This window comes from Adiantum capillus-veneris, chromosome 5 (genome assembly GCF_014529385.1).
Source record: "Adiantum capillus-veneris isolate H3 chromosome 5, ASM1452938v2, whole genome shotgun sequence".
Lineage (NCBI taxonomy): Eukaryota > Viridiplantae > Streptophyta > Polypodiopsida > Polypodiales > Pteridaceae > Adiantum > Adiantum capillus-veneris.
Window position 1 is genome coordinate 118,915,273 of NC_140935.1, and position 144,179 is coordinate 119,059,451.

The 144,179-nt window shown below is 43.6% G+C and overlaps 1 protein-coding gene across 1 annotated transcript; it reads left to right on the top strand.

Moving 5' to 3' along the window:
• Nucleotides 1-4,169: 4,169 nt before the first annotated feature.
• On the top strand, nucleotides 4,170-97,708 carry LOC147457991 (U3 snoRNP-associated protein-like EMB2271). Its single transcript, XM_086512747.1, has 7 exons — nucleotides 4,170-4,765; nucleotides 29,142-29,496; nucleotides 29,591-29,815; nucleotides 96,242-96,494; nucleotides 96,560-96,756; nucleotides 96,900-96,965; nucleotides 97,037-97,708. Exons 1-7 carry the CDS (start codon nucleotides 4,326-4,328, stop codon nucleotides 97,112-97,114), a joined length of 1,614 nt encoding a protein of 537 aa, XP_086368873.1. The 5' UTR covers nucleotides 4,170-4,325; the 3' UTR covers nucleotides 97,115-97,708.
• Nucleotides 97,709-144,179: the final 46,471 nt, after the last annotated feature.

The window sequence follows — 144,179 nt, forward strand, 5'->3', positions numbered from 1 at the left end:
AAAAAGTGTTTGAGGAGCTTCTAGTCTGAGATGTTCGCTCTTAAATATTGTGAATGTTGTCTCTTGCAATGCATTGATGTAGTATAAGCCCAACAGCGGCAGTGGCAAGGAAGCTTGAGTTGCTTTAATGGTTGCCCAAAAGCCCAAGGTCGGTCACCCATTAAATAAGATAGGGCATAACGTGAATGAGGGGGAAAATACAAAAAAACAAAAACAAAATGAGAATGGCCTTGAGCATCGAGTAGTGAAGGGGGAAAGAGGAGCTCATAGCTGCCAAAGTAGAGCTTGGACGAGTGCAAGCAACAAGTGAAAAGTGTAGAGGAGGCTGGGCCGATCCTTTTCGGCATTGCTCCCACTAGATATGGTGCATTCTCACCTACCCACTTTCCACGTCAATCAAGACGTCGTGATTTTTGTGGGGAAACTTGCAATCTTTGCCAGTTTCATGTTGCTAAGAATGACCTTTTGGCAAATGACTATCAGCATGGTGTTGAAGCACCTAGTCCTCTTTATACATGGCCCTTTGCCCGTGCCACGTCAATCAAGACGTCGTGATTGTTGTGGGGAAACTTGTAATCTTTGCCAGTTTCATGTTGCTAAGAATGACCTTTTGGCAAATGACTATCAACATGGTGTTGAAGCACCTAGTCCTCTTTATACATGGCCTATGGCGAGGATATGATAGTGAAAATCTCCAACAACCTAATCCACCTTGCATTGCGTAGCATGACCCCTAGTGTTTGGCCTCAAAGTACATCATGCATGAACCTCACAAAAGGCCAAGAAATGACACGACTATAGTCAAGTCTCAAAAATGACTATCTTCTGGACCAAGTCTCAGAAATGACCGCAATGTTGTACTAGCCAAGATGGATCCACAAATGTATACAACAACCGTATCCACAACACACGTACATATGATAATCTCTACAATAATGAGGATATGCACTCAAACATGAGCCAATTAGAGTGCAAGCAATAACTGCAACTCCCATTGAAAATGCAAATTGGGAGTATACCCAAAGCTGGTCAACACTTGCTACTTACTCTCAATGATGGGGTTGACAACACTGTCAAACATAGATGCCATATCCATGCTGCATATCACATGTAGATCTAAAGGAAATGCTCTCTAGAACTTGTACCTATATCCAACTACCTACAATGAGCAAGTCGCTCATGTACCTTTAACTTGTTGTGTTGTAGTCAACGACCACACCGTTCTCACGTAGAGCATGTATAACCCTCATAAGCATACATTGATCCACCTGTGTTGTGCCTTTAAACACTAGGGCCCATAACACCTAGTGTGCATGCATTTATCAAAAACAGATTCGAACCTTCATATCCATGATTATACTTGCCAATACTTTTAACGAATGTGATGCTCATAGCACACATGGAAGAGGAGTGTAAATAGTTCTGAAAAGAAACTAAATACTATTTACTGCAATCATTTGCAAGCCTTGGTAAAATGTTTGAACCATGTAACCTTAACAAGTTGTTCTAAATACTCGACAATTATTGGTCACTAAAATTGTTCTTGATATGTTGTGCTAAAAATGGTCTAGAAAATGGATTTGACCAGCACCTAAGTACTTTGTCACGACACATAATTGAAATAGCAAGCGCCAGTGTCAGTAGCACAAACAAGCACCTACATCGCATTCAAAACGTGCCAAAACCCCCAAAAAGACTCGTGGGTTGTGAAAATCTAAGTTTGTATGACAGAGTTATGGCAAAAAAATGCACCTAAAAAAACCTATTTTTGCAAATCTACCACATATATGGGTTAAATAACTATAGCAATATATTCCAAAATTTCAATAAAATTAGCTCCTAAATGAGCTAAACACAACCTGAAGATCTCAGCTCCACAACCCCATATTTCCTGCTCCAAACCCTGCTGTAAGCACACCCTGATGCACTCCAATGCATGTGCAATCAAAGGATAACACTTTGGCTGAAAAATCTACTCCATATAAGCACTCAAGAATGGTTGCAAATAAGCTCCAAAGAGTGCACAAATCACTCAAAACAATGAATCTCTCTCGTTGACAACCAATCGGCTCTAATACCAAAATGAAGGGAAGCGGAAGGTTAGTTGAATATGAGAGAGAGAGAGAGAGAGAGAGAGAGAGAGAGAGAGAGAGAGAGAGAGAGAGAGAGAGAGAGAGAGAGAGAGAGAGAGAGAGAGAGAGAGAGAGAGAGCACATGACACACAAATATGATGAGGGAGAGACAACCCTCTTCTTCATGGTAGCATACGATAACGCATTTGTTTATGTGTGGCTCATAAATTGTATATCCATACCATTAAAGGTTAACGGACATAAGGTAGTAATGGGCCTGACCTACATGGTCAGCAACCGAACAAGTTACACATAAATATAGGAATTCTACTTTGCTTGGCCGTCTTTCCTAGTCTGTAGGAGAGTGTCCTTTGGATAATCTTGTGTTAAGGTAATAATGATTAACAATGGCTCATCTATTTTATGATTCTTGCCATGCGATCTTAGTTAGAGTAGCTACCTGAATCAACATTGATTTATATCTTTGTAGAAACTTGGTACTCTCCATTTTTAAGGTTTGAAAAAAGGAAAAGAAAAAAGATTTTTTTAATGAGAGTGATGGGTTGCCTTATCGAGGAAAGAAGAAGGAACACCCACTTTCCTCAAAGAAGGACCGTAGGGGGTTTGTGCCCACTGCTCAAAGAGAAGGTAAAGGGGAGGTTCCCTACAACCTATGATAAATAACAATGGAGATCAATTGCCTCAAATATAGGAAGTTGGACTTTCAAGCCAGAACCATCAAGGAGGTGGAGTTTAGTGTAGCTTAAGTAGCCATAGCAACTACAAGAACTTGTCGTCCATTTGGTGCAACAAGGGTGTGCACAAGGCCAAAATCGAAGCAAGGGAGAGGAAAACAAAGGCAAGGCCAAGAGTACAATTGCCACATTTGTGGTGAGTATGGTCACAGTATGCCCACACCCTAGGAGGCAAGGTTTCAATAGAGGTCCTATACAAAATCTAATTTCTGTCCACATCCTAGGAGGCAAGGTTTTGATAGAGGTCCTACAAGAAACCTATTTTTCCCACCAAGAACAAGACAACAACCGGTGTCCGTCTATGCCGGTGCAACAAACACCTCTAGTACAAGTTTTATGGCCTCCACAAGCCCCCATTTGGAATTGTAACCCCAATGTCAATAGGAAATCATGATGTCAACATCAAGTAGACTACCCATCTATTGTAAAAATAGGTATTGGCTACACGTTGGATCCAAAAGCAAAACGTACATACATTTTCTTAATACAAGCATAGTCAAGAATGATTATGATGTAAAACCCCAATAATGCCATCAAAATGGATCCAACAACTCAAATTCACTAATTTGATATTATTTTATGTGAATTATGAGGTCAAAATTCAAGAATGAAGCTAAAACAATGATTTTCAGTGTTGACAAGAGTGAGAAAATGCTAAAAAATGCCTCAAAATGAGGTGGAAATGCCAAAATTGCTCTAAGCACACTTAGTCATGCTGAAGAGATCAAGGGATATTGAAAATTTGCAATATAAATTTTTGGAAGGTTTGACATGCTTATAAACTAGCCCAGAAAAAGCCTCGAGATGTGACTTTCTCTTTCTAAAAGCGGTGGCCGATAAACTTAAGTGGTAGTGCTAAGGTTGGACTAAGATCAAAGATCTATAAAATTCCATAAAAGCTTGGGAAAATTTGATTTAGTTCCCGACACAAATACCTCTATGGTTGTACCTCTACAAATAGGGGAACAAGGGCTAGTGAGTAGATAAAGGTGGGAGCCATCAAGGTTGATCATCCAATTAAATGCCGTACATAATACTAGTCGATCCCATAAGTGAGAGAAGAAGAAAGAAAGTTGAGTTACAATAGGCAATCTGGACACTTGGCCCACTTTCCCTCTTCCTTGCTATATCACCCTCAGTCTCCGCATTTACTTATGCGAGCCATAGTGGGTTGAGACTCAAGCTCTTAGAGCATGTTCAAGCTCATACAAAAGTTCTACTCCTTACAATTCTCTCTCTCTCTCTCACACACACACACACTCTCTTTACACACACACACACACACACACACACAATACTTATCCTTCACACCTTTGTTACAATGCATTGTGGTGATTCTTTTGTGTAGGGCAAAAACTATAGGCTGTTGAATGCTTCACACACCCAACAGAGAAAAACCTCATAAGTGCTCTTAAACCCTGAACTGAAGAGCGAGCTGAAGAGGCCAGTACGTCTAGAAGTCGCTGCTCTTTTCTTGTTCTTATATCGGGTGGGAAGCATGCCAAGGAGGCAAAGAGAACAACGCTCACGTAGCAGCGCCTCCAAAAGGACCCCGCAGAAAGGAGGGGCTCCCAAGAAGCCTAAAAAAGCAGCAGAGGAGGACGACTTTTTTGACGCCGTGTCTGACGAGGAGCTTCTAAGCAGTGATGCTGATGAGGTTGAGGAGGACACAGATAGGCTCGAGACACAGAGCTTGGATGAGACAAAAGATGACAATGAGACAGCTGATGAGAAGAGGCTCCGAGCTGCCAAAGCTTATCTCGAAGAAATTAGAGCTTCTACCAAGGAGCTGGAAGCTGATGGGCATGATGACTCTGATGTTGATGATGAGGCGAAGCGACGAGAGGCCCTTGGTGCACGAGACTCTCTTGTTGCAGACCTTCTTCAGCAAGCCCAACTTGAAGAAAGTGGACGAGCTCAACGGAAGCTGGCTGCCAGGTAGAAGTCCTGCTTTTATTTTCCCGAAACTTCAGACTGTAGACAATGATGAGGGGTTTACATGCCCAAGCCTTTTGCCCTCAGAACTGGTTAGGCTTACATTTTTTTTTTGTGTCGATAAAACGGTTAGGCTTACAGACTCCTCAATGAGCGTTTGGGAAACTAGTTATGTTCACATGAGATGCATAACTTTATTAGTATCCGACCATCCGGAATGGACATTTCTTATGTGTCATGGGATGTGTGACTTAGAGCATCGCTAAGGATCTGTTCTATAACTTGAGAGATGTAGTGTCACATGCACATGTGACATGGCTCTATGTGCCAGGTGGACTCCACAACCTCATCATCGTCATCGCCATTGTCGTCATTGTCACAGTGCCAAGCATCTCTAGCTGTACCCATTAGCACCTCAGGACATAGTAACAGGGAATGGCCATTTTCAGGTCCCCGTTCCCTGTTTCCATCCCAATTTCCCGTTCCGTGTTTCAAACGTGAGTATTAGAAACAGGGAATGGCATTTCATGCATGTTTCCGTTCCCCGTTCCCCGTTCTGATTTCCCGTTCCGGGTAACTATGCCTCAGGAGCACTGCAGCACAAGTACCCCTCATCATCATCATTGTTGACGTAGTACCCCAACATCTAGCACCCCTTCCCTTGTGTTTTGGGCTTGGCTTCTGCCTAGCTTAGCATAGAGATCGTCAGGACCACTGTGTCCTTAGCACCCAAGTACCTTCAGTACCCAAAGTACCCCAAAATACCGAGTACCAAGTATCTACAGTTCGAGCACTTAGCCTTTGAAGTACCAAGTATCTTCAACATTAGCATTTCAAACACTTAGCGTCATTGTATCATCATTGTGCAAGTAATAAAGCAAGTACTTGCTCTGACAACAGAGCAAGGGGGCCCTTGAGGGTGGTTGGGACCCAACATCCTGTGTCGTCTTGCTTCTCTCTCTCTCTCTCTCTCTCTCATTCATCGTGTTCAATGCAGTTTCTCTTGTCAAGTGAAGTAAAGCAACCTTGTGTTTGTGTGGAGTACTAGACCCGAGCTAAATCCTTAAACTCTTCTATTGCACGTGACATTGGTATCAAAGCTCTGTGTGTGCTTCGGCTTCGCGAACTCAAGGGAAGAGCTACCAAGAAACCAAGCAGTACGAGAACCCAAAGAACGTCTCCCAGTTTTTTTCCTGAAAGAATCTTCGTGTCCCGACCCCGGACTTATAAGCCACTAGTCCATCGCGCATTGGGCGCGCTCCCGTCTTCATCGCTGTGTCTTTGAGCGGAGATCGACATTGGATACACAACAATCCAGATCTTGAGTACCAGCATCTACTTACCTCCTATGTGGAGATTGAAGGAGCTGGGATAAAGGATCCTCGACCCTCTTCTGCATTCACATTCGCATGTAGCTTGCATCCACTCATGTCGACAAGGAACCCTTGGAAATACCTTTGAGCAACCTTACTTTTCATCTTCAACGGCAATGTTTTCACGAGAGGACTATTTAAGTGGTTGTACTTGCTCGCAATATCGGAGCAGTACCTACATCCGCAGTATCCACAATTTTGGAGTAGTTTTCATCGGCGCATGCATCCACAAGCATCAGAAGCATTCAACATCAACAGTGCATGTAGAAGTTCGGCAGTTGTGTCTCGCCTTTAACAGGGGGATGTCACGTGCGCACTTCACTTGCACTACGTGACATGCTTCTGCTACAATCTAGCATTAGTCTCGGTCTAGCTTAGGACCTAGCTTGGCAATTTGTGAGTCTCTAGCAGGACGTGCATGATCAGGCAGGTCATAGTTGGATGCCCTCACTTGCACAATTACGTCACTTAAGCCTATAGGTATACGAACAATAACTTAAAGTCATTTATTAGTAAGAGACTTTGACATGACATTTATTAAAAGTAGGTAGGGCAAGTGGCTAAAAGACGCATAAAAGAAGCCCTTTGGGTGCTAGAGAAAACAGAGGAGGCAAAAGACGAAGTAATATCGACAGCACCCTCTTCTCAATTGTACCCAACATCCATCAGCATTTTGAGCCAGCCTTGGCGTTTTCCCTCAGTCTCTTCCACCAACGTTTTTCAGCCCTAAGCACCTTGAATCCAGCGACTAGCACTTGCAGATCAGCAGTTTTCAGACCAGCCAATAGGACGAGCGTTTCATTTTTCAGCCATCGCCGTCCTTGGCGATAGCAGATCAGCCCACAGTCTCGTCATCGTCGTTGTTGTCGCAGTACCAAGAATCTCTAGCCGTACCTATTAGCACCTCTGCAACATCGCAACACAAGGGCCCCTCATCGTCGTCGTCGTCGTCGACGGAGTACCCCAACATCTAGCACCCCTTGCGTTTTGGGCTTGGCTCTTGCCTAGCTCAACGTAGGGATCATCAGGACCTCCGTGTCCTTAGCATCCAAGTACCTTCAGTACCCAAAGTACCCCGGAGTACCCAGTACTCTCTCAAGTATCTAAAAGGAAGTAGCAATGTGAGGATTTGTGGTAAATCTTATGTTGAATTAATACTTCATGACTTAAAACTTAGAGCTTGAAGATGAAATTATACTCGGACTTTGAGAACTTGGACGAATTGTAAGATTGATTGAATTGCTTATAGGAGACGAACAAACATATGAATAATTGTGTCTCATGTAATCACCTCCGGCAAGTGATTGGATGAAAAGAAAGATGGAGCGACAATCAACACACTTGGAAACACTTTTAGTACTTCAAAACAACTGAAATAACAAGGAAATAGAGAATCGACACGGGAATAGGTGGAGTTACACATCTAATGTATTGGCGCCCCTTTCGGTATTTCTTTATTTATTGATTTGCAATGGTACAACTCCCATCGGAACCAATCTTCCAGCTCTACGTCCAGATGCCTGAAAGAATGGCTCTCTAGGTACTTATAAAGAGTACAAGGGTAGAGCCCCAAAAGCATTAATCTAAAAGCATCTTATTCCAAAAGCAATTGCTTAAAAAAGCTAGTGCTAAAATTGCCCAAAACAGCCAATGTCACAAGACGGGCACCACGTGCCAATAAAAAAGAACAGACTTTTAGCACTTCAATAACAACTGAACTGAGAGAGAGACGACACGCGACACGGAGTGACGGAATTCCACCCTAGAGAGTATTGGCCCCAAACCTTTGCGCCCCTTTTGGTATTTCTTTATGTTGCATCAACATAGTACAAGCCGGTACTCTAGACTTTGCATCTTCTCCAGGAAGCATGCTAGAGAATGAGCCCTAGCCTCATATTTAAAGGCCCTAGGTCCCAAAAGCAGTTAACACGAAAAGCCTTCAAACTCAAAAGCATCTGGTCCAAAAGCAATGTCCAAAACCTGCCAGCTTAATTTACGGAAATCCGTACAAGCTGCCACGTCATCATGTCAACACAAAACACGAAAATCGGTACGGCATGCCACGTCAGCATTGTGAGCGTGATTTTCGGAGCGTTCGTACTACTGCCATGTCATCAGCTGCGTGTGTGTGTGTGAATGGGTTCTGCTTTATTTTAATTCCTTTATGTCACAGGGGCCCCATTGGACAGGGTCCCCATAAGTTGGTAGCACTTCTTCTTTTGTTACTTGTTCTTCTTAGGGTTTAGGGCCTAGGCCCTTCGATCGGATCTGAAGGTTGGCTCTACTCTTCAGTGTCTAGACACGTCAGCAGTTTGTGATATCCCCCCTTCTTGAAAGAAAGTAATCGTCCGCGATTACAACATATCTGCAAAACAACTTAAGTTAGCTCAAAAATTTTGGAGGGACATTCCGAGGGACAATCAGTTTGCTTTTTTTTCACAATTGATTCGACAATGGCCCGACGGAGTTCCGTGCCTGCTCACCCTCAGACTCTATGTCCAGATGGTATGAGTTGTCAGGCCCTGCCCACATATTTAAATGTTTACAAGGGATGCTAAAAGCAGAGCCCAAAAGCTGAAAATCAAAAGCTGTTCCTCTCTCACTAGCTCTCTCTCTTGAGAGAAAAAAGCAAGGCTTAAATAAAAAGCTCTCTCTCTCTCTCTCTCTCTCTCTCTCTAACTTGCCAATTGCGTAGCCAGCAAAAAGCAAAGCTGCCGCCAACTATCCTCGCAAAAAGGCTGTACGGAATTCTGTGGGATGCGTCGCAAAAAGCGGGCCTTGCCGTACAGTGACTGCCACGTCAGCAATTCTCAGCAGCCAGCCATGTCAGCATTCCAACAGCCAACCATGTCAACATTCTGCCATACTTTTCCGGGGTTGTCCATGTCTCAAGGGAGGGTGTGTGAGTGTCTGGTTTGCAACTCGAGTGTCTGGTCAACAACCCTAGTCTGGTCTGCAACCCTAGTATGCCACGTCACCGAGTTGTGACATACCCCCCTCTTGAAAGCATTGTAATCGCCCTCGATTCCGCCTGCAAAACAGACAGAAGCCATAAACTGTCTTAGCAGACACTGACTGTTAGTATCGACGCACTAGGAACATACATCTAGCACATGTACCAATCGACAGTCACATCACAGGACATCACATGACAAATCACATTCAATATTCATTCGTATCTCAGACCATGATTTATCGGCAATGCAATTAGCAATCGCATCTAGATCTACTCAAGACCTCATAGATGCCCGATTGACTAATCCCTATTGCAACCATGTCTATCGAGATCATTCAGACCAAAATGCTGCAGTCATTTCGTCTATCAGTTCCTACACTTAAACAAGTCAAGACCAAATCAGTTTCATATTTTCTAGAATTCCATTTCATAAAGTCATACAGCAGAATACTATGAACTCTCAGTATCCCTGAAGCTCAAAGAGACATCAGTGACTCTAGTATTTTAAAATAAAGGCATGTGTTGACAAAGGAGCAGAATAACTCCCCTCTTGTGCAAACTCACTGCACTAGATCTCTGGCCAAGCTGAATTCGGGGTTCCATTTGGAGTAGACTATGCTAAACCAAAAGCTTCAAGGTAAAGGTTCAAAATCTGAGGAGTATCTGCTAGGTCCTCCTCCTCCATCCACTTCGCATCCAATGCAGGATAGTTCTTGAATTTAACCAAGAACTGCCTTCTCACTTTACCCTTATTCTTTCTGTCCTTATGTGCCAATATCTGTTCAGGAACAAGGATTTTCTCGTTTTCTTCCACTTCGGGTTGCTCATCAGGCTCCCCATCTTTGGACACATCACCTTTAAAAGGTTTCAAGAGACTCACATGAAATGCATTGTGAATCCTCCAAGTGTCAGGCAGTTTCAGTCGGAAGGAGACATCATTGATCTTTTCGGAGATCTGGAAAGGTCCGTAGTATCGCATACTAAGCTTTGAAAAAAGCCTCTCCTTTCCCTTTTTCTTTCTCAGGCGTGCCTTCTTAAAACATAAGAGCACCCAATCATTCTCCTTCAATTTCAAATCGCGACGATGGCGATCTGTTGCCTTTTTCTGTCTTTCTTGAGATTTCTGCAAAGCCTCGCGGACCTTGGCAAAAGCCGTGTCCAAGTTGCGCGTGCACTCATCGCCTTCAAAAATCTTATCTTTCGTGCTTAGGAAGGGTGGAACTTTCGCAACACCTTCAATAATCTCAAATGGCGCCTTCCATGTTGAAGAGTGTATCGTGTTGTTGTAGGCAAATTCCACCAAAGGTAGATACTTTTTCCGTTGAGTCTTCTGATCCGATATATAAGACTTTAATAAATCTAAAACCACTGAATTGGCAATCTCAGATTGCCCGTCAGTCTACGGGTGGAAAGATGATAAGAACTGCAACCGTGTGCCAATGTTCTCCCAAATTGCCTTCCAAAACAAACTCGTAAATCTGGGGTCCCTGTCGGAGACAATCGTCTCGGGCATGCCATGTAATCTGAAAATCTGGGCCACAAACAGTCTCGCTAAGTGATCCGGCTTCACTGTTTTCTTTACTGGAATGAAATGAGCCTGCTTGCTAAATTTGTCAAAAAAAGTCCAGATACCATCTTGACCACTCTGTGTTCTTGGGAGATCAAAAATGAAATCCATTGCAATACTTTCCTAGGGGCGGGTGGGTATGGGCAAAGGTTGTAACAATCCTTGTGCTTTATGCCTGTCAAACTTGACTTTCTGGCATACCAAGCAACGACGCACACTCGTCCACATCCTTCTTGAGTCTCGGCCGAAAGAAGTATCTCTCTACCCCTTTCAAGGTGGTAGCAATGCCGCTGTGACATGTAAAAGGTGGACAGTGGCTTTCGGTCATAACCTTTTCCCTCAACGGCTGTGTAACGCACAACATGTTTTACCTCATCAAGTAGCCATCCCGAATGGAATATCCCGCTACTGTCTCCCCATTTCGTATCCGTGTGAAAACGTCTCCAAAATCTGTATCTATGGCATATTGATCGACCATATCCTGGAAGCTTCTATGATGTATCGCGCAATAGCCAGAACCAACGGCTTCGGAGACAAAGCATCTACCACCAAATTCTTTTGTCCCTGCACATGGACAATCTGGAAGTGAAACTGTGACAAGATGTTTGCCCACCGCATCTGCTTTCCGATAGTTGCTTCTGTGATAAGAAGTAGCGTAAACTCTAATGGTCTGTAAAGAGTAAAATCCGCTCCGAGCAGGTAATGCCGCCACTGAGTAAGAGCATGGATAACCGCCAAAAGCTCTTACTTATAAATCTGTGTTGTCAATTCCGGCCTTGAGAACAGTCGACTCTCGTAAGCAGTGACATGGCCTTGTTGCATTAAGACCGCACCCAAACTACGACCACAAGCATCACAATATACTTCAAATGACTTCTGCAAATCTGGCAAAGTCAAAACTGGTCCCGTAGTCAATTTCTCTTTCAATGTTTGAAAGGCAGTCACCTCTGTGGGTCCGCACGAGAAAGGGACTCCTTTCTGTGTCAAAATATGCAAAGGGGAAGCAACCTCTGCAAACTTTCTAATGAACCGCCTATAGTACGAACACAATCCCAAGAAGCTTCTAACTTCATGGACATTCTTCAAATCAGGCCAATCACGGATAGTCTCTAGCTTGGCAGGATCCATCTGCACTCCTGCTGCTGACACAATATGTCCCAAAAAGTGAATCTCTGTTAGGAAAATTCACTTTTCTTCGCATTAATCACCAACTTGTGATTTCGTAATGCTTGAAAGACTTGAAGCAGATGTTCTCTATGTTCTGCCTCTTGCTTGGAGAAAACAATGATATCGTCAAAGAAAGTGCCAACAAATCGTCTATACTCTCGAAAAATCCTGTCCATCATCCAGTTAAATGTCGCAGGAGCATTGGTTAGGCCAAACGGCATCACCAAAAACTCAAATAACCCAAAAGTCGCCTGAAAGGCTGTCTTGTAGACATCTCTTGGCGCGATTCGGATCTAACGATATCCACTTTTCAAGTCGATCCTGCTAAAGCACGAGGATCCCTGAAGTCGGTCAAGTATATCATCGATTCTAGGAATCGGAAATCTGTTCTTGATGGTGATTTTGTTGAGAGCTCTATAATCGTGCACATTCTCCAAGATCCGTCTTCCTTCAAAACCAATAACACTGGAGAGCATTACGGTGAAGTACTATGCTGGACAAGACCCTTTTGCAAGAGGTCTTTCACTTGGTTCATAATTTCTTCGTTCTGGGCTCGGCTCACACGGTAAGGTGGCCGGTTTGGTGGTGTGCTTCCAGGTATTAGATCAATGGTAACATCTTCAGGATGAGCGGGTTGTAACTCGCCTGGCAGGCCCTCTGAGAAGCAATCTTCATGAGTGTGGAGAAAATCTTGGCGTTCTTTATCAAGTTCATACATATTTGTCCTATCCTCATCACTCAACTCTTTCAAAAAGATCAAGTAAACAAATAGACTGGATTTCATTAATTTTGAAATGGCCGAAGCCGATACAATAGGGACAGACTCGCCCTTAAGTTTTACATCGAGTACAATGGTTCTGCCCTTCTCTGAGGTCAAAGTTGCTTTCCTCGCCCGATAGTCGACCACGACGTTGTTCTTGTGGTACCAGGGAATTCCCAAGAGAACATCACAACCTTCCAAAGGTATTACGTAAAAGTCCTCATGCCCCAAATACCCCTGACAATGCAACCGAAGTTTGCCAATGACAGGTGTCTACATCCCTGTCGGGTGCCGCTAGCTGCCTTTACAAGGGGTCCCTTCCGATCGGGAGTAATCTTGAGCCGCGTCGCCAATTCTGGTGAAATGAAGTTGGGCTTGGCTCCTCCATCAAAGAAGATCAGGGTTTCTTGGTCTCTCACTTTGCCCAAGCTCGACAAAGTTTTGTACTCTCGTCCATCGTGCTGGGATCAGTACCCACGCAATCTGGAACCAGTCCTATTTTCATCTTGCCTTTTCTTCCACGTTTCTAGCTGCTCTGGAACTCTCAGGCCTTTCATCGTCCTTGTCGTTCTGTTCTTTCTGTGCCTTTTTAGGGCACTTCGTGGAGATATGCCCAGTTTCCCCGCATCCAAAGCACTTCCCCTCCTTGATGTAGCGAGCCCTCGCTTGAGGTGTGAGTTTGGGTCGTGCATCCTTTTCTTTCTTTTTTGGATTGCTCTTCCTCTTTCTACTTTCATTTGTCAAAGTTTGTTCGGCCCTGTGCGTCACGATTTCATCTGTGGGGTAAGTCTAACTGCCCAAGTGAATGGCAAAACCCCATTTCGCATGACTCATCAACTCCTGAATGGAAGCTGACTTTTGTTCCAAGCAGTGATCTCGGATCTCTGTAGGAAGACCCAAGGTAAACCGCTCAATCTGTTCCTTGAACGAGATCTTCTTAATTGACGAGGTGGGTAGAAAAGAGCTCCAGAATCTCTCGCAATAAGCGTCCACTGTATCTTTCTTGGTCATCCGAAGATGGTTCCAAGCAGTTCGTATATTGCGTTCATATTCTCGAGTCAACAAGAAGAAATAAAAAGCCTCTTGAATTTCAGCCATTTAACTGGCGTTGTCTTGTTTAATAGAAGTGTGGACCACCAAGTTCGAGCATTCCCCTAAAAGTAAGAGGCAGCTCTTCGAATCTTAGAGTGCTCTGAGTAACGCCCTCCAGAGAAAGCGATGTCAAACTACTATATAAAAGACAAAGCCTTCGAAGCCTCTCTAAAATCAGAAAATGTGTCAAATTTTATTGACTGTCCACCTTGCTTAAACTCTCTGACTTTCTTGCTTTTGTCTTCCAGAAAGTCATATTGGTTGGCTTTATAAAAATTCTTCTTCTTTGCGTAAAAGTTGCTGTCGTCAAAGTCCGAACTATCTGAAGACGAGTCCTCTGTAGAACTGTCAACCACGGGGCGAGATTTAGGCTTCTTTGCCTTTTTCTTGCACTTTCCAAAGCTTTGCTTTTTACTTCGCTTTTTGCCTTTTTTGTCTTCTTCGCTCGAGTCAGAGGAGCTAGAAGAAGAAGAAGAAGAAGAAGAAGAAGAATTGGGTACTCTTTCAAATCGAACACGCTTCTTCTACTTTCTTGCCGATTCAAAGGTAGATTGACGACCCAAATAACCCGGGAAGTTAGCGCCTTTCTTCTCCTTTTTGTCGTGCTTTTTAGCTTTGTTCTGCGCGTCAAAAGGCTGAGCAATTCGAATTTCGTGCATCAACCACCTCTTCTAATTCTTGCTCTGTATACATCTTGGGAGTAGGAGGTTTCTTGAGAGCCGGTTTGAGGGGTGGCTCTGTGGTCTGCCGCCACTGTGTGTGCACCTCATTGAAAGAAGTCTGGCTCATGTATTTTGCAAATTTTGGGTCCTTCGCAAAATCAAGCATCATCTTTGTTGCATCACTGATCAATCGTCGACGCTCCATCTCTTCGAGCTCCACCTGAGTAGGCTGAGGCGGGCCATACTCCTCGTGTGATTCTTCGTTGTGATCTATTTCTGCATCTCCGGATTCAGAGGAAGCCGATTGATCTTTGCCTGAAGCCATAAGTGTTGCATAAAAAGGATCGTATTTCCCATAGAAGAGAAATCTGCCGTGCTCTGATACCGCTGTAACAGACTTGGACACTCCAAGTTGAGAATCTACCACGACACCACAAATAATCACTTCAAAACAGTTCACAATTCACAATTGATTCGACATTGGCCCGGTGGAGTTTCGTGCCTAGAGATGTTGGCCCCAAAGACTGGCGCCCTTTTCGGTATTTCTTTTTGTATTAATCTGTGTTCAAAGTACAAGAGAGTAGGCAGGAGCTCACTCTCAGACTCTGCGTCCAGATGCTTTCTCTCTCACTAGCTCTCTCTTTAGAGAATAAAAGCAAGGCTTAAATAAAAAGCTCTCTCTCTCTCTCTTGCCAATTGCGTAGCCAACAAAAAGCAAAGCTGCCGCCAAACTGTCCACGCAAAAAGGTTGTACGGAATTCCGTGGGATGCGCCGCAAGAAGCAGGCCCTGCCGTACAGTGACTGCCACGTCAGCAATTCTCAGCAGCCAGCGACGTCAGCATTCCAGCAGCCTGCCACGTCAACATTCTGCCATACTTTTCCGGGACTACCCATGTCTCAAGGGAGGGTGTGTGAGTGTGGTCTGCAACCCTAGTCTTGTCTGCAACCCTAGTATGCCACGTCACCGAGTTGTGACAAGTCCTTTCATAAGGTCGCCGTTGACCGCACCATGATCCACAAACTCTTGAATAGTCAAAACAAGCCTTGACAAGCAATGTTCCTATGGCGGTGATGGTAGTCCCAAGACCTCGTGTCACGTGACACGTCCAACCCTATGTGTCCGTGGACAAGCTACAACATGACCAGGGTTCAGTTCCGTCAAGTCAGTCTAGAATAGGAAGTGATCTGGCACTTTTGTGAGTTTGTTCGCAGACCGTGCTTGACCAGTCACTTAGATTAGATGCATATCCTCTGGTTGCACACAGCATGATCATCAGCATTACCATTAGAAACCATCAGAATCCATCAGGAGCTCTTTCCAATGCACAGAACCTATTTTCCCTATTTTTGACATTTTTTACTTGTTTATTAAGTGACTTTTGTTGGGAACTAGGTAGGGCAATTTTGCTATGATAATATATAAGCAAACCAAAGCTAGCACTTTCTGGTAGAGGAGGCAACAGGAGCACACGCTCAACAGGCACATTCTCAGCAGGACCCCCAAAAGTAGGCCTATCGTTTTTGCAACTCAGCATCAACTTAGCGTTTTTGGACCAGATTAGCCAACGTTTTTGATCTTCCAGATTCCTGGTGACAACAAGAAGCAGAAGACTCCCACCATTAGCAGATTACCCACAACCAGACCATTTTCAGCCCTAGCATTTTTTGCATCTGCCAGGCATTTCAGCGTTTTGCAAATCTACCGTGACGGAACTAACACAAGCACCAACGTTTTCAGTTTTCAGCACTTAAGACATTGCAGAACAAGTCCCGAACCTTGCAGATCTCACCTTCCCGCAGCAGATCCTCGCCACACGGTGAAATCCGTCAAGGTTTACAGTTTCAGCCCAGAAAACGCAGATTTCAGCATCTACATTTTCAGCGCGTCGTCGTCACATTGTCGCCATCGACATCGTCACCGACATAGTGTCAGAATTCAGCAGATAAAGATTTGCAGATTTCGGCCCTCAGCATTTTCAGATTTCAGCCCGTATCGTCGTCGTCCTCATCGTCGACATCGTCGGCAAGTCCAAGCATTGTAGAGATTTGTGCAATCATAAGTAGACCGTTCTCGCCATAGAGAGTGGGGCGTTCGAAGGAGGGTTTGACAACTTGTCTGGTGTCTCTCTCACTAAAGGAACGGAAGGCTCTCCCTTCCGTAAGTAAAAGGAAACCTTGAGCACAGTTCGGAGCACTCATCTTGAGCAAAGTTCAACATTCACCTCCGTTGCACCTTACATTGGTATCAGAGCTTTGGCAGTGTTCTGTATCACTCAAGGAAAGAACCACAAGAAACACAAGAATTTTCTTTTGCTTGTTGCGGTCGTACGTAACCCAAGTTCTCTTGGGCGTGTCGATTCCTAATCGTGTTTTTGAAAGAGTGACAGGAACCCAAGAAAGAAGGGCTTGTCCAGCCTCCCCTTGTTCTCTTTTCACTCATTGAGAGCGGACCGTGCACTTAGCGGCCGGCCAATCGACCTGAGGTGGGAAAGAGTAACCTTGGTGTGAGCGCGCAAGGCCGCCAAGGGGTGCGCCCGCGGAAAAGAGCAGAACTCGGGTGAAGAGAAGATCCTTCTCTAACACAGATTGCAAGCGAAAGAAGAACCTCAAGAATTCAAGAACCTCAAGACCCTCAAGAACCCCAAGAACCAAGACCCCCAAGAACCCAAGTTCCTCGTGAACTTAAGAACCCAAGACCACAAGAACCAACAAGAACCAAAGACTTCAGTGGATGGTCATCACTCGAAGCGGAATGGATACTTCGCTTGGAGGTGGTGAGCATGGGAGTGGCGAAGAAGAATTTTCATCACCAGGAGGTTTTTCCGACCCTTCCCCATCTACGACAAGGATTGCACTAACTCCTATGGAGGCTTTCGACAAGATGGTGATGGACATGAAGTTAGAACGTGAAGCACGAAAAACAGAAAGAAAGGCAGAACACAAAGAAAGAATGGCAGCCATAGAGCGTGAGCATGAGCAAGCACGCTTGGAAGCTGAAGAAAGAAAAGCAGAATTTGATTGAGAGACCAAAGCAAGAAAAGCAATGAACGGTCGACACATGAAAGAGATGTTGCGACTCTTTTCTCAAGTGCAGGCACATATGCAAGAAATTCAGGAAAAGGAGACTCTCTCAATCTCTTCTTCTCCAAAGCATGACACACAGGATTTGCATGATGATAAGCATGATGATTTGAATAATAATGACAAGCACGATGAATTGCATGATCAAGATGTGATTTCTCACAAGCATGATGATTTGCATGAAGATGATGTGATTGTTCACAAGGATGATGTGTTAGTGGATACTTTCTCTAGTGAAGCTAACCTCATTGCAGAGAGAACCGATCTTGGCTCTTGAGCCTCGGTCCAAAGAACCCCCTCAAGAAGAACCGATCTTGGCTCTCGAGTCTAGGTTCAAAGAACCCTCACAGGAAGTACTATGTGTTCGAATGATTAGTTAGCACGCATTGTTTGAGTGTTTCATTCGTGATCGTTTCCTGTATTTTAGTCAACGTCTTTATGTGATCCCTTTTCATAGGCATGCCATATTGTATGTTGAGCACGATTCACTCATGAATGAGCACGGATGTATGCGGATTTCTCATGAAAAGCTGAAAAGTATGCATACAAGGAAGTCACATTCCATGTCTCTTCCTTGGCATGAAACAATCGTAGAAAGAGCCCAAGAAAGATTGAGCATCAAGCATGGGCATTTCCATTATGATTTGCCACAATTGATTGATTTAGATCAGAAAGTCACGATTCGACCTCATTGTTTGCGTGTGTTTGATGAACGGTTTGACACTCCATCTCTATGTTCATCTACATTGCATGCACAGGCTCTACAGAAGAGTAGTATTTTTCCAGTCATTTTACATGGAATGGTTATGTTCATGTTTTTGTGTTGGAAGTGGTTTCAGGAATTTTCAGCCTCGGAGATTCTTGAAGAAGGTAGACGCATGACTATAGACGAAGTGGACGCATTGAAGATGACCGTCGCTTTCGGCGCGACCCACAGAAGCAAGCGTTGCAGATCTTTATGAAGTTCAAGGGTCATGCATCAGAGTGGGCCGGCGAAGACTCCTTTCCAGGATTCCGGATGCTATTGGCGATCTCCCTCGACGCCATACAGTTCGGTACCAGTACCTTACTCACGTGACACATCCAACCGTATGTGTTCGTGGACAAGCTACAACATGACCAGGGTCCAGTTTCGTCAAGTCAGTCTAGAATAGGAAGTGATCTGACACTTTTGTGAGTGTGTTCGCAGACTGTGCATGACTAGTCACTTAGATTAGATGCATATCCTCTGGTTGCACACAGCATGATCATCACCATTACCATTAGAAACCATCAGAAACCATCAGAATCCATCAGGAGCACTTTCCAATGCACAGAACCTATTTTCCCTATTTTTGACATTTTTTAACTTATTTATTAAGTGACTTTTGTTGGGAACTAGGTAGGGCAATTTTGCTAAGATAATACATAAGCAAACCAAAGCTAGCACTTTCTGGTAGAAGAGGCAGCAAGAGCACACGCTCAACCAGCACATTCTCAGCAGGACCCCCAACAGCAGGCCTAGCTTTTTTGCAACTCAGCATCAACCTAGCGTTTTTGGACCATATCAGCCAACGTTTTTGATCTTGCAGATTCTTGGTGATTGCAAGAAGCAGAAGACTCCCACCGTTAGCAGATTACCCACAGCCAGACCATTTTCAGCCCTAGCATTTTTGCATCTGCCAGGCATTTCAACGTTTTGTAGATCTACCGTGACGGAACCAACACAAGCACCAACGTTTTCAGTTTTCAGCACTTAAGACATCGCAGAACAAGTCCCGAACCTCGCAGATCTCACCTTCCCGCAGCAGATCCTCGCCGCATGGTGAAATCCATCAAGGTTTACAGTTTCAGCCCGGAAAACGCAGATTTCAGCATCTGCTTTTTCAGCGCGTCGTCATCGCATTGTCGCCATCGACATCGTCACCGACATAGAGTCAGAATTTAGCAGATAAAGATTTGCAGATTTCAGCCCTTAGCATTTTCAGATTTCAACCCGTCTCGTCGTCGTTCTCATTGTCGTCGACATCGTCGGCAAGTCCAAGCATTGTAGAGATTTGTGCAATCATAAGTAGACCGCTCTCGCCATAGAGAGTGGGGCCTTCGGAGGAGGGTTTGACAACTTGTCTGGTGTCGTATTCTCTTCTCTCTCTATCTCTCAGTCTCATGCACCTTCATTCACAGTGTCCATTCACTTTGTTTGTGTCCATTGCTCTCTCTCACTAAAGGAACAGAAGGCTCCCCCTTCCGTAAGTAAAAGGAAACCTTGAGCACAGTTCGGAGCACTCATCTTGAGCAAAGTTCAACATTCACTCCACTACACCTTTTACACCTGGCAATCACACTAGATTTCCGATGTTATCAACAAGAGACACCTGTCGAGAGATGTATAAAGACTGCAAGTTATAATTTGCCAGGGTTTTCGTGGCAAGCATTTTAGGATACCCCACTCTGCCAAAAGTTGCACTCCGAAGGAAGATGTTAGAAACCATATAACTTCGGGCAATTTTTTTTTGAAAGCTTGCAAAGTCCTTGGAGTGTGCGGCTTGGTAGCTATGGACATCACCATCTGCATGGCATTGCTTTTGAGAAAAACAGTGACTCGAATTAAATCTTGGATACTTCTCTTTTGTTTTATGCCCTGTAAGACATGAGCGATGAAGACGGGAGCGCGCCCAATTGCGCGATGAAGTAAGGGTGGGAGTGCCTAATAAATCTGGGGTCGGGACGCGAAGATACTTCAAATAAAATTCTAGTAGTCTCTGGTTTGCTGTGTCTGCTCTTGTGTGGGACCGGTATGCTTTCAGAAAAGCACACGCCTGATGCTCTGATACCACTGTCACAAGACAAGCACCACATGCCAATAGAAAAGAACAGACTGTGGCTATGTCAGCCAAGTAACGGCAAAAGCCAAGTGTTAATTCAGTGGTTGGGCGGGGATATGGTTCATCCCACAACTGAGAAATTCTTTCACCTCGACAATATTCAAATCGTTAGTGCATACATGTCATCCAAGATGATCAAAGTCTTTACAAAATTGTCTGTATTCAGAGCACTTACATTTATGGGTAAACTGTAAGGTGCAGCGGAATGAATGTTTGCGCTTTGCTCAAGATGAGTGCCCCGAACTGTGCTCAAGGTTCCTTTTGTTCTTATGGAAGGGAGAGTCTTCCGTTCTTAATGAGAGAATGCTATGATCACAAATAAAGTGAATGGACACTGTGCGTGCAAGTGTATGAGACTGAGAGATAGAGAGAGAAGAGAGATATGACACCAAAGACGTTGTAAAACCCTCCTCCGAAGGCCCCACTCTCGTCGGCGAGAGTGGTCTACTTATGATTGCACAATCTGGAATGCATGGGATTGATGCAAGTTTAGGCTATGTCGGCATGACGACGGTGACGACGAGACCGACCTAAGGGCTGAAATCTGCAATCTTTCTACTGTTGTCCAAAAACTCTTTGGGCTGAAATCTGCTACACTCCAAAAACGCTGATTTGGGGGGCTGTTTGTGTGGGTCTTTGTCGCTGAAAATCTGTAGGTGTAGGGCTGAAAACTGAGGTCTCTTTAGGCTGGAAACTGATGGTCTTTCCGGGCTGAATCTGCTACCTTCTTAGGGCTGAAATCGCAGGCTCTTCATGGCTGAAAAACGCTGCTCATACCTGCTGAAAATCGCCATGCTTGAACTGTCAAAAACGCTAGAGATGTGGGGATCAAAAATGCCAGGTGATGGGCTATGCCGGCGGTGAAGATCTGATGCAAAAACGCCGAAGGGCTGGGCTTGCTGGCAATGGTGCATCTGCTGGAAACGCTATGAGATGCTGAAGATGGAAACGCTAGGGGAGGTTCTTCTGGCTTGGAGGGAATCCACCAAGGGTCTTGTTGGAGAAGTTGCCTGCTGAGCTTGGCTCCTGTTGTCTCTTCTGCCAAATAGTGCTAGCTCTAGTTTGCTTATATACAAACTTAGCAAAATTGCCCTACCTACTTTCCAACAAAAGTCACTTAAAAATAATAAGTGAAAAATGTCAAAAATAGGTAAAATAGGCTAAATGCACTGGAAAATTCCTTTGAAGGATTCTGATGGATTCTGGGAATGCTTATGATCATGCTGTGTGCAACCAGAGGATATGCATCTACACTAAGTGACTGGACATGCACGGTCTACGAATAGACTCACAAAAGTGCCAGATCACTTCTAAATGTAGATTGACTGGACTGACTGAACCCTGATCATGCTGTAGCTTGTCCACGGACACATAGGGTTGGATGTGTCACATGACATCAGAAGTGAGTAACTCAGTAGAGTAGACAAAATTTTTCAGTGGTGGATCATACTTCCATCAAATAGAGATGTCCTGCAACATCCTATCACTTCCCAAGATAGATTTAAAACCATGTTTGAAGATAGAGTTAAACAGACTTTTAGCACTTCAATAACGACCGAACTGAGAGAGAGAGAGAGACGACACGCTACACGGAGTGGCGGATTTTCACCCCAGAGAGTATTGGCCCCAAACCTTGGCGCCCCTTTTGGTATTTCTTTATATTACATCAACACAGTACAAGCCGGTACTCCAGAATTTGTGTCACAAAGTGATGACGTGTCTGCAGGAGAGCCGAAACCGTAATTGCTGCTGAAAACCCTAATTCTGGAAACCCTAACCCTAAAACCTGCAAACCCTAAAATCTGCCAGAAACCCTAACCCTAACCCTAAAACCTGCAAACCCTAAAAACTGCCAAAAACCCTAACCCTAACCCTAGGGCAGCAAGCTGAATCCCAAAAATTGTGGGGACATGATGACGTGGCATCGTAGGGCTGAACCCGCTTTTTGTGGCGCATTTCCCGGCAGCCAGCGTTGAAGCTTTTTTTCTACACAATTTGAGAAGAGAGAGAGAGAGACTTTGCTTTATTTTCAAAAGCTCAAGAGAGCTTGTGAGAGAGAGCACTCCAAGATTCGGAGAGCTGCCTCTTATTTGAAGGGGAATGCTCGAACTTGGTGGTCCACGCTTCTTTTAAACAAGACTGCGTCAATTAAATGGTTGAAATTTAAGCTTTTTGTTTCTTCTTGGTTGACGCAAGAGTATGTACGAGCTGCTTGGAACCATCTTCGGATGACCAAGAGAGATACAGTGGATGCTTATTGCGTGAGATTCTGGAGCTCTTTTCTACCCGCCTCTTCATTTAAGAAGATCTCGTTCAGAGAATAGATTGAGCGGTTTACCTTGGGTCTACCTATAGAGATCTGAAATCACTGCTTGGAACAAAAGTCAGCTTCTATTCAGGAGCTGATGAGTCATGCGAAGCGGGGTTTTGCCATTGACTCTGGTAGTCTGACCTACCCCACCCATGAGGCCATGACACAACGAGCCGAACAGACTTCAGCGAATGAAAGTAGAAAGAGAAAGAGCAACCCAGAAAAGAAGGATGCACGACCCAAGCTTACTCCCAAGGAGAGAGCTCGCTTCATCAAGGAGAGGAAGTGCTTTGGATGCGGGGAACATGGACATATCTCCGCGAAGTGCCCTGACAAGGCACCGAATGAACAAGATGAAGAAAGGCCAGAAAGTTCTAAAGCAGCAGAGAGACGTGGCAGAAAAGGCAGATAAAAAGCAGAACTGGTACCACATGGTGTGGGACCTGAACCGAATCAAATGAATGAAAGTACAAACTTTGCTGCTTTTGGGGCAAAGTGAAGGATCAGGAAGCTCTTTTGAAGGAGCCAAGGCTAACTTCTTTTCACTTGGAATTGGCGGCTCGATTTGGAACTACGCCCGACAGGCTGAGGCCTTAGGCGGAGGTAGTTCGAGTGGCACCTGGACGAGATGTTGCCATTACACTGGGTATTAGCAAACTTCGTTTGCAATGACAGGGGTGTTCAGGGCACGCGAGTGACGTACTCGAAATCCCTTGGTTCCACAAGAACTACGCCGTGGTTGACTACCTGGTCGAGAAAGCGACTTTGGCAAATGAAGGGCTCAGAGATTGTACTTGATGAACTTCAGTTTCTTTACTCATTCTTTTGGGAGAGAACTGAACGATGGATAAAGGTTGAATATGTTTTGACCTGAACAAAAGAACGCCAAGATTTTTCTCCACACTCATGCCGACTGCTTTTTAGAGGGCCTGAAGATCATACCATTGATCTGATACCTTGAAGCACACCACCGAACCAGCCACCTTACCGTGTGAGCCGAGCACAGAATGAAGAGATTATGAACCAAGTAGAAGACCTCTTGGAAAAGGGTCTTGTCCAGCCTAGTACTTCACCGTGTTGCTCTCCAATGTTGTTGGTTTTGAAGAAAGACGGATCTTGGAGAATGTGCATCGATTATAGAGCTCTCAACAAAATCACCATCAAGAACAGATTTCCGATTCTTAGGATCGATGATGTACTCGACAGATTACAGGGATCCTCGTGCGTCAGCAGGATTGATTTGAAGAGTGGATATCATCAGATCAGAATCGCGTCGGGAGACGTCTACAAGACAGCTTTTCGGACGACTTTTGGGTTATTTGAGTTTTTGGTGATGCCTTTTGGCTTAACCAATGCTCTTGTGACATTTAACCGGATGATGGACAAGATTTTTCGAGAGTACAGGCTATTTGTTGGCACTTTCTTTGACGATATCATTGCTTTCTCCAAGAATGAGGCAGAACACTTCAGGTCTTTCAGGCATTACGAGATCACAAGTTAGTGATTAATGCGAAGAAAAGTGAAATTTTTTCTACCAGAGATACACTTTTTTTGGGACACATTGTCTCAGCAACAGGAGTGCAAATGGATCCGGCCAAGATAGAGACTATCCGTGATTGGCCCAATTTGAAGAATGTCCATGAAGTTAGAAGCCTCTTGGGACTGTGTTCGTATTACAGGCGGTTCATTCGAAAGTTTGCAGAGGTTGCTTCCCCTTTGCATATCTTGACACAGAAAGGAGTCTCTTTCTCGTGGGGACCCACAGAGGTGACCGTCTTTCAGACATTGAAAGAAAAATTGATTACAGGACCAGTTTTGACTTTGCCGGACTTGCAAAGGTCATTTGAAGTATATTGTGATGCTTGTTGTCGTTGTCTGGGTGCGGTCTTAATGCAAGAAGGCCCTGACATTGCTTACAACAGCCGATTGTTCTCAAGGCCAGAGATGACAGCATAGATTTATAAGAAAGAGCTTTTGGCGGTTATCCATGCTCTTACTCAATGGCGGCATTACCTACTTGGAGCGGATTTTACTGTCTTTACAGACCATCAGAGTTTGCGCTACTTCTTGTCACAGATGCAGCTCTCGGAAAAGCAGATGCGGTGGGCGAACATCTTGTCACAATTTCACTACCAGATTGTCCATGTTCAGGGACAAAAGAATTTGGTGGTAGATGCTTTGTCTTGAAAGCCGTTAGTTCTGGCTGTTGCCGCGATACATCATAGGAGCTTCGAGGATATGGTCGATCAGTATGCCACAGATATGGATTTTGGAGACGTTTTCACACGGATACGGGATGGGGAGACAGTAGCGGGATATTCCATTCGGGATGGCTACTTTATGAGGAAAAACATGTTGTGCGTTACACAACCGTTGAGGGAAAAGGTTATGACTGAATGCCACTGTCCACCTTTTACGGGTCACCGCGGCATTGCTACCACCATGAAAGCGGTAGAGAGATACTTCTTTTGGCCGAGACTCAAAAAGGATGTGGAAGAGTTTGTGCGCAGTTGCTTGGTATGCCAGAAGGTCAAGTTTGACAGGCATAAAGCACAGGGATTGTTACAACCTTTATCCATACCCAACCGCCCCTGGGAAAGTATTGCAATGGATTTCATTTTTGATCTTCCGAGAACACAGAGTGGTCACGATGGTATCGGGACTATCATTGACAGATTTAGCAAACAGGCTCATTTCATTCCAGTGAAGAAAACAGTCAAGCCGAATCACTTAGCGAGACTGTTTGTGGTCCAGATTTTGAGATTACATGGCATGCCTGAGACGATTGTCTCTGACAGGGACCCCAGATTTACGAGCTTGTTTGGGAAGGCAATTTGGGAGAACATTGGCATGCGGTTGCAGTTCTCGTCATCGTTCCACCCGTAGATTGACGAGCAATCTGAGATTGCCAATTCAGTGGTTTTAGATTTATTGAAGTCTTATATCTCGGATCAGAAGACTCAATGGGAAAAGTACTTACCTTTGGTGGAATTTGCCTACAATAACACGATACACTCTTCGACGGGGAAGGCGCTATTTGAGATTGTTGAAGGTGTTGCGAAGGGTTCGCGAGACTTTGCAGAAATCTCAAGAACGACAGAAAAAGGCAGCGGATTGCCATCGTCGCGACTTGAAATTGAAGGAGGATGATTGGGTGCTCTTACATTTTGAGAAGGCACGCCTGAGAAAGAAAAAGGGAAAGGAGAGGCTTTTTCCAAAGCTTAGTATGCGATACTACGGACCTTTCCAGATATCTGAAAAGTTAAATGATGTCTCCTTCCAACTGAAATTGCCTGATACTTGGAGGATTCACAATGCATTTGATGTGAGTCTCTTGAAACCTTTTTAAGGTGATGTGCCTCCTGATGAGCAACCCGAAGTGGAAGAAAACGAGGAGATCCTTATTCTTGAACAGATTTTGGCACATAAGGATACGAAAATAAAGGTAAAGTCCGAAGGCGGTTCTTGGTTAAGTTCAAGAACTATCCTGCATTGGATGCGAAGTGGATGGAGGAGGAGGACCTAGCAGATACTCCTCAGATTGTGAAACTTTACCTCGAGGATTTTGGTTTAGCATAGTCTACTCCAAATGGAACCCAGAATTCAGCTTGGCGGAGATCTAGTGCAGTGGGATGCACAAGAGGGGAGTTACTCTGCTCCTTTGTCAACAGATACGTTGATTTTGATACTAAAGTCACTGATGTCTCTTTGAGCTTCAGGGATAGTGAGAGCTACAGTATTTTGCTGGATGACTTGGAATTCCTGATTATGATACTGATTTGTTCTTGACTTCTTTTAAGTGCAGGAACTGATAGACGAAATGATTGCAGCATTTTGGTCTGATTGAAAATGCTCTGATTGATCTCGAATAGACATGGTTGCAATAGGGGTTAGTCAATCGGACATCGATGAGGTCCCGATTGGATCTAGATGCGATTGCTAGCTACATTGCCGATAAATCATGGTCTAAGATCCGAATGAATGTTGAATGTCTAGTGATGTTCTGTGATGTTGTGTGATGTGACTGTCGATTGGTACATGTGCTAGATGTGTGTTCCTAGTACGTAGGTACTAATAGTTAGTGTCTACTAAGACGGTTTATGGCTTCTGTCTGTTTTGCAGGCGTAATCGAGGGCGATTACAATGCTTTCAAGAGGGGGGTATGTCACAAAGTGATGACATGTCTGCTTGAGAGCTGAAACCCTAACTGCTGCTGAAAACCCTAACCCTAAAACTTGCAAACCCTAAAATCTGCTAGAAACGCTAACCCTAACCCTAATCGTAAAACCTACAAACCCTAAAAACTACCAGAAACCCTAACCCTAACCCTAACCCTAACCCTAGGGCAACAGGCTGAATCTCAGAAATTGCGGAGACATGATGACGTGGCATCGTACAGTTGAACCTGCTTTTTGCGGCGCATTTCACGGCAGCCAGTGTTGAAGCTTTTTTCTACGCAATTTGAGAAGAGAGAGAGAGACTTTGCTTTATTTTCAAAAGCTCAAGAGAGCTTGTGAGAGAGAAAAGAACCTTTGCTTTATTTTTAAGCTTTTGGGGCTCTGTTTTTGGCATCCCTTGTAATCATTAAAATATGTGGATTAGGCTCCCACTTTGCAGAGCATCTGGACGCAGAGTCTGAGAGAGACCCAAACCACTCTTGTACTTTGAACACTGATTAATACATAAAGAAATATCGAAAGGGGCGCCAGTCTTTGGGCCAATATCTGTAGGCACGGAACTCCGCCGGGCCAGTGCAAATCTATTGTGAACTGTGAACTGTTTTGAAGTGGGTGCATGCCAAAGAATGACCCCTAGCCTCATATTTAAAGGCCCTAGGCCCCAAAGTAGTTTACATGAAAAGCCTTCAAATTCAAAAGCATCTGGTCCAAAAGCAATGCCAAAAGCTGCCAGCGTAATTTACGAAAATCCGTACAGCTTGCCGCGTCATCATGTCAACACAAAACACAGAAATCTGTATGGCTTGCCATGTTAGCACTGTCAGCGTGATTTCTGGAGCATCCGTACCGTTGCCACGTCATCAACTGCACGTGTGTGTGTGTGAATGGGTTCTGCTTTATTTTAATTCCTTTAGGGCCCCATCGAACAGGGTCCCCATAAGTTGGTAGGACTTCTTCTTTTGTTACTTGTTCTTCTTAGGGTTTAGGGCCTAGGCCCTTCGGCCGTGATGTGAAGGTTGGCTCTGCTCTTCAGTGTCTGGACATGTCAGCAGTTTGTAACAGCCAACGTGATTTGCGAAAATCCGTATAGCATGCCACGTCATCAACCCACGCAACTCACGAATGTCCGTACAATTGCCACATCATCAATCCTCTACGCAATCTTTTGTGTGTGCGCATTTTAATATTTAGGCCCCTTGGTAGGAACCTTATAAGTTGGTAATTCTTCTTTCCTCTAGGTTTTAGGCTCCTCCGTCGGAATCTGCAAAAGACAATCAAGTTAGTTCTAGACCCTAAGGTCACTCAGATGCCCTAGTGATGCAATGCCACATAGAGAGAATTGTTCAGGCATAGAGGATTTTGGCTTTGACCAAGAGATTTACATGGACCACCACTCTAGGGAGAGTGAATGTGAGGCAGGCCAAACGAATGCATTGGACCGAGCATCTATGAATCTTTGAAAGTCCCAAGTCTTTGAGGCATCTAGAACTTCCAAGATTCTTAAGCTTCATTGTCTTCAACTTTTGCTTTTGACTCACAATCTGTAACATCTGAAAACATCACTTGTTAATCTCTCTCCTATGACGAAGATAAGGAATCCAAGAAATCATTTGTAAAAAGGTCTCCTTTCACAAGTTATGACTTGACAGCCAAGAGGGTTAGGGTTTTAAAAACCTAACACTCCCAACTTGAAGAGCATGGCCGAGGGGCCTAAACTCTAATCATAGAAGGTGACGTGGTTGGGAGCACCGCAAAATGCGGAGAGCCGCTGACATGGCTTGTATATGGAAATTCTTGAATATGCACAAGCTTTTTGGGGTAAAAGCTTTCTGATGCTTTTTGAAGACCTAGCTTTTGGGCCTTTTTGTACTATTTATAAGTGAACTCAGGGGTTCTCTCTTGGACACAGAAACCGAGAGAGGCTGTGGAGAGTTGAACCCTCGGGAGTTGTACGATGAGATTGAGCAATAAAGAAAAAAGGCGTGCTAGACTTTGGGGCCAGTGCATTTGGAAGCGGAACTCCGCCACGACTCTCCTCTTCTCTCTCTGTTGTGGTTTCTGTTCGTGTGTTCTTATTGATTTCTCGCCGGGGTGTCCAAGCCTGTAACTGTGGTATCAGAGCGTAGATGCTTCTTTAACGAAGGATCCGATCCTTTTTGGCAGCACACATGGCATGATGGATTCAAATGTTGTTTAGCTTTTGTTTACTATGCCACTCAGATTGTGTAAAATAAGATGAATCATGCCATTCTCTGAGCAGCATTCTCAGATAACATTTTTGTGCAATGCAATAGACAGTCTGCTTGGATGCTGCCTTTTTCTCAAAAAGTCCTTGCTTAAGTTTTTTGATAGCGTTGATATGTGCAGGATTGTCAAACCAGATGTGCCCTCACTTGGCATGAATGTTGGTAGGCGGCACAGACAATCTGTTACTGCAGTTGCTTTATCAGAGGATGACTCGAAAGGTTTTGCAGCTTCAAAGGATGGTTTGATTGTGCACTGGGATGTGGAGACTGGATCTCGTGACAAATACATCTGGCCTAGTAAGGAGGGTTTAGCTTCGAGTGTGAATGGAGCAAAAATGGGTGTGAAGGGCAAGCAGAAGCCAGCAAGTAAAAATACTTTAGCGCTGGCAGTAAGCTCTGATGGTCGATACTTGGCAACAGGTGGACTTGACAGAATGATACATTTGTGGGACACTCGCACTCGAGAGCATCTTCAGGTTGGCCATCTCTCTCTGCCTGTTAGCACAGATTCTTGTTGGCTAAAGACTTGCAATCTGATTTATTCTTAGATCTGTACTTTTCTGGGTGTAGGCCTTCCCTGGACATCGAGGGGCAGTTTCATCTCTTGTCTTTAGGCAAGGAACTCAACAGCTGATGTCAGCCTCCTTTGATCGAACCATCAAATTGTGGAGTGTGGAGGACAGGGCTTACATGGATACACTCTTTGGTCATCAAAGTGAAGTTCTTACCATTGACTGCTTGCGGCAGGAACGTGTATTATCTGCAGGTCGGGACCGCACAATGCGACTTTGGAAGGTATGCCCGAAGTGCATTTATTTATGCAGAGGGTCTAGTGGGCTAATGCTCAGCACATGCATAAAGTAAGGTTTTGAATGTGACCATGCCGCATGCTATTGGCTGTGTATCATTTTGGCTACCTCACTTTCTTTTCTGATCCTTTCATTTAAGGACATTTAAGGAATTTGAGTGAGTCCAGACATGTTTGCTGTTTTGTCTGTTATTTGACAATTCAATGCTGGGAATCTGGAAGTAAATCATTGCAATATTCATACCTCATAGTGCTGCCAGCTTAAGAACAATACTCTTCTTTCTTTTGAAAGAGCATTGGAGGGAAGAGATTTTTTATACGTCTGATCTATGAGCATTATTCCATAAAATATACATCAAAGAACAACCATGAAGGTCAATTCAAAGACAGAGCTTGTAGTGAGCAAGTAACAAAATAGGAGATTTCTTGAGTCCAATGAAACATGCCTGTATAAGGCTACAAGGAGCCCATGTACATCAGCCTGTAGCTGCTTGCTCTGCCGGGTCAGAAGGCTGGCGAAACCACAGATAAGACCCCCAGGGCTAAAGAAAAGCACCAATAGCATAAATGATTGTACATGGCACAATCGGCCAACCTGATGTATTAGTTTTTAGTCTAGACTAGTAAAATATGCGTGTTCGTGGTCGTGCACCAGTTGGAAACTCGAAGCATGATGTGTACAAGTATGTACATGTCTGAGCTGGTGTGTCTCTGTATGAACACTTGGTGGAAATTAATTGAGATACTTGGCACAGGCCTTTCAAAGGCTTTTGAAAAGGAGTTTCTAACCTCAGGTGAAACAGGAGGCAAGACATCTATTCCAGATTGGTAGGGTTCTCATTTTCACAAGTCATAGAAGAAATAATGGCAAAACCTAGTGTTATATCTTCCTCTCCATTTCCTGGCGTTTCCTCAACCTATCACACCCTTTATTACGAGGAACATTTTCAGCCTAGAGGAAAGAAGGAGAACCTGGCAGTTGTTTCCGCCCCAAGCCTGCCCCAAATTTGGCCATCGGCTGGCAACCTTCCCTGATGGTCCGCCATTGCCAGCAGGGGGATCTTTAGCTTGCGTTTGGGTGACCAGATCGATCTGGTGCAGCTGTCGCATAAACAACCTCCAAACACAGCCTATTACACCTGCATTTTTGCAACAATCAGGTTGCAGATGCATAGATCTGCAAATTCAACTTATAGATTGGAGCTACATAGTAGACAACATTGTCCTCAGAGTCAAGTTCAAGATCTTGTAGCATTAAGCCAGGGAGAAGTTTCCAACCCATCAGAAGCTAGATTAGCACCTAGAAGTTGCCTGAACAAGCTCCAAGAGGTGCCTCGTTGCAGGAATACCTTGGAGCCATTGGGCGGAGTGAGTTTGGAGCCTTAGAGAGAGTGGATAGCAGGTGGGTCTTCATTCGGTTGGATTCACATCTAAAAGATCGTGATCATTGCATGGGCACCTTGGCCTCGACCATTGGAATTCGCCTCATCCCACCATGTCCATGTCCATGTTCGAGAGGTGCCGGGCTGACAGAATGCCGTTGATGCAAAATCCGGATAGAGAGTAGATAGACTCTTGACTCTAGAGGGAAGCCCAAAGCTTGAGAGAATTGCAAGAGATAAAGGCTTGCCGCTTGATGGAGAGTAGATATAGGGAGCTTGGGGGGAGAGAGAGAGAGAGAGAGAGAGAGAGAGAGAGAGAGAGAGAGAGAGAGAGAGAGAGAGAGAGAGAGAGAGAGAGAGAGAGAGAGAGAGAGAGAGAGAGAGAGAGAGAGAGAGAGAGAGAGAGAGAGAGAGAGAGGATGAGGCCTGCGCGCGAACCCTGCAGCGAGCAACCCTGCGCGCGTGACCCTGCTGCTGCAATATCGCGCGCGAACCCTGCTGCTGCAATCCTGCGCGCGAACCCTGCTGCAACCCGTCACCTCAAGTTCTGCTGCAATCCTGCGCTCGAACCCTGCTGCAACCCGTCACCTCAAGTTCTTGCGCGCGCCATGCTGCCTGCAGCCCCACGCGTCTTGGTCTCCGAGTCCCTGCAGCCCTTTCCTCAACCCCTAACTTCTCGAAACCCTAATCTCTGCAAACCCTAATTTCTTGAAACCCTAATTCCCCGAAAACCCTAATTCTTCGAAACCCTAACAGCCTGCCAACCCCACCTGTTTCAAACCTTCCCGTGTGCATCGTTCTAATATCTGCAAGGGAAGGAGAGAACGAGAGAGAGAGTGAAAGAGTTCAAGCTTCGCTTTGGGTCTTGCTTTTCCGTTTACCAGTCTCGCCCATTCTTCATGGCGGCTTTGCCGGTCTTGAGTGCCACACACGGCGCTCCATCACCAATTGCCTGTCGCGTGGATTGTACTGGTGACCTGTTGACACGCATTGACTCCAAAATTCAACACTTGGCACAGCATGCCTTGGTTGGCCGGATGATTGGACAGTCTCCACCTCGCTCTTCTATACGTGATTGGTGTCAGACTGCACTAGGCACTACTCAGGGACGGGTCTCGGAACTTACATTACTTGGCAGAGGCATATTCATGGTACGACTTTCAGATCCCGCCACTGCCTCAGCTCTCCTGGCTCGCTCTCCGATACTCTCTGATCGCAGAATGATATACTTGACGAGGTGGTATCCAGAGTTCACTACTGAGGAGTTTGACAGTCGACATCTTATTCCCCGATTCCCTCTGACGCTTTCCTTCCCGGATATGCCTCTCCATTTTATTGATGAGCATCTCCTTCAGATGATTGCTGCTCATTTTGGCACAGTAGTTCCAGGATCCTTCATCTTCTCATCTGGTCCACCTCGCATTCAGGTCTTGGTGTTTGGGGATACTACATTGCCAGATACAGTTACTGTGGCTGTGCGTGATCGAGACTACTCTTGCCGAATGGTAGTCACTGGCCGCCCAGGACAATGTTTACGTTGTCACGAGATGGGACACTTGGCACGCGATTGCCCCACTCAGCCACGCCATCGGCGACAACAACAAACAGCTCGTGGCACCCACACTTAGCCATGTGGTCAGCCACAGCCGGTTCCTACTACTACTACTCGAGCACCTCAGCAGCCTAAGGGTGCTCCCAGAGCTTCACCCGTCCATGTTCCTCCCTCTGCTTCAGTTCCTACTGAGACTGCATGGCAGACAGTAGGTCGTAGCCATTCCTTCCGTCCTCGTCAGCAACCCACTCCGCAAGCAACCCCCAGTGTTACCTCTCCTGCTCCCTCTCAAGTTTCTGCCACTCCCTTACCCCCAGCTTCTCCTCGCCATTCTTCTTCCTCAGCCCAGGATCACTTACCTCTGCTACCAGCTCCTCCTTCACTTGTCTTTCCCGTGCCTTCTCCTTCCCCTATTCCCGAGGTCCCTATTCCCATGCAGATGGATCCTTCACCGTTGCTCCCTCTTCCTGTTCCTCCTCTCCCTCTCGCCCTTACTCCCCCCCCTCCACCTTCTGGTCCACCCCCTCCCTCAGCCGCCCATACTTATGTCCCACGCAGTTTTCTCAGCTCTTGCCCTCTTTCGTGGGGCACTCATCGAGCTGAAATGTGCGGTGACTCAGAAGGACCATTGCGGGTGCAACTCTACCTTATGCACCACAAGCCAGGTTGTGTTCCCTCTTTAATAGGCAGTCACTCTCAGCCTACCCATTCCTTTTTCCTTCCATTCCATGCAGCTCAGGAATGGACCGAGGATCAGGTTCTGCATTTTGTGCATGCACAAACTATGGCTCAGCTTAATTTATGGTTGACTACTTCTGCTCCAGATGTATTGTCTCCACACTTCCCTTCCTGTATTGGTGCAATGGAATGGAGTGATGTTTATGCTTGCTATTCATTGCCTATGATCATTCATGTATCCTCAGATGTGGTGCTTCCTATGTCTATGTGCATTTGGGGTGTTAAAGTTGCAGCATCGGTCATGCAATGTAAACAAGCTGAGGTCCGCAGTTGGTGCAATGAGACGCCATATTTTAGAGAGGGCTTGCGGGTTGCTTTCCTCCCGCCAGAAGCTCATCCCTTGGATGGCCCAGCTGCCTCCAAGAAGATGCGCAATTAGTCAGATGCTTTACCAATTCTTCCATACAGACTATGGATTTACATGTAGTTTCTTGGAATACTAATGGTTTACAGACTTCTCGGGTAAGAGCTTCACGCAAGCTTTTACTTCGCAAAGATTTACATGCTCATGTAGTAGGCACTGTGGATATATTACTAGTATAGGAGCATAAGATTGCCACTCCCTTTGGTAATCTCATGCCCTCGGGCGCTCACACTTTTTGGGAGCCTGCTCTAGGCATTCATGGACAGAGTTGCGGTGTATGCATTTCAGTGGGGCCACGATACTTGGCATCAGTTCAGCAGCATGGCACCCTTGTCGCTGGCAGAGCAGTCTATGTTTCTATTCGGATTCGGGACTCTACCATTGGCTTTATGTCAGTATATGCACCCACTACTCCTCGGGAGAGAGCTACTTTTTGGTCGTCCTTGGTTGCTGCTCTACCTGCTGTGGACTCTTGGGTTGTTGGAGGCGATTTCAACAACGTCGAGAGCGACTCTGATTGGCGATCGCTCACTCCTCGAGTTCTATCATCCATTTCTCCAGATGAGCAGCCAGCTTGGGATCGATTTCTTCTAGCTATTCAAGGTGTTGACGCCTGGCACATACCCTCTTTTGGTCATCACCCTGCTACACTTCATTACTCATGGGGGTTTCAGAGACAACAGGGAAGACTATTAGAGCGACTTGATCGTTTTTACATTGGCTCTTGGGCAGCAGCTCTATGTGGATTTACTACTATTTGGCGAGGAACCAGCCTCTCAGATCATTTTCCCATCTCATTGTTTATCTCTTTCACTAGATCCGTTGCACAAAGACGAGGCTGCCGCATCCCTGACAGTGTTCTCACCACTGAAGTTTTGCAGCAGCAGATTCACGACTTGTGGTCCACGGGTGCTTCTTTTTGTGGTCCCCCTGGAGAGTTCCTTGCCCATTGCATTACTCAGTCTAGTATTTACTGCCGTGATCAGACTGCTAGTATTCATCGTCAGTTGAGAGTACGTGAGTCTGACCTCCACATTCCTCTTCGTTCCACACAGCGCTTGCTTGAGGAGTGGCCTCAGGATGCTATCTCGCTGCTAGACAGACAGAACTCACACAGGAAATTCGTAGCGTACAGGAGGCTAGGTCTGAGTTCACTCATCATGCTTCAGTATCTCATTGGATAGCTAAAGCTGATCGAATGAATAAGGACTTCTTCACTGCGCATAAAGAGCGCCCTCCTGGCACCACCCTCAGGACTTTGTGCGATGCTCAAGGAACACTTCATATGCATCCTGATGTTATTCTTGATATGTCTGCAGATTATTTTGAGGCATTGTTTACTGCTGATGTATGCACTACTGAGGTTTTACTTGCCCGTGAGCAGATCTGGCATCACACCCGACGTCGTTGTACAGACACTATGGCAGAGATCTTGTTGGCTCCATTCACACTTGCAGTGCTTCATGCTGCTATCGAGAGTCTAGATCCATCTTCCTGTCCAGGCGAGGATGGCCTCACTAGAGCTTTCTTTCTGACCTATTGGGATGTATTGCATATACCACTGCTTCGTGGTTGTCAAGATATCTTTGCATCAGGATATATGCATCCGGATCTTTGTTCAGGTCTCATATCTCTTATTCCGAAAGGGGGTGACACCACTCAGCTTCGCCAGTGGGGACCTATTACCCTACTCCACTCGGTCTATAAGATATTAGCGTTACTGATCAGCCATCGCTTGCGACCATTCTTACCAGATATTATTCACACTTCTCAGACAGGCTTTGTCATGGATCGATGCATACTGGATAATATCTTCACTTTTTATGAGGCAGTAGAGTGGGCCGGATCATCTTCTGAACCTCTCGCTTTTTTCATCCTTGACTTCGAGAAAGCATACGATCGTGTTGAGTGGGATTTTCTCGAAGGAGCATTAGCCAGGATGGGTTTCCCTTCGAGATGGATCTCAGGCATTTCCGCTCTCTTCAGGACTGCCAGTAGTGCTATTACTGTTGGTGGTCGTGTCAGTCGCAGTTTTGAGCTCTCTCGATCTGTCCGTCAGGGATGCCCTTTAGCAGCATATCTGTATCTGTTTGTGGGAGAGACTATGTCCGACTTTCTTCGTGCTCAGAGTCATGCATTTCGTGGCTTGTCCAGAATTACAGAGCCGCACCCTTCTTACCAAGCTTATTGTTCGGGGTCTTTTTCCCGGCCAAGAACCTTGGAAGATGCTTCTTCAGGCCGCTCTTTCCACAGCGACTCCGCGCCTCGGCACTAGAGATGGCCATACTTAGCAAACAGGGTATCGTTTTCTCTTTACGGATGCCCCCTTGTGCACCAGCACTCTCTCACCGTTCCTTCGATCGCTCCTTCAGATTTGGGTATCCATGCGACGAGCTATCAAACGGTCACCTCCCTCATGCCGTGAGGAGATTGAGCGCCAACCTCTCATTTGGAATGCTGCAGTTCTTGATTCTTCGGTTAATCCACCCCGTTAGCTTGGAGAGAGGACTCACATTGATTGGGCTGCTTGGGACACTGGCCCTGCTGCCTCTATGCGATTGTTTCATGAGACACGTATGCTGGATGCAGATTTTGTGGCAGAACATTATGACATTGGTCGCGGGGTAAGAGACAGACTGCTTGAGATTGGCTCTGCCATTCCTTCACACTGGGACGCAGTCATGCGAGGCACGGTTCAGATGCCTCCACATTGTGGCTGGGAAGGCCTCTTTCTCAGAGCACTCTCTTATTAGTTCGTTTCGACACCATGCTGTTAATAGTTGATACTGACTACTCCTCGGGGATGCATGCTAGGCTGACATATGCTACTACCTCTCAGCACCTTGTCTACCTCGGCGCTCGATGGGAGGCCATACGAGTAGTTGGCTCCCGTGGGAAGCGTCGTTGTGTTGACCCCCGTTTCGCTTCCGCTGATGCTGCACTTTGGAGGCTTTGGGTGTGGGAGGGTCGTGCCCTATCTCAGCTTTATTGGGACCCAGGAGAGTGGCATTGGCCTCACTCTAACCCTACCGGTGCACATGTATCATTCTTTGAGTACACTGTTAGAATTGGAAGATTCGCATTGATGAGACAACACCCAGAGCAGCCCACTCGTATGCGTTTCTGGTTACATTCAGGTCTCTCTCATGCCTATCTACAGCAGTTTTGGTCAGCCATCTGGGATTTACATGTGGCTCGTCGTATTTCTTTTTTCCTGTGGATGATTGCACATGCAGGACTTCCAGTTGGGACTTGGTTAGCTTCTATGGGTCATGATCCGTTATGTAGTTGCTGTTCTTTGCGCCTACCTGAGTCACCTGCACACTGCCTTTGGTCATGCTCGTCTTCTCATGCAGTGTGGCTAGCAGTTTGCTTTTTACTTAGCAGAGCTGGTGTTCAGCATGGATTTCTTACTTGGGGATCTGTCTTCTGGTTGATATCGATGCCCGGACCACATCTTTTCTACAAGGGCTCAGCCACAGATCCAGCTCTTATGCTTACCTCGACTGGTTACCGGCAAGGGACTTTGGCTATGTTACCATAGATTGCTTGGCAGGGGGATCCTCAGACACGTGATGGAATATTCTCAGTCATCACTAGCATTGCACTCTGGAATGTTTGGAGAGCTCGTTGTCTTCATATTCTCAGTGCAGCTCCACAGCTCCTTCCGGATACCCTCACTGCCATTTGGCTGGACATCATTCACACCCTCGTTTGGCAGTGGGATTCTTCCTCAGGTACATCTAGAGCAGCTGAGGCTCGTCGATTGGACTTCCTTCGGCGTTGGGCCCAATCTCCACTCTTCTTCACACTTACAGGTGGACAGATTACATGGCATTATGCACCTCCTCAGTGGTTTCTCCTCCACTCATCATACAGACCACCATGAGCTTGTTCTAGTCGAGTTGTCACTATAGTGGCTCTCAACCTTACATTCAGCTTGTACACCCCACGTGATAGGCCATTTTGGCATTCGCTGGGGATTATCTTGTACTCAGTAATATACAGCCCTGATTTTTCCACAAAAAAGAGAGAGAGAGAGAGAGAGAGAGAGAGAGAGAGAGAGAGAGAGAGAGAGAGAGAGAGAGAGAGAGAGCTTGCCTCCAAGGGCCACGGCCCAAGCGAGCTTGCAAGTGAAGGTTGAGGCTTCAGCTAAGCCATAAGACTCAAGAGTTTGAGCTTGAGCATTGCATTGAGGAGGCGTCCTATTAAAGGCCTCCAAAACGCCTCCTAAAAGAGCCCCTACCCTAAACAAGGTGTAAAAGGGAATTGGTTGTTTTCTAGCCGTTCGATTTTTAAACAACTGGCCGTTGCACGTTCCCTCCTAGTTCTTATCCGGCTATTGTTCTGAATGGCCATCCCTGTGACCCGCCAACAAAGGGACATTCTTGTCCGTTCCCAGCTGTCCCTAGCCGTCCCCATCCTCCTCCGCTCTCCGACCTAAGGGCCCGTTCCACGTATTCCTGTTTTTATGGTTGGGACCCCATCGTGGTGTGATCTCCTTCTCTTTCTATCTTGTCGTAACTTAATAGCCGCTTCTCTCTTTTCCAATTTGGAGGTCACGTCGAGGGTTTTCTTGCCAAGATCTTGTGAGTGAGCGCTTGTTTGTGGCTATGCCCGCCCTTCTGAGGCTTTTCTAGAGCCTAGGCATCATGGGGATTTTTCTTAGATTTTATTTGGTGTGCCACTTGTGTCCTTTTTGTTGTATTAGGGAGTGAGGGCTGGTTTGTGGCTGTGCCCGGCCGTATTTGAGGTAGGCATATCTTCTTGGCCATATTTTCCACTACTGTGCCCACCCAATAGGCAGGCATGAGGCGGGACCCTTGTTCCTAGAATTTTGTGGGTTGAGAGTTTCTAGTGTCCTATAGTATCCCCTTTTCTATGTGATTATCACTAAGTAATATTTCATATTTTAGGGGGAAGACTCACATTATTTTGGGTCGTGCGATTTTTTGCAAGAGGTACTACAGTGGTTGGAAGTCCCTATATAGGGAAAACCCCCCCGTATATGATTATCATTTATCAGTAGAGCTTGTGTAAGGAGAGGGCACCACGTGCCAACGGAAAAGAACAGACGGAACAAACTTTAGATGCTTCAAAACAAGTGAATTGGAAGAGAAACACGACACACAAGACACGAAGTGGTGGAGTTCCATCCCAAGAGAGCAATGCCCCAAACTGTGGTGCCCCTTTCGATATTTCTTTATGTTGCTTCACGCAGTATAACACCTGTGGCTTTGCTGTGCATTTTCACACGGTAGAATGTGTCACGAAACGAGCACCATGTGCCAATAGAAAAGAATAGGCTGAACAAACTTTTAGCACTTCAATAACAATTGAATTGAGAGAGGGAGACGACGCGCGACACGGAGGGGGGGAATTCCACCCTAGAGAGTATTGGCCCCAAACCTTGGCGCCCCTTTTGGTATTTCTTTATATTGCATCAACACAGTATAGTCCGGTACTCCACGCTCTGCACCTTCGTCCAAAAACATGCCAGAGAATGAGCCCATGGCCTCATATTTAAAGGCCCTAGGCCCAAAAGCAATTTACATGAAAAGGCTTAAACTCAAAAGCATCTGGTGCAAAAGCATCTTGTCCAAAAGTTGCCAGCGCAAATTACGGAAATCCGTACAGTGCCATGTTAGCACTAGTGAGCACAAATCACGGAAATCCGTACAGTTTGCCACGTCAGCAGACAACGTGAAACGGAAAAATAACACTTGATACTACTATACAAAAGGATGCAGTAAACTATATTTATCGAGAGAGTGAGTTTGTACGGTGGAACTCCATTTATAGATGGAGTGATACATGCAAGTAGTAGAGGTGGCAGATACTGGGGCATCCCCACATAGGTGGCTTGGTGTTGTGTGCATGGGGAGATAAGTGTATTCTCCATGTGGCATGCAAATTAAGTGCTAGGTGTAAGGATGTTTTCCACTGTGTGAGAGTAGCACCATAAGGGGTTGTTCACATAGGCGTGCATTGTCACAAACTGTTGATGTGTCAAAGCCCTGAAGAATGGAGCCAACTTGCAGATGCCGGTCAAGGGGCCTAAACCCTAAGAAGAACAAGTAACAGAACAAGAAGTCCTACCAACTTATTGGGACCCTGTCCGATGGGGCCCCAAGTGACAAAGGATTAAAATAAAGCAGGACCCACACACACAGAGAAAGAATTGCGTAGCAGCTCATGACGTGGCAGTTGCACGGAAATTCCGAAAATTGCACTGACATGATGACGTGGCAGATTGTACGGATTTTCGCGTTTTGCACTGATTGCTGTACGGTATTTCATGATTTACGCTGGCAGCTTTTTGGCATTGTTTTTGGACCAGAAGCTTTTGAGTTTGAAGGCTTTTCATGTAAACTGCTTTTTATAGGCTAGGGGCTTTAAAATATGTGCCTCATTCTCTGCCACGCTTTCCGAAGGTGTAGAGTCTGGAGTATCATCTTGTACTTTGATGATGCAATATAAAGAAATATAGAAAGGGGTGCCAAGGTCTGGGGCCAATACTCTCTGGGGTGGAATTCCGCTACTCCGTGTCGCGTGTCGTCTCTCTCTCTTCCAGTTCAGTTGTTATTGAAGTGCTAAAAGTCTGTTCAGTCTGTTCTTTTCTATTGGCACGTGGTGCCCGTCTTGTGACAATGGTATCAGAGCATTAGGCGTGTGCTTTTCTGAAAGCATACCGGTCCCACCAAAGAGGAGACAGAGCAAGATCGCACTTCCAAAGTTCACTGGAAATTTTAGCTTCGTACTTCGACCCCGGACTTATTAGCCACTCCCACCCTTACTTCATCGCGCATCGGGCGCGCTTCCGTCTTCACCGCTCATTTCTTACAGGGCATAAGCCAAAAAGATCACTTGCAAGAGAAGGATCCAAGATTTGTTTCGAGTCACTGTTTTTCTCAAAAGCAGTATCATGTAGATGTTGATGTCTATAGCTACCAAGCCGCACACTTCTTAGGACTTGGCAAGCTTTCAAGAAAAATTATGCCCGAAGTTGTATGGTTTTTGACATCTTCCTTCGGAGTGCAACTTCTGGGAGAGTGGGGTATCCTAAAATGCTTGCCATGGAAACCCTAGCAGATTATAACTTGAAACTTCTTGACATCTCTCAATAGATGTATCTTCACGAGCAGATGACCTTGGAGGTCCAGTGCGATTGCTATCTTGGGACTCCTATCGCCGCCAAAGAAACACTGTCTGTCCATAAGCTGATGGACCATGCTGTGCTCCGCTACGACCTTATGGAATGAACCTAACCTTAGTTTTTTTGGTGCAAGTTTCAGGATGGAAAGTCAGTCGACTTTTCGAGCTTGATTGATGTCGAGATTGCTTTTTTAGTTTGAAATCTGTTTGAGAACTTGTTTGGTGATCCTGTTTGGAATTTTTTTGAAATGGATGTTATTTGTTTTGGACCTGTCTTGGTGCCGATTTGAATTGTTAGACTCTGGTTTTAATACTGGTTTCATTGATTGGTGATTTTACTCTCGGGAGGAGAAGTGAGAAATACTGCTTTGGTATTGTTTGAACCTCGGAACGACGCAGACAGATGCCTGGGGAGTATTCCGTTGTATGCTTGTAAAATAATTGTTGTTGTGACTCCCGGCTCGGACCTGGATGGTTATGCGGAAGCAGTAGTAAGAAGTCTGAACAGTGGTTACTCTCAGCTCCTCCAAACGACGCACGTTGCGGTCTGGGGGGTGTTTGGTTGTAAAAGGCCTCTATATCTCCCGGCTCGGACCTTTTTAGGCTATGCGGGAGGAGTGATGAGAGAGTCGTTGAATATCTCCCGGCTGGACCTTGTTAGGTTATGCGGGAGGAGTGTTCACCGACGACTGTATGTTTCTATGTCTTGTAACATGCATATGTGAGCATTTGTGTTGCATTGTGATGTGCCAACCACTGAATATTCCTAATTGAATGAGATTGCCTGGGTATGTAATTTTAGTGCATCAAGACACCCGTGGAAGATCAGTGCGGTCTGGGTGTGATGACTAATTTTACTACGCCGGAATATCAAGAGTTCTGATCTGGACAAAAGGAGAAGCCAACTCCTTGATCAAAAGAGCCGAAAGGAGAAGCTAACTCCTTAACAAAAAGAGCAAACTGATTGTCCCTCGGGATGTCCCTCGGATTGACCCTTGGAAATTTTTGAGCTAACTTGAGTTGTTTTGTAGATATGCTGTAATCGCGGACGATTACTCTCTTTCAAGAAGGGGAGATGTCACAAACTGCTTACGTATCAAAGCCCTGAAGAATGGAGCCAACTTGCAGTCGCCGGACCTAAACCCTAAGAAGAACAAGTAACAGAAGAAGAAGTCCTACCGACTTATGGGGACCCCGTCTGATGGGGCCCCAAGTGACATAAAGGATTAAAATAAAGCAGGACCCACACACATAGAGAAAGAATTGCGTAGCAGTTGATGACGTGGCAATTGTACGGAAATTCCGAAAATTGCGTTGACACGATGACGTGGTAGACTGTACGGATTTCCGTGTTTTGCGCTGACTGTTGTACGGAATTCCATGATTTACGCTGGCAGCTTTTTGGCATTGCTTTTGGACCAGAAGCTTTTGAGTTTGAAGGCTGTTCATGTAAATTGCTTTTCATAGGCCAGGGGCCTTTAAATATGTGCTAAGGGCTCATTCTCTGGCATGCTTCCTGGAGAAGGTGCAAAGTCTGGCGTATCGTCTTGTACTTTGATGATGCAATATAAAGAAATACCGAAAGGGGCGCCAAGGTTTGGGGCAAATACTCTCTGGGGTGGAATTCCGCCACTCCGTGTCACGTGTCGTCTCTCTCTCTCTCTCTTTCAGTTCAGTTGTTGTTGAAGTGCTAAAAGTCTGTTCAATCTGTTCTTTTAAATTACGGTGTATGCCAGGGTATCCTGCACTAGGTGCATCATGACACCTAACGACTACACTACACGAAACTCCAATCTTTAGCTCTATGTGCAGTCCTCACTTATTGTTCTTGGCCATGTTGCTGTCATCTTGGCAAGTTGGCAAGCTGAAGCGTACTTAGCAAGTAATGCATAAACCTAAGTCTATGGTCTCATGCAATTGCTACCTAATACCTGTTGATGTTCGGGCTAATTGAGCTTTAAGGCTCTTTGATTGTCCACGAAGTGCAAGAGCCCATCAACAACATCGTAGGCCTCTGCTTGTTTTGCTTCCAAGCTCTTCCGTCCCAATGGTTGCTAATCTTGCCCTACAAACGGTTAAGGTGCTGGAGGAAGCAACAATGAAAGCTATGGCCATGTTTCCGAACTCTCATGATGATCCACAAGCATTCCCTTGGCCCTCAACATCTTGGCTACCCAACCTGCACCCTTGAATCTTGCTAGCATCGCTCTACTCTGAATGCATTAATCATGACCCTCAACTCACTCTTTTTCAAGCTTTCAAAGCCATGAGCACTATGTGTTGGGGTTATAAAGGCCCAAATGCCTATCGTTCACCTAGTGCCCTGCTTCCTGCTGGCTTTCGCCACCTCTCTGCACACACACTGCACTTCCTCACGTGCTCTTTCACTTGCACACACCGCTGCGCGCTCATCAACTGGTATCAGAGCCCAATTAGGGTTTGCTCCCAAACCTGCAAACGCTGATTTTCAGCCAAGGAGGTCAACTTTCACGCGAGATTTTGCAATTTCATCGCCAAAGGACTCGTCCCCGGACACTAGAGAGCTCCCGGCAAGTCAAATTGACCTAAAACAGACTGAAATTAGGTCAAAATCAGCAAATTACAGGTTATGACAGCAAAATACAGGTTTTGCAAATGATTATTAAAGTGTGGGAACACTTTTGTCAAGTCCCCGCTACTAGAAAACACTGAAATTGCCAAAAAACAGGTCCTAAAACAGGTGTTTTCAGCAAATTTCAGATTTACGCAGGTTTTTGCAAGTGTTTTTATGATGCGACTACATTGGGGAAAGTGCTAATTGATGCAATCTACGCACGTTTGATAAATTTTGGCTATGTATGACCATTTGTGGCTCAATTTCATGCAATTTGATGCTACACATTGGGGCTTTTGCTGTTACATGCTTCTAAAGGATGTGCATTAGCCTTGTGTATGTTCTGTGAGGCTAAAAACAACTAAATTTGTTGTTTTCGAGCACAAATATGCTCGCTGAAATTTCCTGCACATAAATTTCAGAAATTGTTTTTTGTGCCCAAATCGATCTATTTTGCCTCAAATTGCTCCTGTGACCATTTGGAGCTGTAGTGCACACCTCTGCGAGGCTATACTCTGGTTTTTGTGCATTTTGCCCAAAAATTCAGCATATTAGCCCTCTTATTCGTGCAACTATGGCCTCATCTTCTTCGGATGTGAGAATCTCTTCGAGATTAGGAGGTTCGATGGAATAGGTTTCGACCTTTGGAAAGACGGGATTCAGGGAATCCTATTTCTTAAGGATTGTGAAGGGGCACTTGAATAGGTAAAGCCACAGAATATGACAGATGAAGCATGGATTAGCCTGAACAGGAAGGCTGTTACATACATTAAAATGGCCATGACCGATGAGACAATCATTGATGTGAAAGGTCTCACGACTGCTTTTGATGTGTGGGAGAAGTTAAAGGGAATGTATGAGAACACAACGCCTGCCAACCAAGTGCATTTGATGCGAAAACTTGTTGGCATGCAACTAGATGAGTCCAAGAGCGCTGCAGAGCACTTGTCGTTGTTCGCAGGTACTTTGTCGCAGATACAGGACTCTGGCTTGCCCCCTTTTGATGATAAGCTGAAAGCTATCTTCTTGCTTATGACCTTACCTGAGTCATGGGAAACTTTGGTGGTTTCATTGTCCAATAATCCCAATTTGACCTTTGATGGTGTTAGGGGTTCTATCTTGAATGAGGAAATCAGGAGGAAAGCAAGTGGAGAGGGAGGCAACTCTGCCAACATGGTTAGAGGGAGGACAGGAAAGAAGAATGCTTATGCACAAAGGAGTAAGAGTAAGAGTAAGGAAAGGGGAAATGGCAGCAAAGGCAAGGGTGATGTGACTTGCTATCAGTGTGGCAGGAAAGGTCACAAGAAACCGGATTGCAGGTACTATAAAGCCGAGTTAGAACGGAAAAAGAATGGCGGAGACAAAAAGAAAGAGAAGAAGGAAGTCAAGACAGATGCACAGGATAGCTCAAAGGACAAAGAGAAGGCCAATGTGGCTTCTAGTGTTGTGATTGAGGAGCTGTCAGATGTAGAGGACATCTTGTGTGCCACTTTGTGAGATGATGATGCTTATGACATTGATGCCTCTCTTAATGTTCATTCACAGGACATGCAGATCACTAAGAGTGATCTTATTGATGCTTTGTTGACTGTCAATGATGCATTATCCCAAACTTGGATTGTTGATTCCGGTGCTTCATTTCATGTGACTCCTATCAAGGAGTGTTTCTCTACTTTTGATGCAGGCAAGCGTGGCCATGTATACCTTGGAAACAATCATGCATGTTCCATTGAGGGTATTGGCACTGTGCATCTTTCCATAGATGGCACAAATGAGCTTGTCTTGCATGATGTTCGATATGTGCCGGGAATTAAGAAGAGTCTGCTTTCTGTTGGTCAGATGGATATGCATGGTTACAGCATCTTGTTTGAGAGAGGATCATGGAAAATGACTAAAGGCTCAAGGCTGATTGTAAAGGGCACAAAGAAAGGGACACTTTACTGCATGCTATTATGAGCGCGTACAGAGCTAGAAGAGAGCAAGAGGAGGCGCTCACAAAGTACAAGAACTTGGATTTGATAATAAGCTTAATATTGATTACAAGACTTAATACTTTATTAAGAGAGCTAGATACAAGACTTTGATTACATGACTTGAGTACAAGACAAGGCTTGATTGCAAGGACAAGACTTGAACACAAGACAAGAACTAGAAGAGGGCTTTCCTCATAGGAGCCTCACAACTGGTGTTGGCAAGACTGAGGGGCTTGTGGCCCAAGACCCCTATTTATACTAGTGCTTGAGGAGGTTACTTGAGGAGGTTAGGACTTTCTAGGTTCTTCTTGAGGAGGTTAGAATCTTCTAGAACCTTCTTTATCCTTCTAGTTCTTCTAGAACTTTCTGGATCCTTCTTCAACTTTCTAGAGCTTTCCAGAAACTTCTAGATTCTTCTGGAATCTTCTCCAAGCTTCTAGAAACTTCTTGATCCTTCTAGTTCTTCTAGAACCTTCTAGATCCTTCTTCAACTTTCTAGAGCTTTCCAAAAACTTCTAGATTCTTTTGGAATCTTCTCCATGTTTCTAGAATCTTCTAGATCCTTCTAGATTCTTCTAGAAACTTCTACAAACTTTTAGATCCTTGTAGATTCTTCTAGAGCCTTCTAGCGATGTTGTAGGCGATGACTTAGGCGATGATGCAGGCAACGACGGACTCTCAAGCATCCATGACATTACTCCCTCCTTTAGCGACGAGTTCCACGAGGAGCTGTGGTGTTCCTTGAGTTGGGCTTCCATGGATGTTGTTGATGGAACTCTTGGACTTTGAGAGATGTATGCTGTAGATTGTGTGCTGGTTCCTAGGTTCGTTCACTGACATCATACCTTTCCAATGCACCAAGTATTGTAACCTGCCACGCGAAACTCGAGAATCCAGGACTTTCTCGACCTCATATTCGTCATGTCCTTGAATCTCAACCAGAGGAGGTGGTTGTAGGGCTCTTCCTGGAATCTTAGATGTGTGACAAGGTTCTAGGACTGAGACATGAAAGACCGGATGGATTTTCATGGATGAGGGCAATCGGAGTCGATAGGTGACTGGATTGACTTGACGGATAATTTTAAACGGGCCAAGCCTTCGATAATCAAGCTTTTGACAGGGACGAGATGAACGCAAATCATGTCGGAGGAGCCACACTTTATCTCCTTCTCTGTATTTTGGATGCTGCATGCAATGGAGATCTGCACTTTCCTCATACTTGGATTGAGCTTCTTTGATATGAATCGTAAGTTCTTTGTGGATTGCAGATAATTGTTGTGTAAGATGAATAGCAATTGGATTCTTGACTTGATAGTGTCTGTGGATATCCTGTTTGGGATGTTGACCATAATTAGCAAAGAATGGAGTGTGACGGGTGGAGGCATGAAAACTGTTATTATAGGAGAATTCTGCTAGCGGTAGGAGCTCGACCCAATTATCTTGGTGATAATTGATAGTACAGCGGAGATACTGTTCCAAAACTTGATTTACTCTCTCTGTTTGTCCATCACTTTGTGGGTGATTGGCTGAGGAGAGGTTGATTTGTACTCCGAGTAGCTTGAATAAGCTTTTCCAAAAGCTAGAGATGAATTGTGGGCCTCAATCAGAAACTTTGTCATCCGGTAATCCGTGATAACGATAGATATGTTGTAGAAAGAGTTTGGCCGCACCTTCGCTGTTGTCCAAGCTATGCATGATAAAGGTGATAATCTTATTCTTCCTGTTTGGACAAGCAGCGAAGTTGAGATCACATATTGTCAAGTTTAGTTCTCTGCTCGTCGTAGGTTTGTAGTAGTATTCATTTTTCGATTTCGTATTTAGCTTGCCTGAGGACTTATGAATGTGTTTCTTTAGAAGTTGTTGTGTGAAGTTTGATTTCTAGGATTAAGTTTTTAAGATGTCTTATCCTTCTTTTGCTTAAAGTTGAGTACTTGTTTTAAGCCAAATACGTTGCGTCAACTTATTTTACACATGCCCTTTTTAAAAACATTTTTAAGTTAATAATGTTTTGTTTTATCTAGTTTTGTTTCGTAGCAAACAAAGTGATTTAGTTTGTTTGTTTTTGTTTTTCTTTTCTTTTCTTGTGTCCCTTGCTTTTATAGTTTTATGAGTGCTTTATTTCCTCTTATAATTCGTGAGTTCAGACTATTCTGAACTTATGAAGGTGTACCTTCGCTGGTGATGGTTTTAGTGGTTGGAATGAAGTGTGCCATTTTTGTAAACCGATCCACTACTACTAGAATGGAGTCAAATCCTTGTGACAAGGGTAGCTCTACAATGAAATCCATGGAGATGGATGACCATGGTTTGGTTGGAACGGGCAAGGGATGGAGTAACCCATGAGGACGATGACGAGGGGCCTTTGATCTATTGCAAGTGTCACAAGTGCCTACATACTCCTTGGCAAGCTTCCACATTTGAGGCCACCAAAAGTCACGGGAGAGAAGCTCAATTGTCTTATTAACCCCAAAATGCCCTGTTGATGGAAGATCATGTCGTTGCCGAAGTACCTTCAAGCGTGCTGGTCCTGATAGAATATAGAGAAGACCCTAGTAAATTAGTCCATTAATTTCTTGAAAGTCCTCATTAACCTCTTGTCCTTGTAGTTGTTGTCTAATATTCTGAGCAAGTGGATCTTTGGCAATTTGCGTCTTTACCTTAGAAAGAAAAGTAGAATCTTCAGGAGCTTGGCTCATGGTGGTGTTTAGCTTAAGCTGCTCAGGTTTCAAAATCACTGACTCTTGTTGATCAAATGCTGCGTCGCCTTCTCTAGGTGCAAGGTAGGATCTTCTTGATAAGGCATCTGGCTTAGCTTGTTGACAGCCAGGTCTATAAGGGATAAGAAAATCAAACTTTGATGGGATGCCACTCCACCTGGCTTGGCGACGATTCAAGACGCGGGATGTCATGAAGTATTCCAAATTCTTGTGATCTGTATAGACAGTGATCTTATGAGGAGCTCCTTCAAGTAGGTGACGCCAAGTGTCAAAGGAGTCGATGATTGCTAAGAGCTCGTTGTCATGGATTTCATAATTGATTTCTGCAGCTGAGAACTTGCGGGAATGAAAAGCCACTGGATGTACTCTACCATCCTTTCCTACTTGGGATAGAATAGCGCCAAGGGCAAAATCTGAAGCGTCTGTTTCTAGGATGAAAGGCTTTGACGGATCTGCGTGAATTAGAATAGGTGCGGTCGTGAAAGCTTGCTTGAGAGTCTGAAATGCTTTCACGGCCTTTGAGTCCCAGACAAACTTATTATGGCATGTCATCGTTGTGAGTGCTGTAACCACCTTGGAGTACCCCTGTATAAAGATACGATAAAAATTTGCAAATCCGAGGAAACATTGAACATCTCTTACCGAGGTGGGTGTCTCCCAATCAAGGATGGTTTGAACCTTCTTTGGATTCATGGAGATTCCCTTTTCAAAAATTACATAACCAAGAAATTCCACCTTACATTGATGAAAAGAGCACTTCTCCAACTGTCACAAAACGGGAGCGTACACGAGCACTTGAAAATCTGAAAATTAAAATACTTTGCAAATGTGAGAGAAGGGAGAAGATCGACACACTATTGGGGACCAGAAGATGGGCTGGTCTCCCCCCGTTAAGAGTATTCTTTTATTCAGGGAGAATTCGTATACAAGCACGAGAACCCGAGGAAACCCCTCTGTTCTGTAATCTTAGACCCGATGGTCGTGCTTTCCCGTAAAGGGCTTGGGCACAAGGCCGTTCCTTCCCGTAAGGGACTTAGGCGCGAAGCCGTACTTTCCCGTAAGGGACTTAGGCGTGAAGCCGTACTTCCCGTGAAGGGCCTTCCCGTAAGACGGGAGATTCCTGCAAAACAAACCACACAAACATGCGACAACAATTCGTATGGCGAATCCACAATAGATACCTGTCTCTCTTGCGCGGGAAAAGCGACTTCCGTGCTTCGTAGTCTCGCGATCTCTTGCGGCAGAGTCTTCTCTTGCTGATGTTGGTACCTCCCGTGAGTGAGGGCATGTGGTGCTTTTATAGCTCCCTGGCCACGGCACAAATAACTGCTCGCGTAGAGATCGCGGCCGCTTTTTTTTTTTTTTTGCGTTGTTCTACCCGAAATAGGGAGAGAGAATTCGTTTATCTTCTAAGTGGCTGCCCACTTATTAAGTGGGTGGCCGACATATTTTAAAATTGGTCTGAACCTGCCCAAAAACTCAATAAAACCTTATAAGTTAAAACCAATGCATTTAACAACACTTCCCAGGCGTCCTTGGATGCAACCACATGCACGAATGCAATGCAAACATAGATTCCTTGCGGGAAAGCGTCTGCCTTCCCGCGATTGTTCCTGCTTTTCGTAAAAAGCTTCATTGAACCCATCTTTATTCTTGTGCTTGCGTTCTTACACGTATTTTCTTACTTAGTTCGGATTTCCTCCTTAGCCTACGGGATGCCCCCTTACTGATGCACCCGTCACCCATCATGTGACACATCAGGGGCACTCGTAACCCGGCCCTTTCCACCGAACTTACGGAAACTCCTTCGCGATGTTTATCGTCACCCATCAAATGACACATCAGAGTTGTCCGTTCTTGATGGCAGTTCCTGTAGCTACAATCTTTTAACAGTTCTTAGTGCACACAATAAAATATCCTAAAAAAGAGATTAATCATTAAAAATAAGAAAATAGTCCAATTAGCAACATCCCTTTGGCTTCTAAACAGTTGACCTCAACTGTAGTGCTTGGACATATACCTCCAGTATCTCGGGATAAGCTGCTAATTCCTTGTGCGTCATCCACTGAGCATCTAGATTCGAATAGTTCTTAAACTTAACCAAATACTTCCGTGTTATCTTTCCGGATTTGAGAGACCGCTCCTGATGACTTACTATCTGCTCCGGTTGGAGTATTTCTTCCGTTTCCTCAACCTCAGGAGGTTCCTCAGCACTAGGCTGGCTTGGAGGCTGTCCCACATACGGCCGGAGTAAACTGACATGGAAAGCATTATGGATCATCCAATTAGGCGGTAGCGCTAATCGGAACGTGACATCATTTACTCGCTCAGTGATCTTAAATGGCCCATGATAACGGGTAGAAAGTTTTACCACCTTCCCCTTATGAGACGCTTGTTTCTTAAGTCTTGCCTTCTCAAACTTGAGTAAGACTAACTGTACGACTGTTAAGTCTAGATTCCTTATGTGCTTGTCTGCAGCTTTCTTATGCTTTTCCTGAGAGCGTAGAATAGCTCTCCTAACTTGCCCGTAGGCTGTGTCCAAGTCCCGGACAAATTCATCTGCTGCAAAGATCTTATCCTTAGTTAAAAGGATGGGTGGAAGCAAAGGCTTACCATATAGAATCTCAAAAGGTGCTTTCCCTGCCGATGAGTGTATGGTATTGTTATACGCATACTCGACAAGAGGCAAATATTTCTCCCAGTCAGATTGCCGGTCTGACACATAAGCTTTTAACATATCCAATACTGTGGAATTGGCTATCTCACTTTGCCCGTCCGTTTGAGGATGGTAGGCTGATGAAAAATTCAGCTTCGTACCAAGATTATCCATCAAGGCACGCCAAAAATTTCCTATCATGCGAGGATCTCGATCACTCACAATAGACTTAGGCATTCCATGATACTTAAAGATCTGTGCCAGAAAGACCCTAGCCATATGATCTGCTTTTATCGTTTTCTTGACTGGTATAAAGTGTGCTTGCTTGCTTAACCCGTCCACAATGGTCCAGATTGCGTCATTTCCAGTCTGAGTTCTAGGGAGGTCCATGATGAAGTCCATGGCAATACTTTCCCAAGGTTCATTAGGCACAGGCAAAGGTTGTAGCAACCCAGGCGTCTTATGCCGATCATACTTCACTTTTTGGCAAACCAAACATTCCCTGACGTACTTATCAATGTCTGCTTTAAGGCTAGGCCAAAAGAAATATCTTTCCATTGCTAAGGTCGTAGGGAGAATACCCCGATGACCCGCATAAGGCGAAGCGTGTGCTTCATCCATGATCTTCTTTCTTAATGGTTCCACCACACATATAGCCTGATGGTGGTAGAGATAACCGTCCCGAATGGAATAGGGAAACTCATTCTCTCCACGATGTAGCTTTCCCCAAATGGTGGAGAAGTCTGGATCATTCGGATACAAATCCGGTAGTGCTTCTAATTCTTGGTGATACACCGAAGTGATAGCGTTCACCCTTGGCCGCCTAGACAATGCGTCTGCGACCACATTCTTACTCCCAGCCGTGTGAAGGATCTGGAAGTAAAACATAGACAAAAAGTTTGCCCATCTCATCTGCTTCTCAGATAGTTTCCTTTGTGTAAGAAAATACCGCAAACTCTGGTGATCAGTCTTGATCACAAAATCCGCTCCTAGAAGATAGTGCTTCCAGTTGGATAAGGAGTGAATCACAGCCGTGAGTTCCTTTTCGTAGATTGATGCATGCAACTCTGTATCCTTAAGCCGTCTGCTTTCGTAGGCCACTTCATGGCCTTGGTTTAACACTGCTCCGATGCAATCGCCTGAAGCATCGCAGTGAACCTCAAATGGTTTTCTTAAGTCAGGCACTATCAAAATAGGTCCATGGCTTAGCAAGTACTTGAGCCGATCAAAAGCTCCTTGTTGTCTCGAACCCCATCTGAAAGGAATCTTCTTCTTTGTCAAGCCATAAAGTGGTCTTGCTACATGAGCAAATCCTCGGACAAACCTTCGATAATATGAACATAATCCCAAAAAGCTACGTACATCATGTACCGTAGTGGGAATAGGCCAATCTTCTACCACTCGGATCTCGGCAGGATCCATACTCACTTTATTGTGGGAGACTATATGGCCGAGATAGTGTATCTCTGAGAGAAAGAACTCGCTCTTCTTTGCATTCACATGCAACTCATGCTTTCGCAATTCTTGAAACACTAAGTCCAAGTGCTTCCGATGTTCCTCTTCTGACTTAGAGAAGATGAGTATGTCGTCAAAGAATACTCCCGTAAAAGCTCGATACGGGCTGAAAATGCGGTCCATCATGCGATTGAAGGTCGTAGGAGCATTGGTCAAGCCGAAAGGCATTACCAAAAATTCATATAGTCCAAAGGTTGTGCGGAAAGCAGTCTTGTGGACATCCTCAGGGGCGATCCGTATCTTGTGATACCCACTCTTTAAGTCTATGCGACTAAAGACACGTGCACCCTGCAACTTATCAAGTATATCATCAATCCGAGGGATCGGAAAGCGATTCTTGATTGTGATCTTGTTTAAAGACCGATAGTCTATGCACATTCGAAACGTGCCATCTTTCTTCTGCACCAGTAGAACTGGAGAGCAGTAGGGTGAAGCACTGGTCGTACTAACCCTTTCTCTAGAAGCTCGTTGACTTGCTTCAAAATTTCCTCTTGCTGAGCAAGACTCACCCGACAAGGGGGTTGATTGGGAGGCGAGCTACCCGGTATGAGATCTATGCGGTGATCTTCCGGGCGTACCGGAGGGAGTTCATCTGGAAGTGTTTCCGTGAAACAATCCTTGTACTTTTCAATAAATTGAAGACGCTTAATTTCCAAACTAGAGAGAGATTCCCTACTAGTTTTATCCTTTGCAAAAATCAAGTAAGCAGAAACACACTTCTTCATTTCTTTCTTAATGGAGATATGGCTTACAATTGGGAACTGCCAATCTCCTGCATCAGCTTGAATCTTTATTTTCTTACCCCCATGATCAAAAGTGAGGGTCTTTTCCACATAATCGGGAATAGGTGTCATGCGAAAGTGCCATGGCATACCCAAGATGATATCACATCCCTCGATGGGTGCCATCAAAAATGATTCGCGGTCCTTGTACTCGCCAATCCGAAGATTGAGCTGTCCTTGCACGGGAGTTGCATTGGTTGTCAACCCCTCGAATGCCGATCTGGATGTAACCGGTGTGCCAAGCTGAGCCGGTGTGAGGCACAAACGTTCCGCAGTATCCAGGGAGATGAAGTTATCCGTGGATCCTGGATCATAAAGAATCAGTACTCGTTGGTTGTTCAAAGACCCCCAGCCCTTCAGAAGTCGACGCTTCCCTTTCTCCGTTTCTGTGTTTCCTTGAACATCTGGAATGGAGTTCGAGCTTGGTGGTGCGGGTTCCTTCCTTGCTTTCTCTTGCCTCGTAGAGGCTTGCTCTTGCCGTTGCTGCTTTAGTGGGCAGTCCAGTTTCATATGTCCTTTCTCGCCACAGTAGAAGCATCTTCCTTCCTCTCTTAAAGTTTGAAGTTGAGTAGGAGAAAGGTACATAGTTCGCTTGCCAGTGCCCTCTGGCTTCTTAGAATGATCATCGTCTCTAGATGGAGGACGTTTTCTTCCTTGGCCCCCTTGGTCATCGTAGACCCCTCTTTGTCTTGCACGGTAAGTGCTATGCTCCATCTTTCTGGGCGTCCCAGTTGAGTGCAAATCCTCAACAATGATTGCTGACTCCATCATCCTCTGAAGAGTATCATGCGGATACACCTTCATACTCTTTCGAAGCTGCGGTTGGAGACCCGCTTCGAACTTTCGTTTCTTTTCCTCGTCGGCAATCTTCATGAAGGGAGTGACCTTCAGAAGAACCGACCAATACTTGTCCACATAAGTCGTTACTCTTTCATGTTCCTTCTGGGCAAGCCAGTCCCATTCCTTCCGTATGTCCTGCTCGAAGTCAGGCGATTGTTCATAAAATTCAGATTTAAAGCTCTCCCAAGTTCTGGCCTGAGAACCTTCCAGAATCTTGGCTAACCACGAATTACTTGCCGTTTCCTTGAGGTGCATCCCCACATGGCGTTGTTGGGGTATAAAGCCCAATGTGGTCGCCCAGGTAAGTGGGCGGGCGGCCAGGCATGTACACATATTCATTTGTAAAAACCTAATAAGAACTCACTATGCTCTACACATTACAGTAGAGCAAGGTCACCATATCGTCGTGCTCTTCTTCTCGCACTCTCTCTCGCGTCGCACTTCAGCTCGTACTCCTTCAACTGGTATCAGAGTTCAGATCGAGGCTCGGGCCAGCACTGCAAGAGGCTAGAGTCAACAACTTAGATTGGAGTGAAATTCAACACGCAAAGACACGGCCCCAAATCTCGTGGGAGAGCTCGAAGGGCTTGGTGTTGTCAGATTTTCATTGTGAGGTCATCTCGGCCACCGTTCGGCTTTGACAAAGGTCTGCTCAGGCCATTTTCGACTACGTGGTCTCGACGGGTGCATATCCGACTCTGCAAATTTGGGGTTTTCGGCCTACGACTGCAGGTGCTGAGGATATCGACACTCCCAGAGTGTTGATTTGTGGCTGTCTACACATCGAAGGACGGCTCACAGTTCTTGGAGGCGTGTCACATACGACACGGGCGCATCTACACACAGACTATAGGCGACATCCACTAGTTTATCGGGTAGCTTGTGTTTGCTGCTTGATATTCCAGATTTCATCCTGACATTGCAGGTACTTCCACATGGGATGTATTGTCAGAGATGATGTATGTCTGTTGAGGGTTTGCTGGCTGTGAGTCACGCAGCAAACAACCGCCGCAGCGGTTACAGCATATAGTGGGAAATTTGTGGATGTATGACTTTGTGGGAAGTCTATGTACTGTCAGATTTACTGCAGCCTTTGTTGAGGGTCGAGTGAGGTTTTATTGAGCTGGGGGATTCTCGAATGTTGAGATCCTTTCGGTGATACAGGTCTTGGAGCGATCCCTCGAGCATCCTTAGATAGGCAGCTAGGATGTATTGACTGTGAGTTAGACAGTTGGGATGGCATCTTTGCTTTACTACCGTTGAGGCATTGTCGCAGTCTATGCTTATAGGACAGTGACAGCACAGTGAGAGACAGTACAGGTGCACGACAGGTTTACCCACAGCTTACAGGGTCAGAGAGACAGTGTTTTTTGAGCTGTTTTTTGGTCTGTTTTTTTGAGTAAAACAGAGCCATTTTACAAAGGAGACTCTACCAAAATTTCTGCAGAATCTGAAGCTTTCTTGGTTCATTTGACAGGTTGATATTGGTTCAGAGGTCAGTTTACAGGGGAAACTTTGCCGAATTTTTCCCAGAAAAGTAAACTACTGTGAAGCGTAGCTATGGCTGGATCACATGACACTGCTCTTTACAATATCAAGAAGCTGGATGGAACCAATTTCCCATTGTGGAAGAAGCAGATTTGGCACGTGTTGGTACAAAAGAAGCAGATAAAACCTATAAAGCTCAAGGGGATAAAACCAGAAGATATGGACGAAGATGAATGGAGCGAAATGGATGAATTGGCACTTTCTACCATTATGCTGACTTTGGCAGAAAGCGTTTACTTCAATGTAGCAGCGAGATGTCGGCTTATCAAGCATGGTTAAAGCTGAGTGATCTTTATGAGAAGCAGAGTGCAGCTTCACAGGTATACTGGCTTAAGAAGCTTGTTGACTTGAAGATGAAAGAACGGACACCTATGTCCAATCATCTGAATGAATTCAACACAATCTATAGTCAGTTGTTAGCTCAAGGTGTCAAGTTTGATGAACCTGTTAGAGCTATGTTCCTGTTGATCACATTGCCGGAAAGTTGGGACACTTTTCGCACAGCTTTGAGTAATTCTGCACCTCCAGATGGTTTGAACATAGCAGGTGTAGAAGGAAGTCTGCTTACTGAAGAAACCAATAGAAAGACAATGGACAAAGGCAAAGGAACAACCTTAGTTGTCAGGGGAAGGACCAAAGAAAAGTACAAAGGTGGAAAGAGGAATCAGTCTCGTAGCAAGTCCCGCAGTGCTAAAGGCAAGAGTGACATAGAATGCTACCATTGTGGCAAGAAGGGTCACATGAAAAGAGACTGCAGAGAATGGAAAGCAGAAAAATGCAAAGAGAAAGCTGAAGACCATGGTGAGAAGAACAAGTCCTCAGTGAAGATTCAAGAAATAAATGTGACAAACACTGTTGCAGAGGATGACAGTCTAGTGTCAGGAGACATCTACTTCTTGAAAAATACAATGGACTCAGGTCTTCTTACAGCATCTGATGGAAATGCATTGAGTGACTGGATTATAGACTCAGGGGCATCACTTCATGTGTCTCCAAACAAGGAGTGGTTTACTTCTTATGTGACCACTAAAGATCATGTTCGGCTAGGCAATGGGCAGACATGTGACATCTTAGGTGTTGGAGATGTTCAATTGAAGTTTCAGAATGGCTCTTCTTTCACGCTGAAGAATGTGAGACATGTTCCCGCAATTACAAAGAGCTTGATCAGCACAGGTTTACTTGATGATGCTGGCTACGTCACCACTTTTGGACAGAACATGTGGAAGATATCCAAGGGTTCTATGACAGTAGCACATGGAGTAAAGTCTGGAGGACTTTACATGATTTATGTATCAAATGTCTCTAAAAATGTAATCAATATAACCGAGCAGTCGAACGTTTCTTTGTGGCATAGCCGGTTAAGACATATGTCCAAGAAGGGAATGGAAATCTTGTCTCGTTCTGGTTATTTGCCTGGCTTTTCATTTAATGATTTTGAATTCTGTGAACATTGTCTGTATGGTAAGCAAACACAGTAGCCACATAAGCATAGAAGCAGTAGAAGAGATACACAGTTGGCACTTGTTCATAGTGATTTGTGTGGACCTATGCCTAACCTATCTCTAGGGGGAGCTTCTTACTTTATGACATTTATAGATGATTACTCGAGGAAAGTATGGGTTTACTTTCTCAAGCACAAGGATGAAGCGTTTAGTGTTTTCAAAACGTTTGTGACACTTGTGGAGAATCAGAGTGGCAAGAAGCTTAAATGCTTACGAACTGACAATGGTGGAGACTACGTTTCAAAGGCCTTTCAGGACTTTTGTGAGTCAAAAGGTATAAAACGTGAACTTACTACTGCTTACAATCCTCCTGAAAATGGTGTTGCTGAGAGGATGAATAGGACCATACAAGAGAAGGTCAGAAGTATGTTGTCTAATGCATAGCTGCCAAATGGGTTTTGGGCTGAAGCTGTATCAACAGCTGTTCATCTTATAAATAGATCTCCTAGTAAGGTTTTGCAGAAGGATTTAGTGGCAGAGATGGTATGGTCAGGCAAGGTGCCCTCATACAAGCATCTTAGAGTCTTTGGCTGTGAGGCATATACTCACGTTGCAAAGGAATTTAGGAACAAACTTGAGCCAAAGAGTAGAAAGTGCATCTTTCTAGGCTATGGTAATTCTGGTGAGATGGGGTACAGACTTTGGGATCCCGAATCCAGAAAGCTTGTCCGCAGCAATGATGTTCACTTTAATGAATCCAAATATCATTCTAAACCAGAGAGGGCTGAGGAGATTAGAAGAGTTGTCTTCCAAGAAGATGGACCTGCACGTGCAAGACAAAATGTCAGGGCTCAAGAGGAGCAAGGACAGGATAGAGTGGAACCACAGGTTGTGGCTGAGCCTGAGCCACCTATTGTGCGTAGATCTGGACGTGTCACGCGACCTCCTGATAGGTTTGTTCCATCTATGAACTATGTCATGTTGACTGATTGCAATGAGCCTTCATGTTACAAGGAAGCAGTGCAAATGAAGGACTCCGGGAATTGGCAATTGGCCATGCAGTCAGAGATGACAGCTCTGCATAAGAACCAGACATGGAAGCTAGTTAAATTACCACGGGGCAAAAAGGCTCTACCTTGTAAATGGGTTTATAGGTATAAGATCACCGCTCATGATAGTCAGCCAAAGTACAAAGCAAGGCTTGTTGCCAAGGGCTTTAAACAAGAACAAGGCATTGACTTTGATGAAGTCTTCTCTCCGGTGGTCAAGATGACTACATTGAGATGCTTTCTTGCATCGGTTGCCATATTAGATTTGGTGTTGCACCAAATGGATGTCAAGATCACCGCTCATGATAGTCAGCCAAAGTACAAAGCAAGGCTTGTTGCCAAGGGCTTTAAACAAGAACAAGGCATTGACTTTGATGAAGTCTTCTCTCCGGTGGTCAAGATGACTACATTGAGATGCTTTCTTGCATCGGTTGCCATATTAGATTTGGTGTTGCACCAAATGGATGTCAAGACATCGTTCTTGCATGGTGATTTAGATGTGGAAATTTACATGCAGCAGCCAGAAGGGTTTGTTGAGAAAGGCAAGGAAGATTGGGTATGCCAGTTGTTAAAGAGTCTTTATGGCTTAAAACAATCACCGAGGGCATGGTACCATAAATTCCACAAGTTTATGCTTTCTCAAGGCTACAAACATAGTGAGTTCGATCACTGTCTATATACAAAGAAGGCTAAGGATGGCAGTTGGCTGATCCTTATTTTGTATGTGGATGACATGCTGATTGCTGCAAGCACTTGGAAGAAATTTCAGCTTTGAAGTCAAAGATGGAAAAATCGTTTGACATGAAAGACATGGGTGAGGCAAGTCATATACTTGGTATGCGCATTGAGAGAGACAGATCAAAGAAGTTGATTTGGTTATCTCAAACAGAGTATATTGACAAGGTTTTGCAACGTTTCAATATGGAGAAGGGAAAGGCATTGAGTGTTCCATTGCCACCATATGTGAAACTTAGCAAACAAGATTGTCCTGTGTCTGAGGAAGAACATGCTGAAATGGATAAGATTCCATATGCGTCTGCAATGGGTAGTTTGATGTATGCAATGATTGCTACTCGCCCAGACATTGCATTTGCAGTGGGAGTAGTAAGTCGATACATGTCAAACCCAGGCAAGAAACATTGGGAGGCAGTGAAAGGAATATTGAGATACCTGAAAGCTACAAAGAGTATGCGTATATGCTATGGGAGTCAGGAGCTAAGTGTAAAGGGTTTTACAGACTCAGATTATGCAGGTGACTTAGACAACCGAAGGTCTACGTCAGGGTATGTCTTTACATTGGCTGGTGGAGCAGTATCATGGCGTTCTAGATTACAAGATTGTGTTACTCAGTCTACTACAGAGGCTGAATATGTTGTAGCATCAGAGGCATGCAAAGAATCAATTTGGCTTAATCGACTAGTAACAGATCTGGGAATCAAAGAAGAGATGCCTGTGTTATATTGTGATAGTCAAAGTGCTATACAATTGGCTCGCAATCCAGTTTATCACTCAAAGACAAAGCATGTGGATGTGAAGTATCATTACATCAGGGAAATGCTCGAGGATAAGTAACTTCAGCTTGTCAAAGTTCACACCACAGAAAATCCTGCTGATCTACTTACAAAAGGACTTCCCTCAGAGAGCTTTGCGCATTTTTGCAAGCAGTTAGGTGTAGGGTAGTATATCACTTCTCTACATCTCTTGTATATTAGCTTGTATAGTAGCTTCTCTCACACTTAAAGTACCACATTGGACTTTAAGTGGGAGGTTGTTGGGGTATAAAGCCCAATGTGGTCGCCCAGGTAAGTGGGCGGGCCGCCAGGTATGTACACATATTCTTTTGTAAAAACCTAATAAGAACTCACTATGCTCTACACATTACAGTAGAGCGAGTTCACCATATCGTCGTGCTCTTCTTCTCGCACTCTCTCTCGCGTCGCACTTCCGCTCGTACTCCTTCAGGCGTAATTTGGATTTTTCTGTGAAGTGCCCATTGGTAAAGGCGACTTCAAACTGTCTGGTGAAGGACAGTGCTTTGGAGATGTCTCTCCGTCCGTTGTAGGTTTCGAACTTGATGTCCTTGTCGCTTGATTTGAAGACTCTCATGCGATGTTGAGACTTGCGACCTTGCTTCTTGAATCGAGGCTTATCTTTAGGTTGATGTATGGTAGTGGCGGTAGTAGCTGCTTCCTTCTTCTGACGAGATGATCTAGAAGTAGAAGTATAATCAGGAGAGTAAGATGGAGATGAGATAGAGATGTCCTTGCTCTTGTCTAGCAGAGAGAGCGCTTTTTCCTGGCCTTTCCTTGAAGTAGGCCGTTCATTCCGATCCGTAGATCCTTTGTGCACCTCGGCACGTGCTTCTTCTCTTGCCTCATGTGGTCTCACGCCAACAGTGTTGTTTGGATGTTTGGCTGCATCAGTTCCATTCGTTTTCTTCATTCCGCCCAAAAGCTTTTGGACGTCTGGCAACAGTAGAATTTGTTGCAACTCCGCAAGCTGAGCTTGCACTTGTTGAAGCTCCTCTTCAACGCTTCTCCCTTTGCTCGACATGGTTCTTCCCGTTCTTCCCGGAATCGTCCTTCTTTGCAGAGAAAGAGAGGAGTCCGAGCTCTGATACCACTGACACAAAACGGGAGCGTACACGAGCACTTGAAAATCTGAAAATTAAAATACTTTGCAAATGTGAGAGAAGGGAGAAGATCGACACACTATTGGGGACCAGAAGATGGGCTGGTCTCCCCCCGTTAAGAGTATTCTTTTATTCAGGGAGAATTCGTATACAAGCACGAGAACCCGAGGAAGCCCCTCCGTTCTGTAATCTTAGACCCGATGGTCGTGCTTTCCCGTAAAGGGCTTGGGCACAAGGCCATTCCTTCCCTTAAGGGACTTAGGCGCGAAGCGGTACTTTCCCGTAAGGGACTTAGGCGTGAAGCCGTACTTCCCATGAAGGGCCTTCCCGTAAGACGGGAGATTCCTGCAAAACAAACCACACAAACATGCGACAACAATTCGTATGGCGAATCCACAATAGATACGTGTCTCTCTTGCGCGGGAAAAGCGACTTCCGTGCTTCGTAGTCTCGCGATCTCTTGCGGCAGAGTCTTCTCTTGCTGATGTTGGTACCTCCCGTGAGTGAGGGCATGTGGTGCTTTTATAACTCCCTGGCCACGGCACAAATAACTGCTCGCGTAGAGATCGCGGCCGCTTTTTTTTTTTTTTTTGCGTTGTTCTACCCGAAATAGGGAGAGAGAATTCGTTTATCTTCTAAGTGGCTGCCCACTTATTAAGTGGGTGGCCGACATATTTTAAAATTGGTCTGAACCTGCCCAAAAACTCAATAAAACCTTATAAGTTAAAACCAATGCATTTAACAACACTTCCCAGGCGTCCTTGGATGCAACCACATGCACGAATGCAATGCAAACATAGATTCCTTGCGGGAAAGCGTCTGCCTTCCCGCGATTGTTCCTGCTTTTCGTAAAAAGCTTCATTGAACCCATCTTTATTCTTGTGCTTGCGTTCTTACACGTATTTTCTTACTTAGTTCGGATTTCCTCCTTAGCCTACAGGATGCCCCCTTACTGATGCACCCGTCACCCATCATGTGACGCATCAGGGGCACTCGTAACCCGGCCCTTTCCACCGAACTTACGGAAACTCCTTCGCGATGTTTACCGTCACCCATCAAATGACACATCAGAGTTGTCCGTTCTTGATGGCAGTTCCTGTAGCTACAATCTTTTAACAGTTCTTAGTGCACACAATAAAATATCCTAAAAAAGAGATTAATCATTAAAAATAAGAAAATAGTCCAATTAGCAACACCAACTTTGCATATAACCCTGACGCACAAAGCTTTTTAAGCACTAATCGTGCATGGTGCTCATGCTCTTCTTGATCCTTGGAAAATATCAAGGTATCATCCAAATATATTACCACAAAATAATCCAAATACTCCCGAAAGATATCGTTCATCAAATGTTGAAAAACAGTTGGGGCATTTGTGAGACCAAATGGCATGACTGTATATTCAAAGTGGCCATACCTTGTTCGAAAGGCTGTTTACCTTTCATCACCTTCTTTGATTTTGACTAGGTTGTAAGCACCACGAAGATCTATTTTTGTAAATATTCTTGCTTTGCCAAGGCGCTCGAGAAGCTCTGGGATCAAGGGAAGGGGATAGCGATTCTTGACGGTGATCTTGTTTAGGCCCCTATAATCCACGCACATCCGGAGAGTTCCGTCTTTCTTTTTCACAAAGAGTATTGGAGCTCCTACTGGGGACTTTGAATGTCGTATGAACCCCTTAGCAAGATTCTCATCAATATTTTTTTGTAATTCTACCAATTTATCTTGAGATAGCTTGTATATTGGGCCAAAATGGGGTTGGGTCCCCTCCTGAAGCTCTATAGCACAATCATAGGGTCGATGCTCTGGTAAGAGGTTTGCATTCTTCTTCTCAAAAACATCATTGTAATCTTGATATTGACGTGGCAATGCCTTCATGATTTTTGTTGTTGACGTGTCGGTTGGTGTTGCAAATATCAGGAACGTTGGATACTTTTTAGCTGCACGCATGTAGACCTTGGCTCCAAGATATATAGGCCTATTATGCCTTCCATTCTTCTTTTGGACTTTTCGTGGTTCAATTCTCCGAATCCTCCAATCAATGTCAGGATTATGTAATTCAAGCCACGGCAGCCCAATAACAATTGGACTGCTTGGGCTTTGTATAATATTGAGCGCTATTCTTGAAACATGCTCCTACAATGTTACTTCTATGGGGCGAGTTTCATACCTGACATTCCCTGAAGAGAGGGGACGACCATCAATGACTTCTACAGTTGCTGGATCAGACTTTTCCACAAGTGGTATGCCTTGTTCTTTTGTAAATTCTTTGTCCATGAAGCACGCCGTTGTGCCTGAATCTAGTAATGCTTTACAATCCATGTGCCTACCCGGCATATGGATCTTGACTGGTAGCATAAAACTTGAAGTGGAATCAGCGGGAAGAAAGAGACCTTTTTTTGCTTGTCTTTTGTCTAACCGATTGGTCTCTATTGGGGTTGGACGTCCATGTTTTCCGAACACGTTGAGGCCATTGCACTATGAACCTTCATCCTTCTCTTCCTTGGACACTGTTGAACCATGTGCCCTTGCTCTCCACAATACATACATAAGCCATTAATGCGTCGCCTTTGCTTCTCCTGGGCTGAGAGAGAGGTTGAAACCGTGCTGAATCGATTTGCATGGGCTCAATGCTTGATTCATGGCCTTATTGAGATGTGTAGCCATTATGTGTCACTCCTGTTTGGGGTCGCAATGGTGCCCCAAGACGCCTTTCTTGTCTCCTCTCAAATAGTCGATTATCACATTCTATTGCTTGAGAGATGAACTCGCTTAGTGTGTGAACCGTTGGCATAGTCAATAAAAGATCTTTTACATCATCCTTTAATCCCCACCGAAATTGACTAATGAAATATTCCTCATGCCAAGTCAGATCACAAGTGAGCTGTTGAAATTCGGATGCATAGACGGATGCAGGTCTCGATCCTTGGTGGAGATTTCTAAGTTTGGTTTGAGCAACCCTTGCTCTATCAGTATCCTCAAAGGTTGGAGAGAACTCCCGCACAAAAGCTTCAAAGTCATGAAGAAGAGGAGATTCTTTTTCAAGTAAGGGAGCAAACCAAGAGAGAGCCGTACCCAGGAGGAGGGTCCCAATAAGGCCTACTTGAGAGGCATCATTTGGATAACGCTATCGTTGCATTCGAATGAAGAGGCGTACTTGTTGGAGAAAACCTCTAAACTTTGATCTAGTCCCATCAAATTTTTCAGGCATGTTGACCTTCGGCTCCTTCTTATGTTGTTGAGAATAGCTACATCTTGCAGCTTGTGCTTGATGTGTGCTTGTCTCTTGAAGCTCTTGAATTTGACGTTGAAGATTTTGCAACACCGGTCCCAAGATTAGGGGTTGCCCTGCTTGAAGTTGAGCGTTACTCTCGCGAAGTTCTTGTAACTCAGCTTGGATGCTTTGCAATGCGTTGATGACACCTTCCATCGTCGGCTCCATGATGGCTTAAGAAGATTAAGAGATGGTAGTCTTGCCAAACTGTTATGAGCGTGTATAGCGCTAGAAGAGAGCAAGAGGAGGCGCTCACAATGTACAAGAACTTGGATTTGATGATCAGCTTAATATTGATTACAAGACTTAATACTTTATTAAGAGAGCTAGATACAAGACTTTGATTACATGACTTGAGTATAAGACAAGGCTTGATTGCAAGGACAAGACTTGAACACAAGACAAGAACTAGAAGAGGGCTTTCCTCATAGGAGCCTCACAACTGGTGTTGGCAAGACTGAGTGGCTTGTGGCCCAAGACCCCTATTTATACTAGTGCTTGAGGAGGTTACTTGAGGAGGTTAGGACTTTCTAGGTTCTTGTTGAGGAGGTTAGAATCTTCTAGAACCTTCTTGATCCTTTTAGTTCTTCTAGAACCTTTTGGATCCTTCTTCAACTTTCTAGAGCTTTCCAGAAACTTCTAGATTCTTCTGGAATCTTCTCCAAGCTTTTAGAAACTTCTTGATCCTTCTAGAACCTTCTAGAACCTTCTTCAACTTTCTAGAGCTTTCCAAAAACTTCTAGATTCTTCCGGAATCTTCTCCATGTTTCTAGAAACTTCTAGAATCTTCTAGATCCTTCTAGATTCTTCTAGAAACTTCTAGAATCTTCTAGATCCTTGTAGATTCTTCTAGAGCCTTCTAGCGATGTTGTAGGCGATGACTTAGGCGATGATGCAGGCAACGACTGACTCTCAAGCATCCACGACACATGCATGGAAAGGCCGTGTTAGGCAAGTTTATTGCATTGACTGAAATTAACTCACATGGAGTTGTGGCACAAGAGGCTTGGCCATATGAGCGAAAAGGGCCTTTCTAAGCTTTGTACGATGAACAAGCTTGATGCTAAAGGCACAAAGCTTGACTTTTGTAATGAATGTCAGTATGGCAAGCAAGTAAAGCGTTCTTATTACTCAGGTGTCTCTCGTAAATCTTGTGTGCTTGATCTTGTACATTCTGATGTATGTAGCATGCCGACTAAGTCTATGGGAGGTGCATGTTATTTTGTCTCCTTTGTTGATGATCATTCTAGGAAAATTTGGGTTTATTTGCTTAAATCTAAGGATGAAGCCTTTGCTGCGTTTAAGAGATTTCATGCATTTGTGACCACCCAAATAGGTAGAAAGCTAAAATGCTTGCGTACGGACAATGGGGGGGAGTTCACAAGTGCTGAATTTAACAAATTTTGTGAAAATTTGGGCATTAAGAGAGAGCTTACTGTGCCATACAGCCCCTCTTCTAATGGTGTGGCTGAAAGATTCAATAGGACACTTTGTGAGAGGGTGAGATGCATGCTGTCCACAGCTAATCTCTCTCATGGATTTTGGGGAGAAGCTTTGAAAACTGCAGTGCATATATGCAATCGATCCACTCACATGTCTTTGAAAAGTGACATCCCTGAAGAGGCTTGCTCTGGCAAGCCTGCTTCCCATGATCACTTATGCATTTTTGTTTGCGAGGCTTTTGTGCATGTTAGATCTGAGTTGAGGAGTAAACTAGATGCGAAGTCCATTAAAGGCCTCTTCATGGGATATGGTGAAAATGGCGAATTGGGTTACAGGATTTGGTTACCTCAGCTCAAAAGGGTTGTACGCAGCCGGGATGTTGTTTTTAACGAGGCAAGGCTGCTTCAAAACAATTGTGCCTCAAAGCATGACCATAAAAGGGTGAAATTTCAGCATGACCAGCCACCTGTTAGTCCTATTTTTGACCCTCAGGATGCACCACAAATGGCTGAAAATGTAGATGATCCAGTGGTGTTTGAGCCAGATGATATTGGACAGCAAAGTGAGGCTCCTGAAGGGCATTTGCAGCCAAGAAACAATGCTGAAAATGGTGCTGAAAATGATGTACAACAGCCCATTGTTGATGATTTTATCATGCCACCTGATGTAAACCCATTGCCGGATAATATGGATCATTGGGTGAGGCGGTCTACTCGTCAAAGACGGCCTGTGAGCAGATATGATCCCTCTTTGCATTACATTATGTTGAGAGATGAGGGAGAGCCTCTTACGTATAAAGAGGCAAAGACATGTGAGCACAGCGACAAGTGGGAGCTTGCTATGCAGGAAGAGATTAAAGCTTTGCATGCTAATCATACTTGGGATTTGGTTGAATTGCCCAAAGGAAGGAAAGCTATTCCTAATAAATGGGTGTATAAAATCAAGACTGTTGATGCAAAACCCAAGTATAAGGCAAGGCTTGTGGCAAAGGGATATGTTCAAACCAAGGGCATAGACTTTCAGGAAGTGTTCTCTCCTGTTGTGAAGATGACCACTTTGCGTGTATTGTTTGCCATAGTGGGTGCTCTTGATTTGGAAATGGACCAGATGGATGTACATACCGCTTTCTTGCATGGTGATGTAGAAGAAGAGCTTTACATGAAGCAACCCGAGGGTTTTGTTATTCCTGGCAAGGAACATATGGTATGTATGCTCAATAGAAGCTTGTATGGACTGAAACAATCATGTAGACAGTGGTACAAGAAGTTTGATCGCTTCATGCTTAAACATGGTTACAAAAGAAGCCATGCAGACCATTGTTTGTATACCAAACGTGATGAGGATGGCAACCCTATCATTCTTGTGCTCTATGTTGATGATATGTTGATAGCTGCAAGAAAAGAAGCACTGATGATGCTCTTAAAGGGCAGCTGAAATCTGCGTTTTCAATGAAAGGCCTTGGGGCAGTTGAACATATACTTGGAGTGCTATTACAAGGCAAAGAGACAAGCGCCTATTGTATTTGTTGCAAGAAAAATACATTGAAAAGGTGCTAGACAGATTTAGCATGGCTGAAGCAAAGCCTCTTGGTGTGCCATTACAGCCATATGTCAAGATCTCCAAGGATGATTGTCCTAAGTCAAAGGGAGAAGCCAATGACATGCAAAGTGTGCCTTATGCTTTAGCTTGTGGTTCACTTATGTATGCTATGGTTGCTACTAGGCCTGACATAGCCCATGCAGTGGGAGTTGTGAGCCGGTTTATGGCTAATCCAGGCAGGTTGCATTGGGATGCAGTGAAGTCCATTATGAGATACTTGAAAGGGACTAAAAACAAATGCCTCTGCTATGGTAAAGGACCATTGGAGTTGAAGGGATTTTGTGACTCTGACATGGCAGGTGATGTGGATACACGGAAAAATCCACAAGTGGCTATGTGTTTACCCTTGTGGGAGGTGCTGTTTCATGGTGTTCTAGACTGCAAAAGATTGTTGCATTGTCTACGACAGAGGCTGAATATATTTCAGCCCACTGAGGCTTCCAAAGAAGCTATTTGGTTAGCACGCCTATGCAGTGAGTTTGGTTTGCGTGCCAAGGCACCTATGCTTGGTTGTGATAGCCAGAGTGCCATATGTCTGGCAAAGAATGCCATGTTTCATGCACGCACAAAGCATATTGATATGCGGTATCACTTCATACGAGAAGTGCTTGAGGATGGCCTTATTACATTGGTTAAGGTCCATACATCACAAAATCCAGCAGATGCTCTCACTAAGTGCTTACCCAAAGCACAACATCATCTATGCATAGAGATGGTGGGAGTCACGTAGCTTAAAGGCGCCATTTATGCCTTTAATTGGGAGGTTGTTGGGGTTAAAGGTCCAAATGACCCCTTTAATGTATATTTTAAAGGTTACTAACCTTTGGCCAAGTTCAATGTGAACTTGGACACTAACTTATTAATTGGTCCTATACCTTTTAATAAAGGGAATGTGAGTTCATTAAAACTCACTCACTTATTCCCCTGCACTCTCTCCTATCGTTCACCTAGCGCCCTGCTTCCTGCTGGCTTTCGCCACCTCTCTTTGCACACACACTGCACTTCCTTACGTGCTCTTTCACTTGCACACACCGCCGCACGCTCATCACTATGCAGCCGGACTCTTACCAATGCACTTGAAGACGCTTCCTTAGGACACTGATCAAGATTACAACATGATTACTTTAGAGTCTCTATCGCAACGTTGTTAAGAATGGCAACAAAATACAAAGCAGCAGCGCCCTCCACTCTAAAGTTTGGTGTCAATCTCAATGTAAGGAAGCGGTGAATTCTCCCTATTGGAAACTGGGATCAGTTGGAAGACCCAAGTTAGTGCCGATAGAGGTCAACATTAGAGCAACGAGAGTTGGTGCAGTATGTTCATAGAGGTGCTTGTTGTTTTGGTTCAATTAGAATAGGCTACATATGCCAAGCTCTGTTAGGTTTCCGTTGCTATTGCAAAATCATTACTAGTTTTTCAAGCATGTGTTCACTTTACTCCTTAGCAATAGTTTGTTTTCAAGAAGCTCACCTATCACGCTTAACTCCTTGGAGGAGAAATGTATGCGACCAAAAAGATTGCGTATTTGCCGCTACGATGCAGCCCTTAGTTTGTCGTTCCTCGTCTCATCCATTCACATTGGGATAGCGACCTAATGCTGATGCATGAGCGAGATGTTAGTCACTCATGATGTTAGTCCCCTATCTTGTTCCTTTAGCCCCTAATTTTTGCTAAGGTTTTGTAAGACCTCCCCCTGTATGAGGTGTTGGAAGAGTAATCTTGATCCTACTCCAAAACTTGTAAAAGGATTTGCATTTTTTCTTCCTAAGGGGGGAGGTGTGGTGTTTGATGTCCACCGGACAAGGTGTGAACTACGATGTAAGTGTTCATCACCTATATAAATTGATGTGCCTTCTCCTAAGGGGACACTCAGTATGGTGCACTTTTCTCTCTTGTAATTGCACATTACAATGTGATTGATGCCATACTTCCAAGATACTATGAAATAGGTGTTCACTTTGGTGACTTTTCAAAATCTTGGGTGTGCGATTGCCATCCAAGCATGATCCAATTTCCTTTGATAGGCATCGGCTATGATACTAGCCACATGACAAATTTTCAAATGCATTGAAGGTGTTTGCAAGTAGTTTATCCCTTTATGCACACTTTCACCACACTGCATAAATGCGTGACTGCATGTTCACTAGCATGATTAATTATGGGGAAACATTGTGTGAATGTTAATATGTGCATACATTCTTTTCTTTATTCTCTTTCTTTATCTCTCTCTTGCTATATCTTGCAATTTAGGATGATTGCTTTGATTTTAAAGGTAGCATGTACTAATCATTGCGTCCATTTGGCCAATCATAGACTCCCATCTCTCCTTGGAAAGCTAGAATCCTCCTTTAGGTTTTCCATACCAGAACCATATGGCAATACGCATGGTTGAAGTGCGGTTCAAGCCTTAGAGTGGAACCATACATGACCCTAATTATACTAAGAAACACATAGTAAATTTGTAACATCAGAATTACTCCCAAGGCATTTTGAGTATCAACATCAATGAAAATTGAAATACAAGTGCCAAACTTATACAAAGTGTGAAAGTTGATACTCCAGAGCTTCAACGTTGAGAGTAGAACATTGACACAATAGACCTAAAGACTCCGTTGATGATACATCAAAACATTAGCATCTCAACATTTAGGACCATTGTATCAGCAAATGCCTCTTTAGCGATAGAGAGGGGGGTTTGGGATCCCATCCGGTGTAAGTCTTCCCCCCCCCCCCCCCCCCCCCCCCCTCCCCCTCACCCCCCCACCCCAACCACCAAAAAAAAACTCACAAAAACTGTATCATTCCATTCTTTCTCTAGTCTTTGCACATCTCTCATGAAGTAAAAGGAACTCTTTCATGAAGTAAGAAGGAACCTTGAGTACGCACTGAGCATACATCAATCACTTCCGTTGCACATTACAGATACAAAGTGATAGCACCAGGGGCACTTATATCGACTAGCCATAATTAAGCATGTATAAATCGTACCTAGTTCTACACCCACTTTTGGGCTTTGACGACGTAGGTGGGGTTGTGGTATTTATTCAACACTATGCATGATGTAGCTGATGGTTATATTGTCTTGTGAGTGACTACCATGGATCTATACCTTGCACTTTCCTTTAAGGGTGAACTTGGGCTTATCTTGGATTTAAGCTTGCGGGTCCAAATCCAACTTCCTACGCCATGTGTCACAAACTGCTGACGTGTCACTGAAGAACGAAGCCAACCTTCAGATCCCGGGCGAGGGGCCTAAACCCTAAGTGAAGAAGGAGAAGCAGCATAAGAAGTTTTGCCAACTTGCAAAGTCTTGCGGAGAGGCCTATTTTTAAAGAGAAGTTCCTGCCAACTTATGGAACCCCGTCCAATGGGGCCCAAGTGACTTAAAGACATTAAAGTAAAGCAAGCCCACATGCACACACACAATTGCATGGCTGTGATGACGTGGCAGCAATACGGAGTCTTTTTTGCATTGACAACCTTGTACGGATTTCCGGATATTACATTGACATGGTGACGTTACAGACTTGTACGGATTCTGAATTTTATGCCGAGTGCTGACGTGGCAGAGTTGTATGGATTTTCTGCTTTTGCGCTGACAGCTTTTGGGCATCTGTTTTTGGACTCGATGCTTTTGAGTTTATAGCTTTTCATGTAAATTGCTTTTCATAGACCAAGGGCCTTTAAATATGAGCCAAAGGCTCATTCTCTGGCATGCTTCTCGGAGAAGGTGCAGAGCGCGAGTACGGTCATTGTATCGAGCTTAAATAATATAAAGAATTACCAATAGGGGCGCCAAGTTTTGGGGCTACTGCTCTCTCGGGGTGGAACTCCGCCACTCCGGTCTCGTGTCGTGCATCTCTCTGTGTTCAGTTGTTATTTGAAGTGCTTTAAGTTGTTTAGTCTGTTCTTTTCCGCTGGCATGTGGTGCTCGTCCCATGAGAGTGGTATCAGAGTTTCTGGCGTGTGCTTTTCTGAAACCATACCGGTCTTACCAAAGTGCAGACTGAGCAAGATGACACTTCAATTTTTCTGAGAATTTCATCAAAGAATCTTGGTACCCCGATCTCGGACTTATTAGCCACTCCCACCCTTACTTCATGGCGCATCGGGCGTGCTCTCGTCTTCATCGCTGTGTCTTACAGGGCATAAGCCTAGCAAGTTGTCTTGTATGGTCATGTACATTTTGTCCACTTATGAAGACGTGCGGTATTCATCCAACTTTAAAATATTTTGTCGCACGATAAAGTTACATACGTTAAAAAAAACAAGTGTGCAATTGTAGAGCTTGGGAGATGTAGACTTGGGGAAGGCTTAAGAGGTATGAGGGAGGGAATGGAGAGCTTGAGAGCAATGCCTCATGAGAGAGCTTCAAGAGAAGCTTAAGAGCTACGAGTTTATGAAGAAGAGGAGAAAAGAGGGTATGTGTCACAAGGCGAGCACCACGTGCCAATAGAAAAGAACAGATTGAACCGACTTTTAGAACTTCAATAACAGATCAACTGAAAGAGAGAAACGACACGCGACACGGAGTGGCGTAATTCCACCCCAGAGAGTATTGGCCCCAAACCTTGGCGTCCCTTTCAGTATTTCATTATATTGCATCATCAAAGTACAAGCCGGTACCCCAGACTCTGCACCTTCTCCAAGAAGCATGCCAGAGAATGAGCCCTAGCCTCATATTTAAAGGCCCTTGGCCTAAAAAGCAATTACAGTGAAAAGCCTTCTAACTTAAAAGCATCTGGTCCAAAAGCAAAGCCAAAAAGATGCCAGCGTAAATCACGGAAATTCGTACAGCCTGCCACGTCATCAGTCAGTGCAATTTTCGGAAATCTTCTTGCTGCCCTTAGGGTTAGGGTTAGGGTTTCTGCAATTTTAGGGTTAAGGTTTCCAAAATTAGGGTTTGCAGGTTTTAGGGTTAGGGTTTCCAAAATTAGGGTTTCAGCAGTTCGGGTTTTTGGTAGAAATTAGGGTTAGGGTTTCTGCTCTCGGGCAACCACGTCATCACTTCGTGACACTTCTTCTGTTACTTGTTCTTCTTAGGGTTTAGGCCCCTCGGCCACATCTGTAAGTTGGCTCCATTCTTTAGGCTTTTATACGTCAGCAGTTTGTAACAGTATGCTTCTACGGAGTTACAACCTTGAGACCCTTGAATCTTGAGCTAGAGGAAAGGAGGGAGACAGGAGGAGCATTGTTAGGTGCAATGGAATGGATGTTTGCGCCTTGCTCAAGATCAGTGCTCCGAATTGTGCTCAAGGTTCCTTTTACTTACAGAAGGGAGAGCCTTCCTTTCCTTTAGTGAGAGAGTGCAATGGACACAAACAAAGTGAATGGACACTGTGCGTGCAAGTGTATGAGATTGAGAGATAGAGAGATACAACACCAGAGACGTTGTAAAATCCTCCTCCGAAGGCCCCACTCTCGTCGGCGAGAGTGGTCTACTTATGATCGCACAATCTGGTACAAATTGTATGCATGAGACTGATGCAAGTCTAGGCTATGTCGACGATGACGGCTGGGATGACGAGGTCGACCTAAGGGCTGAAATCTGCAATCTTTCTACTGCTGTCCAAAAACGCTATGGGCTGAAATCTGCAACTAGTCCAAAAACACTGATTTGGGGCTGTTTTCTATGGGTCTTTGTTGCTGAAAATCTGCAGGTTGAGGGCTGAAAATAGAGGTTCTTAAGGGCTGAAAACTGAGGGTCTTTCCGGGCTGAATCTTCTACCTCTTAGGGTTGGATCTTGTTGGTCTTTCTACTGCTGAAAGTCGCTAGGCTGAAGACTGCAAAGGCCGCAATTTGCAAACGCTGGATCTTCAGAAAACGCTAAGGTTGAAGGCTTCCCAAAAACGCTAGCTGATGCCTTGTCAAAAACGCTAGAAGCTGGGCTTTGGTGGCGATGATGTTGATACAAAAACGCTATGCTTGGGACCTGCTGGCGATGGTGTGATGATGCAAAAACGTCATGCTGTGATGCTTTCCAAAACGCTAGTGGAAGGGGGATGGTTCTTCTGTGCTTGAAGGAAATCCACCAAGTGGTCTTGTTGAGAAGTTGCCTACTGAGCTTGGCTCCTGTTGCCTCTTCTGCCAAATAGTGCTAGCTCTAGTTTGCTTATATACAAACTTAGCAAAATTTCCCTACCCACTTTCCAACAAAAGCGACTTAAAAATAATAAGTAAAAAATGTCCAACTTGACCAAGGCTCACTTCTATGGGAAAAAGTGATTTAATCCCGGCAATGGAACCATGAAACCGGCCTGTACTTTCAAAAAGGGCGGTAGACTTTACTTCAAACCTTGATTTAGCTTCGACCCATTATTAGTCGTCTATTCTACCTGTACTTTCAAGACACAATACGAGGGAAAGGGATACGGGCTGCTAGAATGCACCTGTATGAGAAGACCGACACCAAATTGGCCCCTAACTTAGGCGCCCCTTTCGGTATTTCTTTATTGTTCAAAAGAGGGAATAAACGCTGTGGTTCCCTACAAGCTGCCCCGCACAAACTTGGCTGAATTTCAATTGTTCCGGCCCGATTTTGGCAGCATAACTGTACTAGGACCCTTCACAGCCAGTATTCCCACGCATTGAACGACCTTGCCCGACGCATACGGGCACTTTGCAAAACCTGGCGAGAATCTGCAGCACGCTGAATTCTCTGTTTTCAGCCCCGAAAATGCGCCAGATCACTTGTACAGCGGTCCCCTCGCGTCCCCGAACCTCTTGGGGGTATTAGGGACCGTTTAGGGCCAAAACCCTAAACCTGCAAAAATACACAGCAGGCTGTAATTTACTGTATCGGGCTCCGTTTCGCGTGCCGGTCGCATCCGTAGCAAGTCCTCGAGCTCCCGCACCTGTAAGGCTACTTGCCCTTTGAATCGGACGAGATTTCTGGCGTGAAACCTCTCCGAATGCACCTATACCTGTGGGGGATTAGCCGCTAGCTAATCCAGTACCTGTGCAAGAGGCTCTTGCCTCGGCAATCGCGCATGAACCCACACAACTGTACATTGGTCAATTGAAAAGCCCACTAGAGGGGCATAACATACTGCCATAGGGGAGAGAGAGGGCAGTGCGTAGCGTGCAGGGCATCACTCCTGGCACCGCACTGTACATAGGAGGGAAAGCAAGCACTCCATAGCTCTTAACCTGCGATAGGAAACTTGAAAATGAGCTCACAGCTGAAAATCACGTTTTTGCCTTCTCTATAAGTAGTAAACTGGCCTCAGAGTGCCAAGTGTGACTCATTTGTGCATTTTCCCGCTTGAGACCCTCGGGTCTAAAAATATCTCACCTGGAGCCTCTGTTGACTTGGCCGCAGAGTAACAAAATGATCCCCGTTTCAAACTGCACGTAATGACACGAAGATATTTTCAGGTCCCACGGGCCAAAATAGCAGTTCCCTAAATTTTAGGAGATGCTGCCATTGTATCTTTCTAGGTCATCTGACCCCCTTTGTACACTGCAGCCACACCCATAACTGAAATGTAGCCTCTGTAGCAAAGGATTCCACTTTGGCTAGTCAATGACCCCAGTTTGGCTAACCATAGTCCTTGTCCAACCTTAGTGCTCTCTTGCCCTCAGGCCTGGACTCCCTCTGGACAGGTCCACACTAGCTATGCAATGCAGGGCAGTTAGATTTCCCGAGGGGTGTTTCCAAAAAGTGAAAGTAAATAAATAATAAGAAAGAAATCAACAAAAAGGATAGATAGTAGTGACACGCTGGTGACATACCCCCCTCTTGAAATCTCAAACGTCCTCGTTTGCATCTATGTCGTACATGCTCACAGTCAACACTGATGTATTCAACACGTGTCGACACATGTATGACACATACATGCTGATTGTCAACCCAGGTGTATTCAACAGCTCGTCAACACATGTATTGCCTGCGTGTGAACCCTGTCCCAATGACATAGTGGTAGTTTCGCACTCTGCCATTGCTTTGAGTCACTAACCTTCCAATGACAAAATGGTAGCTACACATTTTGCCACTGTCTTATAGTACACGTTGGGCCCAGTAACACTTTCGAGCATACCCAAACCAATAGTTTAAGAATGCAGTTACACATGTACTCTTTAATAGAAGCAATTACTGTATCCTTGACAAACTGACAAGAAATATTCACTTCTATAGCACTAACCAAACTTTTGGACATTCCATAAGAGCAATTGCCAAACTGACAATCTGTACAGCTCTAACATTCATGTAACAGGTATTTCATTGGAGCTCACTTTAAATACCATGTACATCATTTGTTTCAGAAGCCATTGTCACACTGACAATCCATGTAGCTTTGAAACTCAAGGGGTCAAGGTAGGTTGCAAATCGAAGGCTTCAAGGTAAAGTGATAACACAGTTGGTGACTCTGCAAGTTCACCTTCTTCCATCCACTTAGCATCCATTGGTGGATAGTTTCTGAACTTTACCAAGTAACGCCTAGCTACCTTGCCTTTCACTTTTCTTTCCTTATGTGCCAAAATCTGTTCGGGGACCAAGATCCGGCTGATCTTCAACTGGCATATCTTCTGGCACATCGCCCACATAGGGTCTGAGAAGACTCACATGAAACGCATTGTGAATCTTCCAACTGTCAGGCAATTTCAGCCTATATGCAACATCACTGATTATGTCGCACACTTGAAAAGGCCCATAGTAACGCATGCTGAGCTTTGGAAACAGTCTTTCCTTGCCCTTCATCTTCTTTAACCTTGCCTTTTCAAAGCGTAAAAGCACCCAATCACCAAGTGAATATACCACTTCACGACGGTGACGATCAGCTGCTTTCTTTTGCTTTGCCTGAGTCCTTTCTAAGGCCACTTTGACCTTCTTGTACATTTCATCCATGTCCTGAACATACTTATCTGCTTCAAATATCTTGTCCTTTGTATGCAGTATGGGAGGAACTTTCTTGCCACCTTCAACTATCTCAAAGGGTGCCTTGCCAGTTGATGAATGCACTGTATTATTGTATGCATACTCCACCAATGGCAAATACTGCTCCCACTTTCCTTTATGCTCTGACACATAACACTTCAGCAGATCTAGGACAGTAGAATTTGCCTCTTCTGACTGCCCATCTGTTTGAGGATGAAATGATGAAGAAAATTTGAGCGTCGTGCCCATATTCTCAAACAAGCCTCTCCAGAACAAACTTGTCATGCGTGGATCACGGTCGCTAACAATCGACTGTGGCATGCCATGATACTTGAAAATATTGCTCATAAACAAGCGTGCCATCTGATCTGGCTTTGTCTTCTTTTTGACAGGAATAAAATGAGCCTGCTTGCTGAATCTGCAAATAATGGTCCAAATACCATCGTTTCCTGTCTGCGTTCTCGGAAGATCAAAGATAAAATCCATAGCAATACTTTCCCATGGTTTATCTGGAATAGGTAGTGGTTGCAATAACCCTGGTGCCTTTTGCTTGTCAAACATGACCTTTTGGCAAATTAGGCATTCTCGCACAAAGGCATCCACATCTCTTCTCAATGTAGGCCAATAGAAGAATGTCTCAACCGCTTTAACTGTAGCATCGATACCACGATGCCCTGCATACGGTGGGACATGACTCTCTTCCATAACTTTGCGTCACAATGGCTTTGTGACACACAATCAGCCATGCATCATCATGAACCCATCTTTGAGAAGATAGTGTTCATGACGTTGTCCATCCATTAGTTGCTCGAAGACCCTTGCAAAATCTTCATCAGTTGCATACTGTTCTCTCATATCATCAAGTTCATGATGATAAGGAATTGACACAGCTGAAATTTATGGCTTCCTTGACAAGGCATCAGCCACAACGTTCTTCTTGCCTTCCACATGCACAATCTGAAAATGGAACATGGACAAGATATTTGCCCATCGCATATGCTTCTCAGATAACTTTGTTTGTGTCAAGAAGTATCGCAAGGTCTGATGGTCCGTTTGGACAACGAAATCTGCACCTAGCAGGTAGTGTTTCCAACTTAAGAGCGCATGAATCACAACCAGTAACTCTTTCTCATAGACCTGCATGGTCATCTCTGGCCCTTGCAAAATTCTGCTCTCATAGGCTACTACCCTGCCATCTTGCATTAGCACTGCACCAATGCTACTACCACAGGCGTCACACTGGACCACAAATGACTTCCTAAGATCTGGCAACACAATGACTGGATCTGAAGTCATCTTTTCCTTTAAGAGATTAAAAGCTGAAATCTCTTTTTGTGTCCATCTAAAGGTGACTGCCTTCTTTTGAAGAGCATGTAAAGGTGAAGCAATCTCAACGAAATTTCGGATAAACCGTCTGTAATAGGAGCATAGTCCCAAGAAACTTCGGACATCGTGCACCGTCTTTAAATCTGGCCATGACTTGATCGCTTCAACTTTTGCAGGATCCATTCTAACACCATCCTTTGAGACAATGTGTCCCAAAAAGTGGATCTCTTCTAGAAAAAATTCACTTTTCTTTGCATTGATGAGCAACCTATGACTGAGTAGCTCTTTGAACACAATGGCCAAGTGATGCCTATGCTCCTCTTCATTCTTTGAGTAGACTATCATGTCATCAAAGAAGATACCAACAAACTGCTGGTGTGGACGGAAAATTCTGTCCATCATCCTATTGAACGTAGCAGGAGCATTTGTGAGACCAAAGGGCATTACTAAAAATTCGTAAAGGCCAAACGTTGTTCTAAAAGCAGTCTTGTGCACATCCTCTGATCTAATACGGATCTGATGGTACCCACTCTTTAGATCTATCCTGCTAAACATAGCTGCTCCTTCTAATTTGTCCTGAATGTCATCAATTCTAGGTATAGGGAACCTATTCTTGATGGTATTTTTGTTCAGTGCACGGTAGTCGATGCACATACGCCATGAGCTGTCACAAAGTGATGACGTGGCGGACAACAGAAACCCTAATTTCTGCCAGAAACCCTAATTTCCGGAAATCGCGGAGGCGGATTATTATTAATTTTTTTTTTGGAAAATGATGAGCGACGCAAATTTCGCTTTTTCTCTACTTAAATGAGAAAGAGAGAGAGAATGCTTTTGCTTTCATGTTTTGACTCTCTGTGAGAGAGAGAGCAATTGCTTTTGATTTGAAGCTTTTGGGGCTCTGCTTTTGGGCATCCCTTGTAACCTTTAAATTAGTGGTGAGGGCCTCACTTCGGAGAGCATCTGGACGCAGAGTCTGAGAGTGAAACCCTAACCGCTCTCTTGTACTTTGATGATTGATTAATATAAAAAGAAATACCGAAAGGGGCGCCAGTCTTTGGGGCCAATATCTCTAGGCACGGAACTTCGCCGGGCCAGTGCAAATCTATTGTGATCTGTGAATTGTTTTGAAGTGGTTATTTGGTGCTGTCGCGGTTGATTCTTGACTTGGAGTGTCCAAGTCTGTTACAATGATATCAGAGCACGGCCGATTTCTCTTCTACGGGAAATCCGATCCCCGATTTTTTTTTCCGCGGCACCTATGGCTTCAGGCAATGATCAGTCGCCTCCCTGTGCATCTGGAGATGCGGGCTGGGATCACAACGAAGATTCAGACAGAGAGTATGGCCCGCCTCGGCCTACTCAGGCGGAGCAAAGAGAGATGGAGCGTCGTCAATTGATTGGCGATGCAACAAAGATGATGCTCAATTTTGCCGAGGATCCGAAGATGGCAAAATATATGAACCAGACCTCTTTGAAAGAGGTACAGATGGAGTGGCAGAGAACCACAACACCACTCCCGAAACCCGCTCTCAAGAAACCTTCTGCCTCCAAGAAAATATACGGAGCAGGAACTGGAGAACGTGGTTGATGCACGGATTGCTCAGCTTTTTGACACGCAAAAGAAAGCCAAAAAGCACGGCAAAAAGCAGAAGAAAGGCACTGACTTCCCGGGATATTTGGGTCGTCGGTCGACATTTGACAAGGCAAAGAAATTGAAGAAGCGCTTTAAGTTTGAAGACCTACCCAGTTCTTCTTCTTCTTCTTCTGATAGTTCTTCTAGCTCCTCGGATTCGAGCGAAGAAGACAGAAAAGGTAAAAAGCGAAGCAAGAAGCAACGCTTTGGAAAGGGCAAGAGAAAGGCAAAGAAGGTTAAATCTCGCCCAGAGACTGACAGTTCTACTGAGGACTCGTCTATAGACAACTCAGATTCCGATGACGAAAAGTTTTATGCGAACAAGAAGAATTTTTACAAAGTCAACGAGTATGACTTTCTCAAAGATAAAAGCAAGAAAGTCCGAGAGTTTAAGGAAGGTGGCCACTCGATCAAGTTTGATACTTTTCAGGATACTCAGATGCTTCAAGGCTTTGTCTTTTATACAGCAGTTTGACATCGCTTTCGCGGGAGGACGCTATTCAGAGCACTCCAAGATTCGGAGAGCTGTCTCTTACTTTAAGGGGAATGCTCGTACTTGGTGGTCCACGCTTCTATTAAGCAAGACTGTGCCAGTTACATGGCTGAAATTCAAGAGGCTTTTTATTTCTTCTTGGTTGACTCAAGAGTTTGAGCGAGATATATGAGCTGCTTGGAACCATCTCCGGATGACCAAGAGCGATACAATGAATTCTTATTGTGAAAGATTCTGGAGCTCTTTTCTACCCGCCTCTTCATTCAAGAAGATCTCGTTCAGAGAACAGATTGAGCGGTTTACCTTGGGTCTACCTACAGAGATCCGAAATCACTGCTTGGAACAGAAGTTAGCTTTTGTTCAGGAGTTGATGAGTCATGCGAAGCGGGGCTTTGCCATTCACTCTGGCAGTCTGACCTACCCCACAGATGAGGCCATGACACAACGAGCCGAACAGACTTCTGGGAATGAAAGTAGAATGAAAAAGCGCAACCCAGAGAAAAAAAAAAAGGATGCACTACCCAAGCTTACTCCTGAGGAGAGAGCTCGCTTCATCAGAGAGGGGAAGTGCTTTGGATGCAGGGAACATGGACATATTTCCGCAAAGTGCCCTGATAAGGCACAAAAAGAACAGAATGATAAAGACGACGACAGGTCTGAGAGTTCGAGAGCAGCTGAGGAATGTGGCAAAAAAGGCAGATAGAAAAGCAGAACTTGTATCACATGGCGTGGGACCTGCACCGAATCTAATGAATGAAAGTACAAACTTTGCCGCTTTCGGGGCAAAGTGAAGGATCAGGAAGCTCTTTTGAAGGAGCCAAGGCCAACTTCTTTTCACTTAGAATTGGCGGCTCGATTTGGAACTACGCTCGACAGACTGACGCCACAGGCGGAGGTAGTTTGACTGGCACCCGGATGGGATGTTGCCATTACACCGAGCATTGGTAAACTTTGTTTGCAATGACAGGGGTGTTCAGGGCACGCGAGTGACGTTCTACTCGGGATCCCTTGGTACCACAAGAACTATGCCGTGGTTGACTATCGGGCCGAGAAAGCGACTTTGATAAATGAAGGGCTTAGAGATTGTACTTGAAGAACTTCAGTTTTCTTACTCATTCTTTTGGGAGAACTGAACAATGGATAAAGGTTGAATATGTTTTGACCTGAAGAAAAGAACACCAAGATTTTTTCTCCACACTCATGCCGATTGCTTTTGAGAGGGCCTGAAGATCATACCATTGATCTGATATCTGGAAGCACGCCACCGAATCGGCCACCTTATCGTGTGAGCCGAGTACAGAATGAAAAGATTATGAACTCAGTGAAAGACCTCTTGGAAAAGGGTCTTGTCCAGCCTAGTACTTCACCGTATTGCTCTCCAGTGTTGTTGGTTTTGAAGAAAGACGGATCTTGGAGAATGTGCATCGATTATAGCACTCTCAACGAAATCACCATCAAGAACAGATTTCCGATTCCTAGGATCGATGATATACTCGACAGATTACAGGGATCCTCGTGCTTTAGCAGGATTGACTTGAAGAGTGGATATCATCAGATCAGGATAGCGCCAGGAGATGTCTACAAGACAGCTTTTTGGACGACTTTTGGGTTATTTGAGTTTTTGGTGATGCCTTTTGGCTTAACCAATGCTCCTGCGACATTCAACCGGATGATGGACAGGATTTTTCGAGAGTACAGGCTATTTGCTGGCACTTTCTTTGACGACATCATTGTTTTCTCCAAGAATGAGGCAGAACACAGAGATCATCTGCTTCAAGTCTTTCAGGCATTACGAGATCACACATTAGTGATTAATGCTAAGAAAAGTGAATTTTTCCTACCAGAGATACACTTTTTGGGACACATTGTGTCAGCGGCACAGCAAGAGTGCAAATGGATCCGGCCAAGATAGAGACTATCCGTGATTGGCCCGATTTGAGGAATGTCCATGAAGTTAGAAGCTTCTTGGGACTGTGTTCGTATTACAGGCGGTTCATACGAAAGTTTGCAGAGGTTGCTTCCCCTTTGCATACCTTGACACAAAAAGGAGTACCTTTTTCGTGGGGACCCACAGAGGTGACTGCCTCTCGGACATTAAAAGAGAAATTCACTACAGGACCAGATTTGACTTTGCCGGACCTGCAGAAGTCATTTGAAGTATTTTGTGATGCTTGTGGTCGTAGTCTGGGTGCGATCTTGATGCAAGAAGGCCATGTCATAGCTTACGAGAGCCGTTTGCTCTCTAGGCCGGAGATGACAGCACAGATCTATAGGAAAGAGCTTTTGGCAGTTATCCACGCTCTTACTCAGTGGCGACATCACCTACTCGGAGTGGATTTTACTGTCTTTACAGACCATCAGAGTTTGCGCTACTTCCTGTCATAGAAGCAGCTTTCGGAAAAGCAGATGCGGTGGACGAACATCTTGTCATAGTTCCACTTCCAGATTGTCCATGTGCAGGGACAGAAGAATGTGGTGGCAGATGCTTTGTCTCGAAAACCGTTGGTTCTGGCTATTTCCGCGATACATCATAGGAGCTTCGAGGATATGGTCGATCAGTGTGCCACAGATACAGATTTTGCAGATATTTTCACACGGATACGGGATGGGGAGACAATAGCTGGATACTCCCTTCGGGAAGGCTACTTGATGAAAAAGACTATGTTGTGTGTTACACAGCCGTTGAGGGAAAAGGTTATGATTGATTGCCACTGTCCACCTTTTACGGGTCACTGCGGCATTGCTACCACCATGATAGGGGTAGAGAGAGATTTCTTTTGGCGGAGACTGAAGAAGGATGTGGAAGAGTTTGTGCGCAGTTGCTTGGTATGCCAGAAGGTCAAGTTTGACAAGCATAAGGCACAGGGATTGTTACAGCCTTTACCCATACCCACCCGCCCCTCGGAAAATATTGAAATGGATTTCATTTTTTTTGATCTCCCGAGAATACAAAATGATCACGATGATTTTCCGATTACATGGCACGCGTGAGACGATTGTCTCCGTCAGAGACCCCAGATTTATGAGTTTGTTTTGGAAGGCAATTTGGGAGAACATTGGCACGCGATTGCAGTTCTCGTCATCGTTCCACTTGCAGACTGACGAGCAATCTGAGATTGCCAATTCAGTGATTTTAGATTTATTGAAGTCTTGTATCTCGCATCAGAAGACTCAATGGGAAAAGAACTTACCTTTGGTGGAATTTGCCTACAATAACACGATACACTCTTCGACGGGGAAGACGCCATGTGAGATTGTTGAAAGTGCTGCGAAGGTTCCATCCTTCCTGAGCACGAAAGATTAGAAATTTGAAGCGGATGAATATTCGCGAGACTTGGATACGGCTTTTGCCAAGGTTTGCGAGACTTTGCAGAAGTCTCAAGAACGACAGAAAAAGGCAGCGGATCGCCATCGTCGCGACTGGAAACTGAAGGAGGATGATTGGGTGCTCTTACTTTTGAGAAGGCACGCCTAAGAAAGAAAAAGGGAAAGGAGAGGCTTTTTCCAAAGCTTAGTATGTGATACTACGGACCTTTCCAGATCACTGACAAGATAAATGATGTCTCCTTCCGATTGAAACTGCCAGATACTTGGAGGATTCACAATGCATAGCATGTGAGTCTCTTGAAACCTGTTAAGGATGATGTGCCTGATGATGGGGAGCCTGATGAGCAACCCAAAGTGGAAGAAAACGAGGAGATCCTTGTTTCTGAACAGATTTTGGCACATAATGATACGAAGAAAGGTAAAGTCCGAAGGCGGTTCTTGGTTAAGTTCAAGAACTTTCCTGCATTTGATGCGAAGTGGATGGAGGAGGAGGACCTAGCAGATACTCCTCGGATTGTGAAACTTTACCTCGATGTTTTGGTTTAGCATAGTCTACTCCAAACAGAACCCGGAATTCAGCTTGGCCGGAGATCTGGTGCAGTGGGATGCACAAGAGGGGAGTCACTCCGCTCCCTTGTCAACAGATGTCTCGATTTTGATACTAAAGTCACTCATGTCTCTTTGAGCTTCAGGGATACTGAGAGCTGACAGTATACTGCTGGATGACTTTATGAAATGGAATTCCTGATTATGATACTGATTTGTTCTTGACTTCTTGTGAGTGCAGGAACTGATAGACGAAATGACTGCAGCATGTTGGTCTGATTGATCTCGAATGGACATGGTTGCAATAGGGGTTAGTCAATCGGACATCGATGAGGTCCCGATTGGACCTAGATGTGATTGCTAGCTACATTGCTGATAAATCATGGTGTAAGATCCGAATGAATGTTGAATGTCATGTGATGTCGTGTGATGTGACTGTCGATTTTGTACATGTGCTAGATGTGTGTTCCTAGTACGTAGGTACTAACAGTCAGTGTCTGCTAAGACGGTTTATGGCTTTTGTCGGTTTTGCAGGCGTAATCGCGATCGATTACAATGCTTTCAAGAGTGGGGTATGTCACAAAGTGATGACGTGGCGGACAACAAAAACCCTAATTTCTGCTAGAAACCCTAAAATTCTTGCAAACCCTAATTTTCGGAAATTGCGGAGGCGGATTATTATTAATTTTGTTTTTTTTTGGAAAATGATGAGCGACGCAAATTTCGCTTTGTCTCTACTTAAATGAGAAAGAGAGAGAGAATGCTTTTGCTTTCATGTTTTGATTCTCTGTTAGAGAGAGAGCAATTGCTTTTGATTTGAAGCTTTTGGGGCTCTGCGTTTGGGCATCCCTTGTAACCTTTAAATTAGTGGTGAGGGCCTCACTTCGGAGAGCATCTGGACGCAGAGTCTGAGAGTGAAACCCTAACCGCTCTCTTGTACTTTGATGATTGATTAATATAAAAAGAAATACCGAAAGGGGCGCTAGTCTTTGGGGCCAATATCTCTAGGCACGGAACTCCGCCGGGCCAGTGCAAATCTATTGTGATCTGTGAATTGTTTTGAAGTGGTTATTTGGTGCTGTCGCGGTTGATTCTTGACTTGGAGTGTCCAAGTCTGTTACATGAGCCATCCTTTTTCTGCACCAACAACACTGGAGAACAGAATGGGGATGAACTGGGTTGAATCAGCCCCTTTTCTAACAGCTCTTGTACTTGGCCCATTATCTCTTTCTGCTGAGCCGCACTAACCTTGTACGGAGGCTTATTTGGTGGGCTACTACCTGGCACCAAATCTATCGCATGGTCCTCGGGTCTCTCTGGCGGTAATTGAGACGGTAATGAATCGGAAAAACAGTCACTATACTGTTGTAAAAACATTTACCTTTCTTTATCTAGCACAGATAAATTTGATTCATCACAATCTGACACTTCACGTGCAAAAAGCAAGTACGTAGAAAGATGCTTTTTCATTACAGAAGTAATACAAGAGGCTGATATAGTGGGAATAGACTCCCCTTTAAGCTTTACATCCAGAATGTGAGTCTTTCCCCTGCTCTGTACAGTGATCTTTTTATTGTAGGCATCCATGATTCCTTGTACACGAAATAACCAAGGAATACCTAACAACACATCACATCCTTCCAGTGGCATGATGTAAAATTCTTCAGCATCTACATAGGACTGGATATGTAGGTGCAACTTTCCAATGATGGGTGTCACAGCCTCTGTATGGCCAGGACATGCCAAACTTGCCTCTGTTGTATACCCCATCTCTTCAGGTCTGATTCCCAACTTGGAAGCCAATTCTGGGGAAATGAAGTTGGCTTTGGCACCTGGATCAAAGAAGATAAGCACTGTTTGATCCCTGACCTTTCCCCATGCTCTGCAAAGCTCACTTGTATCTGAATTTGGCTTATCGCCCACCATATCTGGCACTAGACCAGCCATGGGCTTCTTTCCTTTCCTGTCCTCCTTGTCTTCAGAATTAGCTGGCCTTTTCTTTGTAGGACAGTTGTAAGCAATGTGGCCAGGCTGCTCACAGATGAAGCATTTGTTCTCTGACCTCAGGACCTTTTGTTGCTCTTCCGACTTGCGAGGAAAACGTCTTTTCCATTTCTTCGCTGGTCCCTTTTCTGATTCAGCCGAAGCTTTGCCTTTCCCTGCGTTGGCTGGCTCCTGAGTCCCTTTTGGAGCCTCATTGGGAACGTGCTTCTTCGCTGAATTTTTCTTGGCTGATCCTTCCTTGACGCCAGTATTGAATTCACAATCTTCTCCCTTGAGCAAACCATTGCCAGTGTTTGCTACCTCGATGAGCTGCGTCAAAGTAGTGACTTTAGTCTTCGTGCAGTACTTTCTCAATCCTTTGGGTAGGCCACAATAGTATTTTTCAATCTGTTCTGTCAATGGCACAAACCTATAGGAAGTTACTGAAAGTAGAGCTTTCCAAAACTTCCGATTGTAGTCATCCAGATTCTTGCAAGTGGTAGCATTAAGCTGGTGCCAATCTGTCATGACATCTGCTTCAAAGTCATCAGATAACCATGCTGCTGCAAAAATCTGCTTGAAGTAAATCCATGTGGACGGAGCTTGCCCTTGAAGCAATAAAGTTGTCCACCATTGTCCCGCATTCCCTGTCAAGAAAGTGGCTGCCTTGCGGACCTTTGAAGCCTCTGTAAAGTTTCCCCCTGCATAGGCCTTGTCAAACTGCTGGAGGAATGAGAGAGCCTTCTTCCTGTCATCAAACCCTGTAAAGGTCGTGAAAGTCACACCTTTGCCACCTTCTTTGTACGGAGTTGGCCTCTCTAGCGGCGTTAAGTTGTCATATGGAAGTGATTGAAACATGGGAACAGTGTTAGGGTTCATTTGTGTTCCCTGACCGCAATTAAGTTGACCTGGAAATGTCATATTTGGCTGCTGATTTGTAATTCCAGCCATACCAAAATTTGCCGGAGGCATCCCAAATTGGCCCTGAGTGCTTTGAAACCCTGGTAGCATGCCCGTGACACCATACATGGGGTTAGACATCATCGTTTGAACACCCCCAAACATTGTTCCTGGCATGTAAAACTGATTTCCAGGTGCATGACCAGCCATGCTCTGGAATACCGATCCACCTTCAAAATAGCCAGGGTGTACTGAAGGTGGTGGGAAGACTTGTTGCATAGCCTGTAGGTTGCTTCCCTGCCCATTACAACCAGCTATAGGCTGTTGAAAAGTGGCTGGCTGAACTGGTACAGCTTGAAAGACTGGCATCTCAGCCACCTGTTCTTGCACCTTAGGCACAGGTTGTGGAGACTGCATGTTCTTCGTCAAGTGTACAGGTGTTTCCATTGACTGTGCAGTATGAATCACTTGTGCTTGAGCCTTAACAGGCTTCTGAATACGATCCAGTGACCCAACTTGCTGAGACGGAAGAGGAGGTTGTAGAAAGGATAAAAACCTCGGGTTTTGCATTACTTGTGTGAACATAGCCACAGCAGTAGCCAACTGGGTCCTGAATATATCATCATCTGTCTGTGGTGGTCTTGAAGACTCACCCACTTCATGTGTCTGTTGACCTTGTGAAGAGGAATTAGGGTTAGGGTTTTCAGAATTAGGGTTAGGGTTTCCAGAATTAGGGTTTCAACAGTTAGGGTTTTTGACAGAAATTAGGGTTAGGGTTTTTGCTCTCGGGCAACCACGTCATCACTTTGTGACACTTCTTCTGTTACTTGTTCTTCTTAGGGTTTAGGCCCCTCGGCCACATCTGTAAGTTGGCTCCATTCTTTAGGCTTTTATACGTCAGCAGTTTGTAACAGTATGCTTCTACGGAGTTACAGCCTTGAGGCCCTTGAATCTTGAGCTAGAGGAAAGGAGGGAGACAGGAGGAGCATTGTTAGGTGCAGCGGAATGGATGTTTGTGCCTTGCTCAAGATGAGTGCTCCGAATTGTGCTCAAGGTTCCTTTTACTTACAGAAGGGAGAGCCTTCTGTTCCTTTAGTGAGAGAGTGCAATGGACACAAACAAAGTGAATGGACATTGTGTGTGCAAGGATATGAGATTGAGAGATAGAGAGAGAAGAGAGATACAACACCAGAGACGTTGTAAAATCCTCCTCCGAAGGCCCCACTCTCGTCGGCGAGAGTGGTCTACTTATGATCGCACAATCTGGTACAAATTGTATGCATGAGACTGATGCAAGTCTAGGCTATGTCGACGATGACGGTGAGGATGACGAGGTCGACTTAAGGGCTGAAATCTGCAATCTTTCTACTGTTGTCCAAAAACGCTATGGGCTGAAATCTGCAACTAGTCCAAAAACACTGATTTGGGGCTGTTTTCTATGGGTCTTTGTTGCTGAAAATCTGCAAGTTTAGGGCTGAAAATAGAGGTTCTTAAGGGCTGAAAACTGAGGGTCTTTCTGGGCTGAATCTTCTACCTCTTAGGGTTGGATCTTGTTGGTCTTTCTACTGCTGAAAGTCGCTAGGCTGAAGACTGCAAAGGCCGCAATTTGCAAACGCTGGATCTTCAGAAAACGCTAAGGTTGAAGGCTTCCCAAAAACGCTAGCTGATGCCTTGTCAAAAACGCTAGAAGCTGGGCTTTGGTGGCGATGATGTTGATACAAAAACGCTATGCTTGGGACCTGCTGGCGATGGTGTGATGATGCAAAAACGTCAGGCTGTGATGCTTTCCAAAACGCTAGTGGAAGGGGGATGGTTCTTCTGTGCTTGGAGGAAATCCACCAAGTGGTCTTGTTGAGAAGTTGCCTACTAAGCTTGGCTCCCGTTGCCTCTTCTGCCAAATAGTGCTAGCTCTAGTTTGCTTATATACAAACTTAGCAAAATTTTCCTACCCACTTTCCAACAAGAGCGACTTAAAAATAATAAGTAAAAAATGTCCAAACTGACCAAGGCTCACTTCTATGGGAAAAAGTGATTTAATCCCGGCAATGGAACCATGAAACCGGCCTGTACTTTCAAAAAGGGCGGTAGACTTTACTTCAAACCTTGATTTAGCTTTCACCCATTATTAGTCGTCTATTCTACCTGTACTTTCAAGACACAACACGGGGGAAAGGGATACAGGATGCTAGAATGCACCTGTATGAGAAGACCGACACCAAATTGGCCCCTAACTTAGGCGCCCCTTTCGGTATTTCTTTATTGTTCAAAAGAGGGAATAAACGTTGTGGTTCCCTACAAGCTGCCCCGCACAAACTTGGCTGAATTTCAATTGTTCCGGCCCAATTTCGGCAGCATAACTGTACTAGGACCCTTCACAGCCAGTATTCCCACGCATTGAATGACCTTCCCGACGCATACGGGCACTTTGCAAAACCTGGCGAGAATCTGCAGCACGTTGAATTCTCTGTTTTCAGCCCCGAAAATGCGCCAGATCACCTGTACAGCGGTCCCCTCGTGTCCCCGAACCTCTTGGGGGTATGAGGGACCATTTAGGGCCAAAATCCTAAACCTGCAAAAATACACAGCAGGCTGTAATTTACTGTTTCGGGCTCCCTTTCGCGTGCCGGTCGCATCCGTAGCAAGTCCTCGAGCTCCCGCACCTGTAGGGCTACTTGTCCTTTGAATCGGACGAGATTTCTGGCGTGAAACCTCTCCGAATGCACCTATACCTGTGGGGGATTAGCCGCTAGCTAATCCAATACCTGTGCAAGAGGCTCTTGCCTCGGCAATCGCGCATGAACCCACACAACTGTACATTGGTCAATTGAAAAGCCCACTAGAGGGGCATAACATACTGCCATAGGGGAGAGAGAGGGCAGTGCGTAGCGTGCAGGGCATCACTCCTGGCACCGCACTGTACATAGGAGGGAAAGCAAGCACTCCATAGCTCTTAACCTGTGATAGGAAACTTGAAAATGAGCTCACAGCTGAAAATCACGTTTTTGCCTTCTCTATAAGTAGTGCCAAGTGTGACTCATTTGTGCGTTTTCCCGCTTTAGACCCTCGGGTCTAAAAATATCTCACCTGGAGCCTCTATTGACTTGGCCACAGAGTAACAAAATGATCCCCATGTCAAACTGCACGTAATGACGCGAAGACATTTTCAGGTCCCACGGGCCAAAATAGCAGTTCCCTAAATTTTAGGAGATGCTGCCATTGTATCTTTCTAGGTCATCTGACCCCCTTTGTACACTGCAGCCACACCCATAACTGAAATGTAGCCTCTGTAGCAAAGGATTCCACTTTGGCTAGTCAATGACCCCAGTTTGGCTAACCATAGTCCTTGTCCAACCTTAGTGCTCTCTTGCCCTCAGGCCTAGACTCCCTTTGGACAGTTCCACACTAGCTATGCAATGCAGGGCAGTTAGATTTCCTGAGGGGTGTTTCCAAAAAGTGAAAGTAACTAAATAATAAGAAAGAAATCAACAAAAAGGATAGATAGTAGTCACATGCTGGTGACAATGTGTCACGTACATCTCCTCCTTTTCAAAGTGAGGTACTGGTATCGAACTGTATGGCGTCGAGGGAGATCGCAAACTGGGTCTGGAATCCTGGAAAGGACTTTTCGCCGGCCCACTCTGATGTGTGGGTCGTGCGATACTTGAACTTTATAAAGGTCTACAACGCTTGCTTCTATGGGCCGGGCCGAAAGCGACTCAAAGTCTTCTGAGTTTCTTTCCTTCCTTGCACTATGTCTAGAGTCATGCTTCTTTCTTCTTCAAGAATCTCCATGGCTGAAAATTCCTGAAACCATTTCCAACACAAAACCATGAACATACCTATTCCATGTAAAGTGACTGAAAAAAATCTTGTCTTCCTCAAAGACTGTGCATGCAATGTAGATGAACCAATAGACGGAATGCCAAACCATTCACCACACACACGCGAACAATGAGATCGAATCTTTCTCTTTTGATTTAAAGCAATCACTTGTGGCAATTCCCAATGGAAATGCCTATGCTTGGTGCTCATACTCTCATGTGCTCTTTCTAGAACTGTGTCATGCCAAGGAAGAAACGGGGAATGTGACTTCCTTGAATGCATACTTTTCAGCTTTTCATGAAAAATCCGCATATATTTGTGCTCATTCATGAGTGAAAGGTGCTCAACGTACAATATGTCATGCCTCGTAAAAGGGATCACATAAAGACGCTGACTAAAATACAGGAAACGATCACGAATGAAACACTCGAACAATGCGTGTGTATCAATCATGCGAACACATAATACTTCCTGTAAGGGTTCTTTGGACCTAGGCTCGAGAGCCAAGATCGGTTCTTCCTGAATGATCGAATCGTCCTGTGGGGGTTCTTTGGACCTCGACTCGAAAGCCAAGATCGGTTCTTCGTGATTGATCGAATCTACAATGAGGTTAGCTTCGCCAGAAAAAGTATCAACTAACACATCATCCTTCTTGTGAACAATCACATCTTCTTAATGCAACTCATCATACTTGTGAGAAATCACATCTTGATCATGCAAATCATCATGCTCATCATTATCATCGAAATCATCATGCTTATCATTGTCAATCAAATCATCATGCTTCTGATAATCATGCAAATCTTGTGTGTCATGCTTTGGAGAAGAAGAGACTGAGAGAGTCTCCTTTTCCCGAATCTCTTGCATTTGTGCCTGAAGTTGAGAAAAGAGTCGCAACATCTCTTGCATTCTTGCTTTGGTCTCGCTATCAACTTTCTTTTTCTTCCAAGTCGTACTTACGTTCTATGGCTGCCACTTCTTCTTCGTAGTCACGATCTATGGCTGCCATTTCTTCTTCGTAGGCCTTTCTTTCTGCTTCTCTTTCTTGGTCCAACTCCTCCATAGGAGTTAGCGCAATCCTTGACGTAGATGGGGAAGGGGGAGGGTCGGAAAAACCTCTTGGTGGGGAAAATTCTTCTTCGCCTCTCTCATGCTCATCACCTCCAAGCGAAGTATGCATTCCGCTTCGAGTGATGACCATCCACTGAAGTCGTGGGTTCTTGTGGGTGTCTTGGGGTCCTGGGTGCTTAAGTTCACGAGAAACTTGGGTCCTTGAGGGTCTTGGGTTCTTAAGTTTACGAGGAACTTGGGTTCTTGGGGGTCTTGGTTCTTGAGGTTCTTGAGGTTTTCTTTCGCTTGCAAACCGTGTTTGAGAAGGATCTTCTCTTCACCCGAGTTCTACTCTTTTCCGCGGGCGCACCCCTTGGCGGCCTTACGCTCACACCAAGGTTGCTTTTTCCCACCTCACGTCCGGTGGCCGGCCGCTAAGTGCACGGTCCGCTCTCAATGAGTGAAAAGAGACACAAGGGGAGGCTGGACAAGCCCTTCTTTCCTGGGATTCCTGTCACTCTTCAAAAACACGACTAGGAATCAACACGTCCAAGCGAACTTGGGTTCGTGCGATCGCAACAAGCAAAAAAATTCTTGTGATTCTTGTAGTTCTTTCCTTGAGTGATACAGAACACTGCCAAAACTCTGATACCAATGTTAGGTGCATCGGAATGGATGTTTGCGCTTTGCTCAAGATGAGTGCTCTGAACTGTGCTCAAGGTTCCTTTTACTTACGGAAGGGAGAGCCTTCCGTTCCTTTAGTGAGAGAGTGCAATGGACACAAACAAAGTGAATGGACTGTGTGCGTGCAAGTGTATGAGACTGAGAGATAGAGAGAGAAGAGAGATACGACACCAGAGACGTTGTAAAACCCTCCTCCGAAGGCCCCACTCTCGTTGGCGAGAGTGGTCTACTTATGATTGCACAATCTTGTACAAATTGTATGCATGAGACTGATGCAAGTCTAGGCTATGTCGACGATGACGACGGGGATGACGAGGTCGACTTAAGAGCTGAAATCTGCAATCTTTCTACTGCTGTCCAAAAACGCTATGGGCTGAAATCTGCGACTAGTCCAAAAACGCTGATTTGGGGGCTGTTTTCTGTGGGTCTTTGTCGCTGAAAATCTGCAGGTTTAGGGCTAAAAACTGAGGGTCTTTTCTGGCTGAATCTGCTACCTCTTAGGGCTGGATCTTGTTGGTCTTTCTACTACTGAAAGTCGCTAGGCTGAAGACTGCAAAGGCCGCAATCTGCAAACGCTGGATCTTTAGAAAACACTAGGGTTGAAGGCTTTCCAAAAACGCTAGCTAATGCCTTGTCAAAAACGCTAGAAACTGGGCTTTGGTGGCGATGATGCTGATGCAAAAATGCTATGCTTGGGACCTGCTGGCGATGGTGTGATGATGCAAAAACGGCAGGCTGTGATGCTTTCCAAAACGCTAGTGGAAGGGGAATGGTTCTTCTGTGCTTGGAGGAAATCCACCAAGTGGTCTTGTTAAGAAGTTGCCTGCTGAGCTTGGCTCCTGTTGCCTCTTCTGCCAAATAGTGCTAGCTCTAGTTTGCTTATATACAAACTTAGCAAAATTGGCCTACCTACTTTCCAACAAAAGTCACTTAAAAATAATAAGTGAGAAATGTCAAAAATAGGAAAAATACATTGGAAAATTCCCTTGATTGATTCTGATGGGAATGCTTATGATCATGCTGTGTGCAACCAGAGGATATGCCTCTACACTAAGTGACTGGGCATGCACGGTCTACAAATAGACTCACAAAAATTGCCAGATCACTTCTAAATCTAGACTATCTAGACTGACTGGACTAACTGAACCCTTGTCGTGCTGTAGCTTGTCCACGGACACATAGGGTTTGATGTGTCACGTGACAAGCATTATGCGTAATGGTGGCAAGGAAGAAGAAAGAGAGAGAAGGAAAGAAAGTTCTATTAATGTCCTTGTTGAGGCCAAAGCTGGCCTATAGGACAAATCGGATACATCTTTGATTACAATCTACTTTGCGTATCATCAAAAAACATAATGTGACTAGATGTGTGCATGTGTCAAGTCCAAGACTTTGACAAGGGGGGTATGGTCTTGAAGTCTCTGATAATAGTTTTTCCTCCTCTGTAAACTGCCCATTTTCAAAAAACATAATGTGACTAGATGTGTGCATGTGTCAAGTCCAAGACTTTTACAAGGGGGGTATGGTCTTGAAGTCTCAGATAATAGTTTTTCCTCCTCTGTAAACTGCCCATTTTCCTTGTTTCCTTGCTTTTTAGACGCATTGGATTTCTGAGAGAGAGAGAGAGAGAGAGAGAGAGAGAGAGAGAGAGAGAGAGAGAGAGAGAGAGAGAGAGAGAGAGAGAGAGAGAGAGAGAGAGAGAGAGAGAGAGAGAGAGAGAGAGAGCATGTACAATGTGAGGGAGGGGGATAAGTTGTAATTAGCAATGAGCATTGACTTTTTAGAAAAAAATTGCCCGAAGTTATATGGTTTCTGACATCTTCCTTCGAAGTGTAACTTCTGGTAGAGTGGGATTTCTTGAAATGCTTGCCATGGAACCCTAGCAGATTATAACTTGAAATTCTTGACATCTCTCAGTAGGTGTCTCTTCTTTAGTTGGTAACCTTGGAGGTTTGTGTGATTGCTATGTCTTGGGACTACCATTGCCGCCAGAAGAAAACACTCTCCGTCCAAGAGCTGATGGACCATGCTATGGTCGGCTACGACTTTATGGATGGAACCTAACCCTAGTTTTTGGTGTAGGTTTTAGGATGGAAAGTCAGTCAACTTTTCGAGCTCGATGTCGAGATTTCTTTTTAAGTTTGATTTCTGTTTCTAAACTTGTTTGGTGATCCTGTTTGGAATTTGTTTGAAATGGATGGTGTCTGTTTAAACCTATCTTGGTGCTGATTTGAACTATCTGACTTTGGTTTCAATATTGGTTTCAATGGTTGGTGATTCTACTACCGAGTGGAGTATTGATGTTTGAGAATGCTTGCTCATACCCATGGCCCAAACCCTTGTGATTATTTGCGGGGGGAGTATTGAATGTTTGAAAAGTGTTGTTTTTACTCATGGCATGGACCCTTGTGGTTATTTACGGGGGGAGTATTGTTGCTGTTACTCATGGCCCGGTTCTGGATGGTTATTTTACGGGGGGAGTATTAAGAAGTCTGAGCTGTGGTTACTCTCAGCACCTCCAAACGATGCAGGCTGCGGTCTGGGGGGCGTTTGGTTGTAAAAGGCCTCTATATCTAGCGGCTTTATGTTTCTATGTCTTGTAACATGCATATGTGAGCATTTGTGTTGCACTGTGATGTGCCAACCTCTGAATATCCCTTAGTGGATGAGATATCTCTGGGAAATCAACAACCGAGGATATCAAGAGTTCCTATCTGGAATGAGACTCCTTATTGGATGCGACACTTATGGGAAACCAACGACCCAGGATATCAAGAGCTCCAATCTGAAATGAGACTCCTTATTGGATAGATTCTTCTAAGAAGTTAACGACCTATGAAATAAAGAGCTCCGATTTGGAATGAGAAAACTGATTGTCCCTCGGAAATTTTTGAGCTAACTTGAGTTGTTTTGCAGATATGCTACAATCACGAACGATTATTTTCGCTCAAGAAGGGGGGACGTCACAAACTGCGGACGTGTCAAGTCATTGAAGAATGGAGCCAACCTTCACATCCCGACGGAGGGGCCTAAACCCTTAGTGAAGAAGCAGAAGCAACATAAAAAGTTTTACCAACTTGCAAAGTCTTGCCGAGAGGCCTATTTTTAAAGAGAAGTTCCCGCCAACTTATGGGACCCTGTCCGATGGGGCCCAAGTGACTCAAAGACATTAAATTAAAGCAAACCCACACGTGCACACTCAATTGCGTGGCTGTGATGACGTGGCAGTAGTATGGAGTCCCGGAATTTGGGCTGACAAAGCTGTATGGATTTTTGGATTTTGCGTTGACATGGTGAAGTGGCATAGCTGTATGGATTTTTGCATTTTACGTTGACTGTTGACGTGGCAGAGCTGTATGCATTTTTTGCTTTTGTGCTGGCAGCTTTTGGGCATCTGCTTTTGGACCAGATGCTTTTGAGTTTATAGCTTTTCATGTAAATTGCTTCTCATAGGCCAAAGGCCTTTAAATATGAACCAAGGGCTCATTCTCTGGCATGCTTCCTCGAGAAGGTGCAAGGCGTGAGTACCGGCATTGTACCGAGTTCAAGTAATATAAAGAAATACCGAAAGGGGCGCCAAGGTTTGGGGCCAGTTCTCTCTTGGGGTGGAACTCCGCCACTCCCCGTCTCGTGTCGTGCATCATTTTCTGTTCATATGTTATTTGAAGTGCTTAAAGTTGTTCAGTTTGTTCTTTTCCGTTGGCACGTGGTGCCTGTTCCATGACACCGCGCACATATTTTCTCTCTAGATTCTGTCTCCTCTTTTTGGAGAGCTGGTTTTCTCTCGCTAAACCTGAATTTGAGGCTCCCTCTAAAAATCTGCAGATTTCTCTTTTTAAGAAGAGATTTCTCCTAGAATCTTCTGTAGTTTCTCTCCCGAACATATGCAGAGACTCTGTCTAGAACTGAAGAAGCTTTTCAAAAAATAACTTCCTAAAAGAAAGCCAGTGCTAGTAAAAAAGGGTGGAAACTAGTTTTGGCCAGCGCTGTAAAAAGCAGAGACTGGGGAGGCTGTTTTTGGGGCGCCCCTGTTTTTTGGGAGTCTGCTGAGGGGTCTCTGTGGCTATAAAATTGCCCCTGGCTCAGGCCCACAGACACACAAAGTTTGTGGAGATTTCCTCATGTGATTGCTTGAGCACTTGCATCTGGATTCTGGCCTTCCGGCATTTGTACCTGTTGAACCAAATCAATAAACAAATACCCGTCCAGGGTGCTGTGACAGTGGCAGTTCAGTGCCTATAGTGGCATCCCTCTCCGACATCTTTCCACCTCCACTCTCTGTTCCCATTCAGTTGTTTCAAGTTGTTTGAACTTTGAAGTGATAAAGTGCTCTGAAGCTTTGCAGATTCCGTCATATCATTCACTGGAAGTGATTGCATTGTCTACATGTAATGAGAGTTTTCCTTCTTGACGAATGGTACACTAGTTTTGATCTGCATGGTTTCAAGGAATGCTAGACATCTTGAGGCTGGGTTAATTAATGTTTCGATTTTGTTCAACCTTGTTGTTGTTGCAGATTCCAGATGAGACCCAGTTAGTATTCAGAGGCCATGCAGCATCAATGGAATGCTGCTGTTTTCTTACCAACACGGAGTTTCTTTCTGGATCAGATGATGGATGTGTGGCACTATGGAATGTAATGAAAAAGAAACCTTTAGCTCTTATGAGGAATGTGCATGGTGTCATCCGGCAAAAAGAGGGAGGGCCTATTGCCAACAGCAACTCTGACATATGTGGCAGCAACCAGGCTGATAGGGAGGAATGCTACGGTATGGCTTGTCTAACTCTGGTGACTCTGTTTTGAGGATACTTAGGTCAAGTACCTTTTTTGCAGGTAATGGCAATGCAAATCATGACGCAGGACCCAGTGTCTCTTTGCAAAGAAACATTGGAGTGGAGGCTTGGGTTGGAGCAATTGCAGTATGCCGAGGAAGTGATCTTGTAGCATCAGGTGCTGGTGATGGGCAAATTTGTCTTTGGGCTGTTGAAGAAGATAACAGAAATCTTCAGATGCTACATATGTTACCAACGGTAATTCATACATGTTTTGGGGCATATTGTATTCGTGACTGTGATACTCAGATATTGTCAGGCTGTTCTTATTTGAAGGCATCTCTTTGGGTTGTTAAAACTTGATGACATGTATTTTTCACACTTGTTGATTGCTTGTGCAGAAAGGATTTGTGAATTCTATAGCTTTTGCAAAATCCGGGCGGTTCTTGATTGCTGGGGTTGGCCAGGTATGCTTGATTTTTTGTGAGGGGCTTCATATACTTGTCCTTCCCTTCTGTTAATGCGCTGATGTGTGCAGGAACCTCGGTTGGGGAGATGGGGAAGGAATCCTCATGCTCGGAATGGGGTGGTCCTTCACAATTTGATCCCATATTAGATTTATTGCAGACTGGATGCAACTCAGTTATTCTTTGCTTGTATACCCTCCCAAGTCTTCCATCAGCACATCATCTTGTATTGAGCTACCATGAGTTTGGAGGACTTGATGCACAGGGCTAAATTAATGAATCAGGTGTTATGGGGAAGGAGTGCTCAGTTTTGGAAGAAGAAAGCTGTTTCCAAACATGAGGTTACAAAGGGTGTTGGAAGCACAGGAAAAGTTGGGCCATTCAAAATTTGCTTGGTTCCGTTCCCTGGGGCGGGGGGGCGGCGGTGGGTCGGTTGTGCCTCATGGAGAGAGAGAGAGAGAGAGAGAGAGAGAGAGAGAGAGAGAGAGAGATTGAAGTTTTGTATCACAGTTTTGCCCTTAGCACATCATGTATGTAGACACGCCTAGTAAGCTATGCATGTGACTACATACAAGACGTTTTTGTAAAAGCAACAGATTGGTTCAACTTTTGGTCTCATGACCTTGTACGAGTTCAAAAAGGGGATAGGGTGTATGTTCGGTGGCTGGGATTATTCTTCCACCTGCTACAGATTTGACTAGTTTTGTGCAAAATGCCAGCAGATTAGCATTTGTTTTCTTGCAGGGATCTGTTTTGACAATCAGAAAGACATATTTGTTCAGCATAACCAGCAAACTGTTTTTTGAGCAGCATAGCATTTGTGTTTGGTTGTGATATAACACCTTTTGTCGTTGAATGCTCGGGTGCAATTTTCAACAGAGACTCTGGATTTTTGAGGTTTCCCGGGATTGTTCTAACGATGCTACCCCCTCATCCACAGCCCTAGTCCTCAAACATGGATGGAATCAAACATCATTGGGTAGTTGCCAAACACACTCAAACCTACCTTCCCTTCTCATTTGGGACAAAGCTCCTTCCAACCCACCAATAGAGCAGGAGAGGCCTTTAAGCAGTTCCTATTGGCCAAGCTCGAAACTTTGTGTGCTTTGTAAGCTAAATTTGTGTTGATTTGAAGTCAAGCCAAATGAGAGAACATCTAAATTTTTCGTAGGCTTCTGGACGGTGCGACTCAATAATTGATGAAGCTCGAAGCCCATGAAAAGTTTAATTTCAATAATCTCTGTTGGCAAGAGGTCTCTGAGTCTATATAAGAATAAGGTCCAAAGCCATGCGTGACATCCACATGTTGGAGTGGTTAGCCGGTGTGATCGTCATCAATTTAGGTAGTGGTTAAATGTGATCATCAATGTATATGTTCATTTTTATCAATGAAAGAGAAGTTATTTTGTACTCTGCATTTATCTATCGCCTCTCTCTCCTCTCTTTGCTTGTGGTCTTCCACCCTCCCCTTCCCCCCTTTGCTTTCATGTGAGTCATGGAACTTTGATCCTCCATAATTTCTATTTGAGAGGTCACAGGACTCGCTGCTTATCAAGGGGAGAGATGGAGAATCGACTTGCATCAAATTTGTCGATACCAACATCAATGTGAGCTCTTTAAAGTGTTTCGACGTTGTGGCCTTCTTCATCTTGATGCTGTGAGCAAGTTCGACATGGTGCTATTTGCTCATCATTGCCTGTGTAAAAATCTCTATGCTTTTTTTAACTTTCACATTGACAATTTTAAGTTCTTTGAGATCCTTCATACCCAGTACTCCTGGTGTCCACTTGAGGCATTAAATTCAGCGCGAAGGTAGACCATTTTCACTCATGGAATATATCTCGTGAAAGGGAATTGTTTCAGCTCAGTTTTCTGGTGGCGAAGAAGAGTAAGATTTGGTAGCTTGATCAGCATTATCAAACTCAGTCTCACCGACAAAACATTTTTTGAGTTCCGGCTTCACAATTCGTGAGTTTCCAGATTTGAATGCAAAAAAGGGACTTGTTTGGCATTGAAAAGCTTCATATCATCAACTGTTGCAAATTTATTTTGGTAGCTATTTTCGGAATCACTCTAATTACACATCCCAAAAACTTAAGCCTTATGAGGAAACTCTTGAGAGCTTATCTAACAAGAGAGCCAAAGAAGGGATTTGATACCTTCTATTGGTGGATTTTTCCACATCACAACTTAGCATCAAAGCATTGGTATTCCACCCTTTAAAGCATGCTATCATCATTAGAACTACCTATTTCCAAAGTTTTCTGACCCTACTATATGGGTAGAAGCTCCTAGATAGATGCTTGAAGAGATGAAGGGACAAGGAGAAGTCGTATAAAGAGATATCAAGGAAGCAAAAGATCGACAAAAAATTTATGCCAATCTCCATCAGTGTGAGAGTTCTCAAGAAAGTTGGAAAAGACTTTTCACAAGTAAGACCAAAGAGAAATTCTCTATCTTTGGGAGAATATAAGAATATTATCAAATGTTTAGGGAAGACTATTTATAAGCTTTGCCTAACTACTTGCTTAAAGGTTCATGATGTATTTCATGTTCGTCTAGTTAAGCCCTATGTAGCTAATCTTGATATAATTGATGACGTCCAAGGTGTGATGCCTACTTAAGGAATCTTGGGATTACAACTTCCCACAACAATTACATGTAGAGAAAGAGTTCTTTGAATTAGAATCTTGAAAGAGCACCTTGCCCTATGAAAGGATTATCCAAAGGAAGATGCCACACGAGAAGCTAAGGTTACACTCCTTAGGGATTACCCAAATTTCATGTCAAGATGCGGAAAGGGGGACATGATGTAACAAACCAGCTTGTCAATTGAATAATGCATAAGAATTTCCCTAAATAAAAGTTGTTATTTTTATCCAACATGTGGACTATGGTATGGACAACATCGAACCATATGACCTAACTAATGAGTCAAAGCTAAAAAATGTGTACACTTTGAAAAAACATAGCAATTCCTTGGATGGTCTACATTCATCCTAGACATTTTTACTTAGATAATGATCAATCGCCAAAATGATGCCCACCAAGCGGGCAATGTTGACCCCACCATGGACATCACTTGCGACGATTGTAGGATGCTACACATAAGCCACATATATCACCCCCCAATTTATCACCCCCCAATCTAGATGCGGGATGCTACATAGAAGCTGCACATCTCACCTCCAACCCCCTTATGCATAAATGTTTGCGTACCTCCAACCCCCTTATGCATAAATGTTTGCGTGACATACATATCTTATAACACGCCTGTGTGGATCCTATGTGGCACTCAAGTGGCAATGAACACACCTTGTTTTCTCTAGAACACACCCTATTCTATCCAAACTACATCCAATTCTAACAAGACCACACCTTGTATCTCTACCATCCCACCTTATCCACACCATGCCAACATTTGTGGGTGTTTGTCCATGTACCTTATTAGGGGTACTATGCTGGGACTTGTCCATCTACACCCACACTCCCTACACCCACCTTCCATTCCCAATGTAAAGATGAATGTTGTGCTTCACGTCCTTGGATTGGATCACTTTCACAATTGTGTTGGACTTCCTTTGATTGCCTCACTTTCACAATTGTGTTGTACGTTCTTAGATTGCCACACTTTCACAATTTCTCTCCGAGCCCTATAGCCTATCCCTTTTCATATTGGTGTGTTCGATTTGTCTCTTTGAACGCTACAAGATCACACTACATTATCTAAGCTCTTGGTGGCTCGTAGAATTGAATTTAAAGGTGGCACCAAAAAGCCCAAGATTGCGAAATCTGAAGGAGGTGAGAATGAGCAAAGAGAACATTTCTCAAAATTGGGAAGGTAGCCACTCAAACCACACAGAGTGATCATCAAATTATCTTTAACTGTGGGTTTTTTATTTTTTTAACCATACTTTTAGATCTCATGCAATTATTCTATATTTAGTAATTTTTTTTGTAACTAGGTATATAGGCCTCTCCTATAGTGCAAAATGCATAAATTGTGAATGTTAGATTGTTAAGAAAAGGATGACCTATTTTTTTGTCAAACAAGGTTGATTCGTTATGGTATAAGGAAATACAAGTACAAGAATGTATGCAAAGGTGGAGAAAATAAAGGCAAAGCTTGAGAGGACATAACATAGGAAGTGGTAATATTGAGTGTGCTAAAAGAAAGATAAGGCTTGCCCTAGAGTGATGGGTTATATACAAGTAGGTGGGGAAAAACCTGAGAGGGAAAAGGGTGTCCCCCAGTGGTGCTACCTATATTTACACACATCACTACCATAATCCGATGCCCCTTTTGAGAGAGTGATTAACTTGAGGTGACACTCATGTATAGGGAAGTTCTAGACCTATGTGATCATTCCATAAGGGGAGTAAACCTAAAACTCTACAAAAAGCTTTGAACTTCTTGCAAGGCTAATAGCCAAACAAGTATTGCCACATTACATTTTGACATTGTCCTAGTGAAACATAGTGTCCGTGGTCAACCTTGTATCCAATAAGTTTTACGAGCTCATATCTGTCTCCTTGGTACATACTAACAAGAATTGATTTCATTGTCCATAGAAACATCTTAACTAATCAATATATGCTTTATTTGTGGATGAATACAACCTATAAGATTTTCTTTCTAGACTATAAGCAAGAAAATTACGTTTTATAGCCTTATCATCCAATATTTTGCCTTTTTTCTTAGACACCAAACCATAAGCCAAGAAACCAAACATAGGCAAGTGACCAAGAGATGGCCTCTTACCATGCCAAGCCACATATGGAGATAGACTACGATGCTTGAGAAACCTATTTAGTAGAAAAGAAGCACACATCACAACCTCAAGCCAAAATGCATGTGGCAAAGCATGGCTTTTGAGCATACATTGTGCCCCCTCCATATATAACCTTTTTTTGCTCTTAGCAATGCTGTTTTGCTAATGGGTATGTGAAGTTGAGCATTGGTGTTTTATCCCATGACTCACTAGAAATATATTGAGTTTGTAGACACATACTCTCTCCCTCAATCAAAAGAAAGGGTGCCTAGAGTACATCTAGATACATTTTTATCCATAAGCAAAATTTCTTGAAGCACATAAACACTTTTGAACCTTGGCATGTGTGGAGTAATTGTCAAAAAAAGTCACAAAGTACATTTGATTCCTAAGAGATGGAGTATGCTTTGGACCAAAATATATCCTTCACATACATGTTTCAATCGTCAAGAGGGGGCAACAAAGCAACCATAACAGATTTTTGTCAACATAGCCACTTGAAAAAGTTTAGACAACCAAAACGTGCATGCCAATGTTTTTAACATATAATATATGTGACATGGCATCCCTCTAAAGCAAATTTTACGTCCTCATAAACATCTTGGGACCCATAAGGAGAAAAAACCATATGCTAATAAACTCTCCTTCGCTAAGTTCAGCTTAGAACTTCTTTATCCTCTTGAAGTAAGTTCTCTTGTTGATCATTATTACTAGAGAGGCTACTATTGTAAACTTATCTCACATCTTACCCTAAACTGTTGGGTTCTTAAAGACACATAATTACCTTGAATACATAGCGTTTGCTCTTGGTTTTTTGACTAGGTGCATTGGTCTTTGGTTCACCCGTCTCTAGACTCACCTCCTTCAGCTTCTTTACTTTGATTTGCTTCTTGTTGTGCTACCAATTCAACACGTGTTTGTTCCAACTGATCTTGTAGCTCCTTGAGCTGTTGGTCTTTTTGGTTGGTCATTGCTTGTATACTAGTGTCTGTGTTTGCAACTTTTCCCTCTCCAGCTCTGTTGGGCTCACCCTTGAGGCCTTTTGTTTCATGGACTATTGTATCTGCGAGTTGCTAGAAGTCTTCTTGACCAAACAATAGACTCTTCTCTTACAGAATGTATTGTGAATTTGTGTGGTCCAAGTCTTCTTCCATTTTGGCATAGCATATGCCATTTTCTATCAAGAAAAATCAATGCAAGCATTATCCAATATGTTCAAACATAAATTTCTTTAAAGACAAACATTGATCATGTGACACTTACCAAACTCAATCATTACATAAAACATGATTACAAAAGAGCATTTACAATCAAACAACAAGCAAGAGGAGTCTTAATTCAAATTGATGACAACATTTTCATTAGCCTAAATATTGGATTACAAGAGTGGGATCTTCTACGTGGTACAAAATTGGTATGTGATTACAAAAGTGGGCTTTCAAAACTTGAATGAAGTAAAAATTAGTCATTCCTTGGCCGCAAGACTTCACTCTCATTTAGACCATGGCCAATGCACTTCTAAACACCCACACAACTCAATAGATGGTGAGCATCTTTGCGTTTTTTGAAGTGCTCTCTCTGTACATTGGCTTAGGGAATATCAAAATATTGCTAGCCAATTTTGAAAGTTTGTGTCATTATCTACCGGTAGAAACGTAAGGAGATCTTCAATGATCTTACAAATGGATTATACCTCTCGGGATTTGGTGTATACTGGTGGGCATCTGGAAATGCACCCAGATGCAATCCACCAATATCTTGTCCCAATTTTCTATATAGATGGCTATAAGACAATTTTGGGAAGGTTTTTTTGCCATCCAAATGTTAGCTGAGCTGACGTTAGTTAACAAGATCTCCTAAAGGACCAAGCCTAGCAACTATACATCAAGGATAAATACAAAGAAGCAGTGAAGATTGGATCTACACATTTTTCAATATGGCTGTGTATTGTAAATTCCTGATTTAGCTCAAGCAATTGTAATAATTGTGATGTGTTAAGGGATCAATAAAAGCTCCAAGCTATAAATAATATGTGCCTAGGTTGTAGATACAGTAAGTTGTGGAGCCCTAAAGCACTTCGGTACCCGAACATTGCACATTTTACCCTAAGTATATAAGACAATGTGCAAATGGAATTAAGGTTCTCAGCCTCATTTGTTGAAACCACCTTTAGTGAGAGTTCCTGAGGTGTGGTTATGGAGTCCTTGAGATTCTTCTTGATCATATAACTTGATTAATTCTAATGAATACTAATTCTCTTTCAATATGCCCATTTCACTCTCTTATGATTTTCTATGATGCTTTGATTTGCTGGATTTTAACTAATTAGTGGTTAATTTCTCTTCAATATTGTGTGATTTCCTCTATTCCTTATATGTGCATGTAGGTTTTATTGAGAACGATGCTTGATAGATCTATATGTGTGCACTAGTGATTAGTGTATTGTCTGATGGGATTAAGGATGTTGTGTATCATTGCAATCGTTAGTGTGTATGATTGAGTCGATTGAGATGAAGAGAAATGGATGTAGAGACTGCGAGTCTTGTGGCTTAGTTCCTTTATAGGTCGAGAAGCTCACCTCATAGAGTCACCGTTCATGTTGTCATGATTAGTTCACTAATTGTGTGTGAGTGTTTCCATGCCCTATATGGGTAGCTCATCTCTCTGGATTGACATTATGTGTTGGTCATTGGAGCTATGCTACGATGGTAGCCCCAATATTTGGCACCATTGTTGGGGATCGATGGCCTATGCTAGTGTAATTATGGCATAAACAAGTAGGTTCCCTCACTAATTTCTCCACTAATATTTCTTTGTATGTTTATTGTTTTGTAGATTTTGGATGTGTGTACAAATGGCAATGTGTTCAATTTTCCTTAATTTGTTACCATATCTCTGTAATTGTGTATTTATGCACTCTAATTTCTCACTAATCCGTTGTCAGGGGATTAAGGGTTTGAAGGCGAGCCGGGACAGCACTGGGCTGCTAGCTGTGGGAAAAGAGAGGAGTGGAAGAAGCATCACACCGTACAGTAGACTGAAAGTTGCTTTAAAAAAAGATTATGTATAAAAACAGATGGATTTGCTAACATGAATATGAAAGACGCATGTTGACCAAGCTGCACCATTATCAACACCATAATGTAATTGAGTTGTAGAATACGGATCTTAAAATCCCTTACAACAGGTTAACCCGATTGATACAGATAAATGAAGGAGATACGTTGAAGAAGTGAAAGCCGATGCAGTCAATGCGAGCTCGACGAGAAGTTCGAATGTCACCGTCTCCGCCTCCCAAAGACCTCTCCCTCTTGATCTTCTTTCCCTTCCAAAAAAATCTCAGATCTTGCTCTCTCCAAGAAAAAAACTCTCTGCTCAACAATTGTCAACAGCTTGAAAAATGGCTAATTTTTTTCTTTTATAGCCCATCAACTTGTTTTTTAGTAAGTCCCCATCATTGCATGTCAAACTACCCCTTTATAGGGCACCGAACACTTGTCCTTTCATTGCATGTAGAACTGCCCCTTATAGGGGGCTGACCTCTCTCTCTCTCTCTCTCTCTCTCTCTCTCTCTCTCTCTCTCTCTCTCTCTCTCTCTCTCTCTCTCTCTCTCTCTCTCTCTCTCTCTCTCTCTCTCTCTCTCTCTCTCTCTCTCTCTCTCTCTCTCTCTCTCTCTCTCTCTCTCTCTCTTTTGTGCGCCGCGGGAGGGCCCCTGCACTAGCCATATTGCTAGTGGGGCTCCCCTTTTCCCTTCAAAAGAGGTGGCATAGGGCTAGATCCTTACAGACGATCACATCAGCAATCCAATGGCACCACCACGACCACCCAGCCATCGCCGCGGCTGCCAACGTTCTACTCTCGTGCCGTCAAAAGCCCCCCCCCCCCCCCCCCCCCCCCCCCCCCCCCTCGTTCCGCACTGGTGCGTTGAGCGTAGCGCCCGTGAGGGCCGCCATAGCCTTGCGAGAGAGCAAGCTCCCTTCTCCACTTGCTTACCCATATAGTGGCCACACTTTGGGATATATAGCCTATTATCCAGTAGTTCTACTTGGAATATGGGATTTCCCCCCCTCTCTGCTGCCACGTGGAGCTTCATAATCTCTTGGCTTCCAAAGACTCCCCAAAACCCCAAACTTACCTATAAAAAAGAAACTTCTTTTGATGCTCTATTCCTCTTGCCACAATCTTCTGCTCAGGATTCTAGTGATCAGGCCGTAAGATCTCAATGCAAGGTTGGTTATCCCGCGTGAAACCGTGCCAATACCGCTGATCTAGGAGAGTGGCAAGCCCTCCAACTGAGGTGAAAAAATTCGGGAAAATTCATCTAGCCTTAACCGACTCGCAATTGCCGTTGACTTTGAACTACAATATTTAACCCTTTTGACCTCCAATTGACAAACCATAAATTCCTATTTCCTTCTCATACTGCACAGAACACATAAACACCCTGGCGGCTTCAAATCCTTCAGACGATGCATTATCCGAGGCGACTAATCTGGTACAGAACTGGCCCCCATTAAAACTTAAACTCGCAATGTCTTGGAAACCAAAACTCTGATTGCCGATCTGAAAAGACCTATGTGCTCCTCAAAGTGAGCACTTTAGGCCCTTGCATTCATATCAACTTCGACCCTTCATCATCAACTGCCCAATTTGGTACGAATCTTCTATCAACTCAAACTTCAAAGTGGCATAACTTCCTATCTGTAGCTTTGATTGACTAGCCGTAAAGACAGGCCTGTATAGCACTTCAAGTACTAGAATTCTAACTAATAAAATCTCAGATATGACCATATCAAGAATAATCTCTTTTAGCATTCACAAGGATTTTTTGCCCTTTTGGGTCAGATTTGGCATACTTTTAGCTTAAAATTGGCTTGTTATCAAGCCCTGATCTCTGATAACTAAATACAAAGCCTTCAAAGAAGCTTATTTTGCCTCCTTATGCTCACTTTCCCTTTCATGGAAGCCATGCTGCAAGACATCCACCGCCTCTGAACTTGCACAGCCTTCGGTCTATGCAAATTGCACTTAATCAGCTACATCATCAGAAACATTGTGCGATGCATACATAACATTATCTTCTGGAGGTTGATCTGAATTGAGATCTTTAAGAAAAATCACCCTTTCTCGCTTCTTGAATAGCTTAATCTGTTTTCCTGCAATAGGCACCTTGAGAACAATGCCATCGAGTTTGCATAATTGATATGTTACATTATAAAAAACATGAAGCACCATATACGGTCCAAACCACCATTTAACCAATTTTCACATAGTAGTATATTGATTCTCCAAGCTACTGTCATAAACAAGTGCCCAATCGCCATTGTTGATAGCATGAGGTCGTAGTCTATGCTTTCCATCAAATGCTGCTTTATTCTTCAACGTTGCCTCCTTAAGCTTCTCTTTAGCTTGTTCAATATCTTCTTGACGCCTCTCAAGTTGGCGAATACGTAGAGCAAGCATACCTTCTGTAGACATACCCTCTTCCCATGGAATTATGGTCCAAGTTATAACCGCTTCCTCTCTAGGCATAATGGGTTTTTTCCCGTACATCAACTCAAACGGCATAAAACGTGTAAAAGAATTGTGTCTAGGGTGATCATCCCAAAAAGCAAATGGTAAGAGTTTAGGCCAATCACTAATATGCCCTTCATGCGCCTTTGCTAAAGCTTTAACAATAGGCGGATGTCCTCTTTCACTTTTTCCATTACCTTCTGGATTGTATGTTGTCGTGAAGCCAGTATAACACCCATACGAGCAAAAAACTCTCGAGCTTTATCTGCATCCAGCTTGCCAACACATCCATCCCTAGAAATAACATCTTCAAGCAAGAACTTGCATACTGGACATGTAGCTTTGGTACGCAAACCTCTACCTTCAACCTGGTTGTAAGATCTTCTTTGACAAGAACAATGTACCTCATTTGCCACACACTTACTGGCATCGTAATCAACTCCACCACCCACTTGTAGTGCATAGCTAGTGGATAGGTGGGATGCAATCCATCTCGATGTCGCACATTTGAATATTGTTGGCATATTATGCATGTTTCCACAAATTGAGCCACATATTTATACATACCTTTCCACCAGTATTGGTCCTTGATCTAAACAAAGGTTGCCCACCCTCCTCTTTGTCCAACCCATAAGCTTTCATGAAACTCCTTTATCACTTGTTGTTGAGTTGCCTTGTCGCACACAACCCGCTATGGCACTCCTCTTGTACACATAGGATGTTTTCATAAATGTCCGTCCTTTAGAAAATAGCCGTACGCCTTTTTCTTGATCCTCTTATAATCTTGGTCACTCCATTTTGCACCAACGTAAGTGTCGAGAAGAGGAAGGAGCTTGAGGAAAAGGATCGGCAATTCAACACTAAATCCAAGCCTAGATCATCAATGAAAGGCACAGTAACATGAGGCATAAAGTCCCTTAATACCTTATTCATGCCGTTCATCATATGAGCTACAATATTAGTAGCACCTTATGGTAGAGTGCATATCCTTACGAAACCAAAAGGAGTACGCATTGTAAATAAGATCCCTGCTCTCCAAAGCTATCTGAAATTGATCGTACACAGAATAAAGATCACCCGTGGAGTAAATAGATCTACATGCAAAGGCCTCAGCAAATTCATCCACCATTGGGCCTGTACCCACATTGCGGATTTTTACCTTATTAACCGACTGCATATTCTGAATGAACCTTAACGTACCATTTTTCTTTAGAACAGTGAACCATCAATTAGAATATGGCGCACACGGTGGCTCCAAAATTCCCATTTGCATCTTCTCATTAAGAAAATCAATAAGCTTTGGCAGGTGAGATTTAGGATTTGGAATAGGACGTAAGCTCCATGGCATGTGAGGAACAATGAATATAACCATAGGTGAAACAACACTTGGATCCACACATCCAATCTCACTTGGCTCAAAAGAAAAGCTTTACCGTGTTTTTTGAGCATACCTTGAAAGCACTTGATTTCTTCTTCGTTGAGGAAACCATCTTCTCCAATCTTCAGTTTGCTGCAATGTTTCCTTAGTGAATCTATGTCCAATGTTCTTTGGATTTTTGAGTATAGGCTCTTGTGAAGCCTCCTGAATCACTTCATCACTTCCTTCTGGTAGAGGTGTATCCACAAGTCTCACTTTCTTTGCAATAGTCTTGTACTTTGCCTCTACTGTTGGGGTATAAAGCCCAATGTGGTCGCCCAGGTAAGTGGGCGGGCCGCCACGTATGTACACATATTCTTTTGTAAAAACCTAATAAGAACTCACTATGCTCTACACATTACAATAGAGCGAGTTCACCATATCGTCGTGCTCTTCTTCTCGCACTCTCTCTCGCGTTGCACTTCCGCTCGCACTCCTTCAACTGGTATCAGAGCTCAGATCGAGACTCGGGGCAGCACTACAGGAGGCTAGAGTCACCAACTCAGATTGGAGTGAAATTCGACAGGCGAAGACACGGCCCCAAATCTTGTGGGAAGGCCCTAAGGGCTCGGTGTTGTCAGAATTTCATTCTGAGGTCATCTCGGCCACCGTTCGGCTTCGACAAAGGTCTGCGCAGGCCATTTTCGACTACGTGGTCTCGGCGGGTCCAGATCCAACTCTGCAAATTTGGGGTTTTCGGCCTACGACTGCAGGTGCTGAGGATATCGACACTCCCAGAGTGTTGATTTGTGGCTGTCTACACATCGAAGGACGGCTCACAGTTCTTGGAGGCGTGTCACATACGACACGGGCGCATCTACACACAGACAGTAGGCGACATCCCCTAGTTCATCAGGTAGCTTGTGTTTGCTGCTTGATATTCCAGATTTCATCCTGACATTGTAGGTACTTCCACATGGGATGTATTGTCAGAGATGATGTATGTCTGTTGAGGGTTTGCTGGCTGTGAGTCACGCAGCAAACAACCGCCGCAGCGGTTACAGCATACAATGGGAAATTTGTGGATGTATGACTTTGTGGGAAGTCTATGTACTGTCAGATTTACTGCAGCCTTTGTTGAGGGTCGAGTGAGGTTTTATTGAGCTGGGGGATTCTCGAATGTTGAGATCCTTTCGGTGATACAGGTCTTGGAGCGATCCCTCGAGCACCCTTAGATAGGCAGCTAGGATGTATTGACTGTGAGTTAGATAGTTGGGATTGCATCTTTGCTTTACTGCCGTTGAGGCATTGTCGTAGTCTATGCTTGCAAGATAGTGACAGGACAGTCAGAGACAATACAGGTGTAGGACAGGTTTACCCACAGCTTACAATGTCAGAGAGACAATGTTTTTTGAGCCATTTTACAAAGGAGACTCTGCCAAAATTTATGGAGAATCTGAAGCTTTCTTGGTTCATTTGATAGATTGATATTGGTTCAGAGGTCAGTTTACAGGGGAAACTCTGCCGAATTTTTCCCAGGAAAGTAAACCACTGTGAAGCGTAGCTATGGCTGGATCACAGGACACTGCTCTTTACAATATCAAGAAGCTGGATGGAACCAATTTCCCATTGTGGAAGAAGCAGATTTGGAACGTGTTGGTACAAAAGAAGCAGATAAAACCTATAAAGCTCAAGGGGATAAAACCAGAAGATATGGAAGAAGATGAATGGGGCGAAATGGATGAATTGGCACTTTCTACCATTATGCTGACTTTGGCAAAAAGCGTTTACTTCAATGTAGCGGACGAGATGTCGGCTTATCAAGCATGGTTAAAGCTAAGTGATCTTTATGAGAAGCAGAGTGCAACTTCACAGGTATACTGGCTTAAGAAGCTTGTTGACTTGAAGATGAAAGAACGGACACCTATGTCCAATCATCTGAATGAATTCAACAAAATCTATAGTCAGTTGTCAGCTCAAGTTGTCAAGTTTGATGAACCTGTTAGAGCTATGTTCCTATTGATCACATTGCCGGAAAGTTGGGACACTTTTCGCACAGATTTGAGTAATTCTGCACCTCCAGATGGTTTGAACATAGCAGGTGTAGAAGGAAGTCTGCTTACTGAAGAAACCAATAGAAAGACAATGGACAAAGGCAAAGGAACAGCCTTAGTTGTCAGGGGAAGGACCAAAGAAAACTACAAAGGTGGAAAGAGGAATCAGTCTCGTAACAAGTCCCGCAGTGCTAAAGGCAAGAGTGACATAGAATGCTACCATTGTGGCAAGAAGGGTCACATGAAAAGAGACTGCAGAGAATGGAAAGCAGAAAAATGCAAAGAGAAAGCTGAAGACCATGGTGAGAAGAACAAGTCCTCAGTGAAGATTCATGAAATAAATGTGACAAACACTGTTGCAGAGGATGACAGTCTAGTGTCAGGAGACATCTACTTCTTGAAAAATACAATGGACTCAGGTCTTCTTACAGCATCTGATGGAAATGCAATGAGTGACTGGATTATAGACTCAGGGGCATCACTTCATGTGTCTCCAAACAAGGAGTGGTTTACTTCTTATGTGACCACTAAAGATCATGTTCGGCTAGGCAATGGGCAAACATGTGACATCTTAGGTGTTGGAGATGTTCAATTGAAGTTTCAGAATGGCTCTTCTTTCACGCTGAAGAATGTGAGACATGTTCCCGCAATTACAAAGAGCTTGATCAGCACATGTTTACTTGATGATGCTGGCTACGTCACCACTTTTGGACAGAACATGTGGAAGATATCCAAGGGTTCTATGATTGTAGCACATGGAGTAAATTCTGGAGGACTTTACATGATTTATGTATCAAATGTCTCTAAAAATGTAATCAATGTAACCGAGCAACCGAACGTTTCTTTGTGGCATAGCCGGTTAGGACATATGTCCAAGAAGGGAATGGAAATCTTGTCTCGTTCTGGTTATTTGCCTGGTTTTTCATTTAATGATTTTGAATTCTGTGAACATTGTCTGTATGGTAAGCAAACACATCAGCCACATAAGCATAGAAGCAGTAGAAGAGATACACAGTTGGCACTTGTTCATAGTGATTTGTGTGGACCTATGCCTAACCTATCTCTAGGGGGAGCTTCTTACTTTATGACATTTATAGATGATTACTCGAGGAAAGTATGGGTTTACTTTCTCAAGCACAAGGATGAAGCGTTTAGTGTTTTCAAAACGTTTGTGACACTTGTGGAGAGTATGTTTCAAAGGCCTTTCTGGAGTTTTGTGAGTCAAAAGGTATAAAACGTGAACTTACTGCTCCTTACAATCCTTCTCAAAATGGTGTTGCTGAGAGGATGAATAGGACCATACAAGAGAAGGTCAGAAGTATGTTGTCTAATGCACAGCTACCAAATGGGTTTTGGGCTGAAGCTGTATCAACAGCTGTTCATCTTGTAAATAGATCTCCTGGCAAGGTTTTGCAGAAGGATTCAGTGCCAGAGATGGTATGGTCAGGCAAAATGCCCTCATACAAGCATCTCAGAGTCTTTGGCTGTGAGGCATATACTCACGTTCCAAAGGAATTTAGAAACAAACTTGAGCCAAAGAGTAGAAAGTGCATCTTTCTAGGCTATGGTAATTCTGGTGAGATGGGGTACAGACTTTGGGATCCCGAATCCAGAAAGGTTGTCCGCAGCAATGATGTTCACTTTAATGAATCCAAATATCATTCTAAACCAGAGAGGGTTGAGGAGATTAGAAGAGTTGTCTTCCAAGAAGATGGACCTGCACGTGCAAGACAAAATGTCAGGGCTCAAGAGGAGCAAGGACAGGATAGAGTGGAACCATAGGTTGTGGCTGAGCCTGAGCCACCTATTGTGCGTAGATCTGGACGTGTCACGCGACCTCCTGATAGGTTTGTTCCATCTATGAACTATGTCATGTTGACTGATTGCAATGAGCCTTCATGTTACAAGGAAGCAGTGCAAATGAAGGACTCCGGGAATTGGCAATTGGCCATGCAGTCAGAGATGACAGCTCTGCATAAAAACCAGACATGAAAGCTAGTTAAATTACCACGGGGCAAAAAGGCTCTACCTTGTAAATGGGTTTACAGGTATAAGATCACCGCTCATGATAGTCAGCCAAAGTACAAAGCAAGGCTTGTTGCCAAGGGCTTTAAACAAGAACAAGGCATTGAATTTGATGAAGTCTTCTCTCCGGTGGTCAAGATGACTACATTGAGATGCTTTCTTGCATCGGTTGCCATATTAGATTTGGTGTTGCACCAAATGGATGTCAAGACAGCGTTCTTGCATGGTGATTTAGATGTGGAAATTTACATGCAGCAGCCAGAAGGGTTTGTTGAGAAAGGCAAGGAAGATTGGGTATGCCAGTTATTAAAGAGTCTTTATGGCTTAAAACAATCACCGAGGGCATGGTACCATAAATTCCACAAGTTTATGCTTTCTCAAGGCTACAAACGTAGTGAGTTCGATCACTGTCTATATACAAAGAAGGCTAATAATGGTAGTTGGCTGATCCTTATTTTGTATGTGGATGACATGTTGATTGCTGGCAAGCACTTGGAAGAAATTTCAGCTTTGAAGTCAGAGATGGCAAAATCGTTTGACATGAAAGACATGGGTGAGGCAAGTCATATACTTGGTATGCGCATTGAGAGAGACAGATCAAAGAAGTTGATTTGGTTATCTCAAACAGAGTATATTGACAAGGTTTTGCAACGTTTCAATATGGAGAAGGGAAAGGCATTGAGTGTTCCATTGCCACCATATGTGAAACTTAGCAAACAAGATTGTCCTGTGTCTGAGGAAGAACAGGCTGAAATGGATAAGATTCCATATGCGTCTGCAGTGGGTAGTTTGATGTATGCAATGATTGCTACTCGCCCAGACATTGCATTTGCAGTGGGAGTAGTAAGTCGATACATGTCAAACCCAGGCAAGAAACATTGGGAGGCAGTGAAAGGAATATTAAAATACCTGAAAGCTACAAAGAGTATGCGTATATGCTATGGGAGTCAGGAGCTAAGTGTAAAGGGTTTTACAGACTCAGATTATGCAGGTGACTTAGACAACCGAAGTCTACGTCAGGGTATGTCTTTACATTGGCTGGTGGAGCAGTATCATGGCGTTCTAGATTACAAGATTGTGTTACTCAGTCTACTACAGAGGCTGAATATGTTGCAGCATCAGAGGCATGCAAAGAATCAATTTGGCTTAATCGACTAGTAACAGATTTGGGAATCAAAGAAGAGATGCCTGTGTTATATTGTGATAGTCAAAGTGCTATACAATTGGCTCGCAATCCAGTTTATCACTCAAAGACAAAGCATGTGGATGTGAAGTATCATTTCATCAGGGAAATGCTGGAGGATAAGCAACTTCAGCTTGTCAAAGTTCACACCATAGAAAATCCTGCTGATCTACTTACAAAAGGACTTCCCTCAGAGAGCTTTGCGCATTTTTGCAAGAAGTTAGGTGTAGGGTAGTACATCACTTCTCTACATCTCTTGTATATTAGCTTGTATAGTAGCTTCTCTCACACTTAAAGTACCACATTGGACTTTAAGTGGGAGGTTGTTGGGGTATAAAGACCAATGTGGTCGCCCAGGTAAGTGGGCGGGCCGCCAGGTATGTACACATATTCTTTTGTAAAAACCTAATAAGAACTCACTATGCTCTACACATTACAATAGAGCGATTTCACCATATCGTCGTGCTCTTCTTCTCGCACTCTCTCTCGTGTCGCACTTCCGCTTGTACTCATTCATCTACCTTGTGCTTCAACTGCTTTACTTGAAGCATCCTCAATATACATAAGTGCCTCATATATTCCCAAATCTTCATACATGTCCATTGAGTGGACCTTAACCACTTGAGTTCCTCTTTGTAACATGTATTGCCTAATCTCCTCAAGCTCTGACATAGTATCTACATAAGATACCTCTTCAAAGATCCTTGAAATCACATCATTTGATTCAAGCATATCACATTCCTGCAATAACTTTGGATACTTGAAACATACTGATTCTCCCACTTCGGCAAATCATTAAATTTTCTGTAAGATACTGAACCTTCAGATGTTAACCCCAAAAACACTGAAGAGAAAGCTTCTCTTTGTAAGAAATTCTCCTCACTTGTACCACCATAGTTCCGCTTTATAGTGGCACTCTGAGAAAATCCTATGCTAACCTGTGTTCTTTGAATTCCTTGCATATCTTTGGCAGTGGATGATCACATAAACTATCTTTGTTCCTGGAACGGTCAACACATACAATTAAGAATTGAACCGCTTTCTTACCATCTTGGCTTGGAACCCTGGCATAGGCCGAACCATCATCTAGAACATTGGTTTCCATCCACACAACAGTAATGTAGGGTTGTCCTAAAATCAACGGATAGGAGGAATGCTTCTGTATAAAGAATTTTTGCTCATCACAGATATCCCCTACAGTTACTTGCACATGTACCATAGAAGTCTCTTGGAAGCATGTTGGTAGCTTGAATTCGCCAACCGTGGTCTACATCAATAGGACATTTTCCCTTTTTGTGCAAGATTTTTGCTATCAAATTTATCTCCGATCTATGATATATTAGTGCTAAGACCGGTTCTTCAATGTTGCCAAGATTTACAACAATTTCGGTTGTTGCCCTTGCCAAATAAGTCCTTTAAAAGTGAATGCTGGGTATAATTTCATTGTCTTTGTCATCATCAAAATGAACATGTCCTACCTCCGGTACATTTGGTTTGAAACCACCATAGACCTTGACTCTTCTTCTTCAGGTTCTGCCAAATATTCTTCATAATCATGCATAATTGCTTCAATGTGCCGAACCATCTGGCTCTTGCTCACTTGGTATCTGCCGCTTCCTTTTGATAATCAATGATCTCCTTGTGGAACTCGCGTTTGGCAATTCCCAGAATATCACCAAATGTGAGCTCCACTTTGCTATTCAGGATGCGTTCTTCAAAAAGTTTCTTTAGATCCGTAGCCAATTCAATATCAGATTTAAGCTTATACGAGGGTCCCCTGGGCTTACCTTGCTTTTTTTCCTTTGGTGCATCCTCCATAACCACTTCAGGAGCGGGATTTTTCATGCCACCCCTACCAAAGTTCAAGTGGAGCATCTCACTTGTTGCCCTGAGGTGAATCTTCTTGTCCTTCCAGAAAACCACCTTCCTTTTGTAAGCTTCATCAAACTCATCACATTCCTTAACATATCTATGGTCTTCACTATCACACCCCATACATTGATCCCAACCTTTGCGTGGAGGTTGTTGCCTAGGCTCAGGAGTAGACCCCTTTGCAGCTATCCCTTCAAATTTTACAGCTTTGAAATTCAAATTTAACTCTTGAATACCTTTCACCAGTTCGTCGAGATTTGGATCCTCCACTTTTGGTATTGTTGATGGTGACTTCTCCTTAGTTTCCTCTTCCACAACATCCATGACATGAGCCACAATCAGCTTATCAACTCTCATATGCCGTTTCAAGATCATATTCACCGCTTCAGTGACTATCTTCCAATCACACGTTAAGCCCAATTTACCCCTTTCCTTTTCCCATTCTTACTTCCGTGGGTTTACGGGTAATCGGAATAACTTTGAAGATTCTTACCCATATTCAACCATTTCTCTAGAAATGTCTGCTTATAGCGCAATGCGCTGCCTCAATGGTTTAATATAGAATACAACCCATTGAACAACTTTTAATGCCATATTCTCCGAAACTAATGTATCATCAACCTCTACATTTGCCCTTTTAGCATTTCAAAAACGTAATGAATTGCACTTTGCTTCTAGCTTCTCTCGCTCTGAGCGGTTCCTGAAACGCAGGAACCAAAAGCTGCCGGGGCCTAGACTGTGGAACTCCCTTTGAATTGTTAGTAAAGACTAGGGAATTAGAGGATTCTGCCTGTGGCCTTTCTGTAGGCATTGGTGGAGTTTTTGAGCATTTTGCATGTGAAGCAAATAAACGTGAGAATAAGGAAAAAAGCTAATCCATTAGGAAAAGGTTTCTATTTGATTTGTTTTACCGATATTTATGGCATTTCAATTTAATTTTCTCCAACAATTGCACCAAACTCTTTTGAAGCCGTGAATCAGCAGCCTGAATAAACAATTCAACCTTCTCATCCTTCATCAAACGTTGCTCTATCAAGGACGATTGGTCGAATTTCTTTTCAAACTCTTGTAACAACTCTCATGCATATAAATTTTTAATTTTGTTCTGCACCCAATTCATGAATCTCTGTCTGGTTACCCTTTGTGAATCCTCAAGAAAATATTCCTCCTGCATCGCCTTCTTGAATTCCTACCAATATGGGCCTTGAGCCGCCTCAATCTCTTTAATTCAGCCCCTATGTTCTAGCACCGCAAAAAAAATGAAATCCTTTCATTGCATCCTGATCATTGATTCAATTATCTTCCATTGCGTGCTCGTAGATATTGCAAAATTTGCTAATATCCCGAACTTCAAATCGCTATAATTTATTTGTAACTGCCTGCTAAGCTTTACAAATTTTCTCTTATAGATTCGACGCTGTTGGGCAGCCTGTTTTGCTGTTGCATATACCCTGCTAAGCTTTACAAATTTTCTCTTACAGATTCGACGCTGTTGGGCAGCCTGTTTTGCTGTTGCATATACGTTGCAAATTGTTGAATCATTTGTTGCATGGCTACCTCTTGCGGTGCCAACATCTTCTTTCAAAAATTGTTCTCACCCCAGCTCAGTTTCACGTCGGGTTTACCAAAGATGTTGGGGGATTAAGGGTTCGAAGGCGAGCTGAGACAACACCGGGATGCTAGGTGTGGGAAAAGAGAGGAGTGGAAGAAGCACCACACCGTACAGTAGACCGATAGTTGCTTAAGATTATTTATGAAAACAGATGGATTTGCTAACATGAACAAGAAAAGATGCACGTTGACCAAGCGGCATCATTATCAACACCATAATGTAATTAACCTGTAGAATACATAGCTTAAACTCCCTTACAACGGGTTATAACCTGGTTGATTTTAGATAAATAGAGAGATTAGATGAAGGAGATATGTCAAAGAAGTGAAAGCAGATGCAGTCGATGCAAACTCGACAAAAAAACTGACTGTCACCATCTCCACCTCCCAAAGACCTCTCCCTCTTGATCTTTCTTCCCTTCCAAAAAACTCTCTGATCTTGCTCTCTCAACAAAAAACACTCTCTGCTCAATAATCTTCAAAAACCTAAAAAATGGCTAGAAATTTTGTTTTATAGCCCATCTGCTCATTTTTTAGTAAGTCCCCGTTATTGCATGTCAAACTACCCCTTTATAGGGCACCAGACACTTGCCCTTTCATTGCATGTAGAGCTGCCCCTTATAGGGGGCTAACTCCTCTCTCTCTCTCTCTCTCTCTCTCTCTCTCTCTCTCTAGCTCTCTCTCTCTCTCTCTCTCTCTCTCTCTCTCTCTCTCTCTCTCTCTCTCTCTCTCTCTCTCTCTCTCTCTCTCTCTCTCTCTCTCTCTCTCTCTCTCTCTCTCTCTCGTTTGTGCAGCACGGGGGGCCCCTTGCACTAGCGATATCACTAGTGGGGCTCCCCCTTTCCCTTCAAAAGAGGTGGCATGGGGCTAGACCCTTACATACTACCACGTTAGCAATTGGATGGCCCCACCATGATCGCCCAGCCACCGCCATCGCCACCAGTGTTCGACTTTTGCATCGCCAAAAGGCCCCCAGTTCCACCCATACGCGCTAAGCGTAGCGCCTGTGAGGGCCCCCATAGCCTTACGAGAGAGCAAGCTCCCTTCTCCACTTGCTTACCCATATAGTGGCCACGCTTTGGGATATATAGAAATTTATATGGGAGTGCAACTCGACATATGGGATCCCCCCCCCCCCCCCCCCCTCTACTACCTAATCTCTTAGCTTCCAAAGCCTCCCCAAAACCCCAAACTTACCTTAAAAAAAAAAACTTCTTTTGATGCCCTGTTCCTCTTGCCACAATCTTCTTCTCAGGATTTCAGTGATATGGCCGTAAGATCTCAATGCAAGCTTGGTTATCCCACTTCAAACCATGCCAATACCACTGATCTAGGAGCCGACTTTGAACTGCAATATTTCACCCTTCCGACCTCCAATTGATGAACCGTAAATTCCTATGGCCTTCTCATACTGCATAGAACACATACAAACCCTGGCGGCTTCAAATACTTTAGACGATACATTATCTGAGGCGACCAATCTGGTACAAAACTGGCCCCCAATAAAACTTAAATTGGCAATATCTTGGCAACCAAAACTCTGATTGCTGATCTGAAAAGATCGATGTGCTCCTCAAAGTGAGCACTTTATGCCCTTGCGTTCATATCAACTTTGATCCTTCATCGGAAGCTGCCCAATCCGATACGGATCTGCTATCGACTCAAACTGCACACTGGCATACATTCCTATGTGTAGCTTCGATTGACAAACCATAAAGATAGGCCTATAGAGCACTTTAAGTACTCCAATTCTAATTAGTAAAATCCCAGTTATGACCATTTCAAGAATAATCTCTTTTAGCATTAACAAGGAATCTTTTGGCCCTTTTAGGTCGCATCTAGCATACTTTTAGCTTAAAATTGGCTTGTTATGAAGACCTGACCTCTGATCACTAAATACAGCGAGTTCAAAGAAGATCATTTTGCCTCCTTATGCTCACTTTCCCTTCATGGAAGCGGAGCTGCACGACACATCCACCCCCTCTGAACTTGCACAACCTCTGGTGTGTGCCAATTGCACTTAATTACCTTCATCAAAAACATCATCAGACACGTCATCTGATGCATACATTACATGATCTTTTGGAGGTTGATATGAATTGAGATCTTCAAGAACAATCTCGCCTTCTCGCTTCTTGAATAGCTTGATCTGTTTTCTTGTAATAGGCACCTTGAGAACAGTGCCATCAAGTTTGCATAATTGCTATGTTGCATTATAAAAAACATGAAGCACCATAAACGGTCCAAACCACCGTTTAACCATTTTCCGCATAGCAATATATTGATTCTCCAAGCTACATTCATAAACAAGTACCCAATTGACGTCTTTGATAGCATGAGGTCGTAGTCTGTGCTTTCCATCAAATGCTGCTTTATTTTTCAACTTTGCCTCCTTAACCACAATCAACAATATGTTGAGCAATGAACCACCGGCACCCCCTTTTGATCTTTTACCTCGTCTTTGGATCCTTCTTCACATCCTTTAATTGGTAGATCATCAATGAAAGGCATAGTAACATGAGGGATAAAGTCCCTTAATACCTTATTCATAACGTTCATCATATGAGTTACAAAATTAGTAGCACCCTATAGCAAAGCACATCCTTACCAAAACAAGAGGATTACACATTGTAGTAAGATCCCTGCTCTCCAAAGCTAACTTGAATTGATCATATCCACTATAAAGATCACCCACGGAGTAAATAGATCTACTTGCAAAGACCTTAGCAAATTCATCCACAATTGGGCCAATTGCGGATTGTTACCTTATTAATTGGATGCATATCTTGAATGAACCTTAACGTACCATTTTTCTTTGGAACAATGAACCATCAATTAGAATATGGCGCACATGATGGCTCCAAAATTCTCATTTGCATCTTCTTATTAATCAAATCAATAAGGTTTGGTAGGCGAGATTTAGGAACTGGAATAGAACGTAAGCTCCATGGCATGTGAGGAACAATGAATATAACCATAGAAAAAACAACACTTGGATCCACACATCCAATCTCACTTGGCTCAAAAGCAAAAGCTTTAGTGTGTTTTTTGAGCATACCTTGAAAGCACTTGATTTCTTCTTCGTTGAGGAAACCATCTTCTCCAATCTTCAGTTTATGTAATGTTTCCTTAGTGAATCTATGTCCAATGTTCTTTGGATTTATGAGTATAGGATGCCGTGAAGCCTCCTTAATCACTTCATCACTTCCTTCTGGTAGAGGTGTATCCACTGGTCTCACTTTCTTTGCAACAGTCTTGTACTTTGTCTCTACCCTGTGCTTCAACTGCTTTACTTGAAGCATCCTCAATATGCATAAGTGCCTCATATATGCCCAACTCTTCATACATGTCCATTGAGTGGACCTTAACCACTTCAGTTCCTCTTTGTAGCCTGTATTGCCTGATCTCCTCAAGCTCTAACATAGTATCTACATAAGATACCTCTTCAAAGATCCCTTAAATCGCATCATCTAATTCAAGCATGCCACATCCCTGCAATTCACTTTGGATACTTGAAACATACTGCTTCTCCCACTTCGGCAAATCATTAAATTTTCTGTAAGATACTAAACCTTCAGATGTTAACCCCAAAAACCCTGAAGAGAAATCTTCTCTTTGCAAAAAATTCTCCTCACTTGTACCACCATAGTCTCGCTTTATAGTGGTACTCCGAGAATATCCTTTGCAAACCTGTGTTCTTTGAACTCCTTGCATATCTTTGGCAGTGGATGATCCGAACCCTGGCATAGGCCGAGCCATCATCTAGAACCTTGGTTTCCATCCATTTAGCCATAATGTATGGTCGTCCCAAAATCAATGGATATGAGGAAAGCTCCAGTATAAAGAAATTTTGCTCATCACAGACATCCTCTATGAACATTTGCACATGCACCATAGAGGTCGCCTAGAAGCATGTTGGCAACTTGAATCCACCAACCGTGGTCTACATGTTTAGGCCATTTTCCATTTTTTTTGCAAGATTTTTACCATCAAATTTATCTCCAATCCAAGATGAATTAGTTCTAAGACCGGTTCTTCAATGTCACCAAGCTTTACAACAGTTCGGTTGTTCCCCTTGCCCAATGAGTCCTTGAAAAGTGACTCCTGGGTATAATTTCATTGTCTTTGTCATCATCAAAATGAACATGTCTTACCTCAGGTACAATTGGGTTTGAAACCCCCACAGACCTTGACTCTTCGTCTTCAAGATCTGCCAAATATTCTTCACAATCATCTAGAATTTCTTCAATGCCGAACCATGTGGCTCTTAACTGATTCTGGCTCCTGATCACTTGGTATCTGCCGCTTCCTTTTGATAATATCAATGATCTCCTCATGGAACTCACATTTGGAAATTCTTAGCATATCACCCAATGTGAGCTCCACTTTGCTATTCATGATGCACTCTTCAAAAACTTTCTTTAGATTTGTAGCCAATTCGATATCAGATTTAAGCTTATACGAGGGTCCTTTGGGCTTACCTTGATTTTTATCCTTGAGTGCCTCCTACATAACCACTTCAGGAGCGGGCTTAGGAGCATGACCTTCCTCTTTCTTGCTGCCAAATCTCGTTGCCCTTTTTGATGTCCCTACAATTTCTTCATCCCTTTTTTGCTTTTCTTACACCATAGCCTCATTAGCTTGAGACTTAGCAATAAATGCATATACTAAGAGGGAATCCACTCATTAAGTCCATCTGTGGTTTCTCGAATAGAATTCCCTATTGGTTGTAGCTTGCCATAAGTTACCTTACCTGCTTCTGCTGTCTTCAAAGCATAAGGCCAAAATTGACCCTTTGTACCTGCACCATCATCATCTCCCTTTTCACAAACCTGCAGCCCATATGTAGCTGCTTTCACAAGAGCAACATTATGCTGTATTTCTTTAACTAGATTTTTCATGCCGCCCCTACCAAAGTTCAAGCAGAACATCTCACATGTTGCCCTGAGGCGAATCTTCTTGTCCTTCTAGAAAACCACATTCCTTTTGTAAGCTTCATCAAACTCATCACATTCCTTAACATATCTATGGTCTTCACTATCGCACCACATACATCGATCCCAACCTTTGTGTGGAGGTTGCTGCTGCCTAGGCTCAAAAGTAGACCCCTTTGCAGCTAACCCTTCAAATTTTACAGCTTTGAAATTCAAATTTAACTCTTGATTACCTTTTACCAGTTCGTTTGAGAATCGGCTCCTCCACTTTGGGTATTGTTGACGATGAATTCTCCTTAGCTTCCTCTTCCACAACATCCATGACATCAACCACAATGAGCTTATCAACTCTCATATGTCATTTCACGATCATATTCACCGCTTCAGTGACTATCTTCCAATCAAACATTAAGCCCAATTCACCTGTTGAATCCTCCAACAATTTCACCAGACTCTTCTAAGCCGTGGATCAGCAGCCTGAATAAACAATTCAACCTTCTGATCCTTCATCGAACATTGCTCTATCAAGGACAATCGATTGAATTTCTTTTCAAACTCCCGTAACAACTCTCGTACATATAAATTTTTATTTTTCTTTTGCACTCACTTTATGAAGCTTTGTCTGATTACCCTTTGTGAATCCTCAAGAAAATATTCCTTTTGTATGGCCTTCTTGAATTCTTGCCAATTTGGGCCTTGAGCTGCCTGAATCTCTTTAATTCGGCCCCTAAGTTTTGGCACTTCAATAAAATGAAACCCTTCCACTGCATTCTCATCATTTATTCCATTATCTTTTATTGCCTGCTCGTAGATATTGCAAAATTTGCTAATATCTGGACTTCAAATCGCTGTAATTTATTTGTAAGTGTCTGCTGAGCTTTATGAATCCGCTCTTGCAGATTGTACTACTGTTGGGTAGCCTGTTGTTACTGCATATACACTGCAAATTGCTGCATCATTTGTTCCATGGATGCATCTTGCAGTGCTGACATCTTCCTCCACAAAATCTTCTCACCCCGGTTCATTTTCACGTTAGGTTCACCAAAGATGTCGCGGGATTAATTGTTCGAAGGCGAGTCGGGAAAGGAGAGGAGTGGAAGAAGCACCACACCGTAGTAGACTGATAGTTGCTTTGAAATAAGATTATGTATGAAAATAGATGGATTTGCTAACATGAACAAGAAAAGACGCACATTGACCAAGCGGCACCGTTATCAACACCATAATGTAAATAAGCTGTAGAATGCGGAGCTTAAATTCCCTTACAATGGATTAACCCGGTTGATTATAGATAAATTGAGAGATTAGATGAAGAAGATACATCAAAGAAGTGAAATCTGATGCAACCGATGCGAACTCGACGAGAAGTCCAAATGTTACCGTCTTCGCCTCCCAAAGACCTCTCCCTCTTGATCTTCTTTCCCTTTCAAAAAACTCTCTAAGCTTGCTCTCTCCAAGAAAAAAACTCTCTACTCAAAACTCTCAACAACCTGAAAAATGGCTAAAAAGTTTATTTATAGCCCATCTACTCGTTTTTTAGTAAGTCCTCGTTATTGCATGTCAAACTACCCCTTTATAGGGCATCGAACACTTGTCCTTTCTTTGCATGTAGAACTGCCCCTTATAGGGGGTGACTTCTCTCTCTCTCTCTCTCTCTCTCTCTCTCTCTCTCCTTTGTGCACTACGGGAGGGCCCCTGCACTAGCGATATCGCTAGTGGGACTCCCCTTTTCCCTTCAAAAGAGGTGGCGTGGGGCTAGACCCTTACAGAATAACACGTCAGCAATTGGATGGCACCTCCATGACCGCCCAACCGCCGCCATCACCACCAGCATTCGGCTCCTGCACCGCCAAAAGGCTCCCAATTCAGCCCCCAGGGAGGTCACCTAATAAAAATGTAACATATCACGTGAGTTCAATAGAACGGTATTTAAAGTTCTTGAAACTTACAGAAATGTATATACATAAGGGTATTATTTTTTCAAATTTGAAAAAAAATTACAGATTATAAAAGAAAAGGGTACATTTATTCTTAACAAAATTCACAGATAAGGGGTTTTACAAACATGTCTTGAACGCACGTGGTATGGTAGTTTTACACATAGTGAACCCCCCGAGGTTCAGCCCTGGCGCGCTGAGCGCAACCCCCGTGAGGGCCGCCATAGCCTTGCGAGAGAGCAAGCTCCATTCTCCACTTGCTTACACATATAGTGGCCACGCTTTGGGATATATAGCCTATTATCCGGCAGTTCAACTCGGCATATGGGATTCCCCCCCCTCTCTACTGCTTCGTGGCGCTTCAAAATCTTTTGGCTTCCAAAGCCTCCCTAAAACCCCAAACTAACGTATTAAAAAAAAACTTATTTTGTTGCCCTGTTCCTCTTGCCACAATCTTCTGCTCAGGATTCTAGTGATCCGGTCGTAAGATCTCAATGCAAGGTTGGTTATCCCACTTCAAGCCGTGCCAATACCACTGATCTAGGATAGTGCCAAGCCCTCTAACTAAGGTGAAAAAATTTGGAAAATTCATATGGCCTTAACCAACTGGCATCTCCAGCGCCAAAAGGCTCCCAGTTCCGCCCTGGCGCGCTGAGCGCAGCGCCCGTGAGGGCCGCCATAGCCTTGGGAGAGAGCAAGCTCCCTTCTCCACTTGCTTACCCATATAGTGGCCACACTTTGGGATATATAGCCCATTATCCAAAAATTCAACTCGGCATATGGTATTTCCCCCCCGTTGTACTGCCATGTGACACTTCAAAATATCCTGGCTTCGAAAGCCTCCCCAAAACGCCAAACTTACCTATAAAAAAAAAACTAATTTTGATGCCCCGTTCCTCTTGCAACAATCTTGTGCTCAGGATTCCAGTGATTCGGCTTAAAGATCTCAACGCAAGCTTGGTTATCCCACTTCAAGCCGTGCCAATACCACTAATCTAGGACAGTGCCAAGACCTCTAACTGAGGTGAAAAAATTTGGGAAAATTCATATGGCCTTAACCGACTAGCAACTGCCGCCGACTTGGAATTGCAATATTTCACCCTTCAGATCTCCAATTGACGAACCGTAAATTCCTATGGCCTTCTCATATCGCATAAAAACACATACAAACCTTGACGGCTTGAAATCCTTCTGACCACACATTATCCAAGGCAGCCAATCTGGTACATAACTGGCCCCCGGTAAAACTTAAACTGGCAATATCTTGGCAACCAAAACTCTGATTGCCTATCTAAAAAGACCGATGTGCTCTTCAAAGTGAGTACTTCAGGCCCTTGCATTCATATCAACTTCAACCCTTCATCAGCAGCTTCCCAATCCGGTACGGATTGCTATGGACTCAAACTTCAAACTAACATGACTTCCTATCTGTAGCTCCAATTGACGAGCTATAAAGAGTGTCTTGTAGAGCACTTCAAGTACTGCAATTTTAATCAATAAAATCCTAGCTATGACCATTTTAAGAATACTCTCTTTTAGCATTAACAAGGAACCTTTGGCCCTTTTGGGTCGCATCTGGCATACTCTTAGCTTAAAATTGGCTTGTTATCAAGCCCTGACCTCTTATCACTAAATATAGAGCCTTCAAAGAAGCTTATTTTGCCTCCTTCTGCTCACTTTCCATTCATGGAAGCGAAGATGCATGACACCATTACTAACTAGTTTTTACTAGCTTACACAATAATTTTCTACAAATTGGACTAAAATTTGGTACATATGTTTTGATATTTGCATAGTTAGAGGCTTAAATTTCATTCTAGCAATGTCAATTTGTGCTAATCACATAACCGTTTTTTGATTTTGGAATGCAAGATTAGGACTTTGGAGCTTCAACAAAGTTGACCTGCACATTGAGCAATCAAAAAATGTGTAGTGCCATTGGAATTAAGACATGTGCGGTATGCATAGCCATTGTTGATTTTGTGATTTTGAGCTTTGGATTTGTGTGTTTGCATGCCGTCATAATGCCGAATTTTTCCTAGAATCGAATGAGCATGGATTTTTGGTTTCACATGGTAATTTTAATTGGTGAGTTTCCTCATGTGTGCTTAAATGGTTCAATCGTGATTGTGTTCCACTAAGATTAAGTGTGTGTGCACTCTAACTGGGTGTGTGTATATCTAATTTTAGGTGTGTGGACACTAATTTGCCTTTGTGTGTGCCTTAAAATTAATGTGAAAGGAGGAATTTGGCAAATATGATCGTTGATTTGTGATATGGGCATTTCCAATTAGACTTTTGTGCATTTCGTTTGCAAGATTAACGAGATTAACACTTGTGTGTGCGCACCTAGAAATTGGTAAAAAATGTCAATTATTAGTGTGTGTGCATAAAAAGTGATTAGTATGCATGATTAATTGGATTTTTGATTGAATATTCCATGTGTGTAATGATTAATTGATGTGAGTTTGAGCTTAGAGCAAGGATTTATACACTCTCATTATAGAATAATTTCACTCAACTTTGCTGATTTTAATTGGCCTAGTCTTGATTTATTGGTAAAATTAATTGGAAATTGAATTGATGTGCTAATTGAGATTTGATTTGAGTGCACCAATCACCTCTACGTGTGGAATTTTCAAAAGTTTTTGGGTATTTTTTGTAGAAATTTTGCTACTTTTTGCATTAATTTATAATTAATTTGGTAGAAACTTGATAAATTACAATCTTGATGAGCTATTTTGAATTCACAATTATGACATGATTTAGAGCACTTTTCTGCCCTCATTGATTGAGTTTTGTGCATTCTCTATAGGCCGGTTTGAGGGTTTTGTTGTAATTGTCGTTTTTGATAAAATTTGCTATTTTTGTCTCACTTGTACATGTTAGATGTGTGGATGCAATTTTTGATAATTTTCTAAGATTTTTGATTTTTTTGAAATTCTTAATGGGTTTTTTAAATTTTTTGAGCGAATATTTGGCCTAATTAAGGCAATTTCCAAAGTTCAAAAAATCAGAATCAAAGTTGTTATATTGACACATGCACCCATACTGGTATTGGCATTTTGGATTGCACATACATTCTATCTCTTGCACTCATAGAGTTGGCATGAGATTAAGAGTCGCATGATTTTGACCGACCAAATTACAGACTCTCGAAGAGATTCTGAGTTCTCTTTGACACAAATCAACAAAATGTTACAATCAACGTTAAGTACGTGCACCGGTTTCAAAGTTGATCTCAAGAGAGAAATGGTAGGCTTTTGAAGGATTTGGCTAGAAAATACATTTAAAGAGAGGCTCCGTGGGAACACCACTTGAGATAATTATTCATTTTTTTCAAAAATAACTTCTTTCTCCCTCAAAAAGAGTGATTATGACCGCTATGTTCTCCCCCACTTGTCACTTGGGCTGAAAAAGATAAAAATTGATTATTCTATAATCATTCTTATATTCTTTTCCACCCTCTCTCTACACTCACTCTCTTTCCTTTTCACTCTCTCCTTTTGTCACATGAAACGCTTATAATGGTTGTTTTTCCCCCCAAGCTCATACATACACACACCAAAATTCCCATGGCCTCACTTAATAGTGGGCACACTCACTCAGTGACTCAGTGCTGAGAATGCTATTGATTTTTCCATTCTCTATCACCTGCTGTTAACGCCAGCCTATTTTTACCAAACAAATGCTTTTGAATTAAGAAGGAAGCAAAAAATCACATCGACATATGCAAAAGAAGGACTAAAAGTGATAAATAAAGGGGGACTGCTATATCCAAGCCCTAAGCACTTGCAAGTGCACACCATAGATAGAGATTATGGATTATTAATTTCTGCATGAAGCCAAGCCACAAAGGCATTGGCTTCTTCAAACTTCCTAGCTAACTCATGGATCTCATTTGACATCTCCTGCACCCACTCATGTGTCATGTCCATGGTCCCATTGTCCATGAGGTTCTTTTGGAGTGCTAGCACCCAACAAAGTGTAGTATTCAACTGCGTCATTGATCATTGTAATCCTGCTTCTATATATCCTCACCTGGTCAAGTTCTAGAGATGCATCTTGCACATGATAGCCAACAAAGAGTACTCTTAGGCTAGGTTTTTGGTAAGTACTTGCAAATAAGATGGAATTTCTAAATAACCAGATAACCCAGAGGAACTCAGCCCTACTTCTAGTCCAAAACTCAGTTGGTAACCTCACTGAATCCCCAAGAAGTAATTGTTTCTAGCTGAGAGTAAAACCTAAAGTTTTGAACAAGGAAGGGTTGAAGGATTGAGAGGTTATAGGGTCAATTCAAAAACATGTGAGGAATGTACTCAATAGCTCTTTTGCATCTTGGCTAGAGGCCATCACTCTTCCCACTTCTTCTACTTATTTTCTCTGGCCAAAAGGCTTTGTGCAGAATCATCCATAGCAAAACCTACTGTTTGGGTTGAATACACTTATGCCAAATTTCTTGGAATTTAAAATTTCACTGAGTCCTATCAAGGGATAACTTCCATCTCTTGTTTAGAGTAATGTGGTAAGGGGGTTCAATTCCACTGGCAAGGTAGGAGGGTTGCTTAAAGGAGCTCCTCCTCTCCACTTTACATCTTTGGGGGAGGGGGGACTGAACACCTCAAATATCCTCGAGAAGATAGAAATTCTTCTTTGTATTGGCTGAAGCTCCCAAGGCTGAAGATAACATTGGATAAGAAGATTTTCTAGGGAAAGCCAATCTTTGGTACCACGATCCCACAAATCTGACCAAGTTATGAATTCTTCATTGTGGATTCTTCTTGCTATCTTGACCTTAGAGGAGAAGATTTGGGGGATAGGATCTCTGGTCCACCAAGTCCATTCTTCCTTTCTAATGGATTGATCTTGTCTATGAGCTTGGCTAAAGGGTAAGGAGGGGCCTCCACCTATTCGAGGCCTACCAAAGAAATTGAGAAGGGGAGAGCCCACTGGGTGACTCAATAGACCCAAAGAAGATGGTGATTGATTGCTAGATTTTTGGCCCATTTTTAATGTTACTCAACCCCAATAACATCATATAGACAATTTGGGAATCGCTAATGCCTTAGACATTTGACCTTTCACAAGGTAGTACTTAAAAATCTCTTTCAAGCCATGTTCGCAAAAGTTCGGCTAAGATTTGGCCATGTGGTCAAATCTTAAGATCATTTTGAAAGTGGGAATTGAAAAATTCCCAAATTCACTAATATAGTGTTCAATCCACCTTGCTCCTTAGGGAGAGTAAATAAAACCCAACTAACTTTGGCACCAGCTTTCTTGAGGGGGTCACCATCCTAGAGAAAATTTTGGCATATCCGAGTCACTTCATTGCGGTGTGACTCAATGGAGTGACTAGGGAGGAGGTCTCCAACAACTTAGGAAGCAGAGAAGGTAAGTACTTATGAATTGGTTAATTACAAACACTCTTCTTGCAATGTTGGATTGGAAGCCAATCCACTTGTTTGGTTTCCCTTTCAATTTTTCTACTACGGAGTCCCATCTTTGCCTCGTAGAAACCCCAAAGACCATTGGCATTCTTAATAGCCCAAAGAATTGCCCTTCTAGGGCGATTTTGCATCCCCGTTCCTTCATCCATTCATGAATGGGAGATAAGTAGGCTCTAACACTTTTCCTTTCTTCTGCTCGGGTTGCTCCTCTTCAACTGGCTCCAGCCGTCTCTTCAATCTCGTAGCCACCTTTGGTGCCCTTTGCGGCTCATCTTCCTTGTCTTCTTTTACTCTTAGCCATTCATTCTGAGATGGGGGGTCAGGCCACCTTCCTTTAGCATGTAGTGCCCCATAAACCACTTTGGTGATCAGCTCTCCTGGCACTATGTAGGTTGGCTTTTTGTTGCCCATCTTTACTAAGCTGTCATGTATGTATGCCGCATAGTTGATTATCTTTGGGGTGCCTTTTGTCATTGCCCAAGTAAACGTTGTGGCAATTGCACCTGGCAGCATCCTATACTTCTGTGGCCTCTTAGTGCACATGTGGAAGTACTGGTTGTACAACTGGCTCATAATTGCCACCTTTGGGTTGGCAATGTCTTCAAAGGTGTAATTTGCCTTTTTCTCTTTGTACACTTTGACTTCATCCCTTCTTTTTGTGACGCTGTCCCCCTCATTGGAGAGGTCTAGTGCATGGGCTACAACCCGCTCGGTGATTATGATCTCTATATCTGGTCTGCCTTGTAAATCTGTTACCTTGGCCACTCCATCCTCTTTGATGCTTGTTACAAATTCCCATACTCTTTTGATGTCCACCCCTGCCGGCATTGCTTCGAAGTAGTTGTGGAGGTCAATTTTCTCCAAGTAGCCGGACATTTTGCTTGTACAAACTCATTGAGCTCTCTTGGCAGCATTGGTAGCTCTATGACATTGCCTTCATTGTCCTTGAACACTCCCTGGTAGATCTTTAGGTCGTTTGACTTTATCAGATCTTCTTGTATCCAAGTGCTGGTGGGCTTTAATGTTCCTTCTGGAATGACAAAGGGTTCCACTTCGTCCATATAATCTTTGATGGTCATTCTTTTCCTCTTTGCTAGTGACTTTGAGGCTGCCATTGATCCTGTTGCACTCAGTAGTCCGAAGTTAGCATTTTTTACATATTAGCTGCGAAACTGAGTTTTACTTATCCAAATGACTTGAAAATTGAAAATAAAGCTTAAAAGGAGCTTGTGAAGTTGTGCATGTGCTCACAGTGCAAATCTGGCCAAAAATTTTCATCTAGACATCCTACGCGTAGGATGTATTTTTCATCAAAATTGGTTCATACTTGACATGCAGGTAGTGTAAGGCTCATGGAACATGGCTATAGGCTTGGATTTGAATTTGGATATCAAAAAGTTGATTTTTGGGCTGATTCAGGCTTTAGGTCACAATTTGGGTAGAATGTCCATCATAGGTAGCAATTGATGTCCAAATGGGTTGAAAACTGGTATATGGGCTTATTGCATCATGGTATTGGCTCCCATGATTTCATTCTTTGCACAGAAGGCTAAATTTATGCTGGAGACATCCTACGCGTAGGATGTCTTTTTTCATCAAAATGACATCAAACTTGTTCTGTGGGTTGTCCTTGGCCTATGGAACATGGCCATGTTCTTGGATTTGAATTTGGACAAGATTTGATGCTTGTAAGGCTCTGTGAGGTGTTTTTGGGCTCAAAAAGTGTATCTTGAAGGTGTTGGGGGTCAAAAGTGATTAGAATGGCTTCAAACTTGACATATGGGCTCTTGATGATGAGGTAATTGGATCTGGAATGATAAAACATCCCTTGCATGCCAAAAAGGTCAAATAGACATCCTACGCGTAGGATGTCTATTTCATCATTTTTTCTCCTTGACCACACAGATTGTTTGCTGATGTGTTGGTGAATGTGTTGTGCAAGTTTCATGGGATTTGGACAAGATTTGGTAGGTCTTTGGCCCATTATTGCCTTGTAACTTTGCATTTTTCCATGCATATGAGGTCAAGCTTGGTCCAAATGTGATGAAACTTGGTGTATGGCTTGTAAATGTCATTCAGAACATGTGCATGATAAAAAATGTTGGAGTCTGCGCCAAAAAGTTCCCTTGAGACATCCTACGCGTAGGATGTCTCCCGGTGATTTTTTCTGTGCTAGTGCTCCCAGTGCTTGCCCTTTGCTTCCCTAAGTCCCTTTTGAGCCTAATTTCAACAAAAAAGTCAAATGGATAGAGTATAACTCCCTGTGTGGACTTCAGAGCCTCCGAGCCATTTTATGACTTTTGGAGTGCTTTTTGGCGATGAAATTTCTCGATGTTGATCTCCATAGCTTCCCGATCCCTTGGGGATCCTTGCCGTATGGTTTTTGTCGACTTTGGCTTCACCGGAGCTCCATTTGGCAATTTGTCACTCTAGAAGCACCTGTGGTTGCGTTTACATAACTTTGATGATTTGTGGTGGTCTACCACCATAGGACTTGGTTGTTGATGGTCTAGGAAAGCCGCTCGTGAAGTTTGGTGACAAACGGACTTGCGGTTTGGCCGCAAGTGCAATTTGACGCTTTGTGTGTCTGATGCCGTTTTTGAAGTTTAGTGTCGCCTCGGGTCACTTTTTGGTCATGCGGGTCATATAGACTTGTCGAGCATGTCGAGATGCTCCTACACATGAATTTTGGTAGCATTTGGTCGCCGTTTCGCTGATTTCCCATTTGGTGGTCTCTTGCGGGTTTTTGGGAATTAGGGTTTTTCCCGATGGTTTCCTACTGCCTTTGGACATCCAGGACTGGTCTCCTAGACTAGGGTAAGCTGCTGATAAAGTCTTGTTGCTTTCGGGTTAGCCGTTAGGCCGTCGTCTCTACTTGTAGGTCTCTACCGCTCGCTTTGTGTGTGACCCCTACGCTAGTTTTCGCGACATAATGACAAACATGCGCGAAAAGCTCAAGGTGGTGAGCCTACCTCTCATGTCTGGAACTGGTCGGGTAGTCGTGCGCGTCGTAGAAGCTGCTGGAAGGTCGATCCGCTCTAGGTGGCAGAAGCTCTCTCCACAAAGTCAATAGCGAGAATGAGCTAAAAATGGGGTGAAAATTTCTTATAATGGAGGTCCCCGAACTACTTTTCATGAAATTTGACATGTGCTCCTATCTTCTTGCGAGATGCGGTTTAGGCTCAAAAATTTCTTGATTTGGACTCCATTTGCTCTGTTTACCAGAAATTTGGCATTTCGGTCAAAACCTGGCCAAAACACGCTTTCCGCTCCAGTCTCATAATTGCACCCCCACTCTACCATAGGTTGTTGTCCTATAGTCACTGATCATCACCATATTTTTTGTTTTTCATTACGACTGTTTTTCACCTGCTTTTTGTATTTTTGAAGTTTTTCTGCCGAAAATTAGCAAAATTAAAAGGAAAATAGAAAATCAAACCCAAAAAATCCCCAAAAATCATAATAAATCACAAACATCACCGCAACACATTATATACACTCACATGCAATTTTTATGGCCGGATTTCTCCGTTTTACCAATATTTTGTCTGAAAAATGGCTATTTCTACTTATATACACACACCTAGGGGCTTGATTTGGCGTTTGCCCCCATATACCTGTAGATTCATGCTGTATAAGGGCATATGTACTTGGGTTACTCCAAAAAATTTTGCAATCAAACAACAACCCTTAAAATAGTCGAAAATCATGCCCTTTTTTTGCTGTTTCTGTCATTGGTTCCGCATTTGAGAGTGCCTCTAGAATGCCTTCCCCCCTCCTAGCCGGAGTCCTCCCGGACGACAAGGTTTCTCCTTGGAGTATGTACCGTGCATAGGTTAAAAAAGTTGTGCTAATGCCTAGCCAATTAATGTGGCCCTACTTTATGCATACTTTGTCAATGCATGGAAAAATTAATGCTTGGCAAGAGAAGGGAATAAGCAAGATGCTTATTGCATTCGCCATCGAGGTTTTATGCTTTCTTTGCAAGTAACAACTGCAACTCTACTGCTCTCTGTTTAATTGTCTTTTTTGCAAAAGGCAATTGCTTTGTCGACACTGTTGATGGAGTCATAGCTGTTTCTAAGGATAGAATTGGCTGTGATGTAATGGCTATGGGCCTTATGACCTTGGCTTTCCATTGGTATTTTGTTGTTGCCGATTTTTGTAGATGGTTTGGCTCTTTCTTGTTTGCCACTAGTTTGTCTTTCATCGGCATCCACATATGTCGGTTTTCCTTTTTGAAATGCCGCTGTCTGCTTTCCATTGTTGCTTGTACTGAAGGTAATTCCTTTTACTTTTGATTTGGTATCCAAATGTGAGTGACATTTGGGTTATGGCTAAGAATTTTCTTCAGGATCCATATCTGTTTTATGACCGTGGGTTGTGGTTGAACCATCTGCTTTGTTGGAATTTTGTAGTTGCATTGTTCTTTGTCTGCCATGGCATTTCTATCCTTCCGCATCCATACTTGTTTACCTTGTTTTGGTAGCCTAGATCTGTGCATTGCGGCCGGTGAGTTCATATGTCTCTAATTAGCATTGTTGGCTTTTACTTGATTGTTTGTCGCGGGTATCATGTTCTTTAATGGAATTTGTGCTTTGGGCTTTGTTTCCAGTGATTGCATGGCTTGCTGTTGATCATGCTGGTATTGCTGAGCAAAAGCTATCACCTGTTGTTCATGTTCATACTGAATTTTGACTGCTTTTGCTTTCCAATCTATCTGCACATTGTACTCTTTTTGCCAAGGTTGCCCCAACATCATTGGGTGTTGTGTGCTTTCATCTGCCACCACATAGAATTTGTGTGGGTAAATATATTGATGTAGCTGTACATGCAATATAGTCCATCCCAATGTTTTCAATGGGTGTGATGTGCTATTTTCCAAGACTTGAGGAGTAGGATGAAGTTGATCTGTGACTTTGAGCTGTTGGTATAATCCGTAAGAGATTAAATTTGCTTGAGCAACCGAATCAAGCAATGTTGTTGATTCAACTTGATTGCTGCCCACTTTGACCGCAATTATTGGCTCCACTGTTTCCTCCTCCAACTTCGTCAGTCGAATGGCATTGATTCTCAATGGTGGTCCACTTTGTTGTTGTTGTCATAGAAGCCGTCTTTTTGCAATGCGTTCTTGTGCTTCGGCTTGAGCTTCCTCCCGTACTCTCTGTTTTTCCTTCATTCTTTGTTTTCCTTGATGAATTTGTTGGAGCATCTCTTGTGTGAGTGGTAGATGATACCTCCTCAGTCGACATCCACTAATCCAATTTGGAATTTCTTCACCTGCTAATGTAGCAAGCTTGACAGCTCCACGCTGTGATAGATCACTAATCACAAATGGTCCCATCCCTCGCTTTTTAAGTTTCTTGGCATGTTGCTTCAAGGTATAAACAAGTACGTAATCACCTGTTTTGAACTCTTTGGTACGCACATGTTTGTCAAAAAATTCCTTTTGTCTTCTCTTTTTAGCATAGATTGAAGCGACAGCTCGTAAGCGGAGTTCATCTAGCTTTTCAAGATCATCAATCCTTGAAGAGAGCTCATGCCCTGTCCATTCCAAGCTTTTTTCTACTCGTAGAGTTGGGATTAAAAAATCTATGGGTAGTATAGCATTTAGGCCAAATACCATGTTGTATGGTGTTGTTCCTATTGATGTTTTGTAAGCTACCCTGTATGCCCATAGTGTTGAGTGTAGCTGCTAATCCCAATCTGTTCTTGATTCTGACACTATTTTAGTGAGAACCGTGCATAGTGTTTTATTTGTGGCCTCAACTTGCCCATTGGCATGTGGATGGTATGGTGCGGATTTCCTATGTATGACCATGAATTCCTCTAGCAGATATTCAATGACTTCATTGAGAAAATGTGGTCCATGGTCGCTGACAATTTCTATTGGTAACCCGTAACGTACAAAAACATTCTCATACAAAAATTGTCTCGTGGTGCGTGCATCAACTTTTTGTGTTGCTTTGGCTTCAACCCATTTTGTGAGATAGTCCGTAGCCACAATGATATATTGGGTAGGGGTGCGATATGCAGGAGGTGATATAGGTCCCACAAAATCAATGCCCCATTTTGCAAATGCTCTTGCTCCCATCATTGGCGTAATGGCATCTCATCTCTTTTTATTGGAATCTTGGTGCGTTGACGTGCATCACAACGCTTTACAAACTCTTCAGCATCCATGTGTAATGTAGGCCACCAAATTCCTGCGGTTAAGACAATTTTTGCCGTCTTATCGCCCGAAAAATGGCCTCCACTTATTCCGCTATGTGCATGTTCTAGAATCAACAGGTATTCGCTTTCACTTGCACAGATTCTAAGTTGATTGTTCTTTCCCCGCTTATAGAGTTGATTCCCAATTAACTGAAAGTCACGTGCTTCCAGCTCTATAGCTTTTTCCCGTGCTCTTGTGATGTTCTCAGGGAACGTCCTGGTGGTTAAGAAGTCAATGATATATTGACTCCATGCGGGTGCTATGTTTACCTGAAACAAAGTTACGTGATCCACTTGTCGTTTGGCACTACATATAGTACAATTGGTAACATAAGAATGTGTATCCGCATACATAGTTGGCCAATAAACCCCTAACTGTTTCAGTCTCTGGTGCGTCTTCATTGTCGAACAATGAAATGCACAACCCTGGACATGTGCCTCTTCAAGGTAGCACTCGAATTCTTCCGGATTTATACATAATCGTAGGATTAGGTCAGATCCAAGATCATACAGCTGTCCTGCTATCAACTGGAAGTTTTTTGTTTGTCGAATTATTTGCTGTTTGGATCTGCATTCCGTATTATCAAACCTACTTCCACAGGAAAGAATGCTAACAATTTCTTGAGACCATTTGGATACCATTTCAATGTTGAAAAGATAAGCATCTGGTATGTCATCATCTACTCCTTCAGAAGCTTCCCCGTTGTGTATTCTTGAAAGATGATCCGCTCGTAGATGGGTTTTACCCTTTTTGACCACCACTGTGAAGTCAAATTCTAGCAATATAATAAACCAGCGTACGATTCTCCCTGTATTCCATTGTTCCATCTCCAGGTTGAGCTAGAATACTTCCAACGGCATATGCTGAAGCATCAATGTGTACATGGAATATCTTTTCCCAATCTGGTGCCTTTAGTACAGGTGCTGATATAAGGTTTTCCTTCAGCTTTTGGAATGAAGTTTCACACTCCTCGGTCCACTCAAAATTGACTAGCAAACGATACAGAGGTTGTGTAATAACCGCATACATGTATATGAATCTTCGATAATATCCGCAGTGTCCCATGAAGGATTTCACTTGTTTCGCATTAGTAGGCCTGGGCAGGTCTACAATGACTTTGACTTTGTCTAGGTCTGTGGTTATGCCATTTCTTGAGACAATGTGTCCTAAGATTCGTCCTTGCTTAACCATAAATACACACTTTTCCGAGTTAAGATAGATTCGATATGTCCTGCACTTTTCAAAGACCTTTTGCAAATGGTCCATATGTTCCTCTCGCAGAAGAGAGTGTACACACAAGTCATCCATGCAAATTTCTAAGAATATTCTTAGGTATTCCTTGAATGCGTGAGTCATTAACCTCTGGAAAGTGGCTGGTGCATTAGTAAAGCCAAATGGCATAACTCGATACGCATAAATCCCCCATTCTGTGGCAAACGCTGTTTTGTGTTGATCCTCCCTTGCTATTGCCAGTTGGTTGTATCCTGAAAACCCATCCAGAAAGGAATAAGCCCGTTTCTCGGCCACTCGCTCAAGTACATGTTCTGTAATTGGCAAGGGATAATTATCCCTTATGGTTGCTGCATTCACCTTCTTGAGGTTTACACACACTCGCAGTTTTCCATTCTTTTTGGGAACTACCACAATGGGTGACACCCAATCTGTATGTTCGATTTTATAGATGAATTCAGCTTCCATTAGTTTATCAATCTCTTCTTTGATTCGTTTAGCAAATGTGTCATTATATGTATAAGGACGTTGTTTGCTAGGTTTTGCATCCGATTTTAAAGGAATTGTATGTTGGCATATCAATGGATCAACTCCTTTGAGGTCTTTATAGGACCAAGCAAACACATCTTTATACTTCTTGAGAAGTTGTGTTAGCTGTGCTTCCTCCTCAGGCTCTAAATCGTTAGCTATATAGACCGGATGAGGCTTTTCACCTGGTTCCGTGAGGTCTATCTTTTTTGCCTTTTCAGGCCCATCGTAGGATTCTTGGTTGGTTCTTTCCCTGACTGGTGGTGTCATGATGATTTTTCTGTCCTGGATAGTAAATTTTCGATAGTGTGATGGTACATTCATGTTCCCCATTTCTGACTCCCCTTTACCATCACTATCTTCTTCCGTAGTCCATATCTCTCTCAAAGACCGTTTCAGTTCTTGGTATTTTTGTTTACGCTCCAGTTTGGTCCACTCTTGGTCCTTTGTTATTTCTTTTTTTGAATTTTGAGATTTTTGTGATTTTGTTTTGGTTTTAGCTTTTCGTACCTGTTTTATTTCCTCTAGCGTTCGTTCTATTCGATTTTTTGAGAATTTTCCTGATATTTGATCTTTTATACAATCCTCTACTCTTACAAGCATCAAATAGTGAGTTTTACCTTTTATCCTGGGCATCAGGTTCTCTCTCGCTTTGTTTCCTGCTTGTTTCCTCTTATAGCGTTCTTGGCGTGTAGGATGTTGATTAGCAAAATCATAAAACTTGATATTCTCGGCTTCATTTCCACGCTCACTTGAGGTGTCTGAACACTCATTATCTGCATCATCATTTACTTCCAAATGTTCAGAGGAGTTGTAAAACTCTTCTTGTTCCGGTGGTTCTACCGTCTCCTTTTCTGGTATAACGCTTACCATGTAATAGGGTAACACATCATAGCCATCCTTATCGCAAAATTTTATTGTTGGACTGTCGGTAATGGTACAGACATCCAATGTTGCCAGTATGTGTTCCCATTCTAGAGGTTCCAAGGCATCTTCAGGGAAAGGTTCCGGAATATACTCCTTGTCCTCAATTGCTCTTTTTAAGACGCATTCCTCTCTTCTTAAGCTTCCACAATGTGAAGCTCTGCACATCCATAGCTCTTTTGGTTGCCCTAACCATGATGGTAGTTCTGATCCTGCTACTGTAGCCGAATCAAACTCTTCCACCGGTGTTTGGTTCACATCCTTGTAACTATGGTCTTTCAGGTGTATTTTAGTTGTCGTTTTGCCATGTCTAAGGTATATGTTGTCATAACCCCAATCTTGGACCATCTTCAATTGTCGCATGAATGGTCGTCCCAAGATTATCTCATAATTGTTCTTTTTGTCGAAATCGACTATTGCAAATGTATGCTCATACTCGATTCCACACGAAGTGACAATCACTTTTTCTAGGAGTCCCAACGGCTTCTCCATGAACCCATCTACCAATTGAAGTTTCATTCTGGTAGCTCTCAAAGCTGGTTTTCCCCATTTTTTCCAGATTTCTTTGGTGGCGATAGCAACTCCCGCTCTAATGTCAAGAATAGCTTTGGAAACTACTCCTTGGAATTCTACTAGTAGCGTAGTGTTTCCGTCTTCTCCCTCGCAATATTCTCCAACCTTATTCAATGGTACCGGCCTAGTGTTTAGTTGAGGTCTGTCCAACTCTCTTATTCCTTCTTGTAGCTTCAAGGTGGGGTCTTTCACTCCAAATTTTTCTAGGCATTTTCCTATTGTGGTCCACATGTTTGGCCTTAACCTTAGGAGTTCTGCTAACGTGATTGTGCATGCCACTGGAGTGGATAAAAACTCAATCAATCCTTGAGAATCCATCACCTTGTTAGAAGAAAGTCTTTGAGATGAGATTGCTTCTCACTTCCGACTTAGCTTCGTACTCTCCTAGGTAAGAGGGTAAAGTTCTCAAAGAGTCTGGTTGGCTGTGCTCCGAACTAATTGATCCTTGATCTCCCCCTTGTGAATGTATCTCAAAGTTCATTTGCGACGTTGCCTCAAATTCTTCAATAGGAGGTAAGATCACATTCTTTTCTTTTCTCGCGCTATTCAGGTGGTTACTCATCCCATTAGCCTCGTTGGCCTCACGGATTTGCTTCCACAGATCATCTAGACCTTTACAGTCTTTACCCATTTCTGCCAATATTTTAGGCTGGAACCCGTCACTTGCCCCATCGGTGGTATTTGGCACTATGATAGGCTCTCCTCTGGTCTCATAGTCATTAGTGAGTCTTTCCTTTGTTTCCTCATGTTTCTCTAATGTTGGTTGGATAGGGGTTGGAGTTGGTGCTTCATGACAATTTGCCGGTTTACCCAGCGGGTCTTCCATCAATGATTGAGCCGTCTCGATCATCTCTTTACACATATCCAACCTCTGTTTTTCTATTTCTGCATATGGATAAATCATCCACCTTTGCTCCTGGGTTTGGTTCTTTTTAAGTCGAGCTTCATAAGCTTTTAGAAGCGCATCCAACTGTTCATTTACCTTGTCTGCAAGTACAGATCCTCTTGATCCTGCACTTTTGGGCTCTGCTATTTCCTTGGGTGCTATGACTGCTGTAGTGTGTGAGCTTAAGCTAGCTAGATCCTCTAACCGCTCCAATCTGTTCTTTGTATGTTTCAACTCCTCGGATAGGGCTATTTGCTCTCGTTCCTTCCTGGCCTTCCTACGCGCCTTTCTAACTTTCCAAATGCTTCTCTGATTTTTCATTTCTGAACTTTGGGCATCGGTTTTTGGTTCTTCAACTATGGGTTCATTCGTCCTTCTTTGGGCTTGGGCCCGTGTTACCGCCTGAATAGATATGATTGTTTCATTTTTCGATCCTCCACTGGAAGGTACTGTTTCTAACATGTTCAAGGTGGTTTTTGCTCCTTTGTTCGGGTTTTTAGGGCAATCGGGAATCAAATGAGTAATTCCACATTCTGGGCAATACGCATTGACTCTAATAATTTCATCATGAGGACAGCCTCTCAGCCAATGGTCTCCACCACACTTGTAACAGGGTCCCTTGGGTTGTTGAGGTGCTCCTTGAGCCCCTCTTTGTTGGTAAGCATGTCTCTGTCCGCCCATGCCTCCATTGGCTATGAACATGAGTGTTCGTTCATCTAGGCTATATCTTCCTTCTCGTGCGGCCTGTGCAGCAGTTGGTGGTCCTTGATTCTCTATCATGCTCCATGGTTCTAGCGTCGAGGGTTCATCCGGTGGATAATAGATAGGGTTTGCCGCATATCCATTGGGATCTTCATAATACGCATGGATAGGCACCAAAGCCTTTTCCTTTGATTCAATTACTGTTGGTGTGTATCTTATACCAACTGGTCGTAATCCTGGTAGGGGTGGTTGTTGCCCCAACACCGGTTGTGGTCTTTCTACACCTACAGAACTTGGTAAGTTGCCTGCTTGATATCTAGGCATAGGTGGAACTTGAGGGGAAGCTACTGGAGCTTGGGGAGCGTAAGGTCTCTCTCTCACATATCCCTTGTTATAATAACATTCCTCGGTCCCATGGTTTGTCCATTTTTGTTCAATAGCACACCACTTGGGCTGTTTAGCCTGGGGTTTGGTGTACAAGTTGATCTTTTTTAGCACTTCATCTACAAGCTGCTCCTGGTTTACCGCTACTTCTCCTTTTGGTGCTGTCTTGGAAGACTTGCTTCCACTTTGCTGTGAAGAAGAATCGTCATCAAGGTCCTTGAACTCCCCTTCTTTGTAGACCGCACAATTGTCCACAAGGTACAGAGCCTCCTTGGTCAACTCATTCAACGTCGTGCTCCTTTTCATATGTAAGTCTTTCTGGAGATCTGCATTCCTTAGTCCTTGGATGAATATCAGCATAAGTCTGGACTGAGTTGGCAGTTCTTCAACAGGACAGAACTTAACATATCTTTTTAGTCTTAGGGTTTCCTTTTGTACAGATTCTCCATCTTTCTGTTTGAATTTATGGATTTGTGAGACGGTATTATGAGCTATTCCCCTTTGAGAGAATTCCTCAATAAACTCGTCAAACACTTCCTCCATCGACTCAAAGTCTCTACGCTCTACAGAGTCAAACCAAGTGGTAGCATCATCCTCTAGGGTTAGTCCAAACCCTGCAAATTGGGTGGAAAATCTAACACCTCTTCGGCTCTAATTACACGCACAAAGCTACATGATCTCTTGGGTCTCTGCTTCCTGTGTATTTCTTGTTTATCCATTTTTGCACTTGAGAAGGTCTAATTCTGCGATGGTCTACAAACCTCATCATTGGATCACCCCATCCCAGTCGATACACCTCCTCAGGCCTTCTGTAATAGGCTGGTTCCTCTCCCAATGGTGCTCCTAAGCCATAATTTCTAATGGTTCTCGTTGGAGGCGGTTCTTCTCTGCGAACTCGTTCTATGGGTGGTCCTCCAGGCTCTATCGACCCTTGTGTCTTTGGCTTACTCTCTGCTTGATACCTTGAATAGAGTGGTGGTTCTTGCAAATCTCTGAGCCCTCGTGCGGCTTGATAACCATCTTGGTTTCGGTCTGCTTCCATTGTTGCACTTTGTCCAAGACATGCCTGCAATGATGGCTGGTTTGCTGGTTGGTCTTGGTTGTTGAATTCTTGTGGTCGGGTGGAATGTGAGGTAGTGTCATACTCATCTGAAAAAGGATTCGTTGACTTGCTTGGGATGTGGGAGGCTCTTGGCACTTCCTCAGGGGCATATGCTGATGCTCCTGGACCTGTTGCTCTCTCTACTTCCTCTGGGAGAATACGTTGGTATTCTCGCCCGTATCTATCAACAAAAACTATGCCCTTCCCCGTAGCAGTTACATAAGAGAATAACCCTAAACCTTGTCTTTGCTTAATTTGTTTACATATGGTTCTTTGCTGCGAAAGTAAGAGACTATACCCTCACTTTCATGTTTGTAAATTCCCACATTCTCGTTATAAGTTGGAACCCTGGTTGTTTTCTTATCATACATAAAAATAGCTCCGGGTCGATCAATGTTTGGTGGCGGTTCTTGAGTTTCTGAAACCATTTTCCCTTTAGCCACGTTATCTCCATATCTGTTGTAATCTTCAGGGTTACTAACTATTAAATAGTGGTTCCCCTTTTCGTCTCGAAATCTATCTCCATCATCATACACTCGGATTATCTCCAATCTTTGAGTTGGCCTCTGTTTGATACAAATGCACTTGTGGCCTCGATAGTCCGAATAGACTAGGGCTCCTCTCGAGTTTGTTCCCTCTAAGAAGATCATCGTGAGCCTGGAATCATTCAAAGGATTTTGGGAGGTGTTTCCTCCTCGCATAGGTCCATCATAGGTGAAACCTCCTCGCTGTTGACTACCCATCATGAAGAAATATTTGTCTGACGAAGTGTCAGTATCACTACCTTCCTCAATAATCGGTGCTAGCGGATCTAGCCTTGCCTGAGTTACACACTCTTCAGTGTACACTAAGCTACTTTGGTCACCTGCCACTTTCTAGTCTCTAACAATGTATCTTCCTGATCTTAAATTCATCAAACTTATCAATGCAATTTATCACAAATTCAACCACACACCTGGCAATGGGTCAGTTTCTGCACAACTTCTTGCTTTGTTGCTGAATATACCTTTACACAAGCGTTTTAATTTCGGCAATCGAATCAAAGCATTTATCTGCTAGAGGTTATCTTAGTAATGATTGGTATAACTGGAGAGTTAATCTCAACCACTACTGTATTTTATACACTGCTGATGTTCTAGGTTAGGTTTGCTAATCTAAAACAGTACTTCCATCAGGTGTTGGTCAATTTACGCGAATAAGTTTGAATTCATTCTTTGCTTCGTCAAATGGGCAAACAAGGTCCAAATTCACTTCTGAAAGAAGTTTTGGAACCCTTAAGCCAAATGGAACCTTGCTGTCTATGCCAGGTCAAATTTTCTTTGCAGTATGCCCTAATAGACATCCTACGCGTAGGATGTCTCCTGCTATGTTTTGCCTGGATTTTTGCACTGTTGTTTCCTCTTGTTGTGATGAGCTTACAGCTGCTTTTACTTTTTGATTTGGACACCTATTAGCTGGTCAAAGAGTCAGAAATCTGTTTTGACGGCCTGTTGATGGTAGTGATCAGTCTAATCAACTCCAAATTGACTAGGAGGCTTGCCTTAGGCTATATAACACCTTACTATGCTCAAAGTCAAAGTCTGGCTTCAATTTCTTGCATTAGATATCCTACGTGTATGATGTCTTTTTCATCAGAATGGCTTCAAACTCAAAACCCAGGCTCCCCTTGAGTTGCTGATCACTTTGGTATACTCAGAATTCAGTTTGGAGTCCAAAATCACTCAAAAGACATCCTACGCGTAGGATGTCTTTTTGGCCTTTCTGACCCCAGATTTGTCCCACAGCTTCCCTTTGATGTCAGTAACCTAGTGGTATGCTTAGATTTTGTTTTGGATGTCAAAAGTCCCAAATTTCAGCTGTTTTTGCTTTTTTAGTCAAAAGTGCTAAAGTCCGCTTTGAACCCAATTTTCTTACCCAAATGAGGTGAAACCCCTTTCAGTCACTCAATATATCATGCAAAAC

Coding starts and splice junctions, on each gene's coding strand:
- LOC147457991 (XM_086512747.1), top strand. CDS start 4,326: ATGCCAAGGAGGCAAAGAGAACAACGCTCACGTAGCAGCGCCTCCAAA. Junction 29,497..29,590: donor GCACTCGAGAGCATCTTCAG/GTTGGCCATCTC, acceptor TTCTGGGTGTAG/GCCTTCCCTGGACATCGAGG. Junction 96,495..96,559: donor TGATAGGGAGGAATGCTACG/GTATGGCTTGTC, acceptor CCTTTTTTGCAG/GTAATGGCAATGCAAATCAT.